Consider the following 144,179-nt stretch of genomic DNA (forward strand, 5'->3'; position numbering starts at 1 on the left):
CTGCTTTAAACGACTGGAAAGCCATTAGTTTTTGGGCTGACTTTTTAAAAGTCTGGAAATAGTTTCGAATTTAAATTGAGAAATAAAACTTGTCCACGCTGTCGTCCGCAGTGGCGTAGCGAGGTCGGGTGTCAACCGGTGCGGCACTTAAGGGTGTCACCCCCCCAGAGGGGTTGCGACCCTTACCGGGGACAAAGTTTCAAGTTTTCGATTTGCACCCACCCCCCCCCCCCCTCAAACTTTCGATTTGCACCCCCCTCAAGTTTTCGATTTGCACCCCCCCCCCCCGCCCTCAAACTTTCGATTTGCACCCCCCCCTCAAGTTTTCGATTTGCACCCCCCCCCTCAAGTTTTTCTCTCTATATTTTGCTATTATTTGCCTTGGTGTCACCCCCCTAAATGGTGTCACCCGGTGCGGTCCGCACCCCCCGCCCCCCCCTCGCTACGCCCCTGGTCGTCCGTTAGTCTACAACGTGTGAATTTACTGTGTGAATGCGCTAAAATTGTTCTTTATTGAAAGATTGAACGCGCGTGAACGCTGTGTACCTCTCGATTAAACACACTATTTTTCCAAACGGCAGTTCCAAGGTTGCAGGCATCATAAAATTCTTTTTTTTTAATTAATGAGGGCGGTTTAGTGGGGCTGTAGACCGAACTATTTTATGTCATTTGTGGTTGTCTAGCTATTAATGACTCTATGGGTTGGGGGTCATCTATAAATAGACGATTTTTACCCCCCCCCCGCCCTCCCCTCCGTCACACATCGTCACAAAAGGCCAGACCCCCCGCCCCTCTAAAATGACATCATTCCTCAGCCTACAACCCCCCCCCCCCCTCAAATTGCAGTTGAATTGTTCTTAAAACATCGATATTTAAAAAAAAATTCTGAAATCTGTCAACATAGAAAACTATAACCAATTTATATTACAATTTATTAAAACAGTTTAAAAACAAAACGCGAAATAACGGCTAAAATACGTTTTGTAACAATGTTTTTTTTATAATGCAAAAGCGTGACGTCACATCATCTGAGCCCCCCCCCCGCCCTCATCACACACGGTCAATAATTACGGACCCCCCCCTTCCCCATCCCCTTTCTAGTGTGACATCATTTATGGACGACCCCTTGGGTAAAATTCGGCAAATGGAGGCGACGTCATGTTGCCTTTACTGAACCTTACGGACATGTCTCACTACTCACTACACGTGTTCCCATAACAAAACACTTCTCATCCCTTTTTCTCTTGAACCTGACCACACGAGAACATTCTACATGCGCCGTTTTTAATTATTTTTTTTAACGTGGTTATTTTGATGAATTTATTGCTTGAAAAAAATGATTGGATATACATCGTCTTAGGCATTGACACAAATAAAGATGTAGGCCTACCATTGGCGTCGCTAGGTCGGGTGTCACCCGGTGCGGCACCTAATGGTGTAACCCCCCCTTTTTTTTCTTTGTAAATTGAACAGTTAGTGTCACCCCCCCCCCCATTGTCACCGATAAAAGCTTTAAAGTGTACACATTTTTTTTACTAATGATGTTTATATTCGATTGTTAATACAAGTGGGTGGAGCATTGTTTGCATGTTTACGTCATGGTGTGTCCCACCCCCTTGTCGTGATTGTCATTATGTGCTTAAAATACATTTTAACTCTAATTAACCATTCTTTGAACTGGCAAAAGATATGTATTCTATACATCTTGCAATTTTTTGTGTGACATCCGGTGCGATCCGTTACCCCCGCCCCCGCCTCGCGACGCCTCTGAGGCCTACTATGATTTGGCTGCAAGATCTATCAGGGCCTATGTCTAGTACTAATTGTTTTTAAACTATGTTTCAATTATTTGAAATGCGTAAAGATAAACTCGAAAGTCGGTGAATTGTTTTAGAAAATTGCCGAGGTCAATGCCCCCCCCCCCCTCCCGCTGGTAAATATTTTTTTTTCTCTGGCGGGCAGTATACAGGTATATCTCTAACTAATACATATTTTATTCAGCCATTTAGCTGGTGTTTTTTTCAACACAAGAACTGCCGATTAAATTCTTACATTTTAAAAAAAAATGTATTTTGATGTCCACATCGACCCCCCCCCCCCCACCCTACCCCGACTCCGGTCCACATTTGTCCACAACAGTCAATTATTTTCGTCAAAAATGGATTACCTCTTTAATCAGCCCTAGCGTAAAGAAGTACTGAAGCGTATTCAACGAAGACAACTCAAGGGAGACCACTCTTTAGTATTGTTTAAATGAGTAAAAAAGGTTAAAAGGGGGACATAACTGTTTATTTGTTATATTCTAATTAGATATCATCGTACCGTTTCTCAACCATAATCTTAATTCAACTATCTTAATGATTTACTGGTTAATAAAAAAAGAACGGTAGATCTATTTTTGTCACATAAAATATTAAGTTTATGTAGAATCCAATAACCTACACTTTATGTTTTTCTTGTACGAATTAATAACCACTTTAATGTATGATGTATTACGCAATAAGGGTTAAACAAACCTTAAGATAAAAGTATCAACTAAAGTACCACCAGATCAGATGAGGTTATACAAAGATGACACTATCATAGCTGATGAAAATAAACTATTGTCTGAGTACGGTTATACCAGTTCGGTGGCTAGAGCTCAGTCGCCTGCTACTATCGGTTTGATTTTTAGGACAGAAGATGGTGAATGGTAACAGTTGGACATTCATCCCTTGTCTAGCCCACCTGAACTGCCCGATGTCATGAAACCACAGGATGCAAACCAGGCTCACCAACCTCAATCTAACACTGTGTAAAGCAACTAGCCCAGAGAAACTTAGAGGGAAAATAACGGCAATAAAGCAAATACAAACACTTAGATATACCTTGGCTTTTTAAAAATTTGATGAAACTAATTTTCTTTGAGCAACACATTATAAAATAAGCTCATATTTAGGAATATATATATAAAATGTCTATAAATTAGAGTAGATATGTAAAAGCCGTACTAGTTTTATTACTATAAGCAGTTATTGTATTTGATGTTACACGCTTTTTGTATGAGCGTTTAAATTAAGAGTGCAAGAATCACTTTAGCTACTTGTGTTTCAATTTTTGTGTGAATAATTATTTTTTTCCCACTTAATGGGTGTAATTGTTTTTCTTGAGGTTTTATATTGATTCTAATTATACAAAGTGTGAATTGAGAAATATGTTCTTCAAAACATTATGAAACCTTGGTCATAATTATACATTTGATTTGGTAAAGCACCAAAACTATTGTGAAATTTGTATTTATAGAACATGAAAAGTGTTTTTATACAAGTGAATATTGTATCCTATTGTAACCTGGTCATGTTTCTATGTGTGTTTAAGAGTGCAAGCCTTTTTTAAGTGACAGCAAGTGATCAGGCATTTCTTTGGTGTTTTCTTTAAATCTTGATATCATTAGTGCAGAGTTTTTTACTCTATAAAATTAACCCTATTAACTAGTCTTAATGGTTTTCTTTAAATGTATTTCTTACCCGATTGTATACAAATATTTGTCATAAACGAGCTGGGAAGTGTGACAGTAAATTGGCCATGTTGTATTGTTTACTTGGAGTTTTTACAAATTCACCATCTGGTACCTGTGTTGTATCAATTTGTAAAACAGATGGTTAATCTGCTCACTATGTATACACAATGACGCAAAAGCCTCACGTCAGAAACACTGTCGACATGTAACCTTAAGGACTTCTTATAGATTTGACGTACTAAGTTTTTGAATGTTTTCTGTTTTGTAATGTTGACCAAAAACAAATTAAATCTTAATTTCTACCACTAAAAAAAAAAAAAGTACTCCATCTCCTACTTAGTATAGACCAACAGAAAGCATTTGGTAGGGTAGCACATACATGGCTATTTAAAACAATAGAAGCCTACAATCTAGGCAATTACTCCATCACCGTGGATAAAAACACTCTATAACAGGGGTCGGCAACCTTTTGATACGCAAGAGCCAAAAGTTACAATTTACAAACTTTCCCAGTTTTTAAAGAGCCACACCATTTTTAGTTCAATATTCTGTATTTGATTAGGATTAGGTAAATAAAGTTGATGTGTTATTTAAAATAAATAGCTTTAAATATGAAATAATATTTATTCATATGAAAACATAGACATGTTTCGCCAAAATAGTAAAATTAGTAATCAAATAATATTATTCTAGGACTATCTCAATTTACTTTAGAAGCTGTTAATTTTAATTTATTTTTTCTTTACGGATATCACCGGCTCAGGAGGTGTCTCCCTATTAGCCAGTCAGGCAAACGCCGACTAACTGGCTTTGATATCGGTTTGAATAACTTGCATCGTTCGCTTCTATCCTTTGGTTCTCACCAGGCTTATGTTCCATCCCACTGAACGCAAGGTAAAGTCGTACCCACCGTCCAGTAAAAATGAAATTATATAATTATTAATATTTGTGCAAGGAGCTGGAGAGCCGCATCTGGACGTCAAAAGAGCCACAGTGTAATAGATTGGGATTTGTGAGGTCAAGGGAACTCACTCTTCTTGTATTAGTATTATATTTATAATGTTATCTTGAGTGATGTCACTTGTTATATATATATGTTTGTCTCTCGTCACTTCCGCTCTCTCTCTTCCATCATGGCTGAATAAAGACTAGTTAACAACCAACGCGGCTTCTCGTCAGTGTTTCCAATCCATTACATCTGGCGACGAGGATAAATGATCCACTAGAAAGAGCACCTACTTACTCAAAAAGAAGTTTGCTAGAGCATATTGGCTAAGTATTTCTAGGATAATGGCGCTATATGGCCAAATAAAAGAATTTGATTCGGATGATGAAACCATTTATGATTATCTAGATAGGTTAAGCTTTTACCTTGAAGCTAACGACGTGACGATAGAAGCCAAAAAGAGAGCTGTTTTGTTAACAGTCATAGGGCCTCAACAATTTAGGCTACTAAAGGACTTATGCGCACCAGCTAGTCTAACTACCAAGAGCTTTAACGAGCTGAGCAAATTGCTAACAAACCACCATGCGCCTGCCCCATCAAAGTTTCTATGTAGAGCTAGATTTGACGGTAGGACTCGTCAACCAAACGAGTCAATATCAGAATATGTTGCTGCTTTACGTCATCTAAGTGAATTTTGTGAATTCGGCGATACGCTGTCTGACAGACTATGTGAAAAGTTTGTGACAGGGGTAAACAGCCTTGATGTTCAAAGAAAGTTGCTTCTCGAGTCAGATCTCACATTGGAAAAAGCAATACAACTCGCAACTTCATTCCAGCAGTCATCCGAAGCAGTCAGATCTCTAACGCCTTCAGAGATCCATGCAGTAAACAGCAGGTTAGTCAACAAACACCAACCCCATCAGAGCATTTCAACTTATGCTAAACAGCCTGCACGTTCAAAGCCTAGATCTAAATCTAGTAATAATTATCAAAAATGTCATCGATGCAAAGGTCCCCATGCATCTCATCGATGTAAGTTCAAGTCAGCAACTTGCTATAAGTGCAGTAAGCAAGGTCACATTGCCAAGGCCTGCTTTGCAAAGTCTTCGTCTGTTGCTAAATCTAGCCAGTCAAGACAGTACCGCAACCAAAGGCAGCACTATGTTAACTCTCACCAAGACTACCTAACCCAATCAATGAACCACTCTACCAGTGAAAATGCTGAAACTGATTTGCAGCCGGAGTTCAACCTGTTCTCTGTGAAATCAACAAGTCATGCTCCCATCAATGTACCAGTTTATATCAACGGTAAGAGCATCATCTTCCAACTTGACACTGGAGCATCTCTAACTGTCATCACAAAGAAGGACTTTGACTCTGTCACAGGAGGATCAGTGCCTCTACAACCATGTCACAAGTGCCTAACAACATACACAGGTGACAATGTTCCGGTGATAGGAGAGTGTATAGTTCATGTAAGTTATAATGGTCAAAGTGTTAAACTTCCTCTTCTTGTGGTTGAAGGAAATGGACCACCATTACTAGGTAGGAACTGGTTAGTTGATCTTAAGTTAAATTGGGAGAGTATATTTTCAGTGAACAAAGCAAGAGAATCTAGTTTTACTTCAATAGATAAAGTAATATCTGAAAATGAAGGTGTCTTTGGTAATTCAGGATTACTAAATGATAGGACAGTGAAGATAAGCATTAAAGACACAAATCCAAGATACTGCAAAGTTAGAGTTCCACCTTATGCAATGAGGGATAAAATTGAAAATGAGCTAAGTAGATTGGAATCTAATGGCATCATAAAGAAGGTAGACTATTCCGATTGGGCAACGCCCATTGTGCCAGTGTTAAAGAAGGATGGTTCTGTAAGAATTTGTGGAGACTATAAAGCTACACTGAATAAACAAATAGAGCTAAATAAGTACCCTATTCCTAACATTGAGGAAATTTCTTTGAATTTAGCAGGAGGAGACAAATTCACTGAATTAGACTTTAGTCATGCTTACACTCAACTAGATCTGAATCCAGATTCAAAAGTCTATACGACAATAAACACACATAAAGGACTCTACCAATATGAAAGACTATGTTTTGGTATATCATCCAGCCCTGGAATTTTCCAAGCTGTCATGGACAGTATTTTTAAGGATATTCCAAATGCTTGTGTGTACTTTGACAATGTGTACATAACTGGTAAGAATGACACTGAACATCTCAAAACACTTGATAAAGTCTTGAAAATAGTTGGTGAAAAAGGTTTAAAGATAAACAAAGATAAATGTCAATTCATGCTGACAGAAATTAGTTTTCTTGGTTATAATTTGAACAAGCAAGGTATCCGACCTCAACCTGAGAAAACAAAAGCCATTAAAGAAGCACCCAAACCTGAAAATACCCAACAACTAAGAGCTTTTTTGGGCTTGATAAATTACTATGCGAAGTTCATAGGGAATCTGTCTGGTAAACTATCACCACTGTACAAGCTGCTGCAGAAAAATGCAACTTGGCACTGGGGTAAACAACAAGATGCTGCTTTTAATACAGCAAAAGAAGCTTTGTCTTCTGACACCTTACTAACTCACTATGACCCAGGGAAAAGACTTATCTTAACATGCGATGCTTCACCAGATGGTGTAGGAGCAGTCTTATCCCACATAGATGAAAAGGGTGACAGACCCATTGCTTTTGCGAGTAGATCTTTGAACCAGGCTGAGAAAAATTATTCTCAGTTAGATAGGGAAGGCTTAGACATCATTCTTGGTGTTAAGAAATTTCATAAGTTTCTGTTTGGTAGAAAGTTCACCATCTTTACAGATCATAAACCATTGCTAGGTTTATTTGGGGAAAACAAACCACTACCTGAGCATGCCTCACCAAGAATTCAAAGATGGGCTATCACACTAACTGCATACAATTATGAATTGAAATACAAACCTGGATCTGAGAATAGTGCAGATAGTCTTAGTCGATTACCTTTAAAAAACCAAAGCCTTAGCTATGTACCAGAAGATGTATTTGTTCTTTTCACTATCATGGATAACTCCAATATAATTGTGGATGATGTTAAATAGAAACACAAAAAGATGAGTGCTTAATAAAAGTATATGAGTACTGTAAGAATGGTTGGCCTGAAGAGTCTGTGAATGATGACTTAAGGCCATATAAAATAAGAAAACTGGAATTAAGTCTAAAAGATGGAGAAGATGCAGTCCATTATCAGTCAGAGTTGCCTAAACAAAGTATTTGTAACTTAATAAATGATTATGGTGATATGGCAATTTCAAATGCTTTAAAAGAAAATACATTAAATAAGAAGGAATGTGATCATCAAACAACTTTGCTAACATCATTAGCACTTACAGAAACTAAAAGGGTAACATCAAAAGAAAAAAGATTTTTGCCATTTAATACACCCACTTCAAATACTGGATCACAGTTGCAAAGTGATATGGTCCAGGATAGTACTATCAGATTACCTGAGAAAATTGATCAATCAAAGAAATCTATGTCAGTTAAGGATCTGAATAATAGCATAATACTTTCAGATGCCAATTCAAAAATGAGTACCGGTAACAAATTTTCTCTCAGAGAAAGAGTAAACAGGTTCTTAACCAAATACCGCACAACTCCTCATATAACAACAGGTGTTGCACCATGCGAATTGTTATGTGGTAGGAAAATTAAAACTCACCTTAATCTACTACATCCAACTGTTCAAAGGTCTGTTTCCCAACATCAATATACACAAAAAGTAAATCATGACAAAACATCCATTGAAAGAGAATTTGGATTTAATGAGAATGTGTATCTAAGAAATTATGGGAGAAGGGAAAAATGGACGCCAGGTCAAATTGTTCAATGTACAGGACCTGTGTCTTATAGAGTAAAAACAAATGTTGGACTTATTGTCCGTAGACATGCAGACCAGTTAAAAATAACTTGTGCAGATAATAAGTGTGAATCTGTCAATCCCACCAAATCTGAACAGTTCACACCAACTCAGTTTGTTCCACAACCAAGTTCTGTTGATATGAGTGAACCAAGTGGTCTAGAGTCAGAAAATGTAAATTCTGGAATTAATGATGCTAGACCTCCTGAGATAGAGAATCCAGATGGTCAGAATCTTGAGTCACCAAATCAAAAGCCACTGAGAAGGTCAAACAGAACAATCAAAGTCCCAAATAAGTTAGACCTATGATTTTAAAGGTCAAAAGGACTTTGACATCATTGTTTTGTATCTTGATTATGTTGTAACATATTGTGCATTGTTTGTAAGGATGTAATCTACCATAATGTTCATGTTGCAATATATTTAGTGATTTTAGGATACCATCAATTGTTCTATTGAGAGATGTGTTGTGTTTACTAAGGGTAAAGGGATGTAATAGATTGGGATTTGTGAGGTCAAGGGAACTCACTCTTCTTGTATTAGTATCATATTTATTATCTTATCTTGAGTGATGTCCCTTGTTATATATATATGTTTGTCTCTCGTCACTTCCGCTCTCTCTCTTCCATCATGGCTGAATAAAGACTAGTTAACAACCAACGCGGCTTCTCGTCAGTGTTTCCAATCCATTACACACAGGTTGCCGACCCCTGCTCTATAACAAAGCTCATAGCCACTTACTTATAAACAATAACATTTCTACTGTCATACACATCCAAAAATCAGTTAGACAAGGTTGTCAACTGTCCTCTATGTTATACATCCTTAGTTTAGAACCCCTCTTAGAGAATCTTAGACAGGACAGCACTATAAAAGGACTGAAACTACCAAACATGGCTGATAAAAAGATATTGGCCTAAGTCGATGACACGACTTTTCTACTTCAATCTGAGAAAGGCATAAAGACAGTAATGGAAAGATTTATCGACTTCGGTAAAGCCAGTGGCGGAAAAATCATGTTTTGTCTCTATTGTGTGTGTGTGTTTATCTTTTCCATTATGCACGTTGTGGACCAAAGTACAGTAAACATAAAATAATAGTAAAATGATATTGGAAAAAAGTATTTAAAAGAAAAATAGATGAAAAAAAAAGAAACTATATTTTAATTTAATTATCTTGTATATATGAAAACAAGTTAATAAAAAGTCTAGTGACAATTTAAGCGCAATTTCCTTAATTAATTTTTTGTGACCGAACGAGAAGATATTTTTGAAAACTTTCTTGAGCAATATTGTTCAAAATTATGGCAGGAATCGATTGGTAAATGTTTCAAGTCGCTAAGTCGTCTGGTTGCCGAGATATGGGCCAAAAACTGCATTTTTTCGAGGTTTTTGGCTTTTCCGGGAAATCCAGGAAGGAATTCCGGGTATTTTTGTGGCCCACGATCATCCTCGGAACTTGCTTAACATATTTGCTTTGGAACTAGTCCTCGATATTCCTTCGTTGAGGAGGAGATACGACTTAAAGCTGCGCACATCCATCCATCCATCCAGAAATGACGAATTAATAATCGCAATTCCAGTATGGAAATTGCGCTAAAAATGTATTAAGATTTTGATAACATATTGTAAAATCCAAGCGCACAATTATTGCGTATAAAAATAAGAAACGAAATCAGTTTAGTTTAATTTTATTGTGAAATGTAAGGATCAGCTGAAAAAAACAATATTTCAATAGCCGTATGAACAAAAATAAATATCTCCTAACGTATTTTCCTTTAATTGAATGTTTAATGTCTAAAGTCTAAAATATTGATTCCATCAGCTTGAATATGTACGCTGTGGCCTACAAACTAATGCGTCAGCGATATACACTAAACATGATTTACAAAAGATTTGATGCTGTTTGTTTTTACACGCTTTTATTTAACTCACATTCTTTGTCTGTCTTTCTGTCTGTCTGTCAAGATCGAAACGGCCGAGCGAAATTGCAGGCACTTCTGACAGATACGGTTCGTAATTGGTACGTGGGTCAAGACATTAAGACAATGCATCGTGACATTAAGTTTGAGTTAATTGGTCGCCTGACTAATTTTTTATGAATTAACTAGCGTACCCGTCCCCCGCGCGTTGCCGCGGGGATAGAAGTAAGTTTGACGAAATGTATTAGAAGGATTTCAGCAACGCGTTACCAATCATATGTTCTAAGACGCATGACCGTCTTTTCTAAAAGTGAGTTGTTTAAATGTAAACAATGCCTGCGCTTGGATAATAAATATCGGGATATGGGTTTACCCTCACTACCGCATGAAAACATTGAATGTACATTAATCACTCACCGAAATAATATGGTAGAACACACTTCGGTGACCGCCCATGTGTCAGAGACGTATAGGGGCGCTCTCAGGGCCCCCACCCCCCGATTACACTACCGCATAGGCGCGGCGTACGAACCCTGGCTCCTTAAAACTAACAGGCGCCATCGTGCCAAATAGCATCCTGTTAATAATGATGCTGATTTCGTCAGTCGCTAAAGTGACACAAATGAACAGGATTTTTTTCTTTAACACGTAAAAAAAGTATTGACGTGTTTTAAACATCAGTGTGCCTGATGCAATATGCTAGCGTTACTAATGGTCTATTATTAGATACTAGATCTCAATTTCTGACTGGATTGTCTAATAATAGATGCTTATTGCATCATTCGCAAAGTGACGAAACTCTACAGTAGGCTCCTCATATTCAAAAAGTTATTTTTTCATCTTTGGCAAGGTGACGAAACTGTACAGAAGGTTTTCCTCGCGTTACAAAGTTATTTTTAGAAGCCTGTTGTAGTTTTACCGCTGAATATAGTAGTACCCCTTAATCGCTATGCAGGACGCTCGATTAACGGATGCCAAGTGCCAACATCGTCGCTCTAAAACTCTAGGCTCCAAAACGTGTATTTACGAAAGTTGTACCCTATATGGCGCTGCCCATAAGAAACTTTAGTTTTCTTTTTCGCTGAAATATTCTCGGGAGTATTCTCATCTACTCCCTAAAGTTTCATGGCACTCGGATGAACCGCATCCGAGTTTTATTTTTTATATACCGTGTATAGAGAAAAAAAATCGCTCCTCCCCGGGGGGCGCCGCCCTTGCAATATTAAACAATATTTTTTTTGCAGAACAATACCACTGAGTGATCTAATCATCTCCCCAAAGTTTCATGGTACACGGATGAACGGTGTGAAACCGAAATAGACTTTTATTTTTATAAAACGTATATAGAGAAAAATCGGACCCTCCCGTGGCGCCGCCCTTGCGAAATTAAAAATTATTTTTTTACAGAACCCATCACTAGAGTATTATAATGAACACCCCAAAATTTCATGCCTATCGGATGAACGGTGTCAAATCAAAACCGACTTATATTTTTATATACCGTATATAGAGAAAAAACAAATCGCGCCCTACGGGGGCGCCACCCCTACGAATTTGAAAATGTTTTTTGCGCAAAAACCTCCCCAGGAATATTCTCAACATCTTACCAAAGTTTCATGGCGATCGTGAGAATGGTGTCACTGCAGTTCAATTGTATTATTTTTATATACCGTATATAGAGAAAAAACAAATTGCGCCCTGCCGGGGCGCCACCCCGGCGAGGTTGAAATTTTTTTTTCGCAGAAACCTCCCCAGGAATATTCTCAACAACTTCCCAAAGTTTCACGGCGATGTGATGAGAGGTGTAGTAATGCATAAAGGACAAACAAACACACTGCCACACATACATTGCTTTTTACATATATAGATAGATAGATAGATTAAAATTTTGACCAAATTAGTATGCAGTTCTATGCACACGCGTCATCACGGCAAAAGCGCTTCATCACGTTAAATAGCTGCGCAATGGTTTTTAGTCATGTAACTCTATTGTAAATAAAAACATTTAAGGTACTAAAACCAATTTCATGAAAAACGTTTTAATAACAAGTTTTTATTAGTCATGTAACTCTATTTTAAATAAAAACATGTAAAGTACTTAAAATTTTTTTTCATAAAAACGTTTTAATAATAAGCTTTCATGCAATAATACACTGAAAAGTAGAAAATAAATTATACATTACTATTTAAATTACTATAAAGAAAAGCGTGGGTCTCTTCCGAAATATTAGTAAAGGTACTAAAGTACTAAAGTGGCTCACGCTTTTCTTTATAGTTATTTAAATAGTAGTCTATAATTTATTTTCTACTTTTTAGTGCATTATTACATAAAAGCTTGTTATTAAAACGTTTTTTATGAAAAATTTTTGTGTGTAGCGTAGACTTAACAAAGTGGCGTCACTAGGTCGGGTGTCATCCGCTGCTGGCCGCACCCCCCTCCCCTCGCTACAGACTAGATATCGGAGAGCTGGCTAGAACCTGAGGAGGGAAATTGTTGAAACACCGACAGTAGGACGGCGCTAAAACAATGTCCAAGATGACCGGCTCGCTACTAAACTGGGGGTAGAGGGGGTTGTACACCAGGGCTGTAAACGTCTGGGTCATCAGAGTACAGGTGCAATCACAAGAACATTCGGAGGACGTCCTAGGGAAGGTAATACATTTATTTAGAAAAATAAAACCGTAGACTTATAGACTGTTTGCAGTGTGTTTTCAAGTATATAGCATCTCCCCCCCCCACTCCCTCTTTTTTTGGATGAGTTTGAAAAAATATTAAATTAAACAAAATGCATTCTTGTAACTGAGTTGTCAACGCCGCCCATCCAGCGGAGGAAAATAGTTGAATGAAATCTTGATTGCTTGCGTGCAAAATCAGTGCCAAACCCAACTAAAACAACAAAATTAACAGCAAACAAAAAAATTGCAAACATCACATTTAAATCATAATTTTAAAAAAGAAATTACAATTTAAAAAAAATAAAAACAACCAATAACGTAATTAAGTATCAAAATGAAGGTAAGAAATGTTGAACGTAATATTAAAAAACTGCTACAAAAAATATAAGATATATTATTGTTGAAAACTGAAATTAAATCATTAAACCGTAAAAGTTGAAAAAATAAAAAAAAATAAAAACAGCGTTACATCCTTACAGGCATACTTCTCTGAGAAAATATTGCTGCCGGGTGTTGAAACTGACCAGAGTGACGTTCTGTCCGAGCACGTTGGGGAGCTGGTCATACCAATGCACGGAGGATACCCTAACAAAAATATGAGAGCTGACATGTTTACTTTTTTAATTGCATGATTTCGTTGAATCTAAGGGGCTCTCTATTATGCGATTAATATATGATCGCTTTGGACGAACCCCCCACCCAATAAAACGTCTGCAAAACTTTCATAGTTTTTACTTTTTCGTATTCAAAGTGTGGAAGAAAAATTGTAATCGTGCACCAAAAAGAAATCTCGACGTTTTACGCCTCCCTAAGTCGGATAAACTTAGTTTTGCAATATTGTCCGTAGACGGACGTAGAGGGGCGCTCTCGGGAGCCCCCGATTACACTAACGCAAGGCGTCGCGTACTGCCCCTGGTTCCTTAAAACTAACGTAAGCGCCATGGTGCTCACATGATAATCTAGGGCGCCAAATAGCACTTTGTCGCAGGAACCTCTCCAGGATTATTCTCAACAATTTCCCAAAACTTCATGGCGATCAGATGAAAGGTGTAGTAATGTATAAAAGACACACACAGACACAAACACACATACATCGCTTATATATATATATATATATATATATATATATATATATATATATATATATATATATATATATATATATATATATATATATCCTAATATATAAAAGCACATTTGCGAACTTCTCTCTCTCTCTCTCTCTCTCTCTCTCTCTCTCTCTCTCTCTCTGCAAAATATTTTCGCAGGATATCACATCAGAATCTTCAGCTATATATATGGAGAACTTGATACGGACTTTTGTTGAAAATAATATGGTAGATGTGTTAAATGTATAAATAAAATTTTATTTAAATGAGAAAAAAAAATAAAGCCATATTCGAATGTAGAAAAACAGTTTTAATTATGCAACTGGAAAAGTGTTTATAGTTTTGAAAAAAGAACGCACGAAACAATGACGTTACTATTTGTTTACACTAAGGAAAGAGCACCCAACTAATGAAGTCATCTTTCGAGTTTAGAATATAAAGAAATGAACAATTTCATTCAAATCTATCTATCTATATACTACTAAAACTCAAGTTTGTTTACATGTTTGAATATTTATTTGTTATTTTGTTTGTTTTTTCGTTTGTCTGATTGGCTACAGGAGAGAATCTGCACTATGTGTAGAGCTGTAAAATAGTATGTAGGTAGAGAACATTTTTTGTTTTCATACAGACTGTTAACCACAAATGTATTTAAAGACGTTAATTAATTTATTGATTTATTCATTGGTAGATTAACCACATTAATTATAAAAGTTTAAAACTATGGCTTTACTTTGAGTAAAAACACTTATATCAATTTTCAACTGTCTTTTTCATTTAGTTATACCACAAATAAACATCAGTGACGTCCGAAGTCTAAAATGTTTCTTTTCCTGAGTTTCCGTAAATGAATTTTTAAAAAGCTGAATTTCATTACTCACTTTCCGTAGGTATATACATTTTTAGGCATCCCTACCGTTTCTTATTCTTTCACCTCCGAACGAAATTGAAACAAGTAATTCATACAAAAAAAATAATAAAAAAAAACAATATCCGCTACCCCCCCCCCAACCCACGTTCACACAACCAATATATATATATATATATATATATATATATATATATATATATATATATATATATATATATATATATATATATATATATATACTAGCTGCATACCCGTGCTCCGCCACGGTAAATCCTTTTTAAATGTAGCAACTTGGGAACAGAACAAAACAAAGAAAAACAACAAAAACAAAACCACAACACAACCACATGGTCTGGTGAGCTGTGGTTCACGCTAAATGTTTACAATCGTAGAGCCGCGATTAGTGATGGCTATTAGGGGCAGATAATTTAGTTTGAAACGATTTTAAACTTAGAAGAGGTAACTAAGAGGAGGCTGCTTTCACGGGATGGGTGGGAGGATAGGGGTTGAGGGAAAGGGGGTGGGAGTGGTTATCGTTCTTAATGACCTACTGATAGTGTTTTAAAGCAAATATTTTCAGTTGGCAGCTTTGGTACTGTCGTTTTGATTTAGCTGAAGGCTTACTTACGATCTACAGCAGCCATGATAGACCACACCTGAAGCCTGAACAGAAATGTAAAAAAAGTGTATTTAGTTCTTAAATTAAAATTAAGTACGGTACAGAAAGCTGTATCTAAACACTAATACAACGTGTGCATTTACCCACTATGTTTTTGATCTTGTTTGCAGGGTGAATTTATCGAAATTTAAGTGTCTTAGTCTGGCATTTTACAATTTTAGTAAACATTTTTAAAATACCAAAGTAAATACAAGAACTATGTTATCAATTTTCATGGAGCTGCTTTCATCTCTTTGTGCACGATAAAAACCAGTCTAAGTTTTATCATACGTTCTACATTTCAACAGCATTGCTATACATTTATTTTAATGTGAGTGAAGCAAATCATTGACAATCATATACCTTGGGAATAAGCGAAATGATCAATCAACTCGTAAGAGCTATGTTTGAAGTCTGTGTCTTTTATATGTATGAAATGCGGAAACATTAATAACATGAAACTTATATACAATACTTGTTCATAAAGGCTTGATTAGCTAACACGTAATGACACTTAGATTGTTAATTGTTAACTTGATCTATATTAGGTGCACACCGTGATGACTGATATTCAGAGCATTTGGTCATACTGGCAGTATACATGGTTATACTGCCAGTACACTTGATCATACTGGCCGTATATTTAATCATACAGGCAGTATACTTAATCATACTGGCAGTATACTTGGTCATACTGGTATCACACTCTACCATACTAGCAGTTCAAATAATCACACTTGCCGTACATACTGTCATAAAAACTGTATATTTGGTTATACTAGTGGTACACTTCATAATAGATATATTTTAGACGGTAGTTAAGGGGATATGCTATGTTTTTTCCTATTTTTTTACAATCTAATATCTAAAGCATTTTGAATACTTTTATCATGTTTGGCATATAAAAGTAAGTATTAAACAGTAAAAAAAAGATTGAAAACAATTTTGGTTGTCATGGAAACCCGAAAAAACCTCCGCCATTTTGAATTTTTTTGTACTTTTAAAAATGCTAAGGCTTTTTTATTTATGCACCTAGAGCAATCAAATTTGAACTGCTTATATTTCAGGATATATTAAAACTTTTGCCACGAAAACTTTTTGAAATAGCTACTAGTAAGAATTTTACTAAGTCTACAAAATCGTATCATTTTTAGTGTTCAAAATTTTCAAAATTTGCATATTAATTAATTACCAAATACTTTTTTTCTATGTAAGCCATCACAATTCCCTCGTGACAAAAATTGTATTTTCACATCAAGAACATTTACTGAAAATATCGTTGCGATTGTTTAATAAATAAAAAAGTAGTAGGCTTTATAGTGTTAAAAACATTCGAACTGAGAAAAACAGCCAAAAGTAACGAAAAGTAGGTCATGAAAATACCAATGATGCCAAATACAATATGATGAGGGATATAAAACTTTTCATAGAGAGCGTGTAAGATTGGGAAAACTTGATTATTTTTAAGTAACAGGGTCATAAAAATGGTAATTTAAACACCTAAAAAATTATTTTCTCTTTAAAGTTATTATTTTCCTAATACAAAAATGGACAAAGTATGCAAAAGTGCAAGAAACCCATCATGACGAAAAACAAGAAATTTTGTGGTTTTTTTGTCGCGTATATCCCCCTTAAAAAGTGTAAAATCACTCACCTTCCTTATTTTTTCTGTCAGATCATAAATCTCCTTTTCAGTTTTGAACAAACCAGAGTAGACCCGAGTAATTCTTTTCTCATTCAATGCGGACAGACTGCACTCAACAATACAGACGAGGTTCGCGAAAATAGAAATATAAAGAACATCAACATAGATAGAACGTCAATAAATGCAAAAATACATTTAATATAAATGTAGTTAGGATAAAAAATACTTTTATTGTCTGTGAGAGGATTTCTGAAACATAACTATAATTAACAATTAATGCCAGTTAATTTAGTTCCCGTGTTTTATTGCGTTTAGTTATATATCAATATTGGATACATTTTTAGCAAGACAATATAATATATATATATATATATATATATATATATATATATATATATATATATATATATATATATATGTGTGTTATGAAATATTTATCGCTTACTTTCTAATTTGTAAACTTTCTGTAACTATGCATAGAAATACCAGGCATCTTAATGTAGGCATCATCTGTGGAAAATAAATTCTCTGAAATTTAGTAACACGTATTAGTCACGGAGAAACACCGCCTTAGCAAAGGGTTTTTAAAAAAATAAAATGAGATTGCGCTAATTCGTTACGTTGCAAATATATAACATTCACATTTATTTCATTTTGTTTGAAAGTATTGTGTTTAATTCAAGTGTTAGATGTTTGAGTGTCAAAGAAACATGTACAAGTATTAATGTTAAGAAGGGCAATGTGGTTTAAAAAAAAAGATGGCACCGCTGGTAGGCGAAGCGTGGGGGAGGGATTGTAGGTAGCCTTTGTAGGGAAAGGAATGGTGTAGGGGAAAACCTGCATCTTTTCATGCCGAATAAGTAAAACGTAACTTCCTGATTACAAATAAAAGGAGACGCTTTTATAATTTAATGTGTTGTGATGTCGACTGTAAGATTTAACATGGAAAGAAAACGCACATGTTTTTTTTTTTAATTTTGATGTCAACTGTATGCATATATTATGTCATACTGACATTCTTATGCCAGTTCTACATTTTTCATACGACATTTTTGTGTGATATCAATCCTATATTAGGGGTCGGCGTGGTCGAGTCGGTAAAGCCCATTGTTGCTAGACCGAAAAGTCTCGAGTTCGAACCCCCGGGCAGGTGAGGCTCTTTAGCTGGGGACAGCCACTCTTCTAGGAGAGACAACTCCAAAATTAAACAACTGCTGCCTTGTAGTTTGTTCTTGGTTGGACAAAGGCTATGGAAGCAAATCCAAAAAGAAAAGCAGGCTGAAATCGGAGTCAATGGCCTCAATGGCGCATAACCAGTTGACACGTAACGCTTAATTGTGTTGGAGGCGTGGTCGAGTCGGCAAAAAAAGCTCATGGTTGAACAAAAGTCTCGAGTTCAAACCCACTGGCAGATAAATCTCGATCCCCTTCAACACTAATAATTAAGAACGAAGAAGAAGAAGAAGAATCCTATATTAATGATTATGATAAGTAACCGACCTAGTCCTTTGATTAACTGTAAAGCCAGGTTGTCTAATTGAATAAAACACATGTACTCTAAGAATTTACCTGTTGTTTGTAGAAAAAAGTCTATTTCTTCTTGAACTATATTCTGTACCTTTGTCTACTCTTGGCGCTGAAATATCACTTTCTGTTTATATTGCTATTTTCAGTAACAACGCCTGCTTCCATCCCCTCTATACGTGAATGAGTTGAAATTATTTTTAAAAATATTATTTTATATGTAACTAGCCACCGGTTGCCCGTTACACGTGAATTATAGGCCTATAATGTTATGCTTGTTTTAGAAATACATTTTATTAAAAAGTTTTTGGTCAAAACGCAATGTGCTTAACTTCATTTTGAACGATAATAGTGAAAAAGCAAAAAAAAAAAAAAAAAACCAAAAAAAAAGCAACTAAATTGCTAAAAATCCGACACATTTAATATAACATAGACTACCAATACCAATTAGAAAAATTAAAACACAATAGGGCCCTATAAACATTATTAGTCAAAGCAAAACCGTATTAATACCCACACTGATTAAGTGTCTTAAATAATTCGTTTGTAAAATAGTGTTTCCGTTTTTTTTCAAACTAATTTATTTATTATTTTTGGCCGAGAAAATTGTATACATTTCATAGCGTACGTTTTGATAAGTAGATCTATAGATTTCAATCAAATTTGGATTAGATAGTTGATTTCGTCTTATTCTCAAATAAGAAGATGTGGGATGCTAATCTTATTAAATATGAAGTCATTGGTATTGTGTATCATTTGCGACATTCGATTTTGATATATATATATATATATATATATATATATATATATATATATATATATATATATATATATATATATATATATATATATATATATATATATATATATGTGGTCTATATGTTTAAAATGTATAATGCTTCTGATGATTTTTAAGCTAAGGTTATTCGTTTTTAGCATGTCTAAAGAATCTACCAAAGTAGTAAATAAAAACTAGAATGCCATTCTTCAAAATAAAAAAAATAAAATGTTCAGTCGAGAAATATCTTTCAAATATGTATACTATGTACTGTAGGTAGTTTCTCATTACATCATTGTGTGAGATATATTTTCTGAGACATTTTGTCTGAGATAATTTGTCTGTGTTGATTTGTAAAAAAAATATAATGACATCTTTTACCTTACCATATATTTGTTATTTGTAAGTGAGTGTGAATACGTGTGCGTGCTTGTGTGCGTGTGTGTGTGTGTATGAGAGAGAGAGAGAGATAGAGAGAGAGAGAGAAAAAGAGAGAGAGAGAGAGAGAGAGGGAATGTAACACAAATCAAACTGAAAAGTCATTGGAGTAAATAACATCAGCTGAATCTCATGTGCGATTATTTACCAAACGCCCAAAGAAACTAGTGTAAGCAAAGAAAGGTTAAACCGACAAACCTTCAGATGAGGAGCATCTAAACCAAGAGAGCCAACTGAACCCCAAATGCGGCTTTTATGTTTTTTAAACTGTGATTGAGACAACACGTGATTGCACGTGGTGATCACGTGATTCAACATGGTATCAGGTGTTCTCAAACAGTTCAACAAGTCTTTACGTAGTTTCAGTTTATTTTTTGAACACCCAAGCATGTAAACAAGGATAGGGGCACAAGCTGCAGAAAATAACATTTAATTTTTTTTAACAATTTACAGTAAATAATAGAAAATAAACCGGGAGTGATCTCCACTAAACTTTCTCGAATATTCTTAAATAACTCGGAATATAGACATGATTTTTAATTACTTAAACTTTTAAAAATAGAATAGAATCTCGTAGAAAAAAGAATTGCACACCAAGCGAACGCCAAAACAAAATTTGCATGATAGTGCGGAATATTATTAGTACTTTGTAAATTTACATGCTTTTTTGAAAAATCAGAAATGGGTTAAATTACTACTTCCGGTCAACGGAAATTACTCAAAATTTTTATAGACGGTAGAAAATTAGATCTTTTGCTTACGTGTGAAATTATTTATCTATCTGAAATAGTACTCAAGTTATAGGCTTGTGAAAGCTGATACGGATCTACGATTTTGATAAAATACTTGTATATGAAATTTCATCAACTTAGCTGTAACGGTACTCAACTTATCGTGCTTACACACACACACAGACACACAGACACACAGACATACGGACAAGATTGCAAAATTATGTTTTTCCGTATCAGTGTGGTGTAAAACGTCGAGATTTGTAAAAATCTCGATTTTTTTTTTGCACGATTACAAGACTTTCTCTATACTTCGTATATACGAGAAAGTAAATATACGGTTATATAGGACTAACGTGTTTAATTATGGGGTAGCTGAAAGGGAAAAGTTTATGTACATAAATTATTTTATTGTAAAATATAAATATAATGATACATTGTGAAACATTTATATAACCTCATATTGTGAAACATCAATATAATCTAATGTTGGGAAAAAGAATAGGTCGGTTATGACGTTGACCCCCTAAACAATTTTGCTATCCGTTTGAAACTTCCAGGCGAGTTGAAAACAAAGTAGCGGGTTGGGAAAAATGAATAGAGGTATTCACTAGAAAAACGGGAACCCCTGACACGCCTTATCTGGCTTATAAGGTGTCAGCAGTAATCCTTTACAGCCAGCTATAGCTGAAATCGTTTTCAGATATCCACATAATTAAAGTTATAGATCAGTGGTTCTTAACCCTGGTTCGATCGAACCCCAGGGGTTCGGTGAATCAGTTACAGGGATTCGACGGAGGTCAAGACACACACCCGACTCATCTGATTCATGATAGGATTGTCAGTGCGAACGATAGAACTATTAATAGAGTTCGATTAATAAGGATATGTAAGTAATGGAGTTCGGTACCTTGAAAAGGGTTTAGAACCTCTGCTATAAATCCCCAAAATTACAACCTATACGATGCAACCACGTTAACGTTTTTTTCAACACCTTGATTATTTTACCTCATCCCTAACTCTAATAACCTTAATCTGTATTTATTAGCCAAAATCCATGCATTAACTTACCTAATCCTTACTTATCGTACAGGCTCAACGTGTTCGCATGTCAAATTTTATAATACCTTCATTTTAACATCTAATTTAGTGTTGTAGGATAAAGGTCATTTGTTTAACAGCAAATAAAAATGTGTTGAACAGTTTCTCGTTGTTACAGGTTTCTATCTATCACATCTTTGGTTTAGCTAGGATTGACTTGTCTTATCGCATCTTCGATTTAGCTAACACTGGCTACCTCTAATCCCCTAATTGGTGTAGCTATAACTGGCTACGGCTACTCAAATCTTTGATATAACGAGACATTGATTTATATAATATATTCTTTGGTGCAGTTGGCACTGGCTTTGAATAAGGATTAGGATTAGGGTTAAAATAGGGATTGGTCTGGGGTAGGGTTTCAAGTTACGGTTAAGGTTCATGTTAAGGTTCAAGTTCTTGCCGAGGTATACCTGTTCTTCTTCAGGTCGATGTTGTTTTTAATGTTCATGTTGATATTGATGTTGATGTTGATGTTAGAGTTGAGGTTTAGGTTTAGGTTCAGGTTTAAGTTTAGGTTTAGGTTTAGGTTTAGGTTTAGGTTTAGGTTTAGGTTTAGGTTTAGGTTTAGGTTTAGGTTTAGGTTTAGGTTTAGGTTTAGGTTTAAGTTTAGGTTTAGGTTTAGGTTTAGGTTTAGGTTTAGGTTTAGGTTTAGGTTTAGGTTTAGGTTTAGGTTTAGGTTTAGGTTTAGGTTTAGGTTTAGGTTTAGGTTTAGGTTTAGGTTTAGGTTTAGGTTTAGGTTTAGGTTTAGGTTTAGGTTTAGGTTTAGGTTTAGGTTTAGGTTTAGGTTTAGGTTTAGGTTTAGGTTTAGGTTTAGGTTTAGGTTTAGGTTTAGGTTTAGGTTTAGGTTTAGGTTTAGGTTTAGGTTTAGGTTTAGGTTTAGGTTTAGGTTTAGGTTTAGGTTTAGGTTTAGGTTTAGGTTTAGGTTTAGGTTTAGGTTTAGGTTTAGGTTTAGGTTTAGGTTTAGGTTTAGGTTTAGGTTTAGGTTTAGGTTTAGGTTTAGGTTTAGGTTTAGGTTTAGGTTTAGGTTTAGGTTTAGGTTTAGGTTTAGGTTTAGGTTTAGGTTTAGGTTTAGGTTTAGGTTTAGGTTTAGGTTTAGGTTTAGGTTTAGGTTTAGGTTTAGGTTTAGGTTTAGGTTTAGGTTTAGGTTTAGGTTTAGGTTTAGGTTTAGGTTTAGGTTTAGGTTTAGGTTTAGGTTTAGGTTTAGGTTTAGGTTTAGGTTTAGGTTTAGGTTTAGGTTTAGGTTTAGGTTTAGGTTTAGGTTTAGGTTTAGGTTTAGGTTTAGGTTTAGGTTTAGGTTTAGGTTTAGGTTTAGGTTTAGGTTTAGGTTTAGGTTTAGGTTTAGGTTTAGGTTTAGGTTTAGGTTTAGGTTTAGGTTTAGGTTTAGGTTTAGGTTTAGGTTTAGGTTTAGGTTTAGGTTTAGGTTTAGGTTTAGGTTTAGGTTTAGGTTTAGGTTTAGGTTTAGGTTTAGGTTTAGGTTTAGGTTTAGGTTTAGGTTTAGGTTTAGGTTTAGGTTTAGGTTTAGGTTTAGGTTTAGGTTTAGGTTTAGGTTTAGGTTTAGGTTTAGGTTTAGGTTTAGGTTTAGGTTTAGGTTTAGGTTTAGGTTTAGGTTTAGGTTTAGGTTTAGGTTTAGGTTTAGGTTTAGGTTTAGGTTTAGGTTTAGGTTTAGGTTTAGGTTTAGGTTTAGGTTTAGGTTTAGGTTTAGGTTTAGGTTTAGGTTTAGGTTTAGGTTTAGGTTTAGGTTTAGGTTTAGGTTTAGGTTTAGGTTTAGGTTTAGGTTTAGGTTTAGGTTTAGGTTTAGGTTTAGGTTTAGGTTTAGGTTTAGGTTTAGGTTTAGGTTTAGGTTTAGGTTTAGGTTTAGGTTTAGGTTTAGGTTTAGGTTTAGGTTTAGGTTTAGGTTTAGGTTTAGGTTTAGGTTTAGGTTTAGGTTTAGGTTTAGGTTTAGGTTTAGGTTTAGGTTTAGGTTTAGGTTTAGGTTTAGGTTTAGGTTTAGGTTTAGGTTTAGGTTTAGGTTTAGGTTTAGGTTTAGGTTTAGGTTTAGGTTTAGGTTTAGGTTTAGGTTTAGGTTTAGTTAGACGTTTAGCTTTATGTTTAGGTTGATGTTAATGTTGAAGTTCTGATTGAGGTTGAAGTTGAGGTTGAGGATCAGGTTTAATATCAGGTTTAGAGATAGAAAAGAAGAAACATCATCAGTTTAGCAGCCATCGTATCTAGTCTTCAATAGGCGAATCATCTAAGCTTTAATATTCCCAAATTCGAAATGTTTACTAAGGAAACATGATATTTGGTTTTATAAAGAATTCAATAGGAATAGATTTTTAAAAAAAATACAAGTAACATTTTAAAGCAGATCGGATAATTGCGGTTCAAGTATAAAATTATTGTTATGAAAGTATTGACATATTATTTAATGACTAAAGCTTGTTTACTATTTTAATTTATCGAGATCCGTGAGTTTGAAGTGAGCCGGAAAAGTTAGCCTTAAGTTTACCCGTTGTGTCAACATTGTTTGATTCCTTCGTGTCATTTCATCAGTTACAGTCAATCTGTATCAAATCAGCAATTGGCATCCAGTCCTAGTGTTATCTATAAAGATTTTGATAATCTCTGACACGTAGATGGATCTGGGCTGTGTGGCCTCACCAGTCACCCCCCCCCCCCCCCCCCCCCACGGACTGCTACAGATTATACAGTTTTAAAATATCCACATCATTAAAACCATAGATTATTAAAATTACAAGCTATACTAAGCATCCACGTTAACTCAATTTTTCAACACCGTGATTCTACTACCCATCCCCCAGCTATAATTATGTTAGTCATGTCAGACACCCACATCGAGAACCTAATCACACAGCCACGGTGTCATTACATGCTAACTTATATAATCCATTCATTTTGACACTTCATTAGGGGTCGGCGTGGTCGAGTCGGTAAAGCTCATGGTTGCTAAATCGAAAAGTCTCGAGTTAGAACCCCCGGGACAGTCACACTTCTCGGAGAGACAACTCCAAAATCAAACAACACTAAACATTTAGCACGAAGAAGAAGTGGACACTTCATTTAATGTTGTAGGATTACATTAGCCAACAAATAGCCTGTGAATTATAAAGGTAATTTATATAGCACTAATTAAACTGTCGAAAAAGATTTGCGATGGGTTCAGATTTCTATCTATACTATATCGGTATAGCTAACAAGGCTAATACAATCCTTAGTACAGATTGCACTCGATTAGTCCTATCCAGGGGTCGGCAACCTGCGGCTCGCGGACCGCGAGTAGAGCGTATACTGACAGCTGAGAGCTGCTTGGGCACTAGGCCCAGCCCCACAGCTGTGCTGGGGTTAGCCCGTGGCAATGGTTCCATGCTTTCTACTACCTGATGTTAACACTTTGTTTTCGAATATCGTTCGATAGTGAATGTTATTTTATTGAGATTGCATTTCTTTATATGTCAGCATTCCTAAATTTGACCTGAGTGACGTAGTTTTTACTTTCTCGTATATACTAACAGAGATAGCTAAAACAATTTCATATTTATTGTGTGAAATAAATAATATTATTTCATACTTAGAGGCCTAAACCTATTTATTTTAAATTTATTCACCTAATCCTAATCAAATACCAAATATTGAAATAAAAATGTTAGTGGCTCTTTAAAAAACTGGGAAATTTTATAAATTGTAAGTTTGGCTCTTCTGTCTTGAAAGGTTGCCGACCCCTAGTCTAATCCCATTTTTAGAGTAGTCAGCATTTTTCAAAATGAAAATCAATCACACTTTCTGCCCCTATAGCCTGTGATGAGATAGTGGCTAGAAGCTAGTGGCTAGACATTTGCTGTCAGCTAGACCCATACAGTAACTGTCAACAAGAGACCCAGACAGTAAATGTCAGCTTGCGACCCAGACAGTAGCAGTCAGCTAGAGACCCAGACAGTAGCAGTCAGCTAGAGACCCAAACAGTAAATGTCAGCTTGCGACCCAGACAGTAGCTGTCAGCTAGAGACCCAGACAGTAAATGTCAGCTAGAGACTTAGACAGTAAATGACAGCTAGATCCAGACAGTAGCTGTCAGCTAGAGACCCAGACAGTAAATGTCAGCTAGAGATCCAGACAGTAAATGTCAGCTTGCGACCCAGACAGTATCTGTCATCAAGAAGCCTTAGATATAAGAAAAAGTCTTAAATTACAAAAGCAATTATAGAATTAGGTCTTTTTAACACCAAATCCAAACATTGTTTGACGTGTCTGATCCGAACATTTAAGTCCATTGACCTTTGAATGTGACATACATATCCACGGGGTTCAAAAGTTCAGAAGGTCGCCAGGTATATAGTTGTCATTTAATTTAATCTAATATCTTTTATTTCCCCGCTGTGCAGTCCCCATCCCCAGCTATACTGCCCATCTCACAGCTATACAGTTTCCATCTCCCAGCTATAGTCTCCTCCCATCTATACAATCTCCATGTCCCAGCTATACAGTCCGTATCTCCCAGTTATAAAGTCCACATATCCCAGTAAGTCAGTTTTTATATCTCAGATATAGCCTACACGGAACGTTCCAACAGAACATCATCACTACCTATTTGGGTGATTGTAATATTATTCTAATAAGTTGTGATGTTCTTTTGTAACTTCGTGTGATGTTCTGATTTGAGTGGTGGCTTGTGTTTTCTGTGTGGGTGGATTATAATTAATTAATACTGATTTATTTTGTACTAGCAAAATCAAAACCAACACACCTCCACGCCTTGTGTTTTTACAGGCTTTTATTTAACTTACTACTATTTAAATAACTATAACGACAAACGTGGTTCTCTTCCTAAATATTAATAATAAATAATAAATAATATTAATGTATCCAAAAGCTACTAAAGTGACTCACGCTTTTCTTTATAGTTATTTAAATAGTGGTGTATAATTTATTTTCTCCTTTTTAGTGCATTATTACATAAAAGCTTGTTATTAAAACGTTTTTACAAGCGTTTATTTAACTCACTTCCTCGTCAGTCTGTCGTCAGTCTGTCAAGATCGAAACGGCCGAGCGAAATTGCAGGCACTTCTAACCGACAGATACGGTTCGTAATTGGAACGTGAAATTTTACATGTAAGTATAAGATCTAATTCTCTGCCTGTTGTGAAATTTTGAGTAATTTCCGTTCATCGAATGTAGTAATTTACGCTATTTCCGATTTCTGAAAAAAACGCATGTGAATATTTAAAGTACTAATAATATTCCGCACTATTATGCACATTTTGTTTGGCGCTCACTTGGTGTGCAATTTTTTTTTCGACGAGATTCTATTCTATTTTAAAAAGTTTAAGTAATTAAAATGGATTAAAAATCATGTCTATATCCCGAGTTGTTATCCTCTGTTGTTTTATATAAGAACGAGCCGGCCCGCGGCATAACATACGCCGCTATTTAGTTGTTGTTTTTTCTACTTTTCAGTAATTCATAATTTGTGAATTCGACAGTACCAACGCTGACACTGAAAATATTTCTTTAAAACACTAAACCCCCTTCCCCCCCCCCCCCCCACGTAAAAGCAGCCTCCTCTTAGTTACCTCCTCTAAGTTTAAAATCGTTTCAAACTAAATTATCTGCCCCAAATAGCCGTCACCAAACCCGTCTCTATGATTGTAAAATGTAAACAGCGTGAACCACAGCTCACCAAACCATGTGAGGGGGTGGGGGGGGGGGGTGGTAGCGATAGAGAGGAAGAGAGGGGACTGTAAGGCGAGGTTGCAGCTTGTTTTCTAACGGCTCACAGAAGAGAATTATATATATAGATATTCGAAAAAGTTTAGGGGAGATCACTCCCGATTTATTTTTTAATGTTACACAATCACACAATCGTACAATTCACTTTACTACAATTGGGTTCTTTTATAAGTGGTAATGTTTAATAACTCACTAATTCAGTGTAAAAAATTTGGATTTTAGTCTTTGAAAAAGCGTCCTCCCCCTCCCCCATTCTAGGCAAAGCTGAAAAACGGTTTTTTCCTGACACTGTTTTTTTTTTGAAAAATATGTTTTATAAATACACAATCAAGATTGAAAACAGTAAAATCAGTATGTGAAGGCTTCTAGCCGTTAAATTTCTTAACTTTGACAGTTTATAATTCAAAATTACAGCTTAAAATGAGCTTTTAATTTTTTTTTCTACCCCTTTTGGCGCCCCCTAAGGTCGGCGCCAGAGGCGACCACCCCCCCCCCCCTCTTGACATTGGGTATAGTACGTATGACTATGACGAGTCATTCTGCAGTGATTTAAAAAAGAAGATGTATATATTGGTTAATCAACGTAAAGTAATAAATAAAAAATGTAAGCTAATTGGAAGAGATGGATAATATCATTATTTATAAAAGTTTGTAAAAACTTGTATTTTTAAAAAAAATTAAGTTAACGCTACCTACTAGAAATATCTTTAATTTAAGTTGTCTGCTTATCATCAATTGTTTTTTTTTTCGTGTTGAAGAATCTACATGCTAGAAGAGCTACTCTTAACACTACCCACATGGGCGTGGCTTGTGGTTGTTCTCATATCTCGTATCGTACACGAACTTCATGTTGGTTTATTGTCCAACGTACTCAAGTGTTGACTAGCTTTACAAAACTCTGGACATGGACTGTAAAACAAGTGTCTCTCAGTCAAAGTTTCAATATTATACGAGCCTATAGGTTTTAGCAATATTATATGAGTCTGTAGGTTTCAGCAATATTATATAAGTCTGTAGGTTTTAGCAATATTATATGAGCCTGTAGGTTTCAGCAATATTATATGAGCCTGTAGATTTCAGCAATATTATATGAATCTGTAGATTTCTGCAATAATATATGAGCCTGCAAATTTCAGCAATATTATATGAGTCTGTAGTTTTCAGCAATATTATATGAGACTGTAGTTATCAGCAATATTATATGAGCCTATAGGGTTAGCAAAGTAAAATGAGTCTTTAGGTTTAAGCAATATTATACAAGCTTTTAGGTTCAGCTACATTTCGTTTTTAATTGTAAGATTGTTGGGATTACCTCTAACGCAATTAAATATTACGTGTCAATATGTTATGCGCCATCTTTATGGCCTGTTAACTCCAATTTCAGTCTGCTTTTCTTTCTGGATTTACTTCTACAGTCGTTGTCCGTCCAAGAACAACAAAGAAGACAAAATCTGTTTGATTTTGGAGTTTTCTCTCCTGGATGAATAGCTGTTCTCAACTATAGAAATAATATTATACCAATCATTAGACTTCAGCAATAATACGAATCTGTAGGTTAAAAAAAAATTATACGAGCGTTTAGATTTTAGCAACAGCAGATGTAACCTGTCATTGAAAGATAAAGGGTCATCCATTTTTAAAATCCACAAATATTTGGAATTTATAGACAATGTTCAAAGATACACTTGCATTTGGTGAATTGTTTTAGAAAATGGCCGCAGTTAATGTGCCACCCCCCCCCCCCCCCCTTTCCGCTTTTAAAAACAACATAATGACCATTGAATAGCCAGATTTTTTAACGGAATCATTTAAGTCACTTAATGAGTGTGTGCCTGTGTTGTGTTAAATGTTTCGGATTTTTAGCTAATTAGTTATTTCTTTGCTTTGTCACAAATATCGTTCAGCGTTTAATAAAGCACATTGCGTTTTGACCAATGACTATTTTATAAAAAAATTTTCTCAAACAAGTACAACATTTTAAAATTAAAATATAGAGGCCTATAATTCACGTGAAACGGGTACCGATGGCTAGCGTTTTTAATAAACGCAAAAAAAGTACTCCATCTCAAATATGTTGATGTGTGAGCTGATGAGCGAGAGTGATTAAGTGTGGTGTGTCACGAACTGAGTTCTAATAATATTTCAATCGAAGGTTTATGACTGTTTTAATGTGTTGTAATGTTTTGTCTGTGTTGTGTGTGTGTGTATGTGTATATCTTTTCCATCATGTAAGTAGTGGACCAAAGTACAGTAAATATAAGATAATAGTAAAAGAGTATTGGAAAAAATTAAAATTTCTAATAGATGAAAAAATCAAACTATATAATATAAAAAAGTATCTTATATATATATATATATATATATATATATATATATATATGAAAACATTTATGTATATATATGTATATATATATATATATATGAAAAAATGTATAAAGAAATTGATAACATATTGTAAAATCCAAGGGCACAATCCTTGCGTATACAAATAAGAAACGAAATTAGTTTAGTTTAATTTTATTGTGAAAAGTAGGGATCTGCTGAAAAAATCAAATAGTTCAAAAGGCGTATCAACAACAATAAATATCCACTAACGTCTTTTCATTTGATTGAATGTTTAATGTCTGATGTCTGAAACATTGATTCCATCAGCTTTAATATTTACGTTGTGTCCTATAAATGTAGACGTCTCAGCGATAAACACGACACATGATTCACAAACGATCCGATGCTGTTTGTTTTCTATGTAGCGTAGACTAAACACAGCGGCGTCACTAGGTCGGGTGTCACCCGGTGCTGGCCGCACCCCCACGCTACAGACTAGATATCAGAGAGCTGGTTAGAGCTGAAGAAGGCGTTGTTGAAACACCGACAGAAGGACGGCGCCAAGACAAAGGTCAAGATGACCGGCTCGCTACTGAACTGTGGGTAGAGGGGGTTGTACACCAGGGCTGTAAACGTCTGGGTGACCAGAGAACAGGAACAGCCGCAATAACAGTTGGCGGACGACCTGGGAAAGGTCATTAATTTATTTTGAAAAAAACAACAACAACATCGTAGACAAAGTGGTTGTTTGCAATGTTTCTTTTAAACATAACATTTCCGCCCCCTACCCTATCTCGGAATGAACTAGAACATTTTTGTCAACAAAATTCATCCAGACTTGTTACTGGTTTTTTAACGCCCATGTTACGTCCATTACAAGTACCCTGCTTGTGTGTGTGTGTGTGTGTGTTGTGTGCTGGAACGGCAGGTACCCTCCATTTGGTGTATAGTTGTATCCCTTGGTTGAGTGTGTTTACATGGAGCGAGAGGTGTTCACGTGAGGTGTGTCAGGTGACGGGTGTCAGAGCGTGTGCCAGTGTGTGAAGCAAATAGTTGTAGTGTGGCTGTGGACGTGGAACGTGGTGTTGAGTATTGTTATTTATGTTGTAGACCCCATTTGATCTTTTATTATTGTATTACTGTATATATATTTAATATCTTATTATTATTATTATAGAGTGTTTGTGTTATCTACTGTTGTATACGTTGTATTTGTCTGTTGCTACATATATACCCCTAGACATTGAAGAACCCAACAGCCCCCCCCCCCCCAACAAACGCACACACACACTCATCCCGCATAGGACAATTTTTAAAAGAAACCCTGATTACTTAGTGCAGAATCAGGGTGTTAACACAAAAAATAATAAAATTAACTGCAAATAAACAATTGGAAACATCACATTTAAAACATAATCAAATAAAAGTAAATACAAATAAATAAATAAATAAATAAAAACCAATAACATGATTAAGTGTCAAACTGAAGGTAAGAACTGTTGAAAGTAAAATTACGAAAGTGCTACAAAAATATAAGATATATTATAATTGAAATCTAAAATAAAACATGGATCAAAATTTTGAAAAAAAAAAAAAAAAAGAAAAAAAAAAGAAAAAAGAAAAAAAAAGCGTTGCATCCTTACAGGCATGTTTCTCTGGGAAAATATTGCTTCCGGGTGGGGAAACTGACCAGAGTGACGTTCTGTCCGAGCGCGTTGGGGAGCTGGTCATACGTCACCATGGAGGATACCCTGACAAAAAAAAATGACAGCTGACTTGTTAACTTTTCTGATGCATGATATCGTTGAATCTGAGAGGTCATCTATTGTTAAGTTAATATGTGTTCACTTTGGACAAACACCGCGCTACCCGATAAAACTTGAATTAAAAAAAATAAAAAAATAAATAGATCTACGTTCTATACACAAAATCCGTGACGCGGTGAGGCCTATGTGTAGAATGAAATGCAAACCATTTAAATACTAATTTAGTCTTTTCGGAAAGGCGTATTAAAATATTAAAGGTAGAATCTGGAATGTACTGAATACAAGTAATGTTAAAAATTGGCTAAAGTATAAATATGTGATGAACGCTAGTTTTATTTAAACGATTTTTTTCCATTATAAAACAACAACAAACTATGTAGAGTATTAAACTTGATTATATATATATATATATATATATATATATATATATATATATATATATATATATATATATATATATATATATATATATATATATATATATGTATATATATATGTATATATATATATATATATATATATATATATATATATATATATATATATATATATATATATATATATATATATGTTTGGCTGCGTATTCTTAAGTCGTACTCAGTATTATAACAAGGCGAAAGGTCTACACCCCGCGAAGTTAGCGTTAACAACTGATGTTTGTGCTGTTTCAGGTCAGTTTCTTTCAGGCATCTTTTGGCGGGGGGGGGGGGGAGGGGGGAGGGGGCGGAAATAGTCTACCGCCCCCCCCCCCCCCCCTCCAACGAAATATAATTTATATAGAAATATAAACTTTTACCAGTGTCCGCCCCTTCGAAAAATTTAGTCCACCCCCCTTGAAAATTTCACGTGCTTCTACCGGAGAAAAAAGTCTGAATGAGTAACTGTTTTTTTTTGCCTCAGCTTAATTAATTAATTAAGGCCTACTCACGATTCACAGCAGCCGTGATAGACCACACCTGCCAGCGCCTGCGTGTCCTGTACACCTGCAACAGCCTGCGACACCTGCAGTGACGACACCTGCAGGATAAATCACGTGATTATGTCAGCCGTATGTCAAGGTCAAATTTTCGTGTCAGCTTACACATGCATCTAGGAATATCCTTCATTTAGGGTCTACTCTACTTGCAAGAAAAATTCTTAAGTTCTTAAAGTAAATGAAGTAGTCCAGAACACTAAACCTTAACACTAAACAATAATACTAGTCTTGATTGTTATTCGTTTTGTTTACAGTTAAAGTGTAAATCTATCGAAGTTTAAGTGTCTTAATTTTGCCATTTTACAATGTTAGTAAACATCTTTTGAATACCAAAATAAACTCTCTTATGATGTTTCATAGAGCTGCCTTCATTTGTTTATACACGATGCACCATACGAAAAGTATAATGTGTATCATACGTTCACACATCAGTGTCACAAATATTTGTATAACTTTATTTAATGTGAGTAAAATTAATCATAGACAATCAGTACCATTAATAATAAGTGCTCAATTATATTGTAATAGATGTATTAGAAGCCTGTTTCTTTCATATGCATGAAATGCGGAAACAATAATAACATGAAACTTTTCAATACTTGTTTATAAAGGCTTGATAGCAGGTACTTATTAATACGTTGGTTGTTGATTGTTAAATAGATCTATATTAGGTACCCACATAGTGGTGGCTGATATCAGTTTATGTTGTCAGACTGGTAGTATACTTGGTTACACTGGTAGTACACATTGTCCTACTGGCAGTATACATGGACATACTGACAGTATACTTGGTCATACTGGCTGTATACTTGGTCATACTGGCTGTATAGGCCTAATTGGTTATACTGGCAGTATACGGGGTCATACTGGCAGTATACTTGGTCATACTGACAGTATACTTGGTCATACTGGCTGTATATTTGGTCATACTAGCTTATACTTGGTTACATTGTCAGTACACTTATACTGGTAGTACACATAGTCATACTTACAGTAGACCTGATCTTACTTGCTGTATACTTGGGCATACAGGCATTATACTTGGTCATACTGGCAGTACACATGGTCAAACTGGCAGCACATTTGTTCATACTAGCAGTATACTTGGTCATACTGGCTGTATATTTTGTCATACTGGCTGTATATTTTGTCAATCTGGCAGTATATTTATCCTGGCAGCAAAGACAGTCATACTGGAACTAGACAGTAGTTCAACAGTCTAAAATCACTCACCATAGTTTCCATTTGTTTCATAACAAACATCTCCCTCGTAGTTTTGAACAAACCAGAGTAGACCCGAGTTATCTCTTTCTCATTCAATGCGGGCAGACTGCACTCAACAATACAGTTGAGGTTCGGGAGATTGAAATATAAAGAACATCAACATAGCTAGTACATCAATACATTGGAAAATATATTTAATATCAATGTAGTAAGGATGAAAAATTATTTTTATTGTCTGTAATTTAAGAGAGGATTTCAGAAAAAGAACTTTAACTAACAAATAATGCCAATTCATTTAATCATCTTGTTTTATTGCGTTTTGTAATATATCAATATTGGATGAATTTTTAGCACAAACGTACATGTGATATAATATTTATTACTTACTTTCTAATCTGTAAACTTTCTGTAACTATGCAAAGCAATACCATGCACCATAATGTATGCATCTTGTGTAGAAAATAAATTATCTGAAATTTAGTGACATGTATAAGTCACGGAACAAATACACCGACTTAGCAAATAAAATGAGATAAAGCCAAATTGTTACGTTGCATATGTATATATATATAACATTCACATTTATTTCATGTACTTTGTTTTGAAAGTAATGTGTTTAATTCAACTACTAGAAGTTAAAATGTCAAAGCAATCAATAAATAAATGTTAGGTAGGGCAATGTAGTTTCCAAAACAGGTGACGATGAGTAGGCGATTCGTGCGGGGGGGGGGGGGGAAGGGAAGGATTGTAGGGTGAGGATTGGTGTAGGGAAAATCTGCATCTTTTCGTGCCGACCCATTAAAACGTAACTTCCTGATATCAAATAAAAGGAGACGCTCCTATATTTTACATTTGTTTGTGATATCGACTGAAAGATTTAACAGAATAAAAGGAAACACACCTATATTTTCAATTTTGATGTCTACATTTTTCTTATGACATTTCAACACTCTCATGTTTTATCAATCCTATATGATTATGTTAAGTGGCTGATTTTCTTTTGGATTAACTGTAAAGCCAGTGTGTCTGATTGAGTAATACACCGGTATCATAGGAATTTTCCTATTGCTTGTAGACAAAGTTTATATATATATATATATATATATATATATATATATATGTATATTTATATTTATATTTATATATATATATATACATATATATATATATATATATATATATATATATATATATATATATATATATATATATATATATATATATATATATATATATATATATATATGATTTCGGATTTCGGACGTTGACATCCTGAATTATCGCACCCATTGAACCAAGCACCCACTGTCGCCTCTAAACATATATCACATTAGAACAAATGTTCAACATTGTCACACTACATTACCTCTTCGCAAGTATGGTACTACATTACCGCATGACCCACATACGACACTACATAACCTCATACTGCCTGATACTATATTTACTCCATCTTATCTTTGACATCAAATTAAAAAAATAGTATAAAGACGCTTTAAAACATCAGCGTTTAGCCACTCCTTAATGCTTGCATGCATGCATCAACCGCCCTCTGTGTTTATACTACGGAAGATTTGTTCCATTATCGATTGGGTCGACCTGTTCAGTGAGATCTTAATGGGAACGATAACTGCTTCACTGGTTAGCTGATACACATAATGTTGTTTGTATAGTCTGAAGGGAAATCCGTAATGGGCCCTATCGGGTCGACCTGATACACAAATTAGCGATATGATTGTATGCCAGATTAGGATGCCTGTTATGTTTTAGACGCTAGGAATTTGTATTAACGAATAGTTAGGATGGCTTCGTGTGAAGGCTGTCTTTACAAGGTAAGTTTTACTTCAAATAAATGTATAGAGACTGGCTTTAAAGATGGACTTTAATCTAAGTCTGCCTTAAAATATGTATCTAGTTGCTCGAATAAGTTTGATTAAAATTGCCTTTGTAATTAACAGAAATATTTCCCTTAAGACTGCCTTAACTCTAATATAAATTGACAGAAAGATTTCCCTTAACACTAATATAAATTGACGGAAAGATTTCCCTTAAGACTGCCTTAGCACTAATATAAATTGACAGAAAGATTTCCCTTAAGACTGCCTTAACACTAATATAAATTGACAGAAAGATTTCCCTTAAAACTGCCTTAACACTAATATAAATTGACGGAAAGATTTCCCTAAATTGTCTCCGCACACAAGACAGTCTCTATTACAACTCTGTTTATCAAGATTGCATTTATATCAAGGTCCAATAGTAGCATAACAGTTTTGATATGCTGACGTATACAAGTGTATTGAATCTCCATTGTGCTTTCAGTATAGATCTACTTACTTTAATTTGTGTGTAATCATGTGTATTAAATCTCCATTTTGCCTATAGTATACTTTATTTTGTACGTATACAATTGTATTGAATCTCCTTTGTGCTTATAGTACACTTAGGGGTCGTCTATAAATGACGTCACACTCGTAGGGAGGAGGGGGGTCCGTAATTTTGTGACGGTGTGTGATGAGGGGTAGGGGGGGGGGGTTCAGATGTTGCGACGTCACACTTTTGCATCATAAAAAAGCAATGTTAGAAAAAGAATTTTAGACGTCATTTCGCGTTTTAGAAAACTGTTTTAATACATTGTAATAGGAATTGATTAAAATACTCTATTTTGACAGAGTTCAGGCAAGATTTTGGAAAAATATCGATGTTAAAAAAAATTCAACAGCAATATTGAGGGGGGTTGTAGGCTGAGGTGTGACGTCATTTTAGGGGGGGGGGGGTCTGGCTCTTTGTGACGATGTGTGACGGAGGGGAGGTAAAAATCGTCAAGAAAAGCGTGACGGCATTTATGGATGACCCCTGACTTTAATTTGTGTGTAAACACGTGTGTTGAATCTCCACTGTGCTTATACTATACTTACTTTCATGTGTATGTAAACACGTGTATTTAATCTAAATTGTGCTTATAGTAAACTTACTTCAATTTGTGTGTAAACACGTGTGTTGAATCTCCACTGTGCTTATACCATACTTACTTTAATTTGTGTTTCTAAGAACGTGGTTAGTTTCTGTTTCTCACTCGTCAACTCGTTAACATATCCGGGTTACTGAGTTCAACTCAGCTAGGCTGGACTCTCAACAATCTACCTGGAAATACAACCGACCTAAATCTAATTAACGACTAGCAAACCAACATAAAATAAAATAGAGATTCCTTTTTATACCTAGCGATCCGTTAGTTAGATGAATTATAGTTCATATGTTTCTTGACCTCGGCATGTGAAAGGATAGTGTGGTCAGCACTATGCCCAGCCACCTTTAATTTCTAAAACGCGAGTTAGGTACCCTTCAAGGCTGGGCAGTATCAGGGAATTTCCACTGACTTGAATCCAGATTCGAACTGGAGAATGTCGGATTAGCAGTCTAGCGTTTCACAGCTAGGCCACGCAGTCACATACACGCAAACAAACATGCGACATGCTAATATTATGTTACACAACATCCTAACATGTTAAATTTACATTTGGAGTGGTATCGCTTAAAAATATCATACACCGTTATACAATGTATCACGGGTTGGGCCCCATAACGGGGTGGGCCCTTATAATGTTGTGTGGGCCCCATAAGGGGTGGGCCCCATAACAGAGGTGGGCTCCATAAGCTCAGAGTCTGAGAGAGGTAGATACTCCTCATATAATGCGATGTTTGTGTCGGGTATGGTACGGTGGCAAAGGCCCTTATTACTTTAAATTTAATTGCAGGCTTTCTCGGTGTCTCGAAAAGAAAATTACGAGGAATTTTATTTTAATTTCTAGTTTTAGGACAGCTTAATGATGTATGAAAACTAAAGATAATTATAAGTTGACATTCATTGTATTCGTGGTTGGGTTTAGGTACAGTTGGACTATCTGAACTTAGGTACATAGAAAGAGACGATCTTGACTTAGGTACAAGATTTAGAGAGACTATCTTAACTTAGGTACAGAGATCTAGAGAGACTATTTAGACTTAGGCATATATATCTATAAAGAATATCTTGATTTAGATACAGAGTACTAGAGAGACTATCTAGACTTAGGTACAAGATCTAGAGGGACTATCTAGACTTTTGACTTCGGTATAGTGATCTACTAGACGATCTTGACTTACTTAAAGAGATTTAGAGTGAGAGGCTATTTATACTTAGCTACATTGATCTAGAGAGACTATCTGGACTTTTGACTTTGATATAGAGATCTACTAGATTATCTGGGAGAGATCTACTAGACCAGGGGTTCCCAACCTTTTTTTTTACTCTAGAGCACATTCTAAAATATCGGTAGGGTGGCGGGCACCACCTATTTTAAATCGAGAAACTCCTTCCATAACTTGTCATTTTCCCATAATTTATTTTCTTATAGTCATAATGTATTAATAAATAATAAACAAAATGTTTCAAAATAATAAAATTATTTGGAATTTTTTTCAAATTGCATACACACAGAGAAATGTATTTACACAACGTAAATAATGCAGTCTGGCTCGCCGCTAGACAAGTTGGGACAAGTATCGAACATATTTAATATACCTAGGCAGTAAAAAAAAAAAATTAAAACTGTAACAAATGAATAAAAATAAATCATATTTAAAAATAATGTTTATGAAAAAAATTCTGTCTCTGTCGAATAGTGAGAGGGGGGCACATACGAATCGTTGAGCGGGCGCCTTGGCGCCCGCGGGCACAGGGTTGGGAACCCCTGTACTAGACTATCTGGGCAGGTATAAAGATCTAGAGAGATATCTTGACTTAGGTATAGAGATCTACTAGACTAGCTACATCTAAAATATTTAAACGCGTTCGTGAACCTTGAAAATCAGTGTGTAATGGTGTTAGTAGAAAATGTAACTGCAGTTTGGCATAGGACTAAATATTGCTATAAGGCTAGCATTGACATTACTGATATAACACCAAGTTTATGAATAGTTCCTCATAGTATCAATATCAGTAGACTAACCTTAAAATAGATGTTTATTTTAAATAACAATATAAATAAAATGTTTTACCTTAATAATCAAGACAAACGTAATCCGTGAACTTTTTAAAGGTTTAAACTTTCTGAATCAAGTAGATATCGTTACTTCCTTGATAAAAACAGAAGAGGCACATTGATTTCATCTATATTTATTAACTCTTTCTCCCCAATGCGGTAGTGTACATTACAATGATTATCCTGTAATTAATAAGAGATCCGCAAGGGGAAGTAATGTGTGACATTGTTCGCGAACTAGCGTCAAGTTCTGCAGCGAGGCAGAAAGAAACAAAACACAGCCAAGAGAAAAGGGAATAATATTCTGGTCACAAAAGAATGTACGTACCGCACGACTAGCTTTGTGTGGTTGGCGGGAATTAATGACATTTTTTTTTTCAGGAGTATTCGTGCATACATCACTTTTAATAGCTGTCCGGATTTCCTGCAGGATTTAATTAACATTAAGATAATTTTAGCCGTCCGTTTTGTACGTTATGTTATATAAATAAACTAAACAGAAGAAAATGAGTTATTTTTAGTTATAAAAAATGGTTGAATAAATACTTACAGTATAAAAACTATTTTATTTATCGTATTTTAGTTATTCACTTAACGTTTTAGCAAGAGATTAATTTTGATAATTTAACACCGAGTTAAAATGATGCTTTAGATTTTGTGTAATCAGTTTAAGCGTTAAACATAAGGCTTAGTCATTTTTTTGTTTTTATGAGAGATCAAAATGGCTTAGTTGCCGTGTTATACGGAAGGTGTTGGGCATTTAAAACCTACTTTATATACGGACGGAGTGGTCTAGCGGTAGAGAGTTGGACTGCTAACCCGTAAGTCTCGAGTTCGAATCCGGGTTCAAGTCAGTAGACCGTCCCTGAGTCCACCCAACTTTGATGGGTACCTAACTCACGTTAGGGAAAGTAAAGGCGGCTGGGCATAGTGCTGACCACACTATTATCTCTTCATATGCCGAGGTCACAGAAACAAGTGAACTCTACTTCACTTGCCCCATAGACCGTCAGGTTTGAAAGGGAAACTTTACTTTTTTTTTTATACACGGACAAAGTGGAGTGCGAAGAAGGCGACGGGGCGTGGCCGGATGATAGAGCAAACGAATGCTAAGCCGAATGTCTCGAGTTTGGTTCCGGTGGTCGAGTCTGTAGAAGTCCCTGAGTCCACCCAGCTGACCAGTGTTTCTTCCTTTCTTCCAGGCGTCTCTAAGAGGGGGGACAGGAAGGGGGACGGAGCCCCCCGAAGAGAGTCTAGCGTCCCCCACCCAGCGAACGAAATGGAATTTATATACAAAGTATATACTTCTAACAGTGTCCGCCCCCCCCCCCCCCCAGAAATTTTAGTCCGCCCCACCCTCTTCCCGAAAAATGGAAGTGCCCCCCCCCGGAGAAAAAGTCTGGAAGAAATACTACAGCTGACTCACCTTAGGGAAGGTAAAAATCGGTTTTGCTTAAGTCTGATCACACTATCTCCCAGTGTACCAATGTAATTGAAACTGATGAACTCTACTTCATCTGCCTCATCTGTCGAGTGCAAAAAATTACCCAAGTGTATCAGCATACTAGCATTAACCCTACATTATTCACTTGACCCATCATCTGATTGGTCCAAAATTACCCAATATTATCTAAGCGACCCATTACTAGTCAAGAGACCTAAAATTTCCTTTATGAATCAACGTTTAACAACCTCCCACACAATAGTAAACAAAGTTCGTTATATAGATATCGATCTAACTTCAACTTTCGACCTCCTGTATTCGGTTTCGGTCTAATATTTCGAAACTAGAAATATCTATGAGTAAAAGCAGTCAGAAAAAAAACGAAACGAAATATTTACTTTCACATCTGTACATCGAATAACATGGAGTGAAATTTACGTGTCATTTGAGCTGCTGAAATACTGTCCCATCAAGACCATAGCAGCCTGACCATTGTTCAAAACAGTTCACCTCTTGTTGTTTTGAAAAATTGGGTTATTCTACGCTTAGTGTCGTCTGAAGTATGCATTTCAATTTAGCTACAGTGTTTCGTCTAGAGTCTAGGTTGATAACAATGTTATCTTAGTTATGCTGGCGTTTTTTTATGGGCGTTTCACAAGTATAATTTCTTGTAAAATATGTGGTTTATAATTTCTTGTAAAATATATGGTATATAATTTCTTGTAAAATAATGTGGTTTATAATTTATTTCAAAAGGGAAATTTATTGTTTTTTTAAACAAACAATGCACATGTTTTATGCTGACCACACCATCCTTTTATATGCTGTGGTCAAGAAACAGATTAACTCTACTTGCCCTATGGATAATCAGGTCAAAAAAGTGGAACTTCTTTTTTACCACACTTGCATTGGCCTTAATACTTTAATTCACCATGAGAAATATCACATCTTATAACAATACTGTACTTATTTGAAATACATTAATTGCCCAACCTCCATTTTGTCAAAAGTTAAGAGACTCAAATTTTGGCCGCTATACAATTAAATGACCATATAATTTTTGTCAATGATAATAAAAATAAACAAAAGAAAGCTACTTGTATACTGTTTAAAACAAAACAAAAAAGCAAGAAATCACAGGTTACCAATGTATTCTTTTTTATTTCACCAAGTAACTAAAAGTTTGTATCTGATAGGTCAGAATCGTAAAAAAAATTCAGTTCAGGATCCTGCTTTGCACCCTGCTTAGCGTTGTTGAAGCACCTACAGAATGTGGGCACCTCAGCCAAGGTTAGGATCAACTTGTCGGGTTGTAAGGGTTGGTAGAGAGGGTTGTACACCAGCACTGTGATGACTTGGTTGACGAGCATACAGAAACAGTTGCAGGTGCATTTTTTGTCAGAATTTCTGCAGGTAAAGACAGGTGATGGCTGTTAAGGTATTCTTTTCTTTACAATCTTATCTACTCAAGTTTTAGTATAAATTATATGTTATATGTGGAAATGTTATATATTAACTTGCACACACGTTTTAAAAATGTTATATATTAACTTTCACCCACCTATTAGTAATGGTATATATTAGATTACACAAACGTTTTAGTACGAAGATGTATTTTATGTTGTAATGTTTGATAATACAGGTGGACTGACCCATCGGGCTAACGAGAAAAAAAGACGGTGGGCCTCCCAGGAAGGCTCCTGCCATAGGCCCATTAGTGGCACGATGAAAATTTAAATCTAAGACTGGCGGCCCCTTTTAGAATTTGCCGGGATTCTTTGACACAGCCTCTCCATTCCCTTGTTTGATATAAACTTACAGATAGGTTTTAGAACTTATTATATTTTTAGTGTTGGATATTAACTTACAAGCAAGTTTTAATACAAAGATATTTTTTATATTTTTTTCATGGTATATGTTAAACACATGCTTAAATCGAAAGATATATTTTTCAGTTGTCAATTTATGTTAATTTACACACGTAAAATATATGTTTCGGGAGCAGGATATTACCCTCCCCTTGTCAATTACCCCCTCCCCATGTCAACTAGCACGCGCCACGTTAGGGATAGGGTTAGGGATAGGGTTGGGGATAGGGTTAGGGTTAGGATTAGGGTTACGGTTAGGGTTAGAAATAAAGATAGGGTTAGGTTTAGCTATACGTTGGTGGTTTGAGTTTGGGTTTAGGGTTAGGGTCAGTGTTCTTCAAGATTGGGGGACGGGGTAGTTGAGAGGGTGTAATCGACAGAGAGGTAACGACTCCGGAGCATAATGTCGAGGAAAACTTCCGGAAGGGGAGATGGGGGGGGGGGGGGGTGGAATTGACGGGTTGGGGAAGGGGGTAATGTCCAAGACCCATATATTTTTGTTGTTTGATATTAACTTAGACGCACGTTTTAGAACAAAGATATATTTTTCTGTTGTCAAATTTAAATCAACTTACACACAGGTCTCAGAATAGAAATACTGCTTCCTGTTGCCATACGTAACCAAGGTAACCAGTTTTCCATTGATGTCAACCAGCTGGTCATATGTTACAAACCCTAAGGCCCTGTAAAAATTATTTGGGTGGAAATTTACAAATAATAATCTATCAAGAGTTACCTCTAAATTATTATATTATGATAAAGCCATCATTTTTTAGAATAAGGGGCATAACAACATATTTAATTATCGTTAGGTGTTAAAGTAAATACGAAGTATCAATAGCCTATAGCTTTTTGTAATATTTTTTTTATTTTTCTATGCTGGCGAATGCAGCTAATGTGCATAATAACTATCTTTCTCTAAGTATGATTTTTTTTCTCATTGTTCTTAACTTAAATGTTGGATTGTATTTCCTCCAACACAATGAAGTTTTGCGTGTCAACCTCTCATGAGCCTTATAAAACATTGACACCGATTTCAACCTACTTTTCTTTTTTTTGTTTTTGATTTGCTTCCATAGCCTTTGTCCATCCAAGAATAAACTACAAGTCAGGTTTGATTTTTTTTTTAAATTCATATAAATGTAAATGTTGTTTATATGATAAAGTTTGTATTTTAACGCCAAAAATTGTACGCTTACGACTGACAGCATGCGTGGTAGGTCAATCTCTCCTCAATTTTTGCAGTTGATACTTCCTGGAAAACGGAGAGAATATTTATGTTTGATATGTCGAATACATAAAAGTACTCTATAGAAAATAACAAGTCAAACACTGAATTATACTAGTAATTATATATATATATATATATATATATATATATATATATATATATATATATATATATATATATATAAACAAGCACAATATAGCTTTTATCTATTCCACCCCCACCCCCCCCCCCCCCCCTTCATTAAAAGATGATACAATAGAAAATGTATGTCAACTTACTTTAATAACTCTAAATAGTCTGGAATAAATTTCCGGTATTCTGTTCTTGTAAATCTCAACAGGTTTATCAGGGTACGCCGTATCCATATTGTCCAGTGTCCCTTCATTTAGAGTATTCCTAATAGCAGACAAGCTTTGCCACGGTTTCGGAAAGTTGAAAAAAATTTAGAGTTCGAATATTAAAACATTACCAACACAAGACAGCATTTGTGAGTTGAGTAACTAGTTATGGTGTAGTGAACGAGAGAAGGGGGATAAATGGGAGTGAATGTTGTTGTTACGTGTTACCATATCCCGTTCGTCCTTGTTCAATTCTCGTGCTGTGAGATGTTATTGTCCGGTTTGTACCTGTTTATGAAAGGGTATATAAGGTGTGTGAAAACGTGTGTGATTGCCTCAGTTTCGTCCAGATCTCCAAGGTTAGTATAGGTTAGGTCTATACCAGTTTTGTTAGCCACTGTATCATTGTTTTACTAGCTTGTGTATTTTGTGTTTAGAATAGACTGTGTTAGGTTTAGATCAGATAGTGTATATACTATTAAAATCTTTTAGTTTTCAACGAGCCTTTGTTTTATTCAGTCTTGTTTTGTAACCAGTGTGTGGTTGTTTGTCGTATGTGTTGCGCTACGCATCGGATCACACGAAAGGCGTGTGCGTGTGTTCACAACATATGAGTCTCGGTACTCGCATGGGGTATAACAAAGCATTGTTAAGAATCAATACTATGTCGGCCCAGCAGGAAGCTTTACTCCCCCCACAGGGTTTAACATATGTCATGTCTCAATATATCCCATACTTACTTTTTAACTTGTAAAATGATCAAAGCTGACACAAGAAAATCCCATTGAGTCCCAAAGCGCATCTAGAAAAAAAAATGTCAATAAGTTTAATACGTAATAGTTATGCACACAAAAAAAAGTAATAGATTAATACATCTAACTGGCAGTTTTACCATCATCTGAGGGATTACACTAATCCTGTCTTTCCTCTCTGTGGCGATAATAGGATTAGAATTAGGGTAAAAGCTTAGAATAAACATTCTTTTTAAGGATTAACAGAATCAATAAAAAAACTGAATGCTACTTTTTATATCAAAAATGCAAAGATAAATATACGACAGAGTTTATTTAAATTCTGAGATCTTGTAAAATCGCCTCGTTTGATTGTCTGAGTACACTGTTCAGACTTCCGCAAGATGAAAATCATGTTTTTATTGTTTGAATATTGAAATAAAATTCACATCTAGTCAGTTATTTAAATATATTCATTGTTTGAATATTGAAAGAAAAGTGATATCTACTCACTTTTTGTATGTTTAAAACAAAAAAAAAATCTTGTCAGTGTTTGAATATTGTACCAAAAGTCATATCTACTCAGTGTTTAAATATTGAATCAATAACAATATCTAGTCAGTGTTTTAATATTGAAAGAATAGTCATATCTAGTTAGTGTTTAAATATTTGGAACGAAGCCAAACTTGTTCACTGTCTGAATTGTTAAAAGGAAGCCAGTCATCTAATATTTAATGAATATTTTATGAACCTACAATAATATTGATAACGTGTCTGTTACCATAGTGTAAAATATAATTTAAAAAAAAAATACAATGCATAAACTAAAAACATAGACTAAAACTTAATTACACTAACCTTTGGATATTTTTCTATGATTATTCTTAAAACCAAATATTTATATTTTCTGCTTGATTTATCCGAGTGATATATCAGCGGTCTGATGAAATCTGACACAGATACTAGAGAGATTCTTCTCTCCGTTCAGCAACACCTTTGATACAAGATGTCACTAATCCACATATTTGCCCTCGATCTAATTCTTCTTCGGCCTAGTAAAAAAATTAAAAATAGAATCTAACATTAGCTATCCGGATTGTCGAGTAATGTGCTATAAAGGTATGCTATTTACTACTAAAGTCGTGTGCTTTAAAGGTGTGTAATTCACTGCTACTTATAAGTGTCCGGTTGCATGTGTATTAGAGATATCTATATTTAACCAGGTGGTTTTTTTTCATATTTCTAGTGATTTCATCTGACTCTGGCTGGGAAATGTCCAGTAAAACAATGATCTTCATTATACTCGATAATGTTTTGCATGTTCGACCAGCGATAAATGTAACTATGTGTTATGCAGGTACTACCAGCAATGTATGTTAAAGTATTATTTTTTTTAAATATTTCAACTGATCAGCGTCATCATAAAAATCAAGGGAAAATTATTGTAAAATATTTACATTTTTTTTTTAAATTTCGTAAAAACATGGCTAAAAAAACTCAAATAAAGATATAAAAAAATAAACCGGGAGTGATCTCCCCTAAACTTTCTCGAATATTCTTATATATAACAACAGGGGATTAGAACTCGGGATATAGTTGTGATTTTTAATCCATTTTAAATACTTAAACTTTTAAAAATAGAATAGCATTTCATAGAAAAAAGAATTGCGAACCAAGCGAACGCCAAATAAAGATGTTCATAATAGTGCGCAATATTATTAGTACTTTATAAATTTACATGCGTTTTTTGAGAAATCGGAAATAGCGTAAATTAGTACTTCCGGTCAATGTAAATTACTAAAAATTTGACAGAAGGTAGATAATTAGATCTTTTACTTGCATGTTAAATTTCATTTATCTATCTGAAATAGTACTCAATTTATAGGCTTTTGAAAATTTCAAAGTAGTAAAAGTACCACTTCCGGTTATCGGAAATCGCTCAAAAAGTTAATACGGATCTACGATTTTGATAACATACTTATATATGAAATTTTATCAACCTAGCTGTAACGGTACTCAAGTTATCGTGTTTACACACACACACACACAGACACACAGACAGGCACACAGACATACGGAAAAGATTGCAAAATTATGTTTTTTCCGTATCAGTGAGGTGTAAAACGTCGAGATTTGCAAAAATCTCGTTTTTTTTACACGATTACAAGACTTTCTCTATATTTCATCTATACGAGAAAGTAAAAAACATCAATTTCAAATAACATTTTACTATTAAAGAAAAGATAAATAAAATAAAATAAAGTTTTAATCTCATCATATTTTCTCTTTGGTGCTCAAGGCACATGGGGCCGCCAAAGACAGCTCTTTCACCTTTTCCCATTCTCTAGCTTCTTCTTCTTCGTTCTTAATTTTAGTGTTAGAAGCGATCCCCTCCAACACAATTAACTATACGTGTCAACTGGCTATGCGCCATTGAGACCATTGAATCCGAGTTCAGCCTGCTTTTCATTTTGGATTTGCTTCCATAGTCTTTGTCCAACCAAGAACAAACTACAAGGCAGCAGTTGTTTGATTTTGGAGTTGTCTCTCCTAGAAGAGTGACTGTCCCCAGCTAACGAGCCTCAACTGCCTAGCAATTTTCTTGCCTGTCCCCCAAGATAGCTGCGCCGGCTTGTCAGTTGTTTATCTGCCTTGTCCCCCCCCCCCCCACGCCTCCATTGACCTTCACTATTTTCTTCTTCCCTTGCACATTTAGTTATCAACCGGATTAACTTAGTATTGATGAGTCAAGCAATATTCTTCGATTCTATGTTGCTTAGTCAATAATTCTAATCAATGAACTCAAATCACCATAGTTATAGCGAACTTTTTATATTTATCTTCAATTTCAAGACGTTGAAATTCTTAGCTAACAATCTTCATTCTACCAGGAAAAGTCTTCTGCAGAGTCCTATTACAAAGAATGAGGAAAGGAATTGATGGGATCCTTCGTGAAGAACAAGCTGGCTTCAGGGCCAACAGGTCATGTAACGACCAAATATTTGTCTTGCGCACTATAGTGGAACAGTCCCTGGAGTGGAATTCGTCTCTCTACATCAACTACATAGATTTCGAGAAAGCATTTGATAGCATCCACCATCCATCATTATGGAAGATACTAGAGCTATATGGCTTTCCAGGAAAAGGACATGTACTATGATAACCAATGCTGTGTGCGACACGAAAATCAGCAAAGTGAATGGTTCAAGGTAAAAACAGGAGTCAGACAGGGCTGTGTCATCTCACCTGTCATCTTTTTGGTGGTAATAGACTGGATTATGAGAAGAGCCACTGAGGATAAGCCAAGAGGAATTGTTTGGGAACTTACCAACCACCTAGACGACTGTGACTTTGCTGATGACTTGGCTTTACTTTCACATGCCCAAAAAAGACATCCAAGCGAAAACCACAAGAATAGAGCAAATTGCCAAAAGCGTTGGGCTAAAGATAAACTCCGGAAAAACCAAGCTAATGAAAATAAAAACCAAAAGTGCTCTCAAGACCTTTGCGAATGGAGCAGAGCTAGAAGAGGTCGAAGACTTTAAGTACCTCGGCAGCTATATATCAGCAAATGGCAGCATGGAGAAAGAAATTGCCACCAGAATAGCAATGGCAGCACAAGCTTTCAACAGACTCGCTAAGATCTGGAAATCATCCTCACTGCAGCAGAGAACTAAAATAAGGATCTATAAGTCTAATGTACATTCTGTACTCCTCTATGCTGCAGAGTCATGGAAACTAAACAAGAAAGTAGACAGCCGACTCAGAGGCTTTGAAAGAAGATCCCTCCAACGCATCCTCAGGATAAAGTGGGACGAAAAAGTCCCGAACAAGGAAATATGGCGAAGGACAGGATTAAACAACATTGTCTCAGAAGTTAGAACGAGGAGATGGAGATGGCTGGGCCATGTCCTACGCATGAGCAAAAAAAGACTCCCCAACATGGCGCTGAAGTGGAACCCACCCGGAAAGAGAAGTAGAGGAAGACCACTGGGAACATGGAGGAGGGAGATGGAAGAAGAAGTACAGGCTACTGGCAAAACCTGGCATGAACTAAAGTGGCTCGCCCAGGACAGGGTGGAATGGCGGAGATTTGTTGTTGCCCTATACTCCACAGGGAGTGATGAGGATTAAGTAAGTAAGTAAGTAATCTTCATTTAATTCTATACTCCAATAATATAAATTTTTAATTGAAATAAATTACGAAAAGAGATAATTCAATACGTTGTATTTTTTTATATTACATTTGCTTTTCTTTAGTGTATCATTTTCCCTATTTAAAAAAATTAAACGTTTGATAAACAAAGATTACATTAAAAATCTACTTTCTTTTACTTTAGTTGATTTAAAATTACACATTAGTTTCAATACAAAAATATATTATTTGTATTGTCATTATTATATGTTAGCCTGTAGATATTGATAAGGCTCGGTTTCAAAGAATCGCTTTCTTTTGCCATTGTTGATTCACCAACATTTTTTTTTTAGCCGTCGTGTTTGTTATTGGCCTACACAGTAGCCTCAGTGTAGAAAAATTGTTTTCGTTTGCATAGGTAACTATGGTGATCATTTTTCCTTTGAAAGCTTTTTATTAAAAAAGGCAAGATTGTTTTATTTTTTCCGTGCTATTTTAAATTTTTTTTTCTCTATTTTCCACTTTTTTTAAAAATTAGTTCTAAACGAAGTTGAAACTACGACTAAAAATATTTGCTTTAAAACCCGACTTGTAGGATGTAACCTCTAAAATTGGGTCATGGTCGACAGGCTGACTTAAAAGCAACCAGCCGTGACGGTTCACCGTTGTAAACATGCTGATCGAGTAATAATCGCTTAAAATTTGTTACTAAATTTAGACATTTTGAGTAGAGTAATTGCCTAATTGTCATTGAAGAAGAAGGTATGTTTGAACGAAATTCCTGCATTAGAATTGGGCCAAAATTGAGTTACACGTTTTGCCACAAACTCACAACAAGCAAACAGACGTTCGAACTAAATATAAGCTTCAAATTAACTATTTTAACTTATTGTAATTCGAAACAGGTTGGAATAAACTACAGGTGTTGGGCCATGCCCCACCCCACCCGTGAATTCAAGTGAGCTGTATCTATAATGTCTTCTGACCCTTTGCCAGTGACATACTTAATAAGGAACGGTTTTATTCAATCGTGTTGGATACAAACAGAGGCGTAGTGAGGGCGGGGCAGGGTGTGCGGGCTGCTAGGCATATTCGAAGTCACTGAAACAGGTGAACTCTACCTCACCTGCCTCATTAGGCGTAGATTTGTAAATGGTACTCCCACTTAATGCGTCAATAACTTTAAAAAAAAATTATAATAGCATGAGATGCCATGTTTGTCTGGTGTAACATAAATCATATGCTTAGCAGTACAAAATGTGTTTTAAAACAGAAAATAAAATTAGTATAAAGCCTACCTGTGTCAGCTTTACAGAGCTTTGAGATTATTTCTATTGCTTTTGAAATTGTATTCTCAGCATATGTGTTACCGTCACGTTTAGTAGTTTTAAACATGACATAAACTTTATCAAGAGTATTCCTAATAGACAAAACAAATTTAAAAAAAAAATAATTATTATTCTAACAATATTCGGTTGAACATTATGTAATTTTAATGTACGAAAATAATGTATTGAACTAATATATAACAAAAATATATTTAGGATTAACAATGGGCTTATAATTCCTGTTGATGATTTTGAACCTTACTAGATACACTGCTAAAACGCCATCACTGTATTGTTCCCTAAAATTAACACAATTTTTTTTAAAGATATGGCAGCCTAATGTGAATTATATTTAAATACACAAATTTTATAAACTCACAGTGAATACTGTTCACTAAAAGAGTAATTATTCAATTGCGCGAACTCTTTTTGGGTGAAAATTGCAGCAATCTAAAGTTAGAGACAAATGCCACCATTTTAAACTAAATTATGTGTTAACAGCAATACTTAATTTAGTTATTAAAGGGAATAAAGTTAGTTGATAATATAATTCCTTTTCTTTAGAAAAGTTAAATAAGTTTATATGCAAACCTTGACAGACTTAAATTTTTTCTGAATTTTAAATAGGAGAAACAACCAATAAAATGTATATAAGCAATAAAAGCTTTCTTACTTCATCTTTAAAGCATTCATATGGCACAATATAATTTGAAAATATGTCAATGACGCACACAAATTCCACTGTTTCTGGTGAAATAATGCAAAATTATTTATGGCAGGAAGATATATATATATATATATATATATATATATATATATATATATAAATATATATATATATATATATATAAATATATATATATATATATATATATATATATATATATATATATATATATATATATATATATATATATATATATATATATATATATATATATATATCGATAAAGTTAAAAAGGTGCAGTAGACGCCTATTACTGATTGGTGTTCATGAACAAAGCGGATTACAACACACACTGGAACACAACATAGGTAAAAACTACTAACTTGTGTCAAACTTGGATCCTGTACTATATGGACTTTTAAAGCACTTATTCTAGGTATACAAAAAATCATAGGCTAATTGAAAAACTTAACAATCACTTGAAGTTGCTAGTAAAATTGCTCAATAGTCAGAATGAAAAAAGATTTGACATTAGTCCTGCTGTATCCGTTTTTTATATAGGCCTACATAACAGAAATATTTGGGGATTGTTTGTTATTCACACCTTATTAAGTCAGGTACTTGCAGGTTAATTGTTCCTAAAAAAATTTTTGCTTTCACTCTCATTATAATGGAAAAATTAGATTCGATAATCATCGTGTTTAAAGTGACCGAAATCTGAACTAGACTGACTATGGCGTCATATAAAGTATACATTAAAGTGCTTAAATTAAAATTAGATCGACCACTTGCAGATGCAACATAAACTTGACATTTGGTAAGGAGATATCGGTGGTACCTCAGGCACCTAGAAAAATACCAGATTATCAGAAATGTAATATTAAGGGGATGAGTATAGAAATGTTGACAGCTATATTGTAACTATTAGAGGGACGTAACTGTGTCATGAAATTAAACTTTTTTTGATGACACAAATTAACAAAGAAAAAGTTTAAACTGTTTTCAAATATGCGTGAAAATTAATAAATAATGACTAATAATTAATATTTCATCCTTGGATGGTGTAAACAAAGCAAATTCACAGATAAATAAACCTGGAGTGATCTCCCCTAAACTTTCTCGAATATTCTTATATAAAACAACAGGGGATGGGAACACGGGCTATAGACATGATTTTTAATCCATTTTAAATACATAAAGTTTTAAAAATAGAATAAAATCTCGTAGACAAAAGAATTGCACACCAATTGAACGCCAAATAAAAAAGTGAATAATAGTGCGCAATATTATTAGTACTTTAAAAATTTACATTAGTATTTTGAGAAATCGGAAGTAGCGTAAATTACTACTTCTGGTTAATGGAAATTACTCAAAATTTAACAGACGGTAGAGAATTAGATCGTTTACTTACATGTGAAATTTCATTTATCTATCTGAAATAGTACTCAAGTTATAGGCTTTTGAAAAATTCAAAGTAGAAAAAGTACCACTTCCGGTTATCGGAAACCGCTCAAAAAATGATACGGATCTATGATTTTGATAAAATACTTATATATGAAATTTCATCAACGTAGCTGTAACGGTACTCAAGTTATAGTGTTTACACACGGACAGACAGACACACACACAGACACACAGACATACGGACAGAATTGCAAAGCCCAGTTTTTCAGACTGGATTACGCATAAAGCCTCTTAATTTTGATAAATCTGGATTGATAATTTTTGCCCGATTAAAATAAGTCCTCTATACTTCGGATGTGATGAAGGACTTAAGTGTAATACGGTGAAAATTGTTAAAATTTCAATTGATTTTTGTGCACGATTACAATACTTTCTCTATACTTCGTATATACGAGAAAGTAAAAATGAAGATCATTAATGCATGTGATGCACATGTCATAAAGCACAAGGATATGCACCTTTAAACAGGGCATTGCAAATTTATTTGCTATGAAATAGTTAAGCCGGTTATTTAGTACAAAAATTGTATGAGAAAATCAAACAAAGAGAAATGCCAACGAATTTGACCTAAAGTCTTCAACGGTTAAGCACATCAAAATATCTAATCTTTGTAAACTTACAAGTAGTCGAATAATAACACACTTACAAAAGACTCTTATTTGCATACTACTTTAATAGCTTAACTATTGCTATAGAACATGGTTCATAAGGAAAGCAATTAAAAATAAATCACCAACATTTAATTAACTATTTAGTATTAATGGCTCCACGTGCTTTAACCACATTTGCTTTCACTTGAGTACTTGGTGTTCAATTTTTTTTCTACGAGATTTTATTACAACCTTTTATTTAACTCGCTTCCTCTGTCGTCAGTCGTCAGTCTGTCTAGATCGAAACGCCGGAGTGAAAATTCGAACACTTCTACTTGACCGATACGATTCACAGTGAGTTGACGAAAATCCTTCCGTAATATTGTTGACATGGAATAAAAATGTGCTTTTTAGCGCAATTTCCATTCTGGAGAATTGCGTTTATTAACCCGTCATTTCTGGGAATGGATGGATGAATGAATGGATGAATGAATGTATGGATGAATGTGTGTCCGGGCTTTAAGTCGTATCTCCTCCTCAACGAAGCAATATCGATGACTAGTTCCAAAAGCAATTATGTTAAGCAAATTACGAGGATGAACATAGGCCATAAAAATTCCGGGTTTCTTTCATGGATTTCCCGGAAAAGCCAAAAAACCTCGAAAAAATGCAGTTTTTGGCTCATATCTCGGCAACCAGACCACTAAGCGACTTGAAACATGTACCAATCGATTTCTGCCATAATTTAGAACAATATTGCCGAAGAAAGTTTTCAAAAATATCCTTTCGTTCGTTCACAAAAAAAAATTTGAATTAATTAAAATTTGGACCGAATTAGTAGGCATTTTTTCCAACCACACCACACGCGTCATCACGTTCAATAGCTGCGCCATCGCGTTCCATGGCTGCGCCATCACGTTCAGTAGGCGCGCAATGTTTTTTAGTCATGTAACTCTATTGTAAATAAAACATGTAAAATACTGAAAAAAATTAATAAAAAACGTTTTAATAAGTAACCAATGGTTTTACTAACCCTGCTCTTGATTTACGCTACGACAGAGCTATTTTTAGATAACATAAGGAAATTGCGCTAAAATTGTCACTAGACTTTTTAATTACCTTGTTTAGATTTAGGACCGTAAAAATAATAAAACATAAAATTTTATTAAAAACTTAAGCCTACAATTAATTCAGAAATTTAATATTTTTTAGAATCAATGCTATACAAGTTGCAGATCCAGAGAACTTGAAAATAATTTGTTGAGTTTAAGGCTACATTTCTATTTATTTTCATCAAGTCTAAGTTATAACCCGATGTTTCACTTTCATAAGACAAACATTGATTGGCTGTACAGGAACTCCGTGATCGATTTCTGACGGCCCCACTTTATAGGTTTTTTGTTTACAAAACTTTGCAGATCAAGTTTTTAAATAACAATACAAATTTAAACACCATGACCTAGTTTTTCTATTTTTAGCTTACAATGTGTAAAATAAAATTTATGGCGGCCTATCGAATAACAGGATGCCATTGTTTATGTCGCCATAACACGTGAAAACCAAATTGTTTTTGCTTTTTTTTTTAATTTTTATTTAGTTACCGAAAATATTATAAACATCAAATACATCCAATCTTTAGTAAAGTCCGAAAAAAACAGACAGGCAGGATTTTATAACCATATTAATTGTAACTACGCCGTGCATGATTTTTAAATTAATTTATGGACCTCTCAAATACCTTTGAGACTTTTCTCGCTGGTGTCCATTGGATGCTTAATTAATTATTTATGAATAAATTAAAATTTGGACCGAATTAGTAGGCATGTCTATCCAACCACACCACACGCGTCATCACGTTCAGTAGGCGCGCAATGGTTTTTAGTCATGTAACTCTATTGTAAATAAAACATGTAAAGTACTGAAAAAAAATTCATAAAAAACGTTTTAATAACAAGCTTTTATGTAATAATGTACTAAAAAGTAGAAAATAAATAATTATAGACTACTATTAAAATAACTATAGAGAAAAGCGTGGGTGTCCTCCTTAACATTAGTAAAAGTACCCAATAGATTCTAAAGTGACCCACGCTTTTTTATAGTAATTTAAATAGTAGTGTATAATTTATTTTCTAATTTTTAGTAAACACAAGTACAAACACAAACACAAAGAAAAAAACACAAACGAAAACGAAAAAGAAAGAACAAAAACGAACCAAATCAAAACGCAAACCCAACCACTAACGCAAACCCAAATCGTACCATGCTGGGGCGCCGGCGGAATCGCCTGTTTCAGCTTAATAAACGACTATAATACCCCAACTTATTTATAGTCTTTTGCACTCACTTAAACGAACATAGGCGCCAAACCGAACACGGGAATGCCTGGGGCCCCAAATAGCACCCGGTCTGGGCGCCTGAGGACTCCCGGATTCGATTCACTTAAAGACTATAATAACCTTTCTTATCCATACTATATCGCACTGTTTAAAGCGAAATTATGCACCATAGCGCTCACAGGATAGCCCAGGGCGCCAAATTGAACCCTGGTGGGGCGCCGGCGGACGCGTCTGTTTTAATTTAATGAACAATTATAATACTCCAAGCTTATCCGTAAACGGAAAGAAATAAACATATAGGACATGTATGACCTGGCTTATTAACTGTTATTGATTTAAAAAAAAAATCATTAGTAAACAGTAAGTTCAGTGTATTGAATAAATAAAAGGCAGTATTAAAAACACCTACAACATTGCACTTAATCAATCCCCGCTAATTATGTAATTACTTTTTTCCTAACACCAAAAAAAGTAATAAAAAGTAAATTCTTTCTCTCCGCCCCCCCCCCCCCCCCCGATTTAATGTTTTTTAAAGGAAAGTAAATGTGTTTTCCAAATCAAGGGACGTTATGAGAACTAAGGGACAAAATGCAAATACATTTCAGACTCAATTTTAGAAATTTTATAAACGTTGATACACTTTTTTTTTTAAATTTTATGTAATGTTCATAATTAAAAATTCTTATTCTAAGTATATAAAATGAAAATTGTTTTTAAAGACTTCCAATAGTAATTTTTTAACTCATAAATTTAGACCATGAGCGCTTTAATAATCTAACACTTGAATTCATCAAGTATGTTTTTTTTTTCGATTTATTTTAATATTCCTTTGTAATCCACGACAAACATTTTACAAACAAACAGAATTGAACTTTATATATTAGATTTAAAAAGTAGATAATTATGATATATTTAAAGAAATTCATTTGTTTTCAACCTTTTAGTGCATTATTACATATAAGCTTGTTATTACAACGTTTTTAATAATTTTTTACTAGAAAGTAAAGGATACATGTAAATATACATGTTGAAAGGTATGATTTCTCGGGAATTACCAAACGCGCAATATAAAATATGTTAAAAATCAATGGCAAAATCGAGTCGCACCAAACTTTAATGAACGGATATAAGAACAAATTTGTTGTGTAACTAAAACCATGGCGTTTCTGTAAAATGTATCAAAATTTATCGTACTTAAGTGAAACTTCAGTTTAAAATGTAGGGAGGCTAGCCCAAAAAGTAAAAACATATTGTGAAGTTTGCAAATTTAGAACATTGATTGTTAATCCTTTAAACTTTAAGGACCAATGGAGGTTGTTGGGTAATCCCATGATATTAGACATTGAGGTGTAGGTAAGTGGTTTAGTTTTGACCAGTTCGCTTTTTATTTAAGTCAGGTAAGCTCTTCTGTACATTAAAAAATCTAAAATAACATACCTTTGTTTATGCTAGTTATTATTATTCTTAAATCGAATGATTTTAAAATAAAAACAAGCAATTATTTTTTTTATAAAATATTCACCTTTATATAAAAAACCATAAATTGTAACACATACTACTGTAAAATGGTTGTGTTTTAATGAGCAAAGATTAACATTCATTGTCTTTTAAGTCATTTATTTTGAAAAAAAAGAACTACTTTTTTCATTTAAAAAAGCACATGACAGTCAGGTTTCGATCAAGTTCGAGGCTAGTTTAACTAAAGCTCCTTTATCTAATTATGTATTAAACCATGTTTTATTTTCTGCTTGATCAACTATCATATACCACCACAAGAATCCAGCATCAGAATCCAAACATGAAGGTGGCTCCAATGTTATTGAGTTTGTTTTTGGTTCTAACAGGTAAATGGGAACGTAATTGGATAGTTCTGTGTCTGTAACATGTTTGTGTGTGTGTTAATGTGTGTATGTATATATAGATGTTTGTGAATATGTGTGTGTGTTTTACTAGGTTTTTACTTGCAGACACGTTTTACTTACGTTTTACTGTTTTTCCTTCGCTAGTTGATTAAAGCTTGATCTTTTTACATATTGTGATAATCTATATATATAATTCTCTTCTTCGAGCCGTTAGAAAACAAGCTGCAAACGCTCTCCCTACCTCCCCACCCCTACATGGTTTTAGTGAGCTGTGTTCACTCTAAATGTTTACAAGCAGAGCCAACGATTTTAAACGTAGGGGGGGGGGGGGAGGAGGGGGGAGGGAAGGAAGGGGGGGGGGGTTATGGTCCTTAACGAGCTACTTATAGTGTTTTAAAGAAATATTTTCAGTGTCAGCGTTGGTACTGTCGAATTTACAAATTATGAATTATTGAAAATTAGAAACAACTAAATAGCGGCGTATGTTATGCCGCGGGCCGGCTCGTATATTATATTACGAGATAAATAACCCGTTGAGGGAGAAATACAACGGGCGGTAGGTTGATAGTGTTGTCATTGTATCTAAGCCGAAACCAAAACAAAATAACTACCTCAAATTCGAATTTAACCAGAAACGAAAAATGTCATTGAATACAGATTTTATCCATAATAAGCACATAGTTACTGCAATGTATGTGTGTTTGACACAGTTTATACGATCGTCATGAAACTTTGGGGAGTTGATGAGAACATTCCAGGGGAGGGTTGGGCAAAACAAAACTTTTTAAAATTTTGCAAAGGCTTTCACCTGGGAGGTTGCGATGTTTCTCTAAATACTTGATATAAAAATAAAAGGTCGACACCTTTAAAAACAAATTCCCATGGGCGGCGCCCGGAGGGTGAGATTTTAGTCAATAAAAGGTTTGGCGCCCAGAGTTCCGGAATGGCTATAGTAGCTTTAAGTATCCAATAATCGGGCGTCGTGCATAGTGCAAAATAGGTACTACCATATTCCACGGTAAAACTGCAACAGACGCAGCCGCCTTCGCCCCGATGACTGCATGTCCCGAAGCACCCTGGGCGCTCCTATGAGCACTATGGCGCCTACGTTAGTTTAAAAAATAGTCTATAAAGACACGATGGGCAATAATAAACGTTGACTATATCGAATCAGGCGTATGCTACAGCTCCCACTGCTGTGGCAAATTAGCGCCCCAGGCTCACCCGTGAGCACTATGGCGCATACGTTTGTTCTAAGCAGTGCGATAGACCATGGAAAGAATGGGGCGTTATTGTCGTTCATAAAATTGAATCGGGCGCGTCCGCCGGCGCCCACCCAATATACTATTTAGCGCCCTGCCAGGGTGCTATTTTGCCCTCTTTGTTATCCTGTAAGCACCATGGCGCCTATGTAAGTTTTAAGGATCAAGGGGCCGTACTTGGCGTCATTGCGGTAGTGTAACAGGGGCTCCCCATAACTCCCTGCTACGTCCCTGACACCTAGGCGGCCGACCAAGTGTGTTCTACCTCACTATAAGAGTAATTAGCGTACACTCAAGGCTTTCATACAGCACGTCCTGGGCGTTGTGGGCAGTAATGTGGGAAATCTTGTGCCCCGACAAGTATGATCCAAGAGATATAGCGTAGGCATTTTTTACATTCAAATAGTTCAGTTTAAAAAAAAAACAACACGGTCACGCGTTTAAGAATATAGAATTGGTAACGCATTGTTAAAACCCTCTTAAAATATTTCTTTAGACTTTCTTCTATCCCCGCGGCAACAAAATAGAATTTATATAGAAAATATACTTTTTCCAGTTTCCAACCCCTCTCGAAAATTTCAAGTACTCCCCCCACTCTGTGGAAGATAAATTTTGAAAGTAACATTGGTCGCATTTCTAAATCATATAGACTCATGTAGACCCTACTTCTATAATATAGACTCATTTCCTAATTTTCGCCGCTAAACCTCAATCATAAAGATAGTGTTTCAAAATTCTTTCTAAGGTTTGAGGGGGGGGGGTGGTGTTATGACCTCCTACCCAAACAAATGCCTAAACGAAACTCTATGCAGACTACGTTTAAGATTAGACAAATAAATTAGGCGATATTTTAGTGTCTGTATTACCAAGTATAGATAACATCATTATTATTGTGTATTTTATTTCGCCATTCGATTTTTAATTTTTTGCTTATTCTAGAATCAATGAAGTCATTTTATCGTCTCTACATTTCCAGTTTTAGAATATTTAGTATATGATCCATGTTAGTGCGTGTATGTGTATGTGTATGTGTATGTGTATGTGTATGTGTATGTGTATGTGTATGTGTATGTGTATGTGTATGTGTATGTGTATGTGTATGTGTATGTGTATGTGTATGTGTATGTGTATGTGTATGTGTATGTGTATGTGTATGTGTATGTGTATGTGTATGTGTATGTGTATGTGTATGTGTATGTGTATGTGTATGTGTATGTGTATGTGTATGTGTATGTGTATGTGTATGTGTATGTGTATGTGTATGTGTATGTGTATGTGTATGTGTATGTGTATGTGTATGTGTATGTGTATGTGTATGTGTATGTGTATGTGTATGTGTATGTGTATGTGTATGTGTATGTGTATGTGTATGTGTATGTGTATGTGTATGTGTATGTGTATGTGTATGTGTATGTGTATGTGTATGTGTATGTGTATGTGTATGTGTATGTGTATGTGTATGTGTATGTGTATGTGTATGTGTATGTGTATGTGTATGTGTATGTGTATGTGTATGTGTATGTGTATGTGTATGTGTATGTGTATGTGTATGTGTATGTGTATGTGTATGTGTATGTGTATGTGTATGTGTATGTGTATGTGTATGTGTATGTGTATGTGTATGTGTATGTGTATGTGTATGTGTATGTGTATGTGTATGTGTATGTGTATGTGTATGTGTGTGTGTGTGTGTGTGTGTGTGTGTGTGTGTGTGTGTGTGTGTGTGTGTGTGTGTGTGTGTGTGTGTGTGTGTGTATGTGTATGTGTATGTGTACGTGTACGTGTACGTGTACGTGTACGTGTACGTGTACGTGTACGTGTACGTGTACGTGTACGTGTACGTGTACGTGTACGTGTACGTGCACGTGCATGTGCATGTGCATGTGCATGTGCATGTGCATGTGTATGTGTATTTGTATGTATTTAAGATATTTTGTCTGAGATATTTTGTCCTGGTATCTTTTGTCTGTGAGATCAATAGCTTTAATTTCTCTTGTACTGTGATCATTTGTCCGTGAGATAATTTTTTCTGGGATATTTCGTCTGAGATCATTTGTCATGGAACCGTCTGAAGGTGATGCGGTTAACCCACTTTCTATCTCTATGTATATATTTCGTCGTTTTGGGTTCCAATATTATAGCTTATGATTGTGATGAAAACTATATAAGACCATTTGTTTTTACTGAATAATGATTTACGTTTGCAAAGCAATTGTATATTTTCCACCTATTTTGTATGTTGTTTAGTATTGATTTTTGTTTTTAAAAGTGATGTTGGAAAGGATTTCCTCCAACACAAGTACTACACGTCAGCCTATTGTGTTTAATTTAGGCCGTTGACTCCGATTTGAGCTTGTTTTCACTTTTTGGATTTGCTTCTATAGCCTTTCACTTTCTTCGATGGGGGTGCTGTCCCCAGCTAACGAACACCAGTGGCTACAAATTTGCGATTATTCTGTTTCGAAACCACGAGCTTTACTCACCAGACCATGCCGACCTCTTTGTTTTGACTACAATTCACTGGTTTTTTTTTTCGTATACGTTTTCACTGAGTAAAGTAACGACTGTCTTAATCCCTACTAACGCTTTTGATTATGTGTTTGTATGTTATTTTCATTACATTTATGTCTAATATATCCACATAATTTTGATTACAGTCTACATAAATTATCAATTTGTATAAAAACAATAATAACACTAATTTGTAATATTGTTAGCAAATTAGAATTAATTAGATTATTATAATGATATTTAAGAGTACGTCCAAGTCATAATTCTGGTGGCCACCACACAAGAATATCTCTCCAAAAATGGAATAATTGCGACCATCGACGGCTACAGACCAAGTTGCCCTGGGTGTATCAGATTTGGGATAGACGATCTTTACGTTTACGGACGCATGCATGTGCCAAAAGAAAAACTTTATCTGATGGACAAAGGACGATTTTACTTTGAATTTTGCGGTTCTCGATTTGATGGCCCTTGTACAAATTATAAGTCAGAATGGAATATAGTAAGTAATTTGATTTTCATTCAGATAGTTTGTTTTTGAGATTGTATTTATTTTAAATTTAAAAAAGTACTAATAATATTGCACACTATTATGCACATTTTGTTTTGGCTTCGCTTGGTGCGCAATTCTTTTTTCTACGAGATTCTATTCTATTTTTAAAAGTTTAAGTAATTAAAAATCATGTCTATATTCCGAGTTATATAAGAATATTCGAGAAAGTTTAGGGGAGATCACTCCCGGTTTTTTCTGCATATTTTTAAAAATGTTTTCAATTGTTTTTCGTTCTTAAAAGTGAGGGTTGAAGGGATTTCCTCCAACACAATTAAGTACTAAACGTTAGCCTATTGTGTACAAGTTAGGCCGATGACTCCGATTTGAGCTTGTTTTCACTTTTTGAATTTGCTTCAATAACATTACACCTTCTGTGATGGGGGTGGTGACTCCAGCTATCGAACACCAACTGCCCAGCCGGTGCAAATTTGCGATTATTCTGTTTTTAAAAACCACGAGCTTTACCGACCAGACCTTTGCTTTGACTACATTTCACTGTTTTTAAAAGCTTTTATTTAACTCACTTCCTCTGTCTGTCGTCAGTCGTCAGTCTGTCGTCAGTCTGTCTGTCTAGATCGAAACGCCCGAGCAATATTGCAGGCACTTCTAACTGACAGAAACGGTTCGTATTTGGTACGTGGGTCAAGACATGAAGACAATGCGACATGACATTAAATTTGACTTAATTGGGGCACCCCGTCAAAAGAGCGCACGACAAAAGAGCGCCGACATAAGAGCGCAGACAAAAGAGCGCCGACATAAGAGCGCCGACATAAGAGCGCACTAATTTCCCGACAAAAGAGCGCCGACATAAGAGCGCAAACTAAAAATTGAAAAACCAGATTTAATAAATAGGAACATGAAAATTAACTCAGATCAGATGGCATCGTTTGACGTTGAATCTTTATTGTTTCATTAAAAAACCAATTGTTCAGTTTCTTTAACTAAAAAACTGGTATAATCAACGTGAAGTCCAATTATTCAAAACGCAATCTAATAACACATACAAAGATTTTAAATGTTAGGCTCAAGTGAGAATATAAACTGAAATGAAATGTAACAAAATGAAAATAAGTTTAAATCAATAAAACGTTTCTTTATAGTTGCATTTATATTGCTAAGTTGTGGGCTATACCTCGTATTGAATAATTAGCATAGGTTGAAGCAATCCCCTGCAATCTTTGGTTCAGCTGAACATAATTGTTCTTTGAAGCTTCTGGTTGATTAACTCCAGCTAGATGAAGTTCCAGTTTGATTTCGATGTGATCTTTGACGTATGCCGACAAATGAGGTGCTACTTCCATCGAGAATTCCTTCTCTGGCTTGTATAATCTGCGTTGGTTTTTCCCTTCCACTGCCCGTTTTCATAAAGCCGAAACAACTTAGCCGGATCAGGAGCGTGATTGTGTTTCGATGATGATATAACAACATTGCTCAGCATTTTTATCCGTCCTCGGTAGCCATCTTTCTAAATGTCGTACTTCCATCAGCATTTGCTCTGTCCTGTCTATATCTGTAGCCTTCGACTAATATAATAACCTTCCCTTTCTGTGCTTCGATCTTCTCCATGTTACTTGGGTTAGAAATATTTTCAAACTGCATTCATAACATATTAACCATTATTTATATAAATAAACACGTCGTTTTATCGTACCGCCGATTGTTTAATTAAAACAAGTGTTAACCATGTCATATAAGTTTAGCATACAACATGTGTTATTTTAATTGGCTGCGCTCTTATGTCGGCGCTCTTTTGTCTGCGCTCTTTTGTTGGCGCTCTTATGTCGGCGCTCTTTTGTCTGCGCTCTTGTGTCGGCGCTCTTATGTCGGCGCTCTTTTGTCTGCGCTCTTATGTCGGCGCTCTTTTGTCGTGCGCTCTTTTGACGGGTCACCCTTAATTGGATGCCTATTTAATTTTTTATGAATTAATAAAATTTTGACCAAATTAGTAGGCAGTTCTATCCAACTACTCCACACGCGTCATCAAGTTCAATAGCGCGTCATCGCGTTCAATAGGCGCGCAATGGTTTTTAGTCATGTAACTATTGTAAATACAAACATGTAAAGTACTAAAAAAAATTGTTATAAAAAATAACAAGCTTTTATGTAATAATGCACTAAAAGTAGAAAATAAATTATACACTATTATTTAAATTACTATAAAGAAAAGCGTGGGTCTCTTCCTAAATATTAGTAAAGGTATCCAAAAGATATTAAAGTGGCCCACGTTTTTCTTTGTAGTAATTTGAATAGTAGTGTATAATTTATTTCCTACTTTTTAGTGCTTTATTACATAAAAGCTTGTTTTTAAAACGTTTTACAAGCTTTTATTTAACTCACTTCCTCTGTCTGTCGTCAGTCGTCAGTCTGTCTGTCTAGATCAAAACGGCCAAGCCAAATTGCAGGCACTTTTACCTGACAGATACGGTTCGTTATTGGTACGTGGGTCTAGACATGAAGACAATGCAACGTGACATTCAATTTGACTTCATTGGTATCCTGATTAATTTTTTGGAAATTTTGACCAAATTAGTAGACAAATTAGTCTTATCCAACTACTCCGCATTATTAGACACGCGTCAGCACGTTTGATAGGGCGTCATCACGTTCAATATGTGCGGTATGGTTTTTAGTCATGTAACTCTATTGTAAATAAAACATGTAATGTACTGAAAAAAATTCATTAAAAACCCTCTTAAATAACAAGCTTTTATGTAATAATTTCTCAATACTCTGTATTCTAGAGTGTAATTATGTCTATATCCCGACTTCCCATCCCCTTGTGTTATATAAGAATATTCGAGAAAGTTTAATGGTGATCATTTATGGTTTATTTATCACCTAAAAGCTTTCTACTTTTTCATTTATTACGCAATGCCTACCATACTTTCAGTAATTGGTCATTATTCAGAAATAAAATTTGTCACTAGGGAATTCTGAAGGCTTTCAAAGAAAAATGTTTATGGTAAATAATTTGCACATTTTCAAACTTTTGAATAATAAAAAGGGTACAATATTTTATACCTTGTAAAATTCTTACTAGTAGTTATTTCAAAAAGTTGTCGTGACAAAAGTTTTAATATATACTGAAATATAAGCAGTTTAAATTTGATTGCTATTTGTGCATAAATAAAAACCTTAGCGTATTTAAAAGTACCAAAAAATTCAAAATGGCGGACTGTTTTTTTGGTGTCCATGACAACCGAAATTTCTTTCAACCCCTTTTGTTGTTGTCTAATACATACTTTTATATGGCCAGCATGTTAAAAGTTTTCAAAAGGCTTTAGATCATAAATTGTAAAAAATAGAAAATAAACGGAGGAGATTTCCTTTGGCAAGATGTGGAGAAATATTTTGTTCCTGTCCAAGTTTTAAAATGTGCAATGGCTTGTTAAGTTATTTTTGATCAATCACGCTAATCCTTAGTCATAAGATAGTCATAATGTGAAACTAACTACGCAAGTCTGACCAACTGAATATTTCATACTGAATTTAATACTTACATCAAGGGTCATAAATAATCAGGCAAAATCGTTATAGTTATAACGTTAGATTGCTTTTTTATACGCTATAAATTTGATGATCAATTTTAATTATTTACTTCTAATGAATAAACCTAAATAATTTTAGCTTAACATCATCTTAGTAAAATATAAAATAAAGCAATATCTAAATTTTAAATGTTCACAGTATTGTAGTTATAAGCAAGAGCTCAAAGTTGGATGCGACAAAAACATAATGCCACCTCATCGGCCATGCTGGTGTAACGACACTACACCGAAGCAGTGGTTAGTTCGCATTAAATACAATTTTTTTGAGAGGGATGATATGGCAGTGCGATTTATCTTCGATCCAGAACCTAACATGGAAACACATGCAGACAGAGCTCCATTTGAAAAAAACAACACTATATATATTCCAGATCTTATCGGTAAGTCAATGTTAATAAATAATTATTTGTTTAAATCAATGTTTAGAAACAATGACACAGAGGAACATATCTCCTGGCTACGATCTCGAACGAGGGACGGTGTACGGCGGGAGGGTAGAGCATATGACCGCTAACCTGAATTCTACCGGACCTATTTTTAGAAACTTTTCACATAAGTCAAGACTCGAAAACAATACATTGTGACATAAATGTGTAGGGACTAGATACTGAATTAACTTTTTAAAAAATTAAAAAAAAAAATATATATATATATAATATGAGGGCCGGAAAAACAAATGCGGAGTGGGGGGGGGGGTTAATAAGTTTTGCATATGGCGCTAAATAACCTGGCGCCGGCACTGATTACACAAACATATTGTCTGGGATGATACTTGCCCTGAGAAATGTATATCTCTCCCCCTCTAAATATACATAATTTATAGTTATTAGAAACCTTGAATGTTGTTGTTTTCCTCAGCGCGTGGCCACATTGTTAAACCAAAGACTCAATCCAGATCTACTAACGAGTCTTGGTCGATGTCACCAGGTACGTGGTTAACTCCACTCAGTTTTTGGTACTGGTCCAATATAATTTAAAGGAATGATTATCACTCAGACGTTGGGAAAGTAAAAAAAAACGTTAACCAATAAATTAATTGTTATGGCTTATTATTTGTTTCATATGTTTTAAATTCACGAATAGCTGGTACCCTTTTTAGTGCTGAAAGACACTACATTAAAATATTGACAAGGGGTATGTTAATCTAGTTATTATTTTCAAATTTCGTAATAGGTGGAAAACTTACTTAAGTTATATTTTTCTACACAGATCTTCTACTGGAAATGATGTCTGTGGTACTGGTGTTTTGTACTTTTAGATTTCCATGAAGGCGTTCATCTTCTTTGCATTTGTTTCCTAAAGTTTTATTTTAATTCGAATATTCATTACTTTTTTAAAAGTTTTGTTAGGTAAAAATTAAATGATTTTGAAGGCGATGTTTGAATAAATATTAGTTTTTTTATTTGTTGCAAATTGTATATATATATATATATATATATATATATATATATATATATATATATATATATACATATATGAATAGTTCTTCATCATATTATTGACGAAAGAACATTGTCTAAAATTAAGAAAATTAAATTGAATACCAACTTGTTGTATGCGAAAACACAAACCAATATATCTAATTTGAATACAGTTATAAGACTAAAAAGTCATTCAATCTTTTGTAAATAGACTTAGTTCCACATGTTCATTAAAATTAATCAATAGTGGTGATTAGCATAGCTGGACATACTTCTAGCTGGACATTATCAATTCCTGTTGAGTTTTTTTTAAAAAAAGCTATTTTATAACATTTTCGTAAAATATACCTAAACTGATTGAATGTTTAGGCATTATGCTGCTACTGAAAACAATGTCAAATTTCATTTTGCAATTTTAAAATGTAGCTAGTTTTTAGCAAAGGGTTGATCAGAAGTATTCAATGTGGAAATCCAATCATTTAGTTATAATTTACTAAAATGTAGTTTAAAGGATACAGATGTATACTCTGCCTACGCTACAGTTCAAAACAATGTAGGATATACATGACTGAATTTCTTTTTGTTACTCTAATTTTTTTGCTGATATAGCAAGTACAATCCCAAGCCTCGCCATAAAACTAATCATAATGTTAACAATAAATATAATTCATACTGTCCTTTAAGCTAATAATAAAATCGGCGGCGACAGTTAATTACCTAATTTTTAAAAAAAAAATCTGCTTCGAGTTAGCACCCTTTGCATCTACATCGTCATCGTTCATTATGAAGTTATTGATATTGACTCAGTAAGAATACTAAAACAGAACTACAGAAATGAAACAAAATTTATCCTAACAAGTCAAGTCTTCATGTAGCTGGTCTTTTCTCTGCTCACTATTTTAAGTATAAGCACTCTTTATTTAAAAAGATAAATTATTATTTATGCCTGCGTAAGTAGTTTTATATAAGAGTAAGAATATTTGATATTGTTTAATTATTTTCCTGGAGGGTGTGGTTGGGTTGTAAAGGGCGAGTTTGCTAACATGAGTGCCAGGCCTTTACCAAACATAAGGCTTAGCATATATTCCCTTAAATTATACAGGCGAACTGTCAATGTTTCCTAACCATAACAGTAACATAAGCGTTCTTATTACTAGATTTAAGGAAACCGTTAAGTTAGGCTAATTTAATGGACTTTAGCCTGGCGTGGTTTTTAATTATTTAGATTAACAAACATGATAGCTTTTTAATGTTGAATACCTGCAACAGTCTGTTGATGTCCTCTCTTTGCTTGTCAAAATGAATTGTATTTAGACATTTACAAATGATATACATATGTAAATTAAAATTAATTTGAGGAAACTAGTTAAACCAGAACTTGATTTATGTTTTCTACAAGGATCTTCTGCAGGAAATAAAGTCACACCAGCGAAAGAAAAAAGTAATTAAAATCATTCTTGACAGTTTACTCATACACTTGTTTTACAATTGGTATAAACAGTTTTCGTCATTTTATATTAATTCATGTCAGTTTGTGCTTTTTGTTTACCATAAGGCACAACTCATATTATTTTATTCACATAAAATTGATAATTAAGACATAGCTTTGTTTTCATATTTTAAAAATGAATTACTGATTTGAGTGTTTTTTATAGTGTTTCAAATTTACAAATTTTACTAAACCAAGACGTTTTTGGATTTACTGCACAGTTTAGAAATGGTAAACTTGTATAAACTATGTATCACTAAATAATAGTATCTTATTTCGTTTATTAAAACAGTTTTCTATCATGAGTTCATACAATTTTTACTGATGTTTTTCTTTTTTGAAGTCTTTTTCGCTTAGTCATTTTCATTTTGGTGTTTGTGACACAACCCCACAAGAAATATCCCCTGATTAAATATATATATATATATATATATATATATATATATATATATATATATATATATATATATATATATATATATATATATATATATATATATATACTTTTCACTCACTGCATGAATAAAAGTAAAAGTGAATTTACATAGGCATTTGGAGCAATATTATACTGCCATTTTAATAAATCATAAAAACTTCAATTATAAAACCTTGTGTTTTTTAAGGATATTACTGTTCTTTTAAACGTAGTCGTCTTCCCATTCTTGCCCTTCATTTTCATACACAACTGTTGACTCAGCGAAATTCACAGTTTTGTTCATTTGTGATTCCTGTCCTTGGTTATCTTCTTCTGTTCTTTGACTGGTTCCTTCGGCTATAGCCTCAACATCTGGGCTGATTTCTGTGTAAGTATTCATATTTTCTTCATTTCCCGTTGAGTTTCCTTGTGCCTCTATAAAATCATAAAATTTTTTAATTTTAATATTAAATTAAAAGAGTAGGCCTATGTGATGGAAACAAGTAAAATATCATCTTAACTATAATCGTGTGTGTCAAAGAACATCTTCAGTTATTGCAATTTTCCGCATATAAAACGAGGACCACTGACGGATAATTGAAACTTTGTGATAATGGTCACTCAGTGTAAACACATTTTTAATTCAATTTTTTTAATTAAAATATTTTACAGTAGACTCAAGCTCTATCTTAAAGTAATTCTTAAGGTAATAAAAAACTGAAAACCTTGTATGAAAACTTTCCGTTGTATTTTAAAAATTCAAGGGAAAATTGTCATGACTAACAAATAATTTTAAAATCTCAACAAATTATTGTCCTCAGCGTGTGTTGATTTACCTTTCGTTCTCTTTGCTGCTCTCATTTTTCTATACAGCATCACAACCCCAACAGAGATGGCCGCATAAACTAAAGCACTACCATATACACTCCAGAGAATTGCTGGCACAACATCCTTTTCTAAAAATAAACAATAAAATATAAATATAATACAAACTTTATGCAAAAAAAAAACAACATTAAATCGTCAAACTCAAGAAACAATGAAAAAATAAACTGCAAAACTTCCCCGATTTCTAGTATAAATTCTAGTACAGGCCGATTAATTTATGGAAAACTTTATGATTTGGGCACATAAAGAACTGTGCAATGTATTTTATGTATTTTAACTCCGCAGAAACTAAACAAACACCAGCTTAAATTACTCTTGTTTTAAGATTATGGATCAAAGAACTTTGAAAATGCTTTTTAATTTATATTTTTTAAAATTATATATTAATTTCTATTGTTGAAGTATTATTCACGTTAAAAATGTTATGATGCTATAGAAGAATTGAATGCTGGTAGGATGCTGACCACAAAAATATTCATTAATTAAATTACTGAGCTCAATTATACTGGCACTTCAAGTGATATACATTTAAAAAAAACAGGAGTTAAAAACACAATTATGTAACTTTGTTTTCAAAATTTACCTTCACTTTTGTCAACAGGTGAAGGGGTGGTACGATCTGAAAATAATGTTAAATTTTAGCTTGCATTTGAAATTCCTATTTTCACTTTACAGTTTTTTTCAAAACAAAATGTTTTTCCTATTTTTTATATTTATTAAAAGGGATGATAAGAGGAAATCGTGGTGGAGTCTTAGCTATGCAGTAATAAATTATAATGAAAATGTAATATATTGTGAGTTAAATCGTAAATTAAAATATGAGAACATAAATGTCTAAACACTCTTATGTGCACAAAATTTAAAACTCAGCCTCATGGGTCAGCATGGTCAAATGATAGAGCGTTAACTTCTAACCCAACAGTCTTGCGTTTGGATTCTGGGCTCAAGTCAGTAGGACGCCCTGAGTCCACCCAGCTACTAAGGGTATCTGACTCAAGGCTGTCCTAGTGGCTGCTGGGCACATTCGAAGTCACTGAAACAGGTGAACTCTACCTCACCTGCCTCATTAGGCGTAGAGTTGTAAATGGTACTCCCACTTAATAAGTCAATAACTTTAAAAAAAAATTATAATAGCATGAGATGCCATGTTTGTCTGATGTAAAATAAATCATATGCTTAGCAGTACAAAATGTGTTTTAAAACTGAAAATAAAATTAGTGTAAAGCCTACCTGTGCTAGCTTTACAGAGATTTGATATTCTATCTATCACTTTTGTAATCACATTCTCAACATAGGTGTTACCGTACCGTTTAGTAGTCTCAAAATGACATAAACTGTATCAAGAGTATTCCTAATAGACGAAACAAATTCATTTTTTTAAATAATTATTATACAAACATTATTCAGTTTAACATTACATTATTTTAATCAACAAAAATAATGTATTGAACTAATACATAGCAAAAATATGTTTAGCAGTTATAATTATTGTTGATGATTTTGTACCTTACTAGATACACTGCTAAAACACCATCACTGTATTGTTCCCTAAAACTAACATACTATTTTTTTACAGCTATGGCAGCCAAACGTGAATCTTAAATTAAAACACACACATTTATTAAACTCACATTGAATACTGTCCTCTAAAAGAGTCATTATTCAACTGTGCAACCTCGTTTTCAGAGAACATTGCAGCAATCTAAAGTTAGAGACAAATGCTACCATTACAATTTTAAACTGATTTATGTGTTAACTGCAATACTTATTTTAGTAATTAAAGGGAATAAAATTAGTTACTAATATAATTCCTTTCCTTTAGAAAAGTTAATTTTTTTTCTGAATTTTAAATAGGAGAAATAAACGATAAAAAGCATTAATATTTTAAACAGAAATAAAAGCTTTATTACTTCATCTTTAAGGCATTCATAAGATACAATATAATTTGAAAAAACGTCAATGACGCACAAAAATTCCACTGTTTCTGGTGAAATAATGCAAAATTATTTATGGCAGGAAGACTTTAATGTAATTAAACTTCAAGTTTAATGTAATCGATTAGTAAGTTTTGTGTGCAGGAGTTAAGGTTGCAGGTGGCCCAGAAATTAGCTATTGTCCATTCTGGCTATTGGATTTCAAGCAAATGTCTTTCAGGCATTTTTTCGTAGACCATACGAATGGCTATTTTAATTTTTCCTGGTTTCAAATATAGTAAAGTCGTATGAGCCAATTACGAGGGTATTATACTACGGAAAATGCTGTCAACAAAGGTGGGAAACAAGTAATCGATAAAGTTAAAAAAGCGCAATAGACGCACACTGCTGATTGGTGTTCATGAACAAAGCTTATTATAATACACACTAGAAAACAAAATAGGTAAAAACTACTAACTTGTGTCAACCTTGGATCCTGTACTATACAGCCTGGTGAAACACTTATTCTTGGAATACAAAAAATTCTTGGCTGATTGAAAAAAAACAACAACATTTACATGAAGTAGCTAGTAAAATGCTCAAAAGTCAGTATGGAAAAAGATTTGACTTTAGTCCTGCAGTGTCTGTTTTCTATATAGGCCTATATAACAGAAAAGTGAGGGTTGTTTGTTATTCACATCTTATTAAGTCAGGTACTTGCAGGTTGTTCTTAAAAAGTTTGCGATTCACTCTCATTATAATGGAAAAATTAGAGTAGATAATCATCGTGTTTAAAGTGACCAAAATCTGAACTAGACTGACTAGGGCCTCATATAAAGTATACATTAAAGTGCTTAAATTAGATCGACCACTTACAGATGTAACATAAACGTGACATTTAGTAAGGAGATATCGGTGGTACCTCAGGCACCTAGAAAAATACCAGATTCTCAGAAATGTAATATTAAGGGGATGAGTATAGAAATGTTGACAGCTATATTGTAACTGTTAGAGGGACGTAACTGTGTCATGAAATTAGAATTTTTAGACGACACAAAATATTCAAAGAAAAAGTTTACACTGTTTTCAAATATGTGTGAAAATTAATAAATAATGACTAATAATTAATATTTCATCCTTGGATGGTGTAAACAAAGCAAATTCACAGATAAAAGATGAAGATCATTAATGTATTTGATGCACATGTTATAAAGCACAAGGATGTGTACCTTTAAACAGAGCATTGCAAATTTATTTGCTATTAAATAGTTAAGCCGGTTATTTAGTACAAAGCCTTTATGAGAAAATCAAACAAAGAGAAATGGCAACAGTTTTGACCTAAAGTCTTCAACGGTTAAGAACATTAAAATATCTAATTTTTTGTAAACTTACAAGTAGTCGAATAATAACACTCTTATTTGCATACTACTTTAACTGCTTAACTAGAACATAATTCATACGGAAAGCAACTAAAAATAAATCACCAACATTGAATTAACTATTCAGTATTAATGGCTCCACGTGCTTTAACCACATTTGCTTTCACTTTAGTACTTGGTGTTCAATTTATTTTTCTCTACGAGAATTTATTACAAGCTTTTATTTAACTCGCTTCCACTGTCGTCAGTCGTCAGTCGTCAGTCTGTCTAGATCGAAACGCCGGAGTGAAAATTCGAACACTTCTACTTGACCGATACGATTCACAGTGAGTTGACGAAAATCCTTCCGTAATGTTGTTGACATGGAATAAAAAGTGCTTTTTTAGATTTAGGACCGTAAAAATAATAAAAGATAAAATTTTATTAAAAACGTAAGCCTAAAATTAATTCAGAAATTTAATATTTTTAGAATCAATGCTATTCAAGTTGCAAATCCAGAGAACTTGAAAATAATTTGTTGAGTTTAAGGCTACATTTCTATTTATTTTCAATAAGCCTAAGTTATAACCCGAGGTTTCATTTTCGTAAGTCAAACATTGATTGGCTGTACAGGAACACCTTGATCAATTTCTGACAGCCCCACTTTATAGTTTTTTTGTTTACAAAACTTTTTCAGATCAAGTTTTTATATAACAATGCAAATTTAAACACCATGACCTAGTTTTTCTATTTTTAGCTTACAATTTGAACAAATAAAATTTATGGCGGTCTATCGAATAACAGGATGCCATTGTTTATGTCGCCATAACACGTGAAAATTAAATTGTTTTTGCTTATTTTTAAAAATTTTATTTAGTTACCGAAAATACTAAAAACATTAAATACATCTAATCTTTAGTAAAGTCCGAAAAAAACCAGACAGGCAGGATTTTATAACCATATTAATTGTAACTACGCCGTGCATGATTTTTAAATTAATTTATGGACCTCTCAAATACCTTTGAGACTTTTCTCGCTGGTGTCCATTGGATGCTTAATTAATTATTTATGAATTAATTAAAATTTGGACCGAGTTAGTAGGCATGTCTATCCAACCACACCACACGCATCATCACGTTCAAGAGCTGCGCCATCACGTTCCGTAGGCGCGCAATGGTTTTTAGTCATGTAACTCTATTGTAAATAAAACATGTTAAGGACTGAAAAAAAAATAATAAAAAAAACGTTTTAATAACAAGCTTTTAGGTAATAATGCACTAAAAAGTAGAAAACAAATTATAGACTTCTATTTAAATAACTATAAAGAAAAGCGTGGGTGCCTTCCTTAACATTAGTAAAGGTATCCAATAGATTCTAAAGTGACCCACGCATTTTTTTATAGTAATTTAAATAGTAGTGTATAATTTATTTTCTACTTTTTCGTAAACACAAATACAAACACAAACACAAAGAAAAAAACACAAACGAAAACGAAAAAGAAAGAACGAAAACGAACCAAATCAAAACGCAAACCCAACCACTAACGCAAACCCAAATCGTACCATGCTGGGGCGCCGGCGGAATCGCCTGTTTCAGCTTAATAAACGACTATAATACCCCAACTTATTTATAGTCTTTTGCACTCACTTAAACGAACATAGGCGCAAAACCGAAGACGGGAATGCCCGGGGCCCCAAATAGCACCCGGTCTGGGCGCCTGAGGACTCCCGGATTCGATTCACTTAAAGACTATAGTAACCTTTCTAATCCATACTCTATCGCACTGTTTAAAGCGAAATTATGCACCATAGCGCTCACAGGATAGCCCAGGGCGCCAAATTGAACCCTGGTGGGTCGCGGGCGGACGCGTCTGTTTTAATTTAATGAACAATTATAATACTCCAAGCTTATCCGTAAACGGAAAGAAATAAACATATAGGACATGTAGGACCTGGCTTATTAACTGTTATTGATTTTTTTAAAAAATAATTAGTAAACAGTAAGTTCAGTGTATTGAATAAATAAAAGACAGTATTAAAAATACCTAAAACATTGCACTTAATCAATCCCCGCTAATTATGTAATTATTTTTTTCCTAACACCAAAACAAAGTATAAAAAAGTAAATTCTTTCTCCCCCCCCCCCCCCCGATTTAATTTTTTTTAAAGGGAAGTAAATGTGTTTTCCAAATCAAGGGACGTTATGAGAACTAAAGGAGAAAAAGCAAATACATTTCAGACACAATTTTAGAAATTTTATAAACGTTGATACACTTTTTTTTTAATTTTATGTAATGTTCATAATTAAAAAATTTTATTCTAAGTATATAAAATGAAAATTGTTTTTAAAGACTTCCAATAGTAATTTTTTAACTCAGAAATTTAGACCATGAGCGCTTTAATAATCTAACAATTGAATTCATCAAGTATGTTTTTTTTTCGATTTATTTTACTATTCTTTTGTAATCCACGACAAACATTTTACAAACAAACAGAATTGAACTTTATATATTAGATTTAAACAGTAGATAATTATAATATATGAGCCGACCCGCGGCATATCATACGCCTCTATTTAGTTGTTGTTTTTTTTACTTTTCAGTTATTCATAATTTGTGAATTCGACACTACCAACGCTGCCACTGAAAATATTTCTTTAAAACACTATAAGTAGCTCGTTAAGGACGATAACCCCCCCCTCCTCCCCTCCCCCTCCGTTAAAGTAAACTCCACTTAGTAACACCCCCCCCCCTACTCTTAAAAATCGTTTCAAACTAAATTATCTGCCCCTAATAGTCGTCACTAAACCCGACTGTTTGTAAACATTTAGAGTGAACACAGCTCATCAGACCATGTAGGGGTGGGGCTGTAAGAGAGTGCGTTTACAGCTTGTTTTCTAGCGTCTCCCAGAAGAGAATTATATATATAGAGATTTAAAGAAATTCATTTATTCTCTACTTTTTATTATAAGCTTGTTATTACAACGTTTTTAATAAAAAATTTTACTAGAAATTAAAGGATACATGTAAATATACATGTTGAAAGGTATGATTTATCGGGAATTACCAAACGCGCAATATAAAATATGTTAAAAATCAATGGCAATATCGAGTCGCACCAAACTTTAATGAACGGATATAAGAACAAATTTGTTGTGTAACTAAAACCATGGCGTTTCTGTACAATGTATCTAAATTTATCGTACTTAAGTGAAACTTCAGTTTAAAATGTAGGGAGGCTAGCCCAAAAAGTAAAAACATATTGTGAAGTTTGCAAATTTAGAACACTGATTGTTAATCCTTTAAACTTTAAGGACCAATGGAGGTTGTTGGGTAATCCTATGATATTAGTGAGTTGGGTGCAGGTAAGCGATTTAGTTTTGACCAGTTCGCTTTTTATTTAAGTCAGGTAATCTCTTCTGTACATTAAAAGTTCTAAAATAACATGCCTTTGTTTATGGTAGTTATTATTATTCTTAAATCGAATGATTTTAAAATAAAAACAAGCAATTATTTTTTTTATAAAATATTCACCTTTATATTAAAAAAACATAAATTGTAACACATACTACTGTAAAATGGTTGTGTTGTAATGAGCAAAGATTAACATTTTGTTTTAAGTCATTTATTTTGAAAAAAAAAAGAACTTCTAATTTTTTTCATTTAAAAAAGCACATGACAGTCAGGTTTCGATCAAGTTCGAGGCTAGTTTAACTAAAGCTCTTTATGTAATTATGTATTTCAATATTTTTCATCTTCTGCTCGATCAACTATCATATACCACCATCAGAATCCAGCATCAGAATCCAAACATGCAGGTGGCTCCAATGTTATTGAGTTTGTTTTTGGTTCTAACAGGTAAATGGGAACGTCATTGAATAGTTCTGTGTCTGTAATACGTGTGTGTGCGTTAATGTGTCTATGTAACTATACATGTATGTGAATATGTGTATGGTTTACTAGGTTTTTACTTGCAGACACATTTTACTTACGTTTTACTGTTTATCCTTCGCTAGTTGATTAAAGCTTTGATCTTTTTACACATTGTGATAATATATTATATTACGACATCAAGGACCGGTCGAGGGAGAAATACAACGGGCGCTAGGTTGATAGTGTTGTCTTTGTATCTAAGCAGAAACCAAAACAAAATCACTACCTCAAATTCAAATTTAACCAGAAACGAAAAATGTCATTGAATACAGATTTTTATGCAAAATCGGCACGTAGTTACTGCAATGTAGAAATCTATGTTTGTTTGACACAGTTTATACGATCGTCATGCAACTTTGGGGAGTTGATGAGAACATTCCAGGGGAGGGTTGGGCAAAACAATTTTATTTTTATTTTGCAAGGGCTTCGCCCTGGGAGGTTGCAATGTTTCTCTAAATACTTGAAATAAAAATAAAAGGTCGACACCTTTAAAAAAAAATCCTATTTGCGGCGCCCGGAGGGTGAGATTTTAATCAATAAAAGATTTGGCGCCCAGAGTTCCGGAATGGCTATAGTAGCTTTAAGTATCCAATAATCGGGCGTCGTGCATAGTGCGAAATAGGTACTACCATATTACGCGGTAAAACTGCAACATACGCAGCCGCCTTCGCCCCGATGAGTGCTTGTCCCGAAGCACCCTGGGCGCTCCTATGAGCACTATGGCACCTACGTTGGTTTAAAAATAGTCTATAAAAATACGATGGGCAATAATAAACGTTGACTATATCGAATCAGGCGTATGCTACAGCTCCCCCTGCTGTGGCAAATTAGCGCCCCGGGCTCACACGTGAGCACTATGGCGCATACGTTTGTTCTAAGCAGTGCGATAGACCATGGAAAGAATGGGGCGTTGAGGTCGTTCATAAAATTGAATCAGGCGCGTCCGCCGGCGCCCACCCAATATAATATTTAGCGCCCTGCCAGGGTGCTATTTGGCGCTCTTTGTTTTTTCCTGTAAGCACCATGGCGCCTATGTAAGTTTTAAGGATCCAGGGGCCGTACTTGGCGTCCTTGTGGTTGTGTAACTGGGCTCCCATAGCTACCTGCTACGTCTCTGACACCTAGGCGGCCGACCAAGTGTGTTCTACCTCACTATAACGGAGAGTAATTAGCGTACACTCAAGGCTTTCATACAGCACGTCCTGGGCGTTGTGGGCAGTAATGTGCCCCGACAAGTATGATCCAAGAAGTATAGCGTAGGCGTTGTTTACATTCAAATAGTTCAGTTTTAAAAAACACGGTCACGCGTTTAAGAATATAGGATTGGTAACGCATTGATAAATCCCTCATAAAATATTTCTTTAGACTTTCTTCTATCCCCGCGGCTACGAAATAGAATTTATATACAAAAATGTACTGTTACCAGTTTCCAACCCCTCTCGAAAATTTCAAGTACTCCCCCCACTCTGTGGAAGATAAATTTTGAAAGAAAAATTGGTCGCATTTCTAAATCATATAGACTCATGTAGACCCTACTTCTATAATATAGACTCGTTTCCTAATTTTCGCCGCTAAACCTCAATCATGAAGTTAGTGTTTCAAAATTCTTTCTAAGGTTTGAGGAGGGGAGGGTGGTGGTGTTATGACCTCCTACCCAAACAAATGCCTAAACGAAACTCTATGCAGACTACGTTTAAGATTAGACAAATAAATTAGGCGATATTTTAGTGTCTGTATTACCAAGTATAGATAACATCATTATTATTGTGTATTTTATTTCGCCATTCGATTTTAAATTTTTTGCTTATTCTAGAATCAATGACGTCATTTTATCGTCTCTACATTTCCAGTTTTAGAATATTTAGTATATGATCCATGTTAGTGCGTGTATGTGTATGTGTATGTGTATGTGTATGTGTATGTGTATGTGTATGTGTATGTGTATGTGTATGTGTATGTGTATGTGTATGTGTATGTGTATGTGTATGTGTATGTGTACGTGTACGTGTACGTGTACGTGTATGTGTATGTGTATGTGTATGTGTATGTGTATGTGTATGTGTATGTGTATGTGTATGTGTATGTGTATGTGTATGTGTATGTGTATGTGTATGTGTATGTGTATGTGTATGTGTATGTGTATGTGTATGTGTATGTGTATGTGTATGTGTATGTGTATGTGTATGTGTATGTGTATGTGTATGTGTATGTGTATGTGTATGTGTATGTGTATGTGTATGTGTATGTGTATGTGTATGTGTATGTGTATGTGTATGTGTATGTGTATGTGTATGTGTATGTGTATGTGTATGTGTATGTGTATGTGTATGTGTATGTGTTTGTGTTTGTGTATGTGTATGTGTATGTGTATGTGTATGTGTATGTGTATGTGTATGTGTTTGGGTTTGTGTTTATGTGTGTGTGTGTGCGTGTGCGTGTGCATGTGCATGTGCATGTACATGTGCATGTGCATGCGCATGTGCATGCGATATTTTGTTTGAGTCTATTTTTCTATGCTATCATTTGTCCTGATATATTTTGTTCTGGTATCTTTTGTGCTGGGATTATTTGTCTGTGAGATATTTTGTCTGTGATATTTTGTCTTAGAGCATTTGTCCTGAGAATATTTGTCATAGAACTGTCTGTAGAACTAAATATAATACGGCTAGCAAAGTGAATCAGCCATCAAAAACTATATAAAAAATAACACATTAGTGCTGCAAATAGTATTTTTAGTTGCTTCACCAGTGGTAATATTTGGACCCTATGCGGGTAATTAGTACTATTTTTGTTTCTGAATTCCTGTTCTTCCTTTTAATAATTACATAAAAACCACGTTTTTCTAGATAGTTTACAATAAAGATTGCTTCAAAGTAAAACAAAAATCAGTTTCCGACTTGATTTTTTAATTTTTTTTCCTTCGTCGTTTTCCTTTATATAATTTGCATATTAATATTAGAAATGGGTTTTTGCGTTCTTCAAATATTTTAGGTTTACCTTTTTGGCTATAATATCGAATTTTACACACATATCAGATTGCAAGAATAATCTGCAGAGAGCAATATGTTACAAATATTATAGCTTCTGATTGCAATGAAAACTACCTAAGACCTTCTGCTGCATGATTTACGTTTGCAAAGCAATTGTATATTTTCCACCTATTTTTTGAAATGTTTTCAATTGTTTTTCGTTCTTAAAAGTGATGGTTGAAGGGATTTCCTCCAACACAATTAAGTACTAGATGTCAGCCTATTATGTACAGTTTAGGCCGTTGACTCCTATTTGAGCCTGTTTTTTTCTTTTTTAATTTGCTTGTATAGTCTTACCCCTTCTTCGATGGGGGTGCTTTCCCCAGATATCGAACACCAGCGGGTACAAATTTGCGATTATTCTGTTTCGAAACCACGAGTTTTACCGACCAGACCATGCCGACCTCTTTGTTTTGACTACATTTCACTTTTTTTTCGTATACGTTTTCACTGAGTAAAGTAACGACTATCTTAAGCCCTACTAACGCTTTGATAATGTGTTTTTATAATAATTTTTTTTACATTTGTTTCTAATATATCCACATAATTTTTAACACAGTCTACATAAATAGATGAACTTGCATAAAAACAAAAATAACAACATTTTGTAATATTTTTAACAAATTAGAGTTAATTACTTTATGGTAATAATATTTTAAGAGTACGTCCAAGTAATAATTCTGGTGGCCACCACGCAAAAATATCTCAACGAAAATGGAATAATTGCGACCATCGACGGCTACAGACCAAATTGCCCTGGGTGTATCAGATTTGGGATAGACGATCTTTACGTTTACGGACGCATGCACGTACCAAAAGAAAAACTTTATCTGATGGACAAAGGACGATTTTACCTTGAAATTTGTGGTATGAAACGTGATGGTCCGTGTTCAGTTTATAAGTCTGATTGGATGACAGTAAGTATATATTTTTCATTGATATTATTTTTTTAAAGATTCTATTTATTGTATCTGTTTTCATTTAAAGAAATTTGTTTTTACCTTTTTACTTTCTCGTATATACGAACTATGGAAAAAGTCTTGTAATCTTGCAAAAAAAATAATAAAATCGAAATTTGCAGATTTTTGCAAATCTCGATGTTTTACACCTCCCTGAGTCGGAAAAACATAGTTTTGAAATATTGTCCTGTGTGTATGTGTGTGTGTGTATGTGTCTGTAAACACGATAAATTGAGTATCGTTACAACTAGGTTGATGAAATTTCATATATAAGTATTATATCAAAATCGTAGATCCGTATCAACTTTTGAGCGATTTCCGATAACCGGAAGTGTAACTATTTTTTACTTTTAATTATTTAAAAGTCTATAACTTGTGTACTATTTCAGATAGATAAATGAAATTTCACTCGTAAGTAAAATATCTATTCTCTGCCTACTGGCAAATTTTTAGTAATTTCCGTTGATCGGAAGTAGTAATTTACGCTATTTCTGATTTCTCAAAAACCGCATGTGAATTTATAAAGTACTAATAATAATCCGCACTATTATTTACATTGTATTTGGCGTTCACTTACAATTCTTTTTTTCTACGAGATTTTATTCCATTTGAAAAAGTTTAAGTATTCTAAATGGATTACAAATCATGTCTATATCTCGAGTTGCTATCCCTTGTTGTTTTATATAAGAATATTCGAGAAAGTTTAGGGGAGATAACTACCGGTATATTTATGTACGACGTTAACATTAAGCATTGTAATGTTGCAAAATTTCTGAAATTTTTTTTTTGCTATTTCGTCTGTATATCCGTGAATGTGTCTGACTGTCTGTCAACAAAATAACTTGAGTATCGTTTCAGTTACCATGACGAAATGTCTTATAGTTCTATAAGCATTATATGAAATTTGTTATTCTGAATCAACATTTGAAAGATTTCTGGTAATTTAATTTAGTACTTACAGTACTTCTGATTTCTCAAAAGCTAATGATGTGGGTATTGTTTAAGTTAGGTGGACAAAATTTTACATTAAGTATTACTTTTTATGAGCATTGTGAGGGTGTCAGAATCTCAAAGAATGCACAACCAACACGATTGAGGCTAGGTATAACAGTATCCTTTATTTCTCTTCAAACGCGCCCCTAGTCCCACATCAACCTGTTTGCTTTCACTCCAACGTTCAAATGTCCTCCGCATTCATTCCTACACACCACCTTTCTCTCGCTCACAACACAGCCACTGTCACCCGACCAGTCACTTCCCTTGTACCCTCGATTACTCCGTACATCAACATACACGTCAACACACCCGGCCTCGCGTCTCACTACATGATACATACACACACGCAGTGATCCGTTCCACGTATTCACCTTTCATACACATTACATCACCACAAGCATGTTTCTATTTTTATTAACACGTTTTTATTAACTCAGCTTCGCGTTTGTTTGTTGTTAAAATTGACATCGAAAATTAGCCCACTTCTGATTGCTCTAGAGATCTGAAATTTGGAATGCAGGCTATTTTCGCCTAACAATTTCAGATGCAATCATAAAAACTAGCAATTAGAGACCTAAATTAGCTTAATTAAATTACGCCCCAAGGACCATAAAATCGAGGACATGATTTCTAAACATACAAACAAGACTGGAGGCCTATTGACACAGTTACTTCGGCCCCAATCGATGTGAGCGCGCTGGCCGTGATCGTATAGTGGTTAGTACTTCGCGTTGTGGCCGCGACAACCCAGGTTCGAATCCTGGTCACGGCATGTAGGCTTAATTAAATTACGCCCTTTCTCTGTTTAAAGCGTATCGGTCGCTCAAGATTTTTAGTCCGTGTATTTATAAACACTTATTCAAGTCAAACTTAATCAAGTCATTAGATAAAGTAGAAAATAAACTATATAAAAAACTTTTTAAAAACCACGTTTTTCATGTGTAGCAACGGACTAAAAAGGAGAAAATAAAATACTTAAAAAAAACTTTTAAAAAAACCACGTTTTTCTTGTGGACTAAAAAGTAGAAAATAAATTTTTCTTCCGACCCTAGGGGATCTACAAATGACTGCTCGTAGATTTTGTTCATACATTTGATGACAAAAAACGTGGGTCGGGCAGATGGGTCGGGAAATTTGATGGTGAACGTACCCACGCTTTTTGTCATCAAATGTATGAACAAAATCTACGAGCAGTCAATGGTAGATCCCTAGGGTCGGAAGAAAAATTTATTTTCTACTTTTTAGTCCACAAGAAAAACGTGGTTTTTTAAAAAGTTTTTTTTAAGTATTTTATTTTCTATTGATTTCTGAAAAACGAAAGTGGTGTTTTATTCATTTTCTTCGTGAGCACTATAATTTGGGCACTGTTTAGTTATGTAGATGTAATTTTATAAGTATACGATACGAGAAAAATGGCCCGTTGAGGAAGGATACAACGGGCGATAGGTTGATAGTTCTGTCTATTTTCTCTAAACTAAAACCAAAACCAAAAGCACCACCTAAATTTAACCGGAAACGAAAAATGACATTGAAAATGGATTTGCATCCAGAATTGGTACTTTAAATTATACAAACTATAGTTATAGGCATATCCCTAAACCATGCGCCTAATCTCATTCATGACAAAAGTCGCATTTAGAGTTTCTTTCAGGCAACTCTACTCCCCACACACACACCCCAAAATATGTCTACCGTCCCATTCAACGAAATATAATTATATACTTTTTCCAGTGTCCGCCCCCTCCCAGAAAATTCTACCCCGCCCCCCAAAAAATTCAAGTACCCCCACCCCTCGCCGGGGAGGAAAAAGTCTGAAAGAAACACTGGTCGCATTTGTAGATCATACAAACTAAAGGAAGAACCTGGGCGGGGCCACGCCCCTACCGGAAGAGATGCATGAAAGAAACTGTGCACGCTAAACATTTATTAGATTAGAAAAAATTCCCCCCTCCGGTGAGGTAAAAGTCTGAAAGAAACACTGGTGTCGCGCTTAGCCACTACCCGAAGAATTGCATGAAAGAAACTGCAAGCAAACCACTTTTTAGATTAGACACATTAATTAGGCGGTAATTTTTATTATAGAGTATCGATGAAGAAATTTCTTTTGAGTTGGGGGGGGGGGGCGGCTTAGACGTTCTTTCGCGAGGTTGGGGCTTCGCCCCTACCCAAAGAATTGTATAAAAGAAACTCTTCACGCAAACCACTTAGATCAGACAAAATTGCCTTTTTATTCAATGTTTACTCGAGAATCAATGACGTCATATTACTGTGTGCACTCTCCGGCTTGATACTATTTTCTACTATATGCTAAATGTGACGTCATATGTCGTTTTCGTTTTACTGTGAAAGTTTTTAATTTGCTTGTGTTTTCTCTATAGCGTTCTTGTCAGACAGATTGATAGACAGATAGATACATAGACAGACAGACAGCGAAACTATTAGTATTAATTAAACTTGGATTATTTACAACTTTTAAGTGACCTCCGTTAAACGGTTGTGGCAATTTACTCTATTTTGTATTTCTAAAATACCGATAACTTGAGCACCGTTTTAGTTGTGTAAACGAAACTTTAACAAATATATTTATGTTCTTATCTTTTTAGATTTTTCAAATTTTGATTTACTCTTTGTCATAAAAAAATTACTTTATTTCTGATTTATGAGAAACGATGACTCGTACCGGACTGATTTCTTCAAATGCATGCTAAATGCAATGTGATGACGGATATAAAACTTTTCGTAGAGAGCTTGTATGATTAGAAAAAAACTGATTTTATAATTTAATAATGTCATGAAAATAGTTTTTTAAAAAGACAATATATTTTGTCTTTAAAGTTATTATTTTCTTAACACAAAAAAATTGGACAAAGTATCAGTAATTTAGTGATTTTGAATTGAGCTTATCCACTTAAACAATTCAATAAACGAGAAATTTTAGGGGATATCACTCTTGTTTTTTAAAAATGATTTTAACTCATTGAAAATGTAGCCTTAGTACGTAACTAAACTAAACCGCAATTTTCTAATTTCCAATCTTTCTATAATGTAAATAACTTTCAACACACTATAACCAAAAGTTTCAAATACATCATTAAATTTTGATTCCCATGAAAAACCACAAATCTTGTATCCATAAGACAAAGACGCTTTTCTTTATAGTTCTTAAAATTGTAGTTTATTATTATATATTTTAAGAAAATCATTTATTTTCTCTTTTTATGTGCATTATTACATAAAAGCTTATTATTAAAACGTTTTGTATGCAATTTCTTTTCAGTACTTTAAATTTATTTACCATAGAGTTGCATGACTAAAAAATGATGCACTGTCTAAATTTAAAATATTTTCGCAGTTCTGTAGTTTTAAACTACAGCTTAAAGTCGGATGCGAAAATAGGTTAATGAGCAAATATATCCCATGCTGGTGTAATAACACTATTCCGATGCAGTGGCTGGCTCAAATTACCCACCCGTTTTTTGAGAGGAAAGATATGGCCTTGCGATTCATCTTCGATCCAGCTCCGAACCCGAATACTTTTGCAGACAGAGCTCCATTTGAGAAAAACAACACTTTATTCATTCCCGATCTTATGGGTAAGTCAAAGTTACAATTTTTTTAACAGTTTTGACAACATTAAATTGTAGAAACAAAGACACACAAGAGCAGATCTTCTGACTACCATCATTAATACGTGGGACAGTGGATAGCCAGACAGTTAACCTGATTTCTACCGGATTTCTTTCAAACTTTTCAAGTAGCTGAAGCTAGATGACAATGCACTGTGACAATTGAATATTACCGAATTAGATGTTTAATTAACTTTTTTAAAAAGGAATTAAATTTTATTTAAACAACACTAATGTTCCGCTCTATTATACACCTTTTTACTTTCTTCTATACAAAGTATAGAGAGTCTTGTAATCGTGCACAAAAAAGTCGAGAATTTTGCAGATCTCGACGTTTCAAACCTCCCTAGTTAGAAAAAAATATATATTTGCAATCTTGTTCGTATGTCTGTATGTGTGTGTGTGTGTATGTGTGTGTGTGTCTGTAAACACGATAACTTGAGTATCGTTACAGCTAGGTTGAGGAAATATCATATATAAGTATTATATTAAAATCGTAGATCCGTATCAACTTTTGATCTATTTCCTATAACCGGAAGTAAAAATGTTTCTACTGAATTATTTTAAAAGCCTATAACTTGAGTACTAATTCAGGAAAATAAATGTAATTTCACACGTAAGTAAAAAAATCTAAGTATATGCCTTCTGGCAAATTTTGAGTAACTTCTGTTGACCGGAAGTAGTATTTTTTGCTATTTCCAATTTTTCAAAATATGTTTGTGAATTTATAAAATACTAATAATATTTCGCACTGTTACACACATTTTGTTTTGCATTTACCTGGTGTGTTTTGTTTTTTCTACGAGATTCTATTCTATTTTTAAAAGTTTAAGTAATAAAAAGTGGATTAAAAATAACGTCTATATCCCGAGTTGCCATCCCCTATTTTTTATATAAGAATATTCGAGAAAGTTCAGGGAAGATCACTTCCGGTTTATTTAGCTTACAAGGTGTACAATAAAATGTATGGCAGCCTATCAAATAGTAGGATGCCATTATTTATGTCGCCATTACACGTGGAAACGAATTTGTTTTTGCTTTTTTTACATTTTTATTTATTTACCCAAAATATTAAAAACATCAAATACATCCAATCTTTAGTAATGTCCGAAAAAAACCAGATAGACAGGATTTTATAACCATTTAAATTGTAACTACGCCGTGTATGATTTTCAATTTTTTTTTACTGAGCCTCTCAAATACTATCTCACTCGCGTCCATTTCAAAACGTTTAGTAATTAAAAATTTATTAAAAATCATGTCTATATCCCGAGTTGCCATCCCATGTTGTTTTATATAAGAATATTCGAGAAAGTTTAGGGAGATCACTCCCGGTTTATTTAACTTCAGTTGGGGCACAATTCATTTTCATCGCGATTCAATTTGAAAATATATTGTACGAGAAAGTCCAGGGAATATCACATCAATATTTTTTACCCATTATAAACTCTATACTTTTATGAACATGAACTTACAGCTCAGCAACACGCTGAGGCGTTAGGAAAGGCCACAATTTTCACTTGAAACCATCTGAAGTTACGACAGGACGAGGCACTAATTTACACTTAACACCATCTGAGATAACGATAGGACGATGCCACAATTGACAATTCACCATCTGAGATAACGATAGGACGATGCCACAATTGACAATTCACCATCTGAGATAACGATAGGACGATGCCACAATTGACAATTCACCATCTGAGATAACGATAGGACGATGCCACAATTGACACTTCACCATCTGAGATAACGATAGGACGATGCCACAATTGACAATTCACCATCTGAGATAACGATAGGACGATGCCACAATTGACAATTCACCATCTGAGATAACGATAGGACGATGCCACAATTGACAATTCACCATCTGAGATAACGATAGGACGATGCCACAATTGACAATTCACCATCTGTGATAACGATAGGACGATGCCACAATTGACAATTCACCATCTGAGATAACGATAGGACGATGCCACAATTGACAATTCACCATCTGAGATAACGATAGGACATGGCCATCTTTTTTAAATTCACCATCTGAAGTTACAATAGGAAGAGGTAGTGTGCAGAAACGTCACACAAGTGAACAATTACCATATTTCATCGTAGTACTTCAGATTAGTATATTATCCCTACATTTCTAATTAGCCGACTGGTTTTAAAAATGATTAATAAGAAAACGGCTAGACTGTAAACCCGGAGGTCTCAAGTTCGAGTCCGGATTCAAGTTCGTAGAATGTCCGTGGGTCCACCCAACTCTAATGGGTACCTAACTCACATTGGGGAAAATCAAGGCGGCTGTGCATAGTGCTGGTAGCACTTTCCCTTCTAATGCCAAAGCCACTGAAACAGACGAACAGATGAACTCTACTTTATCTATTCCCTGTGTCTTGGGCGCAAACGAATAAAAAATTGAATTCATGAACGGTTTACGCTTTATGTCTACTAGAACGATGTCGGCTTAGGATTTGGATACGCTTTTACTTTGGGAACTCGATTTTTGTCTTGAAGGTTGAGGTTTAGCTTTAAAATTTAGGCTATAGGCTGACGTTGCCGGATCGGTAAAGCTCATTTTTGTTGAACCGTAAAGCCCCGACATCGAACCCTTTGCTGGTGAAGCTTGATAGGTGGAGGCAGCAGCCCATCTAGGAGAGAAAACTTCAATATCTGGGAGAAGCAAAGTTTATAAAGTAAAATTCAGAACGAATATTAGGCAGAAATCGAAGTCAACGGCCTACAAGGTGCAAAACAAGTTGCGAAGTAATATTTAATTGTGGTTGAGGAAATCACTTCCAACATTGCAAATAAGAACGAAAAAGTATAAGCTATGGATGATTTTCACGATGTGTGTGATCTTTGTGGCTGGCCTTTATCTAAGGACATGAAAGGTTTACATATTTGTAAAGTCTGCGACTAGATTTACTGTAAATGTGCACAAACCTACCTAACATCACTCTTGTCCGATTCCCCTGGAAGTATCATAACCAACTTTTACTTTTTTACTTTCTCGTATATACGAAGTATAGAGAAAGTCTTGTAATCATGCAGAAAAACAAAATCGAGATTTTTTGACGTTTTACACCTCACTGATACGGAAAAACATAATTTTGCAATCTTGTCCGTATGTCCGTGTGTTTGTGTGTGTGTGTGTCTGTCTGTGTGTAAACACGATCACTTGAGTACCTTTACAGCTAGATTGATGAAATTTCATATATAAGTATTTTATCAAAATCGTAGATCCATATCAACTTTTGAGCGATTTCCGATAAACGAAAACCGTTCTTTTTCTCCTTTGAATTCTTCAAAAGTCTATAACTTGAGTACTATTTAGGATAGATAAATGAAATTTCTACCTTCTGTCAAATTTTGAGTAATTTCCGTGTACCAGAAGTACTAATTTACGCTATTTCCGATTTCTCAAAAAACGCATGTAAATTTATAAAGTACTAATAATATAACGCACTATTATTCACATTTTGTTTTGGCGTTCGTTTGGTGAGCAATTCTTTTTTCTATGAGATTCTATTCTATTTTTAAAAGTTTAAGTAATTAAAAATCATGTCTATATTCCAAGTTATATAAAAATATTCGAGAAAGTCTAGGGGAGATCACTCCCGGTTTATTAGTTTAGGGGAACTCACTGTCAGCTTATTTTTATTTCACGCTTATATTTTTGTATTTAATTTATGAAATAGTTGAATTATTCGATGTATTAAATATTGTACGTGTTAAACTTAGCAAATACTGTATGCATTTTTTACCCGTTTCATCATCTTTTTTTTTCTTCTAATGCTATTGAAACATGAGCCGCTTTGCCAGTATAGAAGTCCGAAATACACATAATAATACTTTAAATACACTTACATTTATTTAGTTTTTTTTTTTAAATAGGAAGATTTTTGTTCATAAACAGCTGAATAAAAAAAAAATCTACCCCCTCCTCTCTCCCCCTCTATCCACTTTACCCTCAGACATGATAACCCCACAATCCCTTTAACTGTTCCAACGACCCCACCACCCACCGCAACATCAATATCCAGAACTTATTTAAAGTTCTAAATCTTGTCTCTTTCCCCTCATCTTTCACACAGCAGCCTTTTGAAAACTCAATGCGACCACTACAACACCCTTTCAACTAGTCAACTTAAGTTGTTTCCCTACATAGAAAATGCTTCACAGTCCCATTGACCCTCTCTGAAAAATTTCCTTTCCTCTCCCCACCCAGACTTCTGACACTTTCATTTGACCTTCACCCCTTTTACTGTCATCCTTTGCAATTTTTTTATAATCAAATACATGACATCATGTAAATATTCATTATGTACATTTGCAAAACCTTTCGTTTTCATTTGATGTTCAAAATTATGTTAAAAACTTTGATGTTGATGTACTTGTTTTAATTGCAAATAAAAGTATTTAAAAAAAATAAAAAAAAATAAAAATAAGTAAACAGCTGAATAAAACAAAAGTGATTATAATTTTTTCTTATAAGACACAGAAAATATAGTCACTTTAAAGGAGCCTTCCATTGTGTTTTCTACAGAGCGTGGCCACATTGTCAACGTAACGTATTCTAGCTCTAGATCTACTAGCAAATCTAGGTCCATGTCACCGGGTAAGTATTGAGAAACCGATCTCCTTTGGTCTTAGTTTAATGTTGCAGACAATCCAATGAGGAGTCAATATCGAATGCTGTACTTTGAAAGGTTCGTGTGAGCCCTACGCAGTTGAAAGATGTTTGTGGTGGTAATTATTAACTCAACTTGATGCCTGTGCCTTGATACATGCTGATGTCGCTTGTCTGGAAACAACAGGAGTTGGTGATGCTGGTGTTTTAATATGTGCAAGACTTGAGAAGTCTTCGTCTGTTCTCTTCTACTTTGGCTATTCCCAACTTTCCTAGGAAGTAGACAGTAGAAAGCATCACTGGTCTCATTGTCACCGTAGAGCGTCGGAGAGTATGAGATAATCAAGTTACCCGGACTTGTGATTAGGCGAAGCAATAGCAAAGCACAGTTCCATAACAGGGAATTTTTGAATGCGCAGCCCACAAAATTATCGAAATTCTGCAGTTATTTTTCCTAGCCAAAATAATTTAGGCCTACATTCATTCTCTATTACACAGACCAGACTTTTTTTAATCGTGATTTTTGTATTGCAGCGATGTTCAGCCTTGAAATGTTATTGCAGGTTACCATGGAATTTATGTTGCTTGTTATCTATAGCATGTCGATAATCAGTCATTTCATAGTACGTACGTTCCATACTTAGATTCCATGTTCTAATTCTTTGTGGTACCCAGAGATGCTGTTCTGATGGTACACAGTGATGATTATAATGGTACCAGAGATAATGTGGGGTCATCCATTTATGACGTCCACATAGAGGGTGGGGGATACGAAAAAAAATGACTTTTGCGAATGCGTGTGGACACGGGGAGGGGAGTGGCCAAATGTGGACGTCCATTAGTTTAGTAGACTGAAAATAAAAGCCGTGTAAAGTAATACAATTAATTGTTCAACACTACAAAAAAAGAAAAAAAAACATTTCTTGTAAATACATTGTAAAATCCAATTTTGATTTCAATTTATTCTTTAAATGATCAGCTATACGTTGTCTTATTTGAATTTAAAATTATTTATTATGTTATTATCAAAGAATCGATTTAAAAGTAATTTTTATTCTAGGGCTAGCCGCTGCCGTTTTGTAAGACTGTTGCTTATTTTTTCTATGTGTGACTTTCAAGTGACTTGTGTAATGTTGGGCATTATTTCCTCCATATTTTAAAAAAAAGTATCAGAAATTGATACACGTGACCGTTTATTTTGTAAATATTTAAATTAAAAAATATAATATACTTTTCTATAAATATATTCTTTTTAATTAATCAAAAATACTTAAAATTTATTACAATTTTTAAAACCTAGCAAAAAAATGGATCTGTATTGGTTTCATTCAAAGTGAAAACTATTACAATACAACAAGCTTTTATCATTAATTTTTGTAAACACATTTCATTGTAAATCTAGACACGAAGATTAATAAAACCTATTTTTACCGGTATTTGTAATATTATATACACACAGAGTATATACACACTTAATGCAGTAGTTCGAGAACTTCTAGTCATTGTGTACGTCTTCGGAGGAGTGGGGTCCGTCAAAAGTGGACGTCATAAATGGATGACCCCTGTTCTGAGAGTACCCAGTGGTGATTGTAATAGTACCCGGTGATGATTGTAATAGTACCCGGTGATGATTGTAATAGTACCCAGTGATGATTGTAATAGTACCCGGTGATGATTGTAATAGTAACCGGTGTTGATATTTCTACTGGTACCCAGTGAGGGTATTTAAATTGTTTTTACCTGCGTGCTAGAGTTACAATCTTCCTGGAAGAACTCGCTAGCCTTAAGGCTGCCGAGCTTGACGCTGGCAGTAGACGTCAATGAGATATTAAAACGTCAAAGGCAACCCGTATCTCCACCTTTACGCCACTTACTTAGCACCAGTTACTGCCACAATCCGTGCTTTGCCGGAGCTTAGACAGCAATGCTGGATTGTCTTCTTTAAGACGCAAAACCTTGGCAATGAGTTGAGAAAAGTCATATGCTGCTCCTGTATCAAGTTCCTTCTCTTTATCACCAGAGACACATCGTATACACACAATAACTAGCTTTCATTATTTCATCAAATAATAATAGAGATATGCGACGAACATTGAATAAAAGGTAACAAAATGTTTTTCAAATTAGCATCAAAATTATATGCGTTTTTGTATTTTAGCGTGGTTTCACTAAATATAGAATGTTTAGTTATTATTGGACGTGCAGTTTTATTTCGTAAGACACTCTGACTACCGTCAATATAGACACTCCTTCGCTACATATTTAGTTCTCACTAACATTGTGTTCATTGAATAACAAAATTTACCAAATGTCTGTTATCAATTTCGTAAACCAAGATAAGTTAATTGATAACATGAGAAGTTAATTGTTATGTAATTTCATTTTTTTTTAAATTAACGAAAGGCTTGTAACATCATGCAGTTATGAAAGACATTTTTTTTCTTTAATCACTGGGGGAATTTCGATTTGCGCTTTTGCTTGTCAGAATCATTTTAAAAATGTAACGATGGGTGGACAACTCACTTAATTTATATTTTTCCACACAGATCTTCTACTGGAAATGATGTTGGTTGTACTGGCATTTTGTGCTTGTGGATTCCCATAAAGGCATTCATCTTCTTTGCATTTTTTCCTAAAGTTTTGTTTTAATTTGAAGATTCTTTACTTTTTAAGAATAATATTATTGGCGGAACAACATCGTCTAAATTTAAAAATAAATACATTAAAGATCAAAGTGTTGATTGATATACAATAACACAAAATATCTATGCTTTTTATCTAGAATAAAATTTCAAGCCTAAAAAGTCATTCAATCTTTCGGATCTAAACTTGATTCCATATTTTCATTAAAATTAATCAATATGAAAGATTAGCAAAACTGAACATTCTTCTACGCCACTGTTCGAAACGATGTAGGCCTACATGATTGTATTTCTTGTTGTTACTCTAATTTTTTTATGATAAAGCCACCACTATCCCAAACCTTGCTATAAAACTAATCATAATATTAACAATAAATATAATTCATGCTGTCCTTTAATCTAATAACAAAAGCCGCATCGGAGAAATACTTACGTAAAGAAAGAAACAAAATATTTCTTTTGAGTTAGTTCCCTTTATATCTAAATTTGTCATATCTCATCATGAATTTACTGACATTACCTCGGTAGGAATACTGAAACTCAATACTAGAAATCCAACAAAATGTGGGATAACAAGTCGAGTCTTCATGTAGCGGGTCTTCTCTCTGCTCAATATTAAACAATATTACTCTTTCCCATCTACCGTTTAGAAATGTCAATTAAAACTATTTTTGTCCATCTATCGAATTGTCATATTGTTAAAATATTAACACCACTTCATACTTCAATTTAAGCAATTAAACCATATAACTATTATTTAAGTATAAGCACACACTATTTAAACAGATAAGTGATAATTTATGCGTGCATTTCTAATCATATAGATATACAAAACAAATATGTTAATTCTTATATTATCCGAATCATTTAAAATTCACGAGTAGTTAATCTCTTATGCTGAAACATACTAACTTTTAATGTTGAATACCTGCAACAGTCTGTAATATCCTCTTTGGTTTGTTAAAATGAATTGTATTTAGAGATTTACAAATGACATGCCATTGTAAATTAATATTAATTTAAGGAAACTAGTTAAACCAGAACTTGATTTATGTTTTTCTACAAGGATCTTCTGCAGAAATAGTCATTACACCGGCTACATAAATGAATTAAAATCATTCTTGCCAGTTAATCATACTCATACACTTGTTTTAAAATTGGTATAAACGTTTTTTCGTCATTTTATAGTGATACATATTATTCTATAAATGATATATTAATTTGTGCAGTTCGTTAACAATAAGGCATACCTCATATTATTTTATTCACATACTATTGACATTTATGAAATAAAGATTTTTTTTCAAATTTTACAATTAAAATGAAATATTGATTTGAGTGTTTTTATAGTGTTTCAAATTTACAAATTTTACTAAACAAAGAAGTTTTTAAATTTACTACACAGTTTAGCAATTGAAATTGAATATTTTTATTAACTATGTATCACTACATAATAGTATCTTATTTCGTTAAATTACCTTAGAAGAAACATAAAAAACAGTTTTCTATCATGAGTTCATACAATGTTTATTGACGTAGTTTAGTCTTTTCACTGAGTTATATTCATTTTGGTTTACATATGTTTGTAACAGAACCCCACTAAAAATATCCACTGATTAAAAAATAAATTAACTTTTCACTCACTAAATCAATTTTGACAAATTATTAAACCTTTAAAATGTTATTTATTCCCGTAAACTTTGTGTCTTTTTTAAAGGAGTTACTTTTATACATAGTTTTCTTCCCATTCTTGCACTTCATTTTCATACACAACTGTTGAATCAACAAATGTCACCGTTTTATTCATTTGTGATTTCTGTCCTTCGTCATCTTCTTCTGTTCTTTGACTGGTTCCTTCGGCTATAGCCTCAACATCTGGGCTGATTTCCGAATAGGGATTAATATTTTCTTCATTTCCCGATTGGATTTCTTGTGCCTCTATAAAAACATGAAATCTTTAAATTAAAAGAGTAGGCCTTTGTGAGGGAAACAAGTAAAATATCATGTTAACTATAATCGAGTGTTACAAAGAATATCTTCAGTTATTGCAATTTTCTTCAAATAACGTGGGGTCCACTGATGTTTAATTGAAACTTTCTGATAATGGTCACACAGTGCAAACACATTTTTAATACAATTATTTTAATTAAAATATTTTACAGTGAACTTAAGCTCTATCTTTAAGTAATTCTTAAGGTAATAAAAAACTGAAAAACTTTCTTGAAAACGTTCCGTTGTATTTTAAAAATACAATGGAAAGTTTTCATGACTAACAAATAATTTTAAAAATCTCAACAAATTATTGTCCTCAGCGTGTGTTGATTTACCTTTCGTTCTTCTTGCTGCTCTCATTTTTCTATACAGCATCACAACCCCAACAGAGATGGCCACGTACACAAAAGCACTACCAAATACACTCCAGAGAATTGCTGGCACAACATCCTTTTCTAAAAATAAACAATAAAATATAAATATAATACAAACTTTATGGAAAAAAACATTAAACCATCAAATTCTATCAACAATGAAAAAATAAACTGCATAACTTCCATAATTTCTAGTCTAAATTCTAGTACAGGCCGATTAATTTATGGAAAATTTTCTGAGTTGTGCACATAAAGAACTGTGCAATGTATTTTAGGCTTCTTAATTCTAAAAAAAACTAAACAAACAACAGCTTAACTTAATCTTGTTTTATGAGTTAAAGAACTTTGAAAATGCTTTTTTTATTTTTTTATTTATATATTACTTTGAAACAAATAAAGAAACAGGCAATAAAAACAACCACACAATTATTTTTTTAAATTTTACCTGCAGTTTCGACAAACGGTGAAGGGGTGGAACGATCTGAAAATGCAGTAAAATTTTAGGTTGCATTTTAAATTTCTATTGTAGCTTTACATTTTTTTTCGGAAATTTTTTTTCATCATATTTCTCAAAAGAGTTCATGAGAAGCAATAGAAGTTGAATCATTGCTCGCAATAAAAATTTATTAGAATGTAGGTTAAAGAATGCAGATTTATACTGAAAATGTTACATATATATTCTGTGCCAAAGTACAAAATAAAGTCAGAACATCTCCGAGTCAGTAGGACACCCCAATGCCACTTTAAAATCTTCGAACTCTACTTCACCTGACTCATGGAGTGTAAGATTGGAAAGGGAACTGTACTGAATTTACTTTATTCACACTTTATACCACAATGAATTTTTTTTAATAATGGTTTTTTAATGAGATGCCATCTCTTTCTAGAGTAAAATGAAACAAACATTTTTAGGATAAAAATAGTAGGCTATGATTTAACAACATTAAAATAAGTTTGCCTTTACCAGAAATGCAGAGCTTTGAGACTTTTTCTACTGCTGCTGTGATCAGGTTCTCGGCAAGGATGGTATTGTCCTGTTCAGTTGTATGAAACTTGACGTAAACTATCTCAAAAGCATCCCTTAAAGATGATACAATATTATAAATTCAATAATTATACAAACATTTTTTTCTCTTTTGAAAATTACATGTATTGAGCTTATAGGGAAAAAATATGTTTGCGCTATATGGTGGAGTTAAATCTAGTTGATGATTATGAACATTACTAGTAACATTGCTCAAAAGCCATCGCTGCATTGTTCCCTAAAACTAACATTAGAAAAAAAATGTTCTAAAGCTATGGCAGCCTATTCTAAACATAGTTTGAATATTATACAAGCATAATAGCTCATACCAGGATCTGTCAATGCATTTTTCAAAAGTATACTTGAAAATGCAAGTCAGTCCTTTAAATCAATTCCAAGTCCTATAATGTGAGATGGTGTAGTAGGATGGTAGAGCATACGACTGTAAACCCAAAAGTCTCAAGTTCGAATCCAGGGTTCATGTCCATAGAGCATCTTTGATAACATAAGCTCTGACTCACATTAAGTCCCATTCTCCACCGGTACAGCCATAATTGAATATTTTAAAAAAAAAGTTTTTAAATAGAGCAAATGACTGATCGGAATTAGACACAAGGGACTTAGTTTGTAAAGTATCTTGTTCTTTACCTGTAGACAATAAATCATATCATATTATCATACACTAAAGATTGCAAACTCACCTAGAATACTGTTCGCTAAAAGAGTTGCTATTTAAGTTCGCAAAATCTCTTTCGGAGAATGAGGATGTAATCTAAAGTTTAAAGAAATTGCTACGATTACAATTATGAGCTGATAAATGTTTACATAAATACTTGATTTAGTATTTAAAGGTTATAAAGTTAGTTACTAATATAATTCCTCTTTTTTAGGAAAGGTTAATAGGTATATGTACAAATAGTGATCAACTTAAAAAGTTTCTGAATTTTTAATTGAAGCAATTAAACAATAAAATCATTAAAAAAACAATGAAAGCTTTCTTACTAAATTGATTAGGCATTCATTAGCCACAATATATTTTGTGTATAAAATAACTTGGCACAGGTATTCCACTGTAACTGTTGCTGATAAAAAATGCAAAACTATTCAATTAATGGTTATTTTTGGTAACAAGGTAATGGGATTTTATTTTTATTTTATAAAAATGTTTCAATTCAGGAGGAGATAATTTGCTTAAATATTGTCCTCAAAGAGAAGAAATGAAAACAATTTAAAAAAGGTTTGAGTAAAAGGGCAGAACTGCGCAACATACTATAGGTAAAAACTACTAACATGTGACAAATGTGGATCCTTTGCTATTTTGCCTTGTGAAACACTTAGTCTCTGTAAATACCCAATCTGCAGCCGAATGAAAAACAAACATTTGCATTAAAAACCCAGTGAAATGCTATACATTTATTATGAAAGAACATCTGATTTATTAGTCTATTCGTCCTGTTTTAAATAGTTAGATAGGTAGATAGACATACAAACAGCGTAGATGAATTGGATGGAGTGGAAAGAGGGAGGGTTTGGTAAGGAGGCAGTGAGCAGGAAGGAGGGAGGGTGTGGGGAAGAGAGAGTAAGGAATAAATCGAGTGGCTGGCAGAGAGGTAATAATAGTGAAAGGGATTGATGGAGGAATTGTTGGATGGATTAATCGATAGAGGGCGGGATGAAATAGTGAGTGGAGGGAGAGATGATGGATGGATTAGAAAGTGAATGAGTAGATCAACGTGTGTGTGTAGATGGATGGATGGATGGATGGATGGATGGATGTGTATAGATGGATAAATAAAGTGGATAAGATGTAAGTATGTATGGAATAAATGAATGGATGCATGGAATAAAATGAGAAGGGGGGTATGAATTAATGGAAGATGGGTTACGGGAGAGGTAAGCTTTATAATAGTATAATTAAAATATTAAATAAATTCAAATACAACATAAGACAACAAAATATATATTTTAATACATAGATCGCCCCTTTTTACTTGATCGTATATACGAAGTATAGATAAAGTCTTGTAATCGTGAAAAAAATTGAGATTTTTGCAAATCTCGACGTTTTACTCATCCCTGAGACGAAAAGCATAGTTTTACAATCTTGTTCGTATGTCTGTGTGTGTATGTGTGTGTGTCTGTGTGTGTTTCTTTAAACACGATAACTTGAGTACTGTTACAGCTAGGTTGATGAAATTTCATATATATTATATAAAAATCGTAGATCCGTATCAATTTTGGACGATTTCCGATAACCGGATTAAACATATTTGCATCAAGCTTTGATTTTCACTACTGCAGCAGCATTTTGACTAGCGTGGTGTAAATGAGTTGTATTTATACATTATCAATAATCATATTATTAAATCATGCTTCATCTCAAAATATAATTAGGCAACTTTTTATCCCTTGTTAAGTTAATAATTACCCAGTATGAACAAAGCATATATGTACAAATACCACTGTGGACAAACCACCTTTGATTAAAGACTATCAATAGAAAAAAAAGTGTGGTTAAATCCCCATTATGGTCAAAGTACCTGTGGTCAAAGGTCCACTTACAGTAATGTTTACGTTCCAATGAAATCAAGTTATAAGAATCAACACAAAAACAACAATGTTTTTAAAAAAATTACCAGATTTGGTTGCTGTAGGCAGAAAAGCCAAAAACAGAAATAAAACCATTGCGTTTTTTTTTACACTCATGCTGAGCAGGGTGTGAGGCCATTTACTATAATTCTGAAAGTTCAACAAAACAGGGTTAAGACAAAAAAATGTCATTTAAAATTTTAAGCCTAGTAAAAATGTATCCGCGCTATAAAGTCTTGTATATTTAATCATTCAATGGAAAGGAGGTAGTAAAATTATTATATAATATGTTACAGAATTCTGATTGTTTTCTATTTTCCCACGTTTTCTTTAACTTGCTTTCTCTGTGTGTTTGTTTGTCTTTCCAATCCAATCTTGCGATCGAAATTTCTGGCACTTCCCAGTTAGCTAGCGCGCTGAAATTTTCAGGGAAGCTTTGTTTTGGATGACAATTGAATATTCTATTGTTTTTATTACTAAATTAATCCATGGAAACATTTTATTGATCATTTTAGACCGCTATATAATTGTACCAAAAAACGTGGGGGAAAAGGGACATTACCCAGTAACTGTAATTTGATGAAAACAAGGTTCGGCACTCCCCCTCTTTTTGCTTACTGAGTAGTTGTCACGCTGTGTTTGTGTACAAACAACCATAACGTAACAACTGGTGGCCAGTATGGGGGAGACGACATGGTCGAGTGGTTGGGCACACGATTGCTATCCCACTCGACACGGGTTCAAATCTATATGTTCTAGTCAGTAACGTATTCACACAACGTGTTTTTTACGAGTTGTCTTTTTACGAGTTGTCTTTTTACGAGTTGTCCAAAAAAAAAGTGAAAAGATAAAATCGATAGCAAGATTTACATGCAAACAAACAGACAAACACTAAAAAGTAGAAAATAATAATCATTAAAAAAGTTTTAAAAAACCCACGTTTTCTGATTGAACTAAAAAGTAAAAAATAAATACTATACATCACAATAATGCAAGCGATCACTCTACTATAAGCTATCAAAAACGTGGGGCGCCGTGATTTTCTTACAGTTTCTAATACTGTTGACTCTCTACAAGCTCCCTAATAAAAGTCAATAGTATTATCTAATCAATAGTAATATAACTTACTTCGGCGACCCACGTTTTTGATAGCTTATAGTAGAGTGATCGCTTGCATTATTGTGATGTATAGTATTTATTTTCTACTTTTTAGTTCAATCAGAAAACGTGGGTTTTTTTAAACTTTTTTAATGATTATTATTTCTGCATATGCTGAACATTTTGACTTATATTAGCAGTCTATAAACCGTTATAAAAATGCTGCCAATTCAAACCAATGAGAAAAATGTTTTTGAAAGCTAATTTACAAGCTTTGTTGCAAGCTGCTGAAACATAATGGCCAATTTTCTAAGGATTGAAGCAAGATAGAGATCATAACAATGCTTGAATAAGTAGAGTCACCCGTGTTTATTAACATCCTTAATTTTGTGAATGGTAATGTTGCTGTATGTTTCAACTTTTGACTGGAACATGAAAACATACGACAGAGAAAGATGAAATGATAACTCTGAACTTTGAGTGAACCAGTAGTTAGATTTGTCTAAGATCTAACTAAACAAAATCTACAATAGTGATTGTAATTGTCAACTACTACCTTGGCACTAGCATTCTGTTTTACACTTACAGGCCTTAGGAGGAGGTCTTGCTCTGAGTCATCGTTCGGGCTGGTGCTGAAAGACGGCTTGGGGTAGCCCCGGCCTGGAGTTTTTAAGGTGGAACTATCAATTTTTCACCACCCCCACCCCCTCCCAAATTAGGCCTGTGCATAGTTATTCGCGTTGGTGAAAAAGTTCCCCCACCCCTTCATTTGGAAAGGTCGAGGCGCTTTTTACCAGTCTTTTTGCCTCTTTGTTTTCGTGTCACACAATTAAATCAGTCCGTAATGCCAAGTAGAAGATTAGCAGTCTATATTCTTTACTTGGATTTTAAATATATCAGTAATGAACTTGTTATATTATTAATATTTTCTACTTCGTTTGGAGACCCACACACCCTCCCCTAGCTACGCCTCTGATAATATAATGAGATAATTATTGCATTCAATTTAAATACTTTAATTTCGAACATTTCAGATGATAATCTAATTTTCATATTGATTTAGAAATCGCTACAGCGCATGACGCGGCCTTAAAAAAAAACCCGTGCAATATTGATTTTTAAAAGGGCGTGTAAGTCTCGTATTCTCTAACTTTAAATTACAAATCTCGTTAGGCAGAGAAAGATTTAGATTTTCAAACTATATATGTATGTATATACATACATATATGGTGTCGGCGTGGTCGAGTCGGTAAAGCTCATGGTTGCCAAAGCAAAAAGTCATCGGGCAGACAAGGCTCGTTAGCTGATGAAAGCCACTCCAAAATCAAACAACTGCTGCCTCGATGGCGCATAACTAGTTGACACGTGTACTTAATTGTGTTGGAGCGAATCTCTTCCAACACTAAAAAATAAGAACGAAGAAGTTGTGTTATAAACTCGGCGCCTTCTTGTCGCCCCCCCCCCCTTACACCGACAACGTGGATACTTCTCTGACCTGGTGCAGAGGCGAAGCGAGGGGGGGGGGGTACATATGTCCCCGGACGCCGACCTTAGGGGGCGCCAAAATGGGTTGGAAACAGAAATTAAAATCTCATTTTAGCTTCATTTTTGCATGATAAAAATAAAAAGTATATGGGGGGATGCAAATTAAAAGTGTGAGACGGGGGGGGTGCAAATTGAAAATTTAAAGTTTGTCCCCGGGCGCCGGGATGGGTCGCTACGCCACTAACCTGGTGACTACACCAATCCTCTATCCAACTCTTCCACGCCATTTGATGCCGAAAGCTAGGATCGGTTTAACCAAACAATTTTTGCGATAACATATATTTATTTAGAGAATACGAGGGATGAAAATTAGCAGCATAATTTTTATTGAACACCCTCAAATAACAGTCGTTAGAATGAAATTCTAGATTTGCTGCAATGCAAATGACCTGTTTACGCCTTGATAGAAAGAAAACACAGAGGTGCAAAGTTGGGGGAACTATGGGATACACTATCAAGTCATGTCCTGACGTCGGCACTGATAGTAAAATAAAACCCATTGACAGTAGAAAATAGGTCACCCTCATAAAACAGGTCTACACAAACTCGAGGCTGACACCTCAAGCACAGGTTAAACTTCAGTAATCAATAGGACAGGATGACCCAGGAAGGCGGGGGTCTGAACTTGGTGATCCAAATCACCCTCCCCCCACCCCCTCTCTTATAACCAATAGGACAGGATGACCCAGGAAGGCGGGGGTCTGAACTTGGTGATCCAAATCACCCTCCCCCCACCCCCTCTCTTATAACCAATAGGACAGGATGACCCAGGAAGGCGGGGGTCTGAACTTGGTGATCCATTCACCCTCCCCCTCTTTATAACCAACAGGACAGGATGACCCAGGAAGGCGGGGGTCTGAACTTGATGATCCATTCACCCCCCCCCCCCCCCCCACCTTTATAACCAACAGGACAGGATGACCCAGGAAGGCGGGGGTCTGAACTTGGTGATCCATTCACCCCCCCCCCCCCTCTTATAACCAACAGGACAGGATGACCCAGGAAGGCGGGGGTCTGAACTTGGTGATCCATTCACCCTCCCCCCCCCCCTCTTATAACCAACAGGACAGGATGACCCAGGAAGGCGGGGGTCTGAACTTGATGATCCATTCACCCCCCCCACCCCCCCCCCCTCTTATAACCAACAGGACAGGATGACCCAGGAAGGCGGGGGTCTGAACTTGGTGATCCATTCACCCCCCCCCCCCCCCCCCACCTTTATAACCAACAGGACAGGATGACCCAGGAAGGCGGGGGTCTGAACTTGGTGATCCATTCACCCCCCCCCCCCTCTTATAACCAACAGGACAGGATGACCCAGGAAGGCGGGGGTCTGAACTTGGTGATCCATTCACCCCCCCCCCCCCCCCACCTTTATAACCAACAGGACAGGATGACCCAGGAAGGCGGGGGTCTGAACTTGGTGATCCAAATCACCCTCCCCCCACCCCCCCCCCCCATATAACCAACAGGACAGGGTGACCCAGGAGAGTGGGGATCTGAACTTGGTGATCCAAATCACCCTCCCCCCCCCATATAACCAACAGGACAGGGTGACCCAGGAGAGTGGGGATCTGAACTTGGTGACTTTTCAAGTATATTGACTGGATCTCGGCCTCGAGTTAACCATCTCCTATGGGTACCTGGCTCTCGTAACTGGGCATAGTACTGACTAAACTTTCCCTTCATATGCAATGTTCGCTCTAAGGGAAAAAAAGTTAGTGTGCAACGTGTATTTTGTGTGCGCAGAGTTCTAAAAGTCTTATACAAGGATATAAGTATTTAACAAAATCACTGCGCGGCAGCTCAAAACTACTGCGAGGCCGCGTAGAGGAAACATTGTTCATATGCCGAGGTTACTATAACAGGCGAACTCTATTTCACCTGCCCCCGTCAACCGCCTTTTCCTAGGGCAGGGGTCGGAAACCTGCGGCTCGCGAGCCGCATGCGGCTGTTTTGACGTCCATATGCGGCTCTCCAGCTCATTGCACAAATATTAATAGTTATATAATTTCATTTTTACTGGACGGTGGGGTACGAATTTACTCTGCGTGCAGTGGGATGGAAGATAAGCCTGGTGAGAACCAAAGGATAGAAGCGAACAATGCAAATTATTCAAACCGATGATATCCAAGCCAGTTAGTCGGCGTTTGCCGTGTTGAGGCCTGACTGGCTAATGGGAGACACCTCCCGAGCCAGTGATATCCGTAAAGAAAAAATAAAATAAAAATAAACAGCTTCTAAAGTGGATTGAGATAGTCCTAAAATAATACTATTTGATTACTAATTTTACTATTCTGGCGAAACATGTGTATGTTTTTAAATGAATAAATATTATTTCATATTTTAAGCTATTTATTTTAAATAACAAATCAACTTTATTTACCTAATCCTAATCAAATACCAAATATTGAACTAAAAATGTTGTGGCTCTTTAAAAACTGTGAAAGTTTGTAAATTGTAACTTTTGTTGGCTCTTGCGTATCAAAAGGTTGCCAACCCCTAGGATAGACCTATATATATTATTTGATTACTAAGTTTATTATTCTGGCAAAACATGTGTTTGTTTTTATTTGAATAAATATTATTTCATATTTAAAGCTATTTGTTTTAAATAAATCGAATTTATTTACCTAATACTAAACCATAATATTGAAATAAAAATATTAGTGGCTCTTTCAAAAATAGACATTTTTTAAAAATTGTAACTTTTGGCTCTTCCGTCTCAAAAGGTTGCCGACCCCTGTCCTAGGGTACTTCAATTTATTTCACGGCGAGGAGCGGGTATAGCAGTGTGGCGTGTAGACGTGTAGGTTTCATCCTATCGGAATCTTCAGGGCTCTCACGCCAATATTCCTCAACGGGTACCATCGTTATGAATGATACATCTAAAGCACAACTCGTAGTTTTAAGTTAGAGGGAAAACAAATGTCAAGACTTACCATATGAGATGGAAAAAACACAGCCATTTCAGCTTGTGAAAATGTGTAACTAATCGTTGGGATATGTCTCTTTTAAACGTTCAGGTTCTTGCACATTGAGATCTGCCAAACTGTTCGACTGCCTGTCATGTGAGCAGAAAGGAAGGCGAAACTTAACTACCGCTTTAAAGTTGTTTTTTTTTTCTTTCAAACTTAAATGATTTAAAAAGTATGTCTTAACTGACCGAATTAGTTCGTCGACCTGTATTCCTTTTTAATTGGCAGAGAGAAAAAAAAAAGTTTTCACCACGTGATCTACTTTAGACATTGTTGTAGTTTCAAACGCAATCCCCTTTAAAGCTGCCCCCCCCCACCCCACACAAACACTTACTCTCTGCAGAGAAATTTACGACTAAGAAAGGATTTCGCTGCCATGCATGTAGATCCTTGATCACATTAACCCTTCCCACCCCGGCCTTAAACTTCTTATTGTTCAACAGAATAGAGACGATCGTAAATAAAACAGCAGTTAAATGTATCTGCTGAGGAAGTATCCTGAGCCTCTCATAGAAAGAGTGCAGACTTAAATGAACAATATGGGTCTCATGTTGAAACCAAACAATATGGGTCTCATGTTGAAACCAAACAATATGGGTCTCATGTTAAAACCAAACAATATGGGTCCCATGTTGAAACCAAACAATATGGGTCTCATGTTGAAACCAAACAATATGGGTCTCATGTTGAAACCAAACAATATGGGTCTCATGTTGAAACCAAACAATATGGGTCTCATGTTAAAACCAAACAATATGGGTCTCATGTTGAAACCAAACAATATGGGTCTCATGTTGAAACCAAACAATATGGGTCTCATGTTAAAACCAAACAATATGGGTCCCATGTTGAAACCAAACAATATGGGTCTCATGTTGAAACCAAACAATATGGGTCTCATGTTGAAACCAAACAATATGGGTCTCATGTTGAAACCAAACAATATGGGTCTCATGTTGAAACCAAACAATATGGGTCTCATGTTGAAACCAAACAATATGGGTCTCATGTTAAAACCAAACAATATGGGTCTCATGTTGAAACCAAACAATATGGGTCTCATGTTGAAACCAAACAATATGGGTCTCATGTTAAAACCAAACAATATGGGTCCCATGTTGAAACCAAACAATATGGGTCTCATGTTGAAACCAAACAATATGGGTCTCATGTTGAAACCAAACAATATGGGTCTCATGTTGAAACCAAACCATATGGGTCTCATGTTGAAACCAAAAAATATGGGTCTCATGTTGAAACCAAACAATATGGGTCTCATGTTGAAACCAAACAATATGGGTCTCATGTTGAAACCAAACAATATGGGTCTCATGTTGAAACCAAACAATATGGGTCTCATGTTGAAACCAAACAATATGGGTCTCATGTTGAAACCAAACAATATGGGTCTCATGTTGAAACCAAACAATATGGGTCTCATGTTGAAACCAAACAATATGGGTCTCTTGTTGAAACCAAACAATATGGGTCTCATGTTGAAACCAAACAATATGGGTCTCATGTTGAAACCAAACAATATGGGTCTCATGTTGAAACCAAACAATATGGGTCTCATGTTGAAACCAAACAATATGGGTCTCATGATGAAATGTGTACAAACAATATTATGTGTATGTTAGTCAACATGCATGGGTACATTGTAGGTTTAGATGCTTTGTTTCACCTTTTTTACATGAGACGAGTTTTACATATTCGTATTCTGCACATGTTTGTATTTCCATAAGTTCGTTTGTTCACATGTTTGTGTTTAGCAAGTAACTAAGTATGTGCATAGGCCTATTTGTGTATATTTTTTTTTATATATATAATTAATGTTTCGTATTTTTACATATTCTTATTTTATTTTAAATATTTGCATTTATTAATATTTTTCATGTTCGTATTTTAACCATGTTGTCGTATTTTTGTCGTATCATTTATGTTGTTTGTTTTATATTTTGAACCGGATGTTGTTTAGTTAAACTGTTGTGACCTTGATTGGACACAGACATAAGTAACGGATAATGAAACTGGAAGACATGAAGACAAGTTTACGCTTTCATTGACGTCTTTACGTAGGCTGTAATGTTATTTATAGATGTAAACAAAAATCACATGACTTCGAGATCGAAATATCAGTGGAAGACGCAAGGTGTCAATGACCGCATTTTTTTTCAGTTATTTTTAACTGGGGAGGGTGGGTGGAGGTGCAAGCAAGGTGTTTTAAACTTTATGAACTCTTTTCAAGAACAGTTCTGTCTTTTGAAAAAAAAAACAATTAGATAAAAGTAACTTTTGATTCAACATTTTAACAGCGCTACCTAGTAATCTTAAGGTTATGATGAAAAATACAACGATTTTAAACGGTAGAAGGTAAATAAGTTGTAGCAAGTAGATGATTATCGAGAGCAGTGATTAAATTAGTATAGGTAGCAGCAGAAAGAAATGTATTGAGAGCAGTAATTACGGAAAAGTAAGAAGAGGGCGGTGTGGTCGAGTCGGTAAAGCTCATGGGTGCTAAACCGTAGTGTCACGAGTTCGTGACTCCGGGCATGTAAGGCTTGATGGCAGGGGCATCAACTCTTCTAGTAGAGACAACTCCAAAATCAAACAACTGATGCCATGTAGCAATGGAAGGAAATCCAAAAAGAAAAGCAGGCTGCAGTCTACGAGCCATATGACGCAGTGGCTTAGCCAGGATCTTCTCATGGGGAGGGGGGTTAATTTTTTTCCCGCATTATAAATGTATATATCAGAGGCGTAGCATCCCTCCCCGGCCCCCTCCTCAAACTCTTGATTTGCACCTCCCGCTCAACCTTTATGTATCTACCGAGGGGTCTATGGGGGGTGGGGGGGGGGGGGGTTCTGACCCCCCAACCTCCCCCCCCTGCCTACGCCACTGATATGACGCATAACATGTTGACATGTTCTACTTCATTGTGTAGTAGGAAATCCCATCCATGATTAAAATTAACGAGAAGAAGAAGGATTTTGTAAATAAAACAATGTTGGGAACTGTACGTACGGAATAGTACATTGATAGTATGTGTATACGGTGACAGGACAAATGATATCAAGGACAAATGATCTCACGGACAAAAAATACCAGGACAAAATATATAAGGACAAACGATACCATGGACAAATGATCTCTGTCAAAATATCTCACAGCAAAATTTTAATAGTGTATTGGATAATTTTAGTTGATCTGAACATTGTTTTTTATTGACTATCATGTGGTTTTGTTTACAAATGTCCTGATATCATTTGTCCGTGAGAAATTTTGTCTTAGATGTTTTGTCTGAGATCATTTGTCCTGAGATCATTTGTCATGGAACCATGTATACAGTTTTTTTTTATTTGCAGCATTAAATAAATCGATTATCCCTCAGATAATATCTAAACTTTTTTTCGCCTCTGAATCGTGTGGCACAATCTTTTTATACACTTAAATGATGTTCTATTTTATATTTTTTTTTACAAATTACAGATCAATAATATTTTAATGCAAAGGAGTTTTACCTAAGCACTTTTTGAACAAACCATTCCTGTGACGTTGATAAATACAGCAGGGAAGCAACTCTTAATAGACAGCATGTAGTAAAATTGTTAACCCGCCAATAGAAGTAGTTTTAAGTAGGTATATTACATATAAAGCCGACTTTGGCTCCGAAACGGAAAAACTACATTAATAAACGCTTACTTATTTAGAGTTACTCCGTGACTTTATATTCATTACACCCTAAGTGTGATAATTAAATAGGGAACAGTGCATTACCCCGCGTAAATTACCCCCCCCCCCCGACAGCCCTCCCGGACATTACCCTCCGGAATAATTACCCCCCTGTCAATTACCCCCCCCCCCCCCTGTCAATTAGCCCCCCCCCCCCCCCCGATCATAGCTTAAGGTACAGTTAGGGTTAGCGTTAGGGTTTTTGTTAGGGTTAGGGCAAGGGTTAGCGCTAGGGTTAGGGTAAGGGGTAGCGCTAGGGCTAGGATTTTAGTTAGGTTTTTATGCTGGGGTCAGGGTTAGACTTAAACCAATGACTGGGGTTGGGTTTGGGTTAAGTTTTAGGCTGAGTTGAATGCTTAGGTTTGGGTATTTTCTTAAGGTTAGGATTAAGGTAATTTATAGGTACAGAGTTCGAGTTGGAGTCAGGATTCTTGAAGGGAGGGGGGGGGGTGTAATTCCCTAGGGGGTAATTGCATCGGTGGTAATGTTGGGGGGGGGGGGTGGAGTAATTGACGGTAATGCTCTAGTCCCATTTAAATATACTAAGTATTAAGACCGGCTTCGATAGTATCAATATCATCTATAAAACAAATGAAGTTGTATAGGAGGTTATAGATCTAGTTTCCAATAAAAACCAATTTGTTATTGGAACACTTGAATGCAACTGTTGTTTTACCTGTACAAGATACTTGAATATGTCAATTAATTACAGCAAGCTTTTTAGGCCGAATATTACTGCCCCTTTCCAAATTCGTACTAGTTATCTATATTCATACACCCAATTTTTTTCTCTTCTTACTTTCTTTTAAACGGAGTATAGAAGACTAACTGTAATCGTGCAAAACATTAAAATCGATTCGATAAATCTTGGTGTTTTACACCTCCCCGAGTCGAAAGTTTTAATTTTGCTAGTATGTCCGTATGTTTATGTGTGTATGTGTGTGTCTAACTCTCTCTCGCGTGTGTGTGTGTGTGTATGTCTGTGTCTCTGTGTGTGTCTGTGTGTGTGTCTGTGAAGCAGGTGACTTGAGAATCATTTCATGACGAAAAAAGTATATACGTATATACGTATATATATATATATATATATATATATATATATATATATATATATATATATATATATATATATATATATATATATATTGATTTAAATTAACTCTCCATCTGGTACACGAATAAATCTGAGGAACAGAGGTTTTCCAACACACGAGCTGGCCCTAGTCAGTTTCCCAAGTGAGAAGCACAGACTCCCTAAATCTACTCTAACACACCAAACTGACGCCGATTTTTATGAGGTTTTCATCCAAACGTTACCAATCGTGTATATTTAGACGTGTGCCCTGTTTTACAGAAGTTTAAATGAATGTGAACAATGTCGGCCGTTGATTTCTTGGATATTAGTTGCTGTGGCGCGGGTTTGTACATACTACCAACGAGACACACCAAGGCATGATGTTAGTCCCTCGGCGACAGCCCATGTGTCAGAGGAGTCACGGGGTTCATGGGAGCTACCGGTTACATTACTGCACGGGTGATGGGTGAAACACAGTTTTTTAGTTCAGGCGTCTCTTAATCCACCCCTCGAAAATATCACGTATGAACTTTTAAACGACTGTCTGTAGGGGCCAACCTGCTCATATGTGGTGCGCTCAGGATGACACTGCCGCCGGTGGATTCAAGTAGTAACCCCATCCGCTTATGCAGGATCTCAGGGCGCTAAATCACACATTTCCGTTGACAGAAACATTTGCGGGGCTGTACTCAACAGCTTCCCAACTTTTCATGGCGATTGGATAAATGATGCAGAAATGCATAATAGACAGAAACATAGTTTTCACATGTACAGTTGTATGTGGCCAGCTCACGCGTCGGATAACCTTCTGACTTAGAGGGGTCCATCCACAAATGACGTCACGTTTTTAACGACATACAAAAAGCCAGACCATAACCCCCCCCCCGGCAATGACATATATATATATATATATATATATATATATATATATATATATATATATATATATATATATATATATATATTGTGCTGTCTAGTGTCTGACAAAATGTGCTGAAGTGGTGAATGTACGGGTAGGATGTAGTTCATAAACGATACATTTATCTCTTCGATACTTGCGAGGTTTAGAAAGAGAAGTGTCATGAGGGTCGGCTCGGAAAAAAAACTTGAAAGAGAAAAAAAACGCCTATGTACGTCAGCACAGCGTAGCCCATTATATAACTTACTCAGGGGAGATAATTTAAATATAGTTTACTTTGACATTTCTTGTAAAAGAAAAAACAAGTAAACGTATATAATACCGATGTTTTTAGTATTATGTTATTTTTATTTTTTGTAGGATATATATAAAAGCCCACTTCATATATAGCGGCTTCTCGAGCTTGGACTTTGTTATTTTTTTTTTTAGAGAATTTTACCGGCGACAGCGTGTGTTTGATTGTAGGGAAATAGAACTTGGCCTTGACGATGGTTAAAAATACAACAATAAATAACTTTTTCAAATATATAAATAGATTTGACGAAAATGTTCGAGCCCCGTATTTGGTCTCCACCCCCTGCCCCATCCGCCACATTACACGTTGGAGGATCGGTCAAACAGTTACGTTTGGCTAAAATTTGAAGTTTTGCCTATATTTTACACTGTAGTTTGTGTAATGGATTTTCTTTTTTTTTTTGCGCAAGATCGTGGTATAGTGACTATAAAGTTAAGATAATGGTACAGCAACTACAGTATTTTTCTTTTACACACCAATTATCAAGGCAAAATGCACGAAAATCAAATTCAAAATTTAAAAAAAAATTAATTCTGGTCGGCTGTGGGCCCTTAAACGGCCTGCCCACCCCCCCCCCCCCCCCCCGCATTGCGGGGTCTGGCGGTACTGTAGTTCCGCCCCTGCCTATAATTCACGTGAAACGAACTCATAGCTAAACGAGAACGTTTAGGGGAAATCACTCCCGCTTTTTTAGGACAACAAACTGAAACAACTTGCAATGTACTGATTGAGTTGTTTCCCTTCATAAGAAACGAAAACAACAGTACACAACCTTGTTACCGATCAGTTTGTTTTGTCGTACACATCACAAACAAATGTCAATAATACTCGAAACAAGACAAACTGAATCAATATGTACATGTATAAACAATACTTTCAACTATTGCTCCATGCTATTTTATTTTAATTTTTTCCTCTTTCCTACTTATCTACATTCACCCACCTATCTTTTTGATATATATTTTTTCATCGCAAAATATTAGTAGGGGAGATAATCATTTTGTACACAGAACAGTGTTTTAGACGACCTATTTGTTTTATTATTAGATTAAAAATTATATACACTTGCATTGTCATTATTGAGAAACCGCTGAAAAAATGAGTCGATAATTGATTTCTAAATTCGACAACAAACACACAACTGACGCTGTAAATTACATGTCTGAGGCCAAAGAAAAAAAAATTTTCACTGAACCAACTTACATCAGCTGATCATACAGGGTGTCACCATACAATGTGTCTGGTCAGTATTGTGTCCTATAATGGGGTGAACTTTTTTGTCGGTCAACTTCTTTTTTATCAAGACTAAACCTGGCTCTTGATAAAAGGGTGTTTCTTGTAATCTTTCAGACATGCAGTCCGTTGTTTACTTACTTAATCAAGTTTTCTTAATTTTATCATTTTCGTTCGTGCATGGGGCAGATGAAGTAGAGTTCGTGTGAATACACATAGGGCAAATGAAGTAGAGTTCGTCTGATTGCGAGACCACGGCACATGAAGGGACAGTGTGGTCAGCCGCCTTTGTTTCCCTAACGTAGGAGCTGAGTGAACGCATAATTCAGGGACGTTCCACTGATTTGAACCCGGAATCGAACTCAAGACTGTCAGGTTAGCAGTCTAGTTCACTACCGCTAGGCCACGCTGTCCCCTTTCATAATTTTATATCCTTCTAATATTGGGGACCTTATAAGCTGCTTCAGTCTCTGCCACCGTGTCATTTACGTTAGAAAAATAGGGTAAAGTACAACGATAAATCGAATATATCGCTGAACTATAAGAATTGCGTCCCTTGAAACAAATTTTAGACGACCTATTTGTTTTATTATTAGATTTAAAATTATATACACTTGCATTGTCATCATTGAGAAACCGCTAAAAAAATGAGTCGATAATTGATTTCTAAATTCGACAACAAACACACACAGAGACAAATTGGCGTTGTGAAATACTAAAAACCAAGTAGAACGGGGAATGTAAAATTATAATACAACTTCATCGGCTGTCTATAACGCTTGCGTCCCTTACAAGGAATACGCAATCACGATTTCACATTTGTGGTAAAACTAACTTTTTTATTCTTAAAGCTCTTTATATTTTAGTTATAATAATTCAAACGGTACTAAAAAACGACAAGAGCTACATCTAGCACAGGGGTCGGCAACCTTTTGAAGCGGTAGAGCCAAAAGTTACAATTTTCAAAATTTCCCTGGTTTTAAAGAGCTACTAACATTTTTTTTATTTCAAATATTTTTTTTTATTAAGATTATTAGTATTTGTTCAAGGAGCTGGAGAGCCGCATCTTGATATCAAAAGAGCCGCAGGTTGCCGAGCCCTGGTCTAGCAGATTAAATAGAAGCATACTTTCTAATAGCAACCGCTTATCAATGTCTTTAAGACTGGGTAAAAAACAATGAATGAAAACAGGGGAATGTACTAGGATATAGCTAAATAACTAAAAATAGTTGTAATTGTGTCCCTTCAAACAACATTTATTTTACTCTGCCTAGTTGATTTTGTCTCCCTTTACAAACCGTAGAATAGTTCACGTTAACAACATTACTTTTGCGCACTTTGTTTTCTACTGTTAGCTTTATGAAGATATAAATTTTAGTCGCGGAAAGAACAAAAGAACGACTGCTTACTGACAAGTCTTTAGCCCCATGAAGCCTTCAAATGTAATTTGTATAGAGATATGAGAGCTCTGGTCAGTTTTGGCCACTTTGAATGATTCTCCAAATTTGGTCAGACTTCACGTCGCAAAATTATAGGTGGAAATATTGTAAACGTACACATTCCAAAATCGGAAAACTCCAGTTTAGCAAGATTGTTTGTATGTCGCCTGTGTGTCTGTGTGTATGTGTGCGTGATTATAAACACGATAATTTAAGAACCGTTACACTTAGGTAGACGTGGTTTCTTATTTATTGTAAGATACTATATTTATATCTCCTTTAATTTTTTAGTGATTTCTGATAACCGGAAGTGGTTCTGTATTCTATTTCCGGTAGCTAAAATACCGACACTTGATTACAGTTTTATTTAGGCCGACGCAATTTTATACATAAAATTTAGACACTATACATATGTTTCTATCAACTTTTGGGCGATTTCTGGTAACCGAAAGTCATACTTTACTCAATCTCCGATTTCTCGAAAATCTTTATAATTCGACATCATATTATTACATTCTGAGTTAGATCTAAAGCTTTTGTCTATGCAGAGTCTCTACGTTTTACAATTTTGTAATTTTATTCCAGTTTTGGGGGACATGTTGTGTTTGTAAATATACTTTGACTAGTAAAGAATACAATTCACCATCGAACCTGCCGGTCCGTGGGGCAAGTGAAGTAGAGCTCATCTGTTCCTGTAACCTCGGATCATGAAGAGATAGTGTGGTCAGCGTTATGCCTTTACTTTTCCTAACGTCAGTCAGGTACCCACCAGAGCTGGGTGGACTCAGGGACGTTCTAATGACTTTAACCCGGATACGAACTCATGACTTTTCGGTTTGAAGTCGTATGCTCTACAATTCGACCACGCCGTCTATGTTTCCTTATCCCCCCGCCATTCACACATCTACATATAGAGTGTGGCTTTCACGCATCAACTCCGCTTGTCTTAATCAGGCCGAAGTACAAATCCCCCAATAGCTGATTGACTTACACAAATATCGATTATTGTGGAGTTGTGTATTGACTAAAGTATCGCGTCACTGCCAACACTGAACTCACTACGTTCTCTCAGCACACCTGAACTATGAAATCAGCAGGCATGGCGGTTCACAAACCCACAGCACAGGTAAGGACAAAATTTACAAGAAATTTTTTGTTACATCGGCATTTTAATCAAATGTAATACGTATACGTTAACACCTTTTTATTATATTACATATTTAAAGCAGGCACAATTTATTGAATGCCTTTTCAGAGCGTTTAACAGCTGTGTTTTTTAAATTGAATTATTACAAAATTAAGATAAATTTTGAATTAATATTTACTGCGACAGCAACAGAAATCGATTCTTGATATAAATATTGCTAGCTTTAAAGTCAAATACATAACAAAAATCGAACCGAAATGGAGAAAATTCCAGCATTAACTCGCGATGAATCGATTGGAATTTCTATTGTAGCTGTTGTCAAAACATACACATAGCAATCGAACACAGTACTCAAATGTTAAACAGGAGCTTTAAATCAGAAATATACACTATAATTAATCATTTATTTCCGTATTCTTAAGTCGTTTTCCTTGATATTTTTGTTCAATTAATGTGTTGTGACCACTATGTACAATTAATCTTACTTCCCACCTATTTATGTCAAGCAATACCCATCATAAGTTAATTGACTTAAGTGGACTTTACATATTATCATAACTATGTGGGTGGGTGACATGTGGTACATCATCAGAGTTTCGTGGACTTGACAACCAGCCTACACACCGAAAATGTTACTTTTTATAATGAATTCAATATTTCAATACATCCAAAGGCGTAGCTAGTGCAGAGTGGGTGGGGCGTATTTTGTGGGGTGGGGGGGTGGGCGGGGTGCCCAACGGGTACAAAGAAAATAAATTAAAAAGCTAATTTTGAGTTGTTTTACTAAATTATACACAGCCAAAATTCAGGAAATAGACCAATGCTTGGTTTTTACGTGCTTATGTAATTGTTTTCAACATCAATTGTTTGACACCAAAATTAAAAACCATTTAGGGACAGTGATTGATAAAAATCGCCCACGACCTTTTTTAACTGGGGGGGGGGGAGGATGCTTTTTACCAATGCCAATGCGAATAACATTAAAAGTGAGGAGGGGGGGAGCGGGCGCAAAGTTGATAGTTCGCCACGGGCGCTGGAACAGGTCGCTACACCTGTGAATACATCGACGTCTTAATGATCTGCAGAAAGGGTTTTGGGTTTCTAACATCAACCCCTAATGGTTGAACAGCTTTACTTCATCCAATGACCGCTACGTCTGAAAACGTTCGTTATTTGCAATTTCTGCAAGACAAATCCATTGTAATCCATTGTAAACTATTCGCATTTTCCTTAACCAAATTACATTTCTATCTAAATTCTAAACACTCGTTAAATTTATTCCTCCAGGCTACAACACCTATAATGTCTTCCATGACAGTTGTTTTGGTAGGAAAAACCGGCTACGGCAAAAGCCGGACTGGCAACTCTATCTTAGGCCGTGAAGCTTTTGAGTTGTCCACAGCAAGTTCCGCGGGTACTAAATTCAACTGCTGTCATTCTTCTAAGGCAAAGGACGGCTCTCTGATCAACGTCATCGACACGCCGGGGTTTTTCGATCCTCGGTTGAAGGATGAAACCGAGGAAGTGAGTGCCAGGAAAAACATGAGACAGGTTATGGACGCATGCGCAGACGACGGAATCGACGCTTTTATATTAGTGTTGAGCTGCGACTCCAGGTACAGCAAGGAGGACTGCCAGACCCCGGAGTTGTTGGTGAAAACTTTCGGGAATGATTTTTTTGAAAAACATTGCATTCTCGTGATGACTAGGTGGGATCAAGTCTCAAGCGACTATCAGTCATTTGATAACTGGATTGACATGCAGAACGATTCTTTAAAAGGGCTGTTCAAAAGATGCAATGATCGATACATCTTTTTTGATAACCTTTCAACAGAAGGGAAAGAGAAAAGCAGGGATATTTTGTTTGATAAAGTAAGACAGTTGAAAAAAGAGTTCCCAAAATATACTAAAGCAAACTTTTACAACTTAGATAAGTCTTACATGCGACAATGCACACTTCAGTGAATTCAGTTCTAAAGCCTGAAGGAAATTTATGCAAAATTTAAATCTACTTACAATTAGAGAATACAACATCCACAAATAAATTGTTATGATCTTACGTTTATGACTGTGATAAATATATCAAATAAAAAAACGTGATTTTATTATAGAATATGTAGAACTTTATAATTTTTAGATTTGTTACAATATATAAATCGCACTTCTGACCACAGTATACCATGATATGTCGATGTCTCTGAAACGAACTCTACTTCATCTGCCCCGTGTGTCTTGGGCACGAGAGTGAAAAGATAATGATGACTGTGTTTAAATGCATTATTTTTTTGTAACATTTTTATAAGAACTCCTTAACATAAAGGCCCTACAATGTTTATCAAAGCCTAAGAATATGTAAGCCAAATGTTTACGATTTATTAAATAGGATAAGTGCGATGCTCGCCTTATTTTGTGTTGTTGGTAAAAACACCTTTAAACACTGGGTTACCCTACATAAGTAAAAAAAAAAAAACAGTTGTTATGACATTGTGATTTAAGATTTTGGCTTAATTTATTTTTGTTTGTACGCTGATTAAGAATGATTAAACTAGTATAATCAAATGAAAACAAAATATATCTTAAATACATTCAAATTTGAAACAATGTAGGTATATAAGTGTTAGATCTAAAATTTATTAAACAATCATAGTGTATGAACTCAAAAATACGTTAATTAAAAAACTGTGGTATATTTGTTTTTAAATTAACAAAACCAAATTTGCATTCAAGATCCAAACTTCGAAATACCACACATAACATCATTTAACATAAGAACACACCGACTGTCACCTCCCTTAAAACAATACATAAAAATATGGAGTTTAAAAAAATGTTTTAGTAAATGAAAAATCCACATAAAGGTTATAAGAAAGTCTAACGATCTTTAAGAATGTAATGACTTTCACCTAAGGGTACACAATTGTAATACATAATCGATTACATATTTGTTCACATAATTTTTAATATAATAACAATTCAACCTATGCTTTATGCATATATATATATATATATATATATATATATATATATATATATATATATATATATATATATATATATATATATATATATAGGCCTATATATATATATATATATATATATGTGTGTGTATATATATACATATATATATATATATATATATATATATATATATATATATATATATATATACATATGCATTGATGAGTCATAGAAGAATTACTGACTTTCCAGTAACTGCTCAATATCACTGAACAATGAGGGGACAGAACAATGTAAAGTATGTAAATGCAAGGGACCCCTTTATGCAGCTTGTGAGGTTTTCAAACCTCCCCTGGTAGGTTTGAGGTAAATTCATTGTTCCAGTGTGGTGAGCAGACTTGCAGGTGTATTTGAACTCCCCTCCAACACCTACACTTATATAACATTAATAAAACAATGAATCAACTGATAAAATGTAATATTTTACATTTGTATTATGTTAAATTTGGAGACTGTAATTTTTACAATTAAATTTGAAGTATTTTAATTTATTAAAAAAAAACAAATAATGAACTATGGTGCAACTATAGCTACGGTATTAATCGTTCAAAATAATGCTCGCTTCAATAGTAAATAAGATCGGGGGGGGGGGATGTAATTAAAAGAAATATTAATCATAACATATTTTAAATAATATAAAACTATATTCATAAAAACTTCGGAAATAAGATATCTAAAGACATATTCCGCCATCAATCACATCGCAGATTTGTTTGTAAATACTATTAAACTTAGTAACGAAAAGAAAATATGCCTACATATTTGATAAAGATTTAAGTGTCATTTTAAAAATAAGGTCACAGAAACAAGTGAACTCTACTTCAGTTGCCCCATAGACCGTCAAGTTTGAAAGGGAACTTTATTTACTTACTTTAAAAATAACAAATAAAATTTAAACAGTCACATTTAGTTCATGTGTTAAATATTGTTTTTTTTCTTTACTTTGAGAAGTAATTTGGGTCCTGAAAGTAAAAAAAAAATGCACAAGTTTTTCTTCGGCCTGTAGGTAGTTTATATGTATCAATGAGAAAAATAAAACAACATGATCATTTAAGAGTATTTGAAAACGTGGGTTGAATTTACTACCTTAGCGACCAGTGGGGACAAACTTTCGATTTGCACCCCCCCTCATACTTTTTCTATATACCGAGGGGTCTATGGGGGGGTTATGACCCCCCTAACCCTCCCCCCCTGCCTACGACACTGTTAGCGACAATTTGTTGGATTAGATCGTTAGTAAAGATTGACAAAATATTGGATTTTTTAAAAATGTATAAAATATTGTATTAGATTATCACACACCAATGATCACTTTGTTGCAACAATTTGTCGTGTTCGCGTGAATTCTTTTTCAAATCCGCAACCTTGTATTTCGGCTTATCCTTCGCCATTGAGATCGCAAGTTCTAGCAATTTCCTTCTATACTCATCTCTTTCCGCCTCATCGCTTGTTTTATTATCAAAAACCACATACCGATCTTGACATTCCGCCACAAGTTCTTTTAACTGGGGGCTTTGATTTACAAGCCACGATTCAAACGATTGAACGCCTTCATCTAATGCATTATCCCAGTGAGTTATTACAAGTATGCAGTGTTGTTTGATAAAGTCTCGACCTAAAATCTTTTTCACCAGATCCACGGTGTTGGAATCCTCTCGGGACCACCTGGAGGAGTAGCTGAGCACCAACAAGAAGACGTCCACCTCCTCACCCGCCTCCACGACGTCCAGAATCTGCTGACACGATTTCTTTTGACCCAGTTTTTCATCATACCTTGCGTCGCATGTGCCCGGTAAATCAAACACCGTAACCTTGAACTCTTTGTAATCGCTCGAATGGGAACTCGGTAATCGAGTACCAACAGTGGCGCTTGTTGATTCTTCAAAGGCTTTTCTACCAAGTATCGTATTCGCGGAACTCGTTTTACCATATCCAGTTTTTCCGAGCATAGCTATGTTAAAGGGCGTTTTACTAGCTTTAGCCATCCTGACAATTCATCTGAGGGTGAAAAATAAAAAATAAAGAATTTTATTATTTTCTGTCTTATGCATTACATGATGCTGATGTATTACCCTTGCATTATTTTTTTTCCTTTGCAAGATATTCAATTCAAAATATGAACCAGGAATAGTGTTTTATATTTTAATACAGTGTAAGCTAGCGGTAATTCCAAAACTTACAAAATAATAAACGGGAAAATCCGATACAATATTTCCCTGGAAAAAATAAAACGCGGTTAAAAATGTCTGATAAGGTCTAATGTAGCTTATCTACACGTCAGTACCACGTACAGCCGATACAAATAATCTTTGTACTATAATTATCTAAAACTGTAAAGGCAAACGTGTAACGAAAATTAGATTTCCATCATTTTAGATTTACTTTAATTTTTTTTATTTTTGAAGACTAAACTTAAAACTAAACTATTCTTATCTTTTACTAAATCGATATCACCGATAGCTTACTTTTTATTATCGTTACCATCCTTTACTCCAACTTTCTTTACTTTTTACTTTCAAACAAAGATACAATATATTATAAGGAATCTATCTCTTTCTCACGGAAACTGAGTTGTTTTATTTTTAATCAATAGCAAAGGTAATTTTAGTACTAGCTGTTGAGTCGGTTTTATTTTTTTGAAGTTTTACAGTAGACAGCGCAGAAGATTTTAAAAAATAACTATGAAAGACAGTACAAATGACACAATATTATTCATACACACACACGTCACTCACACAAATATACACAGAGACACACACAGACACACACAGACACACACACATACACATTAAAAGAAGCAAAAAATAAGAGAAGACATGAAGTACTAAAAATCAAATCGAATTAGTTCAACAGACTTACGTGACGCACCAGTTAATTTAGCTGCTACAAGTGAAGTAACTTATTCGTTTAGCTGCTACAAGTGAAGTAACTTATTCGTTTAGCTGCTACAAGTGAAGTAACTTTTTCGTTTAGCTGCTACAAGTGAAGTAACTTATTCGATACCTTACTGCCTAACTGCAGGAGATTTGAGCGTCGTGGTCACATGACTGATACATTTCTAGAAAAAAATATTTTCCTGGTATAAACAGGGGTGTAGAGAAGGTAGCGTCAATTGCAGCGTTTTCTAAAAGATGTACAAAGTGTAACACCTGAATAGATATAGATGGTCTTTATCAGGGTGTCTCTTGGCTAGCTAAACAGTGTCTTACAAACTGTACCCGGTGCTTTTGGAGAAATACCATAACACTACGAGTGGCTTATGGTTTTAAGAGTTGTAAGTTTTAAACGCTTTACAGCTAACAAACGGGAATTCCGCAGATTATTTCGGAAAGTCAAATATTTTTAGGTTAAAACTAATATTTGGGGGGAGGGGGAGGGGGGGAATGCGTCATACAGGGTTTAGACTACTTTTGAGTGGCAGATGGTTGGGGGGACGCTAAGCAACAACAAAATTGTGGTAGGAATAAAAGGGTACGGTTCGAGTCCCCTTATGTAAATATTAGTTACCGTATGCGGTCATAAATAATGTGGAGCCAGAGGCGTCTGGAGGTGGAGGCGGGAAGGGGGGGGGGGGGCGGACTGCACCGGATGACACCATTTTTTTGGGGGGGAGGGGGGGAGACACCAAGTCAAAAACATTGCACAATATATAAAAGAAAAATACTTTTTGCCAGTTTAATGATTAATTAGGGTTAAAAAGTCTTTTAAATGAAAATAAAGATACCGACAAGGAAAAGGGAGGGGTGGGGGGAGGGGGGGGGGGGGGGTGCGACACCGTGACCTAAACTTGCTAACAACAGAGAAAGCAATACTACATACATTTAGAAGGCCTAAACAACAAATATTACGACTGACAACTTTTTAATTTAATAAATCTTTGTAATTGAGTCCACACAATTTCTGAATATATATTATACATATATATATGTATATGTATATATATATATATATATATATATATATATATATATATATATATATATATATATATATATATATATATATATATAAACAGAGCTTTTTTGTGACTGTACGCACCGGTACAGCGAACTGTCATCTTTTTCAATGTGGGGAAAAATTATTACTTTCCTTGTATTTTAACGTTTATTATTAATTTATTATATTATTTATTTGTTAATTGTAAATTTAGTATCTTTGCAGTTGTGATTTAGCTTGCATCGGGGTGCGAACTGGTAATTAAAAGTCAGGCAATCCACCACTGAGTACTGGCACCTATTTTTTTTTAATACAAAAAAAGCACTGTATATAAATGTTAAGTTGTCTGTGAGAGGGCTTCACTTTTCCATACCATTAGTCTGGGCGTTCCATTACCAGAATTCATTGGTCAGAGAAAACATTAATATACCAGTCAGGATACTTTTTTATTTATTTATTTTATTCAAAAGTACTAACAAACGTCTGTTTAATATCCAAGTTGACTGGCAATTTAATACAAAAGTAACTAATTCGACATACATTGATAGCTTGTGGAACTAATGATGTCCACGCACACTAACAGTTTCAATACAATAGTATTTTACAAGTTGTCTAAAGGATTGAACGCAATCAAGATATGAGCGTAAAGTGTATACTTCTTTACGTATTTTAGGTAAGAAAAAATATTTAAGAAAGAAATTTCGAACACAAAATTCTTATATAAAAATTATAGTTTAATACAAATTAATTCAATAATTGAACAGTATACAGAAGATGCTGTTTTTTCACAAACTTTGAATGTGTGTACTGAAAACAAAATGCTTCGTAAAATATATAATAAAATAAACTGAGAGTGATCTCCCCTAAACTTTCTCGAATATTCTTATATAATACTACGGGAGATGGCACATCATTATATAGACATGATTTTTAATCCATTTTTAATTACTTAAACTTTTAAAAATAGAATGGAATCTCGTAGAAAAAATAATTGCACATCAAGTGAACGAAAAACAGTATGTGTATAATAGTGCGGAATATTATTAGTACTTTATAAATATGCGTTTTTTTTCTGAGAAATTGGAAATAGTGAAAATTACTACTTCCCGTCAGCGAAATCTACTCAAAATATGACAGAAGGCAGAGGATTAGATATTTTGCTTTTGTGTGAAATTTCGTTTATCTATCTGCAACAGTACTCAAGTTATAGGCTTTTGAAAAATTAAAAGTAGAATAAGTAACACTTCCGGTTATCGGAAATCACTGAAAAGTTGATACAGAACTACAAATTTAATATAATACATATATGAATGTTCATCAACATAACTGTAACAGTACTCAAGTTATCGTATTTACAGACACACACACACACACACACAGAGACCAACGGACAGAATTGCAAAGTCCAGTTTTTTCGACTCGATTACGCATAAAACACCAAAAGTTTGATATATCTGGATTTATAATTTTTACCTGATTAAAATACGTCCTCTATACTCCGGATATGATGAAGGATTGAGGAGTAAAACAATGAAAACTATCGCAATTTCATGTTATTTTTGTGCACAATTACATTACTTTCTCTCTACTCTATACGAGAAAGTAACAATTCAGGAAAAAGAAAAACATTTTACTTTCAATTATAAAATACATCGTCACTGATTATTTAACTATTAATAAATGTTCATTTTTACACACAAATTTACTTAAAATAGATTTAAAGTAACTGTTTTGAGCACTCCTCGAAAATGAAAACCCCTACAGGTTTATTGATTATAAATGTGATAGGTACAGCGTGAAGAAATAGATTCATAACCGTTAGGTTTATTTAAAATTTGTAGCGGTTCAGAAATGATATCTCTAATTTTCAAAACATATTTCGTCTTTTATTTTTTCTAATAAAGATGCAACCAATCAATTTTGATAAGATATTTAGCTTTTTTTCTTCGGACTTTGAAATCTAGAATGATCTTTTTTAAAGGTTTAATAAAATATATTTCATTAAAATGTTCTTATTCCCCCATTTAATAAAGTTACGATATCTGAAAAGTGTACCCGGTGGCCATTTTGAATTTCCATTTAATTAATTCCTGAACAATGTCCAAATTACTACTTTATAGTATTGGACAAAAAGGGCGCCTACCGTGTTGATGTTGCACTTTATTTTCTAGCAGTTTAGTATGTTCATGCGAGTTTCTATTTAAATCTTCTAGCGTATATTTATTATTTCGCTCTGCCATTGTGAAGGCGAGTTCTAACAATTCTTCTCTACCTCTTTCTGCTGCGTCGCGCGTGTTATTATCTAAAACGACACATCTATTTTGACATTCTACTACTAGGTCTCTTAACTGCTTAGGCTGAATAGAAAGTCAGGTACGAACAGACTCAACGCCAGCACTTAATGCATTATCCCAGTGGGTTATAACAATTACGCAATAAGTTTCGAAAACATTTCTACCTAAAATCTTTCTAATTAGTTCAACCGTGACGTTATCTTCGTATGACCACCTACACGTGTAGCTGAGCACCAACATAAAGACGTCGACCTTTTCGCTAGCCTCTACAATATCCATAATCTGTTGGCACGATTTCTTTTGGCCCTGAAGTAATTCAAACCTAGCGTCAAAGGTTCCTGGTGAGTCAAACACTATAATGTTTACATCTCTGTATCGTGAAGAATGAGAACTTGCTAAGCGAGTACCGACTAAAGTACTTGTTGATACTTCAAAAGCTTCTCTTCCAAGTATGGTATTCGCCGAAGAAGTTTTTCCATTGCCAGTTTTTCCAAGCATAACTATATTTAATGTTGTTTCCTCCATATTGAAAATGTTTATCTGAAGTGAAATAAATGATAACAGTGTGTTTTAACTATCAAATGTAAGGAGTAAACATGATACATTTTACGAGAGGATATTATTTTTTACAATTTTATTTTTTTTTTGCAAGAAAAAATCTATTGACAGTTTTTTTTATAATCACTAAACAGGCATTCGTTATGGCTATTGCAGTTATAAATCAAGCGTCAATGTAAAAATGGTAAGATAGTATATAGTATTGCACTAGCTATCCAAAATGACTTACTGATAAAAACTACAACAGCAGTCCTAATTATTCCAGCGGTTCCAATTTACCTGTTTTTGAGAAACTGCAAACAGAACAAAATGACAAGAATGTGTTGAAATAATTTCACTGGGTTAAGTAGCCTACTTTTCAAAATAAATAACGATGTATGGATAATGTTTATTTAATTACAATACCAAGAATATTTTTTTAAAAAAATCTATTTAAAATAGAAAGCTGTAAATTAATTAAATTAATGTAAATTCGTTAATACGTTTGTATACCTGATGCACACTCTGTTCTCGCTGCCTCAGCTGTGAAAGAAATGAACCAATAACTAAAGTCACATCAGTATTCTAAACATCTGCTACATTCCCCGATCACATGAGTTGGATCATTGATTTTCTTCTCAAACTGTGAAGTTCCGTTTATTCGTAAATAAAAACAAGGTTAGAGAGTAGTCGGGGGCGTACACAAGTGGGTAATATGGGAGGGGTGTTGTAAAGCGAGTTTCTGTACAGGGTCGATGTTGAACGTTGAACAATATACGACGACGATCCAATAGAGAATACAGAACGACGATACGATAGTTCTATCTTTTATTATATACAATATATACAGCTACATTGACGACAGACTGGAGACGACTTCTAGACATCCTCACAAGATGACAACAAGACTAATACTGACTCGCAACAATCTTCCTAACAACCAAAACGTACTATTGGGAGGGAAGTTACATAGAGCGCAGAAAACTTAGATGTTAGGTAGGGTATAAAATGTGGGGGTTAGGAAAGTTAGGGGGTCCATTCTCTTATAGGCAGCCTAAGTTTCGTGTGATCTAACAAGCAGTAAAAGAAACTAATTGTGAAAGGACTTCGTGTTTGATTCTTGTCGATCCTGTCCTCAACTCGCGACAAGGGGTAGACTACTTTCTAAGACTACGCGTTAGCAAACATTTTATTAACGAAAAATTATCAAAGTGTATTTATGAAAACATATTTTATGTTGATCAAAAGGCTCATAGTTCATAATCTTTTCTAGTTTGTGCCCAAGACACATAGAGCAGATGAAGTAGAGTTTATCTGCCTTAGAGACCTCGGCATGTGAAATGATAGTGAGGTACGTGAGTTAGGTACCCATCAGAGCTGACTGGACTCCGGGGGATTCTATTGACTTGAATCCGCATTGACTCGAGACTTTCGGGTTAGCAGTCTAGCTCTCTACCACTAAGCCACGCCGTACTATGGCTTATATTTATAATCTAGTAATGTGTTGCTTCTCTCAGTCTGCCTTATCATGCACGCCGCATCATCACTCTTTATAAGTAACCAACATACTACAATTGTAGGATACACCTAATGGACGCCAGCGAGAAAAGTCTCAAAGGTATTTGAGAGGTCCATAAATTAATTTTAAAATCATGCACGGCGTAGTTACAATTAATATGGTTATAAAATCCTGCCTGTCTGGTTTATTTCAGACTTTACTAAAGATTGGATGTATTTCATGTTTTTAATATTTTCGGTAACTAAATAAAAATTGAAAAAAAAAGCAAAAACAATTTGGTTTTCACGTGTAATGGCGACATAAGCAATGGCATCCTGCTATTCCATAGGCTACCATAAATTTTATTGTACACACTGAAAGTAGCGAAAGCTAAAAAAAAAAGAAAAACTAGGTCATGGTGTCTAAATTTGCATTGTTATTTAAAAACTTGATCTGCAAAGTTTTGTAAACAAATAGTTATCGATCACTAAGTTACTGTACAGCCAATCAATATTTATCTTACAAATGTGAAACATCGGGTTATAACTTAGGCTTGATGAAAATAAATAGAAATATAGCCTTAAACTCAACAAATTATTTTCAAGTTCTCTGGATTTGCAACTTTTATAGCATTTTTTCCAAAAATATAAAATTTCTAAATTTAATTTTAGGCTTAATTTTTTTTTTTTTTTTTTTTTTACGGTCTAAATCTAAAAAGCACGTTTTTATTCCATGTCAACAACATTATGGAAGGAATCTCGTCAACTCGCTGGTTTCCATTGACGTGTAGAGAGACATAGAGTTAGGGTCGCGATAGTGTGGTACTACTCAATATGGTCTTGATTCGCTTATTCCTAAAATAGACACCGTCCACTGTAGTGCTGCATAGACCAGTGTCAACCAAAAAAATTACATAATAATAAACGGGAAAATCCGAAACAATATTTCCCTCGAAAAATAAAGCACGGGAGGTTTTATGGAAATTATCTACACGTCAGTACCACGTACAGCCGATACAAATATTCTTTGCACTATCTTCTATCTCTATACTACAAACACTCAAGTTTATTTACATGTTTGAATATTTATTTGTTTTTTTTTTTGTTTGTTTGATTGGCTACTGGAGAGACTCTGCAATATGTGTAGAGCTGAAAAATAGTATGTAGGTAGAGAACAATTTTTGTTCTCAGACAGACTGTTAATCACAAATTTATTTAAAGACGTTAGTTAATTTATTGATTTTTCATTGGTAGATTAGCCACATTCATTATAAAAGTTTCAAATAGTGGCTTTACTTTGACTGAATAGTGACGTCACATGATTTGTTTACTTTTTACATCAACAATGGCGGCTTCTATCGAAGAAGATTGTGTTCCCATTCCAATGTTTAACGCGTTCTAAAGCTAAATTTGTGTCGGCTTTAACTTTAACAATACGTCTGTTTGCTGTATTTATTACGTTCAAACACTTATATCAATTGTCAACTGTCTTTTTCATTTAGTTTTACAATAAATTTCTCTTGATCTACAGATCAGCTGCCAAAGGAAGAAAAAGTTATGAATCTAGATCTAGATCTAGACTAGATATAGATCACTAGACTTAACGTAAATTTTAGATCTAGACTTAATGTAAACTCTACATCTAGAATCTATTTAAGGCCTTAATTATTTTATATAAATGTTTGTTTAGCTTCAATTATCATCTTATTCGAGAATGCATATATTTTTTTGTCTATCTAGGTTCTAGATCTAGAATATAGATCTATCTAAAATTTAGATCTTATCTAGATTCTAGATGTAGAATCTAGACTCAACGTAAATTCTACATCTAGATCTAGACTAAACGTAAATTCTAAATCTAGAACCTAGAATCTATATATGAAACTATTTCAGGCCTAATTATTTATATAAAGCTTTGTTTGTTTAGCTATGGAATATGCTAATTTGGAAATGCTCGATCTAGGACCTATTTGCGTAACTTAAGATTCATACGCGGATTCTATACCGCTAATTTAGCAAAAATAGACTTAACGTAAATTCTACTTCTAGACTTAACGTAAATTCTAGATCTAACTCTATCTAGATAACCTAAACTATTTCAGGCCTTAATATTTTACTTTATATAAATCTTTGTTCGTTTAGCTATGGAATAGGCTAATTTGGGTTAATATGAAATTTGAAATGCTCGAACTAGGGTCTATTTGCGTAACTTAAGTTTCATACAAGGATTCTATACCGCTAAAGTTGCTTATAATTGTAACTTTCCAGATTGGGGAGTTGATAATGTAATCGCTAACCGTGTGTGTGGTACGGGTTCGAAACACATCTTGTAAATATTTAAAAAAAAACTGTAATTTTTTTTTCTAGATGTGAATGATAAAGTTGTCTATCTGGACTTGGCAGGACACGGGGCAGGTGAAGTAGAGTTCATCTGTTTCTGTGTTCTTGGCATATGAAGGGATAGTGTGGTCAGAGCCATGCTCGGCTGGAATATTTTTGTAAACGATTAAAAGATGTTGTCTGAGACTTGGCGGGACACTGGGCAGGCGAAGTAGAGATGGGTAGGTGTAGAGTTCACCTGTGGCGTCAGCATATGAAGGGGTAATGTGGTCAGACCTATGCTCAGCCTATGTTGGTGTCAGTGTTTCTTCCAGACTTTTTTTTCTCGGGGGGGGGGGGGGGGGGTAGACTTTCTTTGTGGGGGAGGGGGGCGGATCCCTCCCCCACTCGCCTCCCCCCCCCCCCCCCCCCCCCCCCGAGATGTCTAGAAGAAACTGTGATCATGTCTAAGTTGGGGGGACACACTGGGCAGATGAAGTAGCGTTGACCTGTTTTTGGGATCCCGGCATATAAAGGGATAGTTTTGTCGGGATCCGGACAAAAGGCCGACATGGACAAAAGGCCGACACGGACAAAAGGCCGACATGGACAAAAGGCCGACAAGACAAAAGGCCGACAAGTTAGTTATCTTTCTTTTTATCAAGGTAAAGTAGATTACCCTTTTTTTTAAATTTAAGTAAACAAAGATGGAGCCTCATCAAACTACTAAAAACAACTACTTTACATGTTATAGTATTGGAATGTTAGAACAATTCTCATTGTATTAAAACAAATCAAATTAAATTATTATACTAAATAACAATTTATTTAATAATTATGCATAAATTGTTCTATATTCTAAAAGCTAGTAACATCTCGTATCATAAAACCAATCACTAATATAGTGATTAAAAAGCTGCTTTGCAAAGAATAGTGTAGGCCATGCACACGTTCACCAGAAAACCAACGAGGAAACAGACTGCTCTGGAAGGCATAGGGATGGCAAAGATGTAAACAACAGTGTGCAAGAAACGGCTGGCTGTGAAAACCCTGAAGAGAAGTGCAGCAGATGACAGTGCAGGTCCTGTTGTGACATAGAGGAGGCCGAGAAGAACAAATGGAATCACATTTTCAAGGTCATTCAGGTGACACCTGCAAAAAAACAAACAAAAAAAAAAGATTTAAATTCAAGTATGGACTAAATAAGTATTTTAAATATGTAAAAATAAACATATTTGAAAGACTCATTTAAAAATAAAAATACTTTATTTTAATAAATAATCTTTATTATTAATATTACTCATCAATGAGTATCGATCATGTTTTCATTTATTCAGTTTTTGAAATAAAAATAAGAAACTGAGAATGAGCCTGGGCTTATTAGTTACAAGAATGTTAACAAGGTTGGATGCAAGTCTATTTGTTTTTCAATAGAAAAACAGAAGAATATTTGGAAAATTACTTTTCGTTATCTTTTTTTTTTTACCTAAAACACTGCCCTATTAACAATTTTTGTCACGGTTTTCTTCTAATATTTAAACATGTATACAAACTGAGTTTCCCACTGCAAGTCAAATCAAACCAGTTTTTTTTATTTCTAAACTTAATTTTTTTAAAGCAAGGTTCCGCTGTTATATCTAGATGAATATTCTTACACATTACAACAAATATGTAACTAACTAAGGTTCTCTTAGACAAATATTTTGTAAATTGCAGTGCCTACCTTCTTATCCTCTCTACTGTTGGGTTATTGGTGACAACATGGATCTTTTTCCCTGCTAAAAGTGCGTCTTCTTCATTAATAAACACCTGTTGAAAAGGACATTCTTTTTTTAATTCAATAAAACATAACTTATTAACACTAAATCCCATAAGGCGATACTGGACTCAGTGGCGTAGCGGCACTTAATGGTGTCACCCCCCCCCCCCCCCCCCCAGAGGCGTAGCGAGCATTCCAGGGGACAAACTTTCTATTTTCGATTTGCACCCCCTCAAACTTTCGATTTGCACCCTCCCCCCCCCCCCCCCCCTCAAACTTTCGATTTGCACCCCCCCCCCCCCCCTCAAACTTTCGATTTGCACATCCCCCCCTCAAACTTTCGATTTGCTCCTCTTAAAACACTATTTAACACTCGAATTAATCAATTAATTAAGTGGAATTATCATGTTTCTCTATATATTTTGCTATTTTTTGCCTTGGTGTCACCCCACTAAATGGTGTCACCCGGTGCGGTCCGCACCCCCCGCCCCCACCCCCTCGCTACGCCTCTGACTGGACTAAATGTTTATATCTGTGGAGCAGCATGTTCAAGTGGTACAGCATAAATCGCAATGAGCATTTTTTGAAATATGGTTAAATAAGAAACTCCCACTGTTGCTTTTCTTTGTACTTCTATAGTAGGTAGCAGGATATTTACCCATTACCACAAGTGGTCACATCTACATATATAATTCTCTTCTGGGAGCCGTTAGAAAACAAGCTGCAAGCGCCTCCTTGCAGTCCCCTCTCTTTCTCTCTATCACTATCACTACCACCCCCACCCCCACATTTTCTGGTGAGCTGTGGTCACGCTGTTTACATTTTACAATCATAGAGACGGGTTTGGTGACGGCTATTAGGGTCAGATAATTTAGTTTGAAACGATTTTAAACTTAGAGGAGGTAACTAATAGGAGGCTGCGTTCACGTGGGGGGGGAGGGGGGTTTAGTGTTTTTTCAGTGGCAGCATTGGTACTGTCGAATTCACAAATTATAAATTACTGAAAAGTAGAAAAAAACAACTAAATAGCGGCGTATGATACGCAGCGGGTCGGCTCGTATATAATAACAAGATTGTGAATAACAAACTAATCAAATGAAAGTATGCAGTAACCTTTTTGGTGATACGATGATATGTAGTAATAAGACTCATGGCCATTGTTTTAAGGAGCACTAAAGCTGCATATCCTAGAAATGTGCGGAATACTGGATTCTCAAGGGTGAAAGTGGTGCCTGACATTTTTAACTGAAACAAAAATTTAATTAGAAAAACATTTTTTCATTACAGCACTAAAATTAGAAATATATTAAATAACTCTTATTACTTGAAAGTCAAAAAAATTGCACTAACAGATGTACCTGTATAGTGTGTATAGTATGTACGAGCCGACCCGCTGCGTATCATACGCCGCTATTTAGTTGTTTTTTTTTTCTACTTTTCAGTAATTTATAATTTGTGAATTCGACAGTACCAATGCTGCCATTGAAAATATTTGCTTAAAAACACTAACCCCCCCCCCCCCCCCCCCGTGAAAGCAGCCTCCTCTTAGTTACCTCCTCTAAGTTTAAAATCGTTTCAAACTCAATTATCTGCCCGTAATAGCCATCACCAAACCCGTCTCTATGATTGTAAAATGTAAACAGAGTGAACACCGCTCACCAGATCATGTGGGGGTGGGGTGGGGGTGGTAGTGATAGAGAGGAAGAGAGGGGACTGCAAAGGCGCGCTTGCAGCTTGTTAACACGTTTTTCTTAACTCAGCTTCGCGTTTGTTTGTTTGTTTGGATGTTTGTTGTTAAAATTGACATCGAAAATTAGCCCACTTCTGATTGCTCTATAGACCTGAAATTTGGCATGCATGCTACTTTCGCCTAACAATTTCAGATGCAATCATAAAAACTAGCAATTAGTGACCGTAATTAGCTTAATTTAATTACGCCCCAAGGACCATAAAATTGAGGACATGATTTCTAAAGATACCGACAAGACTGGAGGCCTATTGACCCAGTTACTTCGGCCCCAATCGATGTGAGCGCGCTGGCCGTGATCGTATAGTGGTTAGTACTTCGCGTTGTGGCCGCGACAACCCAGGTTCGAATCCTGGTCGCTCAAGTTTTTAGTCCGTGTATTTATAAACACTTTTTTAAAAACCACGTTTTTCATGTGTAGCAACGGACTAAAAAGGAGAAAATAAAATACTTAAAAAAAACTTTTTAAAAAACCACGTTTTTCTTGTGGACTAAAAAGTAGAAAATAAAATTTTCTTTTGTGCTTCCTCGAGCTGTGCAGGTTCTTGTGATGACTGACAAAAAACGTGGGTCGGGCAGATGGGTCGGGAAATTTGATGGTGAACGTACCCACGTTTTTTGTCAGTCATCACAAGAACCTGCACAGCTCGAGGAAGCACAAAAGAAAATTTAATTTTCTACTTTTTAGTCCACAAGAAAAACGTGGTTTTTTTAAAAGTTTTTTTTAAGTATTTTATTTTCTAACTGATCCCAGAAGAGAATTATATATATAGATACTGTAATCTATAACTATAGTTATTTAACAAACATTGAAGTGCTTTCTATATTTTAGTCATCTATAAAAGCATACATCAATCCTAATATATAAAATGCGTTTTGACCAGTAACTATTATATTTTTTTTCAAAAACAAATAACATTAAAATATATAGGCCTATAATTCACGTGTAACGCTTACCGACAACCAGTATTATTATACAGGCCCTATTCATCAATTCAATAAATGACTAAATGTCACTGTTAATTTTTAAAATAAATATGTACATGTGTTCAAAGAAAATTACTGGGAATAGGGCTGGTAAGTAGGTCACCAACCAGTTCTACGGCTAAATGAAACCTGCATGAGACATAGAACTGTTTACTGACCTACTTGCCAGCCCTATTACTGAATTGCTGCCTATACCAGCATGTCTACTACTAACTTCTAGTAGCCTATATTCAATAAATCAAACAGGCCACTTAATCAATTATCAATGCAGGGGCGGAACTATAATGCTGCCAGACCCCGCTATGCATGCGGGGGGGGGGGGGGGGGGCGTTTAGGGCCGACTACAATAAAAAAATGTTGTAGTTAAAAAGAATAATTTTCTTGCCAATTTGACTTGATGGTTGTTTTGTAAAAATAATACTGTCATCAACTTTTAAAGGCACTGAAAATTAGAAAAAATTATAGTAGGCCCCTACTTAAAACAAATTTGTTTTCTTTAGTAAAAATCACTGGTCAGTAAAATGTGTAAAAGATGTATTGAGTTAATTTAAATAGCTTTTACTAGAGAAAACTAGTTTGCTTTATTGTTTTGTTTTCAGTGCATTTAAAGGTAAATTAATATAGTTTTTAAAAGTTTTTTTTCACTTCTTTTTAGTAAATAAATATGTCGATATCTAAGTTTTTTAAAACATTTTTTTTTTACAACGGCACCGCATACAACTAAAAATATTCGCTTTCTGGACTCTTGTGATGTGAACTCTGGGAGGCAATTTTCTGCCCATCATTAATATGCAGGACAGGAATCGCACAAACGTTGATTTAGAACTTCAAATTTGATATATTTATGAATGAAATTTTATCAGCATAAACTGAAACAGCAATCAAGTTATCGTGTTTGCAGACAGATACACAGATAGATACACAGACATGCAAACAATATTGCAAAACTAAATATTTTTCCTATTTCGATTTCTTTACACGAGTACAATACTTTCTCTAACTTGTGTATACGAGAAAGTAAAAAAGAGTGCAAATATGAATCACGTGATTATATTTTTGTTTATAAGCTACCAGTTGACACGTCACGCATTGCTGCGATTTCAGAAGAAAACTCAAGTACACTCGTTATGATACGAGCGAATTGCACAACAGATTTTTTCCGTGTCATGTGAACTCCGGGATGTCGAGGTAGATTGGCTTTCATGAGACGCAGTATTAATATACTGGCCCTTGCCTCCAAATGTATTTACATGCAGAGGCGTAACGAAGGGGGGGGGGGGCGGGGGGTACATATGTTCCCGGCGCCGACCTTAGGGGGCGCCAAAATGGGTTTGAAAAACAAATTAAAATCTCATTTTAGCTGCATTTTTGCATTATAAATATAAAAAATATAAGGGGGGTGCAAATTGAAAGTTTGAGGGGGGGGGGGGGTGTGCAAATTGAAAATTGAAAGGTTGCTCCGGGCGGGGGCGCCAAATTGACAGTTTGTCCCCGGGCGCCGTGACGGGTCGCTACGTCTCTGTTTACATGTGTTGTCTGGGTGAGGTGAATGCTAGGTTTTAGGTTCAAGACTCAGTCTACATTTTTTTTTCGTGGTTTTTGAAGAAAAAAAAATTCACGCTAGTTTAAGGATGTAGGCTACGTCCTCTTAAAACTTGATCATTGTATACCTCTACTTTATTGTATACCTATACCTGTGTGACGCTTAGCTACGCTTGGCTGCGTCAAATAAAGTATGTGCCTATCAGGGGTGTTTTTTTCTCATGGCCAGCCTATCAAAGAATTACACCTCAGTGGTTTGCTATCACACCCTTTTTCCACTGAGGCCCCCAACGTGGGGGCTTTTTACCTTAGAGAATACCATGGAACCGACGAAACTGCTTACTCAGCAGCTAGCCGGCTTTAGGGCAAAGCTTGCTAAACTGTAAAGCAATGTGCAGCGACCTGTGACGGTGGATAGTGTCAACACACTGATGTGTGATGTTCACCGACCTTCAGGCTACTGGACAGACAGACAGACAGACAGACAGACAGACAGACAGACAGACAGACAGACAGACAGACAGACAGACAGACAGACAGACAGACAGACAGACAGACAGACAGACAGACAGACAGACAGACAGACAGACAGACAGACAGACAGACAGACAGACAGACAGACAGACAGACAGACAGACAGACAGACAGACAGACAGACAGACAGACAGACAGACAGGCAGGCAGGCAGGCAGGCAGGCAGGCAGGCAGGCAGGCAGGCAGGCAGGCAGGCAGGCAGGCAGGCAGGCAGGCAGGCAGGCAGGCAGGCAGGCAGGCAGGCAGGCAGGCAGGCAGGCAGGCAGGCAGGCAGGCAGGCAGGCAGGCAGGCAGGCAGGCAGGCAGGCAGGCAGGCAGGCAGGCAGGCAGGCAGGCAGGCAGGCAGGCAGGCAGGCAGGCAGGCAGGCAGGCAGGCAGACAGACAGACAGACAGACAGACAGACAGACAGACAGGCAGGCAGGCAGGCAGGCAGGCAGGCAGGCAGACGGACGGACGGACGGACGGACGGACGAACGGACGGACGGACGGACGGACGGACGGACGGACAGACAGACAGACCGACGGACGGACAAAAGGACGGACACATAAAAACATACACTCGCACACACACACATACTTTCAAGTAAGTATATTGTATATAAGAACAACTATATAATTAGGTAAGTCTAGGATTCTTGAAAAAAGATAAGTCTTCTGATTGGCAAAACCACCGAGAGTGAAAACAAAATCAATAAAATTAATTAGACATTTAAAAACGTCACCTTACCTTGAGTCAATATCAGGCAGGAGATAAGTTGAAGATTTTAAATATCGATCAATAATATATTTTAAAGATTAACTTTAATAATAGAAGTTATCTGGTGCACTAGACTGCCCAACGTTAATGATTCAGTTACAGAAGGCAAGAAAACAGCTAGGAACAGTAAGTAATAGATGTTACATAAAAATCACGTGATTCAGTTTTATTTGGAATTTCGTAAAAAATGTCCGGGAATTCCCGTATACTTTATAAACGCAGATGAATTGAATGGCAAGTGGTCTGAGTTGTTCTATCCTGTTTGGAAGGGGTGGGGGAAAAAGGAGAATTAGGGTACGCATTTAAAAAAAAAGAAACTATGCATCTTATACACTCGTAGTAAGGTATGTTCAAGCATTTACCTGTAGGGATCTAAGAACAGGGCATTTCCTCCGCCGTCAATTACCCCTCAAACATTCCCCCCCCCCCCCCGACATTACCCCCGGAGTAATTACTCCATCCCTGTCAATTACCCATCCTGCCAATTACCCTCCGCCCAGTAGTACATTACCCCCCCCCCCTGGACGGATACAGATAAGGTTAGGTTTAGGTTTAGGTTTAGGTTTAGGTTTAGGGTTAGGGTTAGGGTTAGGGTCAAGGTTAGGCTAAAACTAATGTCTAGAGTTGGTTTTGATTTTGTGTTAAGTTTTAGGCTGAGGCGAATTCTTAGGTTTTAGTATATGTGTGTCTGTGTGTGTGTGTCTCTGTGTATGAGTGTGTCTGTCTCTGTGTGTGTGTGAGTGTGTCCGTCTCTCTCGCTATCTTTGTGTGTGTGTGTGGTGTTATATTCCATTTAAGGTTAGATTAATGTCAGAAAATGTGCCTAGTCTGAATTTACAGGGTAGTTTGTAGCAGGTGCTAATTCGTCTCCAATATACTTATGCTGTTTGAGGCGCCTCGTCAGAGGCGTAGCGACCCTTCCCGGCGCCCGGGGACAAAGTTTTCGATTTGCACCTCCCCCCTCAAGATTTCGATTTGCCCCCCCCCCCCTCAAACTTTAGATTTGCACCCCCCCCCCCCCCCTCAACATTTCGATTTGCACCCCCCCCCCCACCCCTCGCTACGCTACTGCGCCTCGTTCAAGTTAGAGTTTCTCAAGAAATGGTTTTAAACTGTGATAGTTTGCCTACAGTAGTTGAAAATGACTGCACCATAGCTCACTGCATGCTTTACCCTGGCCATTTTGCAATTTTTGATTACAATCCTATAGAAGCCTATGCCATGAATGTTTTCGCTAAAACATTGTTGAACGAATGCCTCCAGACAGGTTGAACACGCTTACGCCTTTTCTTAGAGATTAAAATAGAGACAAATTGAATTATTTAATATGTATTACTAGATGGAAGTAAAAAGCTTTAAAACTAAATATTGGACATACATTTCTAATTTATTTAAATTATGGACTTTACTCGTGAAATCTAGTTACACTTTTCACACGCAGCCACTCTCCAAAAGATTCCGCGCCATCTTGAATAGCATTATCCCAGTGGGTTACTATGAGTATACAATGTTCACTAAAACAAGTATTCCCAAAAAAATTTTTCTCATTAGCTTCACAGTATTATTATCTTCTCTGGTCCACTTGTTTGTGTAATTCAACACAAACAAGAATGTGTTAACCCCTTCGCTTGCTTTCATAACTTCACTGACATGATTTAAACACGCCTGTGCAGATTTCCGTAAATTACTTATATATCTTGCGTCACATGCGCCAGGTAGGTCGTACACCTTCAACTTGTAATTTTTAAACTCCCCAGTGTGAAATGTGGGTAGTCTGGATCCCACCTGCATGTACGATGATGGTTCAAACACGTCTCTTCCTAGTACAGTATTACCAGTGCTACTTTTCCCAAAGCCAGTTTTCCCGACAATAGCTATGTTTATTTCAAGTCATCTTGCTTGATTACTATGTACGGAATAAAAAAAAATATTCGTCAGAAGATAAAGGTGTTAATAGTAAACAAAATATGACGATTAACTAATTACAAGGTAGCCACCCCCTCCCCACTACCCCCACGACTATCAAGATAACCGAACTCCACTTTAAATAAAATACTTAAAAAAAACTTTTTAAAAAACCACGTTTTCTTGTGGACTAAAATTAAAAAGTAGAAAATAAATTTTCATAAATTTCATGACAATAAACGTGGGTACGTTCACCATCAAATTTCCCGACCCATCTGCCCGACCCACGTTTTTTGTCATCAAATGTATGAAAATTTATTTTCTACTTTTTAGTCCACAAGAAAAACGTGGTTTTTTAAAAAGTTTTTTAAGTATTTTATTTTCTCCTTTTTAGTCCGTTGCTACACATGAAAAACGTGGTTTTAAAAAAAAGTTTTTATATAGTTTATTTTCTACTTTATCTAATGACTTGATTAAGTATGACTTGACTAAGTGTTTATAAATACACGGACTAAAAATCTTGAGCGACCAGGATTCGAACCTGGGTTGTCGCGGCCACAACGCGAAGTACTTACCACTATACGATCACGGCCAGCGCGCTCACATCGATTGGGGCCGAAGTAACTGTGTCAATAGGCCTCCAGTCTTGTCGGTATCTTTAGAAATCATGTCCTCAATTTTATGGTCCTTGGGGCGTAATTAAATTAAGCTAATTACGGTCTCTAATTGCTAGTTTTTATGATTGCATCTGAAATTGTTAGGCGAAAGTAGCCTACATGTCAAATTTCAGATCTCTAGAGCAATCAGAAGTGGGCTAATTTTCGATGTCAATTTTAACAACAAACATCCAAACAAACAAACGCGAAGCTGAGTTAAGAAAAACGTGTTAAAATAAAATACTTAAAAAACTTTTTAAAAAACCACGTTTTTCTTGTGGACTAAAAAGTAGAAAATAACTATTTACATACATTTGATGACAAAAAAACGTGGGTACGTTCACCATCAAATTTCCCGACCCATCTGCCCGACCCACGTTTTTTGTCATCAAATGTATGTAAATAGTTATTTTCTACTTTTTAGTCCACAAGAAAAACGTGGTTTTTTAAAAAGTTTTTTAAGTATTTTATTTTCTCCTTTTTAGTCCGTTGCTACACATGAAAAACGTGGTTTTTAAAAAAAGTTTTTTATATAGTTTATTTTCTACTTTATCCAATGACTTGATTAAGTATGACTTGACTAAGTGTTTATAAATACACGGACTAAAAATCTTGAGCGACCAGGATTCGAACCTGGGTTGTCGCGGCCACAACGCGAAGTACTAACCACTATACGATCACGGCCAGCGCGCTCACATCGATTGGGGCCGAAGTAACTGTGTCAATAGGCCTTCAGTCTTGTCGGTATCTTTAGAAATCATGTCCTCAATTTTATGGTCCTTAGGGCGTAATTAAATTAAGCTAATTACGGTCTCTAATTGCTAGTTTTTATGATTGCATCTGAAATTGTTAGGCGAAAGTAGCCTGCATGCCAAATTTCAGATCTATAGAGCAATCAGAAGTGGGCTAATTTTCGATGTCAATTTTAACAACAAACACATCCACAAACGCGAAGCTGAGTTAATAAAAACGTGTTAATAATAATCATTAAAAAAGTTTTTAAAAACCCACGTTTTCTGATTGAACTAAAAAGTAGAAAATAAACGCTATACATCACAATAATGCAAGCGATCACTCTACTATAAGCGATGAAAAACGTGGGGCGCCGAAGTAAAAGTTATATTACTATTGATTAGATAATACTATTGACTTTTATTAGGGAGCTTGTAGAGAGTCAACAGTATTAGAAACTGTAAGAAAATCACGGCGCCCCACGTTTTTGATCGCTTATAGTAGAGTGATCGCTTGCATTATTGTGATGTATAGCGTTTATTTTCTACTTTTTAGTTCAATCAGAAAACGTGGGTTTTTTAAAACTTTTTTAATGATTATTATTTTCTACTTTTTAGTCTTTGTTTGTTTGCATTAAAATCTTGCTATCGATTTTATCTTTTCACTTTTTTTGGGTAAACGAAGACAACTCGTAAAAAGACAACTCGTAAAAAGACAACTCGTAAAAAGACAACTCGTAAAAAGACAACTCGTAAAAAACACGTTGTGTTAACACATAGATTTGAACCCGTGTCGAGTGGGATAGCAATCGTGTGCCCAACCACTCGACCATATCGTCTCCCCCAAACTGGCCTACCTCCTGTAAGTTTTAACTCGGTTCAAACTAAATTATCTGCCCCTAAGCCTGTGGGATCGTTCGCTTCACTGCGCGCGAGGTACGCGTCGCTCGTTTTTTTTTCTAATGGCTCGCAGAGGAGAATTATATATATAGATTATATAGCGGTCTAAAATGCTCAATAAAATGTTTCCATTGATCAATTTAGTAATAATAACAATTGAATATTCAATGGTCATCCAAAAGAAAGCTTCCCTGAAAATTTCAGCGCGCTAGCTAACTGGGAAGTGCCAGAAATTTCGATCGCAAGATTTGATTGGAAAGACAAACACAGAAACACAGACACAGAGAAAGCAAGTTAAAGAAAACGTGGGAAAAAAAAGGACCATATCCACCTAAGAAAAAATAAAGACGGAACAGGTAAAATAAATATCAGAAATTTGGTTAGGGGGTAGGGGTCGGCGTGGTCGAGTCGGGAATTGAAAATTTCTTACCTTAAATCATTTGCTTTCAGGCCTTTCCAGATAACTGAAATCTAAAGAAAATCAGCAAACGAATGTGCACTGTCTTTCTGTAAATGAACAAACTAAAGGTTGGCCTTTATATATTTAGTAAATTAACTAGATCTAGATGCTCTAATTATCTCGCCTTCATAATTTCGAAAAAAATAATGAGTAGAATAAAAAATATTTACCAGGTAAAGCAACCAAAAGTTTTGAACATACTTGTAAAGAAGGACGTTACCCCAGAGCACATCAGAGATTCAGCCAACAATTGAAGAGATAACTACTTAGATAAGACAAGTGTAACCAACACACGTGAAACGAGTGATAACATCTTTGGAGATTTTCTAGAAAAATGCAATGGGAGTTCCCGCATGATCTATAATTAAGCTTTTAATTAATTAATACGATTTCTCGTTCTTGTTGCTGAATACTCAGGTATTGAATTAATTTTTAAAAATTTGTCTTTGACTTTATACCTAGCGATCCATTGGGCAGATGAAGTAGGGTGCATACGTTTCTTGACCACGGTATAAGAAGAGGTGTGTGGTCAGCACTGTACCCAGCTGCCAATACTATCCACAATGTAAGTCAGGTACGCACAGTGGAGTAGCGAGGTCGGGTGTCACCCGGTGCGGCACTTAATGGTGTCACCCCCCCCAGAGGCATAGAGACCCTTCCCAGGGACAAACTTTCAAATTTTCGATTTGCACCCCCCCCCCCCTCAAACTTTCGATTTGCACCCCCCCCCTCGAGTTTTTCTCTCTATATTTTGCTATTTTTTGCCTTGGTGTCACCCCCCTAAATGGTGTCACCCGGTGCGGTCCGCACCCCCCGCCCCCCCTCGCTACGCCCCTGGGTACGCATCAGAGCTGGGTGGACTCAGAACCGAGATCCGAACTCGAGATCTTTGGGCTAGCAGCCATATGCTCTACCATTCGACCACGCCGTCGTCTTAATAATTTTGCCTAGCTTTTTACGCAGAAACGAAGCCTAGATCTATGCATTTCTAGTGTATGAACTAATAGCAAACCCATTTCAAGAATTTGAGCTAAAAAATTGATCTAAGGCTACAATTAAAAACACATAGCTTTTGAGTTTCTTTATTATTATTTTGTACATTTCTGCTGCTAAAATAGCTGAGTCAGGCAGGACTGCTTAATGCTCCTAAACCGTAAAATCCCGAATTCGTACCACCGGACAGATGAAGCTAGGGACAATAACCTATCAAAGATAGATAAACTACGAAATCAAAACGGATCGAAGAGTTAAGTCCCTTGGATTGCAAACTTTGTTTTTCACATCGTCGCCTCTTCAGACACAGATGATTCCAAGCGTTTAAGTAATGCCCTTTTTCTTAGACCCATTAGCTGCATTGAGAGAGGTGGGGGGGGAGGGTGGCTGATCCATGGACAACATCTGGTGCTTCTCATCTTGCTGCCTAAGCTTTGCGTTTTATTAATTAAGCGCGCAATGAACCAATCGTCTTTCAGAATATGGTGCTAATGCTATGTATTTACTTACGGGTTTTGAAAGTGTTTAGTGTAGGTTTACTCAGTGTGAAGTAGTTAAGGGAATAGTATGTTTCATGCTTTTATTACAACTAAAAGTAGTAAAACCTTCATAATAGCCGTGTTTATGTTCATTACAAATAATACATATGGCTCTAGAGACAATGGAATTTCGCTCCTGAAGATTAAGACGTATTTTCTTTCAGTGTTTTAGTGCAGGCTTTGCTGTAGCTGATCATGCCAATTTTAGAATGGCAACCTCTGCCACGGCTATTGTAAATCATTGTAGCTGGTACAACTGGCCCAGACCTTTTCCTTCTTATCAAATCTTGGGCAGGTGCTGTAGGATATTTATTTTTGTCTAAGCTCTAAGCAGCTGTTAGAGCAGGCAGACTATGGCAGATTAACACTTTACTATCTAGGTGGGGGGGGGTATCTGATCAGGGAAATGATGGTCCTTACCACCAACAGAAGCAATGCGTGGCATCATAGAAATAATATAACTTAGTAAACATGTACATTTATTTTACTACATATCCGCAATTTGTGAGCTTTGCTTTGTGTTTAGCCATTACACTAGTAGGGCCTATTCATTTAGGCCTACTAAAAAGTAGTTATTATTATATATGTAAAGAAAATAATTTATATTCTCCTTTTTGTGCATTATTACATATACACTTGTTTAAACGTTTTTATGAATTTTGTTCGTTAGTTTCGATCCTTGACAAATGATAAAAGACAGACAGAGGAATTAATTTAAATAAAAGCTTGTCACAAATCTGATCTTTTAAGGCATTAACTTCATACAAGCACACCAGATATTTTTATACAAGCACACCAGAAATTTCAAAAACAGTAACCTCTTTTAAAACAAATTTTCATTTTATTCTTTTAAGTGATTTGAAATTTTCTGAGAATTGTTATCACAAGTATTACTTGAAGCACCGTCAGTCATTTCAGTGTCACAATGTGCATCCTTGTCACTGGTGGGACTTTGAGGTTCTGCATTGTTCTGTGAGGCAGTCACGTTAGAGGACTGGTGGTGATGGGGGTCAGCTAGGTACTGACTGTCTGGCACACGACCATCTGGCGCATGACTGTCTGGCACAGTACTTGACAAATAACCATCTTTCAAATGACCATCTTTCAAATGACCATCTTTCAAATGACCATCTTTCAAATGACCATCTTTCAAATGACCATCTGTCAAATGACCATCTTTCAAATGACCATTTGTCAAATGACCATTTGTCAAATGACCATCTGTCAAATGACCATCTTTCAAATGACCATCTTTCAAATGACCATCTGTTAAATGACCAGCTAGTTTATGACCACCTGGTAAGTGACCCTTGTGTTTTTGTACAGGTGGCAGCTTCACAGGTTCAGCCTGTGTTCCAACAAACAGCAGTTCAGGGGTCAAAAGATCCAGGTTACTCTCAATGTTATCAATGATTGGATCTAAATGCCACTGCTGTCGCAGGAGCGCCCTCTGGAGGTCAAATGTCCCATACCTCAGACGCCGGATCCCGGTGCAGACAGCTGAAGTTTTTAATTTGATTGCCAAATCATGAATGAACTGTGTCAGGAATTCACAGCTTTCGTTAATGCTATGAATCTCTGGAACAAGTATTTTAAATATTAAAATGTTGACAAAACCAAAAATTCAAAATAGCCTATTTTTACTTAATTTTTAAAAGATAATTTAATGACAATATATTGGTAGGCTACTTATTCTTTGGTTATAACCATAAATGTATTAAGAAATTATTTTACCTATGAAAAAACAAATAGATTACTTAATGGTTAATTCAAATTATGAACAAAAGGATTACCAGATAGATGTGCAATGGTAAACTGCACGAAAATAGTGCGCAAGGGCTTTTTTGTTTTCTTAATTTACTCATTTATAGATTTAAGTAAAGAATAACCACATGTACTTTGCAGCATTATAAAACATTTTTCCATGAAATAAGACAACATTAAAGTGTATTAATATATTTAATTCGCTTTTTAATTATTTCAAACTTATACAAACATAGCAATTTCTGAAAGATTAACTTTTCAAGTTGCGCTGTTAATATAAGGGTTAGGGGGATTATAGTTATATCTCCAAATAATAACTTTGATACAGACCAACATGGATGGATTAGAATTACCTTACACAAATCAACAAATAACATCGAGAGTTGGAATCCATGAGGAAAGAAAGTGGGTAAGTTAAACTTTGATAAGATCAGTTGTCAGTGAAACAAAAGCAGCTGGAATGTTGTGGACCTAACTTGGGGGAATTGACCAGAACCAGGTACAATGAAAAGGTGTGGTTGTGTCACGGTGCTCTACATAGTACAAGGGATTTAGGGGAATGATGATGATGTATCAATTTCACAAATCTTCTTCTGCTTCTTCGTTCTTTATTTTTTTGTAGGAAGAGATTCCCTCCAACACAATTAAGTAGGCCCTATATGTGTCAACTGGTTATGCGCCATTAAGGCCATTGACTCAGATTTCAGCCTGCTTTTCTTTTTGGATTTGCTACCATAGCCTTTGTCCAACCAAGAACAAACTACAAGGCAGCAGTTGTTTGATTTTGGGGTTGTCTTTCGTAGAGCCTCATCTGCCTGAGGGTTCAAACTCGAGACTTTTTAGTTAGCAACCATGAGCTTTACTGACTCAACCATGCAGCAACCCCTAGTTTTAACCAAATGATTTTTTTTAAAAGGGAGACAATCCAAACTTACCAAGAGTGAAATCAGGGGGCTGGAAGTCAATGCATTTAATGCTATACAAGATGGGATGTGTGTCTCTTGTTGCTGGTCTAATGATACCTGTGGCAGCCATCTCATAGGCTTCTTGACTGTCAGGATTCACACCATGCAAGCTAAATGTGTACAAAAAAAGCAGTCATTATAGCTGCTAGAGGAACTAGCAAAATATATTTCCTAAAAATGAAAGTCATTATAGCTAGAGGAACTAGCGAAATATATTTCCTAAAAATAAAAGTCATTATAGCTAGAGAAACTAGAAAGCAAAATACATTTCCTAAAATAAAACATTCATTATAGCTAGAGAAACTAGAAATAAAAATACTTCTAATTCTCTGTTTAGTATTTGAACACTAAAGTATTTTAAGTAACCAAGTCCATAAAATGTCTCTGAGTCCACCCAGCTCTCATGGGTACCTGACTCACATAATGGGAAGAAAAGATGATGGACATAGTGCTGACTACACTATCACTATGCAAAGTTCAGAGAAACAGGTGAACTCTACTTCACTTCCCCCATAAGCCGTGGGGCACTTTATAACAAATTTTGACATAAGAGAATTCACAAATTCCAATGGGCTATTAAGCAAATATTTTTCTTTGCTTGTGAGAGGGAGTGAAATTAAGTCAGCATTTAAATGTGTATTGCGGGTAAAGTTATTTGGCAGCAGTAACAAGCACTTCACTGCTGATTTTTTTTTTAATTTGACATCAGTACTTTTAACACTAAGGTCTTCATTTGAAGATAAACATAATCTTGAAATGGGTTAGCATGGTTGAGCAGTACTGCATGTAATTAATAACTACAAGCACTGAGTTCAAATCCTTGGCACAGCTTTGATTTGTTTCAGTCCCAGTACAAAGACCATGCTACAACCCAGGACACAAGTAA

The 144,179-nt window shown here is 35.2% G+C and overlaps 10 protein-coding genes, 1 long non-coding RNA gene and 1 other non-coding gene across 16 annotated transcripts in view; 4 read left to right on the forward strand and 8 right to left on the reverse strand.

Moving 5' to 3' along the window:
• Positions 1-12,039: 12,039 nt before the first annotated feature.
• Positions 12,040-25,160, reverse strand: LOC131942502 (uncharacterized). Its single transcript, XM_059302405.1, has 7 exons — positions 25,085-25,160; positions 20,162-20,376; positions 17,669-17,733; positions 17,233-17,329; positions 15,549-15,583; positions 13,418-13,525; positions 12,040-12,908 (listed from the first exon to the last, which is right to left on the reverse strand). Exons 1-7 carry the CDS (start codon positions 25,158-25,160, stop codon positions 12,710-12,712), a joined length of 795 nt encoding a protein of 264 aa, XP_059158388.1. The 3' UTR covers positions 12,040-12,709.
• A 4,887-nt stretch (positions 25,161-30,047) lies between these two features.
• Positions 30,048-39,120, reverse strand: LOC131942522 (uncharacterized). The gene is made up of 7 exons (XM_059302429.1): positions 38,851-39,120; positions 36,843-36,954; positions 34,198-34,280; positions 33,820-33,916; positions 32,539-32,627; positions 31,488-31,595; positions 30,048-30,529 (listed from the first exon to the last, which is right to left on the reverse strand). Exons 3-7 carry the CDS (start codon positions 34,257-34,259, stop codon positions 30,340-30,342), a joined length of 546 nt encoding a protein of 181 aa, XP_059158412.1. The 5' UTR covers positions 34,260-34,280; positions 36,843-36,954; positions 38,851-39,120; the 3' UTR covers positions 30,048-30,339.
• Positions 39,121-41,446: 2,326 nt separating this feature from the next.
• Positions 41,447-45,491, reverse strand: LOC131942521 (uncharacterized). Its single transcript, XM_059302428.1, has 6 exons — positions 45,305-45,491; positions 44,456-44,517; positions 43,656-43,788; positions 43,346-43,401; positions 42,722-42,829; positions 41,447-41,685 (listed from the first exon to the last, which is right to left on the reverse strand). The coding sequence occupies exons 2-6, from the start codon at positions 44,515-44,517 to the stop codon at positions 41,454-41,456; spliced, it is 591 nt and encodes a 196-aa protein (XP_059158411.1). The 5' UTR covers positions 45,305-45,491; the 3' UTR covers positions 41,447-41,453.
• A 10,619-nt stretch (positions 45,492-56,110) lies between these two features.
• LOC131942523 (uncharacterized) lies at positions 56,111-66,070 on the forward strand. Its single transcript, XM_059302430.1, has 6 exons — positions 56,111-56,319; positions 56,743-56,810; positions 60,847-61,103; positions 64,845-65,085; positions 65,564-65,632; positions 65,915-66,070. Exons 2-6 carry the CDS (start codon positions 56,765-56,767, stop codon positions 65,971-65,973), a joined length of 672 nt encoding a protein of 223 aa, XP_059158413.1. The 5' UTR covers positions 56,111-56,319; positions 56,743-56,764; the 3' UTR covers positions 65,974-66,070.
• A 2,792-nt stretch (positions 66,071-68,862) lies between these two features.
• On the reverse strand, positions 68,863-70,615 carry LOC131942503 (uncharacterized). The gene is made up of 4 exons (XR_009386772.1): positions 70,550-70,615; positions 70,149-70,269; positions 69,502-69,537; positions 68,863-68,986 (listed from the first exon to the last, which is right to left on the reverse strand). It is a non-coding gene; the product is annotated as an uncharacterized LOC131942503 (long non-coding RNA).
• A 4,720-nt stretch (positions 70,616-75,335) lies between these two features.
• LOC131942514 (uncharacterized) lies at positions 75,336-93,321 on the forward strand. 2 transcript variants are annotated; one of them, XM_059302419.1, is made up of 6 exons: positions 75,336-75,552; positions 75,978-76,045; positions 79,810-80,066; positions 84,457-84,697; positions 89,286-89,357; positions 91,916-93,321. In XM_059302419.1, exons 2-6 carry the CDS (start codon positions 76,000-76,002, stop codon positions 91,972-91,974), a joined length of 675 nt encoding a protein of 224 aa, XP_059158402.1. In that variant the 5' UTR covers positions 75,336-75,552; positions 75,978-75,999; the 3' UTR covers positions 91,975-93,321. The 2 variants fall into 2 exon arrangements, with proteins under 2 accessions (XP_059158402.1, XP_059158403.1); XM_059302420.1 differs by lacking the exon at positions 91,916-93,321 and adding an exon at positions 91,390-91,472.
• Trnah-gug (transfer RNA histidin (anticodon GUG)) lies at positions 81,805-81,876 on the forward strand. The gene has a single exon. It is a non-coding gene; the product is annotated as a tRNA-His (tRNA).
• A 201-nt stretch (positions 93,322-93,522) lies between the features above and the next one.
• LOC131942515 (uncharacterized) lies at positions 93,523-103,996 on the reverse strand. 3 transcript variants are annotated; one of them, XM_059302423.1, is made up of 10 exons: positions 103,946-103,996; positions 103,576-103,697; positions 98,038-98,140; positions 96,692-96,757; positions 96,404-96,483; positions 96,103-96,173; positions 95,342-95,457; positions 94,823-94,858; positions 94,339-94,458; positions 93,523-93,949 (listed from the first exon to the last, which is right to left on the reverse strand). In XM_059302423.1, the coding sequence occupies exons 2-10, from the start codon at positions 103,600-103,602 to the stop codon at positions 93,738-93,740; spliced, it is 831 nt and encodes a 276-aa protein (XP_059158406.1). In that variant the 5' UTR covers positions 103,603-103,697; positions 103,946-103,996; the 3' UTR covers positions 93,523-93,737. The 3 variants fall into 3 exon arrangements, with proteins under 3 accessions (XP_059158406.1, XP_059158404.1, XP_059158405.1); XM_059302421.1 differs by having other exon boundaries at positions 103,576-103,824; positions 103,946-103,978; XM_059302422.1 differs by lacking the exon at positions 103,946-103,996 and adding an exon at positions 103,800-103,880.
• A 9,378-nt stretch (positions 103,997-113,374) lies between these two features.
• LOC131942517 (uncharacterized) lies at positions 113,375-115,903 on the forward strand. The gene is made up of 2 exons (XM_059302424.1): positions 113,375-113,431; positions 114,740-115,903. Exons 1-2 carry the CDS (start codon positions 113,390-113,392, stop codon positions 115,415-115,417), a joined length of 720 nt encoding a protein of 239 aa, XP_059158407.1. The 5' UTR covers positions 113,375-113,389; the 3' UTR covers positions 115,418-115,903.
• Positions 115,904-117,633: 1,730 nt separating this feature from the next.
• LOC131942491 (GTPase IMAP family member 7) lies at positions 117,634-119,736 on the reverse strand. 2 transcript variants are annotated; one of them, XM_059302395.1, is made up of 3 exons: positions 119,330-119,736; positions 118,651-118,686; positions 117,634-118,468 (listed from the first exon to the last, which is right to left on the reverse strand). In XM_059302395.1, the coding sequence occupies exon 3, from the start codon at positions 118,453-118,455 to the stop codon at positions 117,757-117,759; it is 699 nt and encodes a 232-aa protein (XP_059158378.1). In that variant the 5' UTR covers positions 118,456-118,468; positions 118,651-118,686; positions 119,330-119,736; the 3' UTR covers positions 117,634-117,756. The 2 variants fall into 2 exon arrangements, with proteins under 2 accessions (XP_059158378.1, XP_059158377.1); XM_059302394.1 differs by lacking the exon at positions 118,651-118,686 and having other exon boundaries at positions 119,330-119,734.
• A 7,964-nt stretch (positions 119,737-127,700) lies between these two features.
• LOC131942513 (microsomal glutathione S-transferase 1-like) lies at positions 127,701-134,480 on the reverse strand. Its single transcript, XM_059302418.1, has 4 exons — positions 134,351-134,480; positions 129,926-130,057; positions 128,777-128,862; positions 127,701-128,205 (listed from the first exon to the last, which is right to left on the reverse strand). Exons 2-4 carry the CDS (start codon positions 130,049-130,051, stop codon positions 127,962-127,964), a joined length of 456 nt encoding a protein of 151 aa, XP_059158401.1. The 5' UTR covers positions 130,052-130,057; positions 134,351-134,480; the 3' UTR covers positions 127,701-127,961.
• A 6,915-nt stretch (positions 134,481-141,395) lies between these two features.
• The window catches only part of LOC131942489 (pseudouridylate synthase TRUB2, mitochondrial-like), a 9,006-nt gene continuing 6,222 nt past the window's right edge, over positions 141,396-144,179 (reverse strand). The window contains exons 8-9 of the mRNA XM_059302392.1: positions 143,264-143,403; positions 141,396-142,142 (exon numbers count right to left, since the gene is read on the reverse strand). Coding sequence (XP_059158375.1) covers positions 141,406-142,142; positions 143,264-143,403 — 877 coding nt within the window. The 3' untranslated portion in view covers positions 141,396-141,405. The remainder of the gene's footprint in view (positions 142,143-143,263; positions 143,404-144,179) is intronic.

This window comes from Physella acuta, unplaced genomic scaffold, assembly GCF_028476545.2.
Source record: "Physella acuta isolate Inbredline_101_S28 unplaced genomic scaffold, ASM2847654v3 ptg000409l, whole genome shotgun sequence".
NCBI lineage: Eukaryota > Metazoa > Mollusca > Gastropoda > Physidae > Physella > Physella acuta.

What these genes read in the sequence shown, in the direction of transcription:
- LOC131942502 (XM_059302405.1), bottom strand. Translation starts at nt 25,160, where the DNA reads ATGGAACCATTGCCACGGGCTAACCCCAGCACAGCTGTGGGGCTGGGC. An exon ending in TGACAGAAAAAATAAGGAAG is followed by an intron (nt 15,584 to 17,232) that starts GTGAGTGATTTT and finishes ATTTCTGTTCAG; the next exon opens with GCTTCAGGTGTGGTCTATCA. An exon ending in TATCATGGCTGCTGTAGATC is followed by an intron (nt 13,526 to 15,548) that starts GTAAGTAAGCCT and finishes TATTTTTGTTAG; the next exon opens with GGTATCCTCCGTGCATTGGT.
- LOC131942521 (XM_059302428.1), bottom strand. Translation starts at nt 44,517, where the DNA reads ATGCGCTTTGGGACTCAATGGGATTTTCTTGTGTCAGCTTTGATCATT. An exon ending in GACTATTTAGAGTTATTAAA is followed by an intron (nt 43,402 to 43,655) that starts GTAAGTTGACAT and finishes TCCGTTTTCCAG; the next exon opens with GAAGTATCAACTGCAAAAAT. An exon ending in TTCTATTCTGAGACCTGTGT is followed by an intron (nt 41,686 to 42,721) that starts GTAAGTTGATTT and finishes CTTTACCTGCAG; the next exon opens with AAATTCTGACAAAAAATGCA.
- LOC131942517 (XM_059302424.1), top strand. Translation starts at nt 113,390, where the DNA reads ATGAAATCAGCAGGCATGGCGGTTCACAAACCCACAGCACAG. An exon ending in TTCACAAACCCACAGCACAG is followed by an intron (nt 113,432 to 114,739) that starts GTAAGGACAAAA and finishes TTATTCCTCCAG; the next exon opens with GCTACAACACCTATAATGTC.
- LOC131942522 (XM_059302429.1), bottom strand. Translation starts at nt 34,259, where the DNA reads ATGCATACATTATGGTGCATGGTATTGCTTTGCATAGTTACAGAAAGT. An exon ending in TATCACGGCTGCTGTGAATC is followed by an intron (nt 31,596 to 32,538) that starts GTGAGTAGGCCT and finishes TTTTTTTGTCAG; the next exon opens with GGTATCCTCCATGGTGACGT. An exon ending in TTTCCCAGAGAAACATGCCT is followed by an intron (nt 30,530 to 31,487) that starts GTAAGGATGCAA and finishes GACCTTTCCCAG; the next exon opens with GTCGTCCGCCAACTGTTATT.
- LOC131942515 (XM_059302423.1), bottom strand. Translation starts at nt 103,602, where the DNA reads ATGGCTGTGTTTTTTCCATCTCATATG. An exon ending in ACCGTTTGTCGAAACTGCAG is followed by an intron (nt 94,459 to 94,822) that starts GTAAAATTTAAA and finishes GTTTATTTTTAG; the next exon opens with AAAAGGATGTTGTGCCAGCA. An exon ending in AGCAGCAAGAAGAACGAAAG is followed by an intron (nt 93,950 to 94,338) that starts GTAAATCAACAC and finishes ATGTTTTTATAG; the next exon opens with AGGCACAAGAAATCCAATCG.
- LOC131942514 (XM_059302419.1), top strand. Translation starts at nt 76,000, where the DNA reads ATGCAGGTGGCTCCAATGTTATTGAGTTTGTTTTTGGTTCTAACAG. An exon ending in TTTGTTTTTGGTTCTAACAG is followed by an intron (nt 76,046 to 79,809) that starts GTAAATGGGAAC and finishes TAATATTTTAAG; the next exon opens with AGTACGTCCAAGTAATAATT. An exon ending in ATCTAGGTCCATGTCACCGG is followed by an intron (nt 89,358 to 91,915) that starts GTAAGTATTGAG and finishes TTTTCCACACAG; the next exon opens with ATCTTCTACTGGAAATGATG.
- LOC131942523 (XM_059302430.1), top strand. Translation starts at nt 56,765, where the DNA reads ATGAAGGTGGCTCCAATGTTATTGAGTTTGTTTTTGGTTCTAACAG. An exon ending in ATATATTCCAGATCTTATCG is followed by an intron (nt 65,086 to 65,563) that starts GTAAGTCAATGT and finishes TGTTTTCCTCAG; the next exon opens with CGCGTGGCCACATTGTTAAA. An exon ending in GTCTTGGTCGATGTCACCAG is followed by an intron (nt 65,633 to 65,914) that starts GTACGTGGTTAA and finishes TTTTCTACACAG; the next exon opens with ATCTTCTACTGGAAATGATG.
- LOC131942513 (XM_059302418.1), bottom strand. Translation starts at nt 130,051, where the DNA reads ATGTCAGGCACCACTTTCACCCTTGAGAATCCAGTATTCCGCACATTT. An exon ending in ATCATCGTATCACCAAAAAG is followed by an intron (nt 128,863 to 129,925) that starts GTTACTGCATAC and finishes CCTTTTCAACAG; the next exon opens with GTGTTTATTAATGAAGAAGA. An exon ending in ACAGTAGAGAGGATAAGAAG is followed by an intron (nt 128,206 to 128,776) that starts GTAGGCACTGCA and finishes GTTTTTTTGCAG; the next exon opens with GTGTCACCTGAATGACCTTG.
- LOC131942491 (XM_059302395.1), bottom strand. Translation starts at nt 118,455, where the DNA reads ATGGCTAAAGCTAGTAAAACGCCCTTTAACATAGCTATGCTCGGAAAA.